Here is a 144,179-nt window from a genome sequence, read left to right as displayed (position 1 = left end):
GAATGCTAGCAGAGTAATTTACAAAATGTTAACTATGCAATAGCAGAACATCCTGTTACAAAGTAAGATAATTATTTTACATACCAGAACCTCAAAAGTAAATAGATGAATGCACAGAATCTTAAATGTTGTTAGCAGATTAATGGGCAGATGAAGGATATTGGAGGCAATGTAATCCCTCAAAATGTTCAGTAAAAAAAAAGGGGGGAAAAAATGTGTTCCAGCTTACTAAGAACACACCTTTATTTGCTTTTATTTTCCTCATTAAATCAAAAATTCTCTGCTGCACTGGGGAACCACACTAGGATCCGTTTACACCTTCATTAGCAACACGAATGATGGGGCAGAGCACACACTCAGCAAGTCTGCAGGTGACACAAAGCTGAGAGGAGTGCCTGACATGCCAGAGGCTTGTGCTGCCATCCAGAGGGACCACAGGAGGCTGAGGGCCAGCCCCATGCAGAGGGGTACAAAGTGCATCCCGTGCAGTTAAGAAGGATAAGCTCAAAGTCCTGCACCCACGGAGGAACAAACCCTTGCACCAATATGGGTTGGGGAGCACCCAGCTGGAGAGGACCTCGGGCTTCTGGGTGCAACAAACAACATGAGCAAGAGTGTGCCCCTCAAGGCAGAGGAGTATCTTTGGCTGCTTTAAGGCCAGCAGGCTGAGGTGGGTGATCCTTCCCCTCCACTTGGCACTATTGAAGCCAATCCTGGAGTGTTGTGTCCCGTTCTGGACTCCCCAGTGCAAGAGACACATGGATGTACTGGAGCAAGTCCAGCAAAGGATCACAAAAATTATTAATGTGCTGGAGCACCTCTCCTGTGGTGAAAGGCTGAGAAAACTGGGACTGTTCAGCCCAGGAAAGACACAAGGGAATCTTGTCAGTGTGACAAATATCTGAAGGGAGGGTGCAAAGATAGACCCAGGCTCTTATCAGTGGTGCCCAGTGGCAGGATTGGAGGTGATAGGCACAAAACTAAGCACATGAGGTTCTCTCTGAACATCAGGAAACACTTTTATCCTGTGAAGGTGACTGAGCACTGGCACAGATTGCCCAGAGAGGCTGTGGAGTCTCCTTCCCTAGGGGTGTACAAGAGCCTGGTCCTGAGCAGCTCCTGAGCTATGGGTTATGGATGGCCCTGTTTGAGCAGGTAACACAAGGTGACCTCCAGAGATCACTTCCAGCTTCAACCATTCTGTGATGCAGTTATACAGACCCCATGCCTTCTCCCTATAGGAAAGCAGCTCTACTCTAGTCATGTGTTGAAGGAATATCCCATACTGTGTCTTCCATCTGCATCTTCCCCGATTCTGCAGTTACAAAAGAAATGTGATGGGTGTTTCTACCACAGCAACTTTTCAGCTGACTTCTTTCAATTATCAAGGTAGGTGATTACTAAATACCTTGTGCTCTCCTCCCCAATCTGTCCCAGCTGGTAGACTCAGTAACCTGCTTCTTTCACTGGAAATGTTCTTGGACACCTTTGCAAAGTAAATAAATGAGCATCAGGTCTGTAGGATGTTGTTTAGAGGCAAAAGTTTTTTCTGCAATATGTGTATCTCTACACTGCTATACACTTGTCAGTACTGATGAAAAAGAACTCTGCAGATCCAAGATACATCACCACTTGTCTGTCTAAAAAATAGGATGTTTACTCTGCCAGGAACCGCATGGCTGACCAGGAATTAATTTGGAATCATTTCCTGGACTAGGCTGAGGAAAAAGACAAGCAGGACTAATGTAAAGAAGCATAATTAATCACAGTTAATTGACTATTTACTTATTTATTTATTTCAATGTGGTTTATAACTCTCAGTTAAAGATAATCTGTAAATTAGCATTTTGGTTTTTGCATCCTTCTGTTTTGTTCAGGCAGAGTCTGCCTATTTATTCCCTCATGGTGGTGTTTCCATAATGTAAGCCTCTAATTTCAGCCTGCTAAACACAAGTGAAGATCTCTTGTTTAGCTCTCCTGTGATAAAGAAAACAGAAATGAAATTAAAACACTCACCAATGTTCCCTTATGAAAACATGCTCTGTTCAGTTGTTGAGGATGATGAAAAGCAGCAGGTCTTGGCATAGAAGTAACTGTGTAGGAGGTCAGTCCATGCCTCTAAAATCTATTTGTGACATCAAAGCCATGCCAAGGAAGCAGAGAGTGTGTGAAGGGGAAACAGGAGCTCTATTTCACTGTGCTAATCTAATAAGGATGCATCTTCCAGGGACATAATTCAGACCTTCTCACTATGAGCACCAAGGAACTCGGGGGCCATCTGTCAGCAGTGGTTAACAGCTCTCCAGGGCTGTCTCTCACACAGCAGTGTGTGTGGCCAACTGAACTTAATCTTCTTGCTAAAGTAACCTCATCAAAATCTTTTAATTGCTCTCTAGAAAACCACAGCTGGCCTGTCACTGAGAATGGCCAATCTCATCGAACCCCTAACTTAAACAGAAGAAACAGAGAACTTAATTTTCAACAACAGCAGTCACACAAGTTTAAAACTATCTAACTATAAGTGGAAATTAATTAGGGTTAACTATAAGTGGGAATTAATAGGTATCTAACTATAAGTGAAATTGACTACCAAAGCACTCAACCTCACATTGCTTTTTTATCACCTTACTGTTCTCTTCCCATAAGAAAGACACACTAAGACAAAGTTCCTACCCAGCCTGTCCACAAAGACATGCCATAATATGGGGAATCAGCTCAGCAATGAGCTTAAAGAGAGCCAGTAATAACTAAGTCTAACATTTACTGTTGGGTGCTGAAGCAAAGGGATCTCAGCCCTGTCTTCAGTAATTGTGAGAAGCTAAAAAAACAGTATTTTCATGGTAGGATGGTTGAATTTCAAGCACAGCATACTTTAGAGTGCTTTTCAAGGCGCTTGACAATGAAATAATGAGGAGTTTTACCACGGATTGACTTGCACACAGTGTGCACACTCAGACATACACCTGGTTCTCCGTAGGTGAATGAACACACTACCCACATCTTAGCTTTAAGGGAATAAATTTATCCTGCGTGGAACTGATACCAGACACCAAAGATGAATGATAACCATCATATTACAGCTAAACTCAAGAATCCTGCATCAAGCTTAAATAACTGGGGTTGGCACTGAGGAGCTGCACAGATGGGAGGAGCCCTCCCCCACCATCTGCAAGATTTGCTACACCTGTAGCAGCAGCTGCTTTGATGAACACCAAACCCCACCTATCCTCCCCTTCAGAACAAAAAAAAAAAGTCCCAGCAATGGCAAAACTTCCAGGTTTATATGTCTGTGGTTCCTATTCCCTTCCTGTGAGTCTTATCCCATGCAGAAGCATAAATACCTGCCTTACTTCCTGTAACTAAAGATCTTTGAAAATGGCAATGTTGGCTGAGTGGAGAATTAGTCTGGGGAGAAGGGTGAAATACAAGATAAACCTTTTACTGAATATAGTTTGGCAGATAACAAAAACACACATTCATCCAAATTGCAATTCTTAAACCTAGAGAATACTGCTATTTCAACCATACAGATTGATTTGATTTTAAAACATCAAAAAAATTTCTTATAAATTTTGGCCTAACACTGCCAAAAACATCAATATTATATAAAATATGCATTATGAAATGCATACAGGCATGCATACACAGGAGTATATTAAAATTGAAAGCTGAGATATTTTCTCATATAGAAATTCAAAACAAAAATAAGAAAGCATAACCAAAATATTCTTATTTGAATCACCTTGCATTTTTCAGGTGGCCGATTATTAAATTGATACTTGTATAGCCTCAATGTAAAAACCAAATTTCTCAAATGGAAACTCATTCATCATCAAGTTTGGGCCAAGACCACTATTATGTATAATGCTTGATTAAACCCTGTGACAGCAGCAACCCCAGGGGTTTTTTTTAAAAAAAAACAAAAAACAAAAAACATACAAATAAACAAAAAACACCAACAAAATCAAGATAGTAACTTTCAGCAAACATTGCTTTGAGGAAAGTAAGTCAAAACAGTCAAAAGGCCTAAGCAGATACTTCTCTACAGCTGATCCAGGATAATCACCCCGACTCTGCTCCTTCATGCCTTAAAGCAATGCAAACACAAGGGCTTTTGAACTCCTTTGATATAAACTCAGATGTTTTTCATTGTATATTCACATACTAAGGACAAAACACTTCTGTGCAATTTGGGAATTCTGTGCTAGGAAATGACTGGTGCCAAGTTAAAACGACATAGAAACCAATAAAAGTTATGGGGAGAGAGCTCATGACAGCACCACATCGACAATAAAATGAGTACCAGTTATACTCACTCCCACCCCAGGGCACAGCTGTTCATCACTCGAGATCACTAAAGCTGTGACAGCATCAGACAGACTGACAGCTGCCTGTTGCATAATGGAAAGCAGAGAGCCAGCATGTGCTTTGCTAGCTTCCAGCTAGGAGGAGTAAACAAACCAAAGTGGCGTACAGTCATTTGTGTATAGGCTATGATTGACTGAAGGGCTGTGAAACTTCTGCAGAGAAGGCCCCAGACAAGGCATATGCCTTCATGGCACTTAGTTTAATTTTAAACTGGACATACAGATTAAGTTTACTAAAACATTCACAAAGCTAAACTGGAGAACCAGGTTTGATTGAGTTATTGAACTCCATATTTGAACAGTGTTTAGGCTCATCAGAGCTGCATAGATTTTCAGATAACACAGATTCAAATTTACCTTTGATGTTTTACATTGATTTTTTTTTCCTTGTTTGTTTTGTCTGAGTTTTACAAGGAGCTTTAAGAAAAAACAAACGAGGAGATTTTTATAAATCCGTATCAATAGCTGCATTACTCCTCTGAGAAGTAGCTTTGGAACAACTAAGAGTCACCTATCCTCCCATGAACATGGGACTCAGCCATGCTCTCCTTTCCAGAACAATACTATTCAGAGTCTGGCCTACACTGAGGCTAATTTTTGGGGAAAAAATTAACATGTATCAAAGTATTACGGTAAATCATATTTGAAGTGGGGCTTAATAGGTCTCATTTCCTCTCATGGTTGGTATCCCAAGTGAAATGGATTTGCAATCCTGCTCTACTAGGTGCCCTTCTCTCACTTTATCACCCACAACTACTAAGAGGCCTCAGCAGATCAGTCATACAAGGATTATGATAGTGAATATTCTTTACCTTCCACAAGCTTCAACATATTCTGTTCCCTGCAGGACAGTGTGCATATCTGCTGGAGGAAGGAGTGAGATTCCTTTGTATTTGGTGGCTTTATTTTAAGACCCTAATGAGACTTGTTTTTGTATTTAATACTCCGACATGGCCTTGTCGCCATTATGGGATTACCACAGATAAAAATGTGATTTTTTTTAAACCAACAAGTCTTTGCACACGAGAGTGACATTTCCCACCACATGTGAGTGGAAGACAATGCGTCCCTTACTAAGTCTGTCATCCACTGGGGCCACTTGTGTGACAATCTCAGAATCTCACAGTTGAAACAAAGACTCAGCATCATTACTCTGGTGGTTAAAAAGGTTGCCAAAGTAGTACTAGGTACAGCTGGTGGATTAATAAACATTCCCCATCAGAAACCTGGCCCATGCTCTGTCCTGGCTTGACATGTCCAGTGCTGCTGCTGGAGACCAAGCTGCTACATGCTCATCATGTCTTTGTGATTTGGATTTCAAATTATAGCAAACTAGAAAAAAGGGTAGGCAATGGAAACAGACTGCAACACTGTAGATTTCCAGTGCTAGAAAAAAAAGACTTCACCATGAGAGCTGTCATAGATTGGGAAAAGGTGCCCAAGGATGTTATGAAATCTTTCGCCTTGGAAAAGTTCAAAATTTGACAAAACAAGACAGTGAGCAACCTGAGCAACACAGGCCCTGCTTTGAGCAAGGATTTGGATGGAATTGTCTGCATATATTTTTATTGATTGTTACAATATTGATTATTTTTATTTCAACATACCAAGTGCAATCTGCACTAACAACAACTAGCTTGACATTTTTCAAATACAATTTTTTCATTTTTGTAACATTTCCCTTCATTAGTTACATGTATGATTACAGAATAGAAGATATTTTAGTGGAGTCATACCCCAAATCACTTGGGTGATACCATACATGAATTCTTGCAAAATTGCTATTTCATGAGGCAAAAGCAAAATAATGTATTTCTACATAAGTTCTTTGGTTTCTAATTTTTGGGGTTGTCTTGTGTGGGGTCAGGAGTTGGACTTTATGATCCCTGTGGGTCCCTTCCATCTCAGAATATTCTATAATTTTATGTTTTACCTGTGGGTTCATGAAGATGCCTGGTACATATGGTATTATTCATTCTGTCCTATACAACAAAAGGATTCTGACCATCATCTGCATTAACCAGAAAATACAGCTGTTCTATTTTAAGAAAAAAATCTTTAAAAGTCACTGTATTAAGTAACATAGTGTATGGAATTGTAATTCTTTCCCTATATACTGTTTTCATTTGTATATTATTGAGTTTCTTGGTAATTACAATCCCTTACACATCCATTTACACCAGTGGTGGCACAGGTAATTTATAAAAATCAAATCTAAAGTGCTATAGTAGTCAAGAGACAGAATGAATCATGTTTCACACAGTTGGAGAATTTGCTATGATTAATTAAAGATTTGCAGCCAGACTTTTCTTGCTTTCGTAACTTAAAGTGCAAAATACAAATTAAATATGAAGGTTCGAAGACAGTGATTTTCTGAGAAAGGTCTTCTGCCAAGAATTCAGGAAAAGAGGTGCAAAATATTTTACAATCTCTCAGAGAAGGCTACAGAACATAATATTCTGAAGAGTAACACTGAAATGTTCTCATATTTAAAAAAAAATGAAAGAGGGAGAAACAAGCTTTTTGTTTAGGTTAAGAATAGTTAGGGTAAAGCTCATGTATTCACTAAGTTGTTTTTCCCTGCCCTTGCTATCAGTCCAATTAGGAAAATCTGCAGAACACTGTCCCCCTATTAGTTTGAGTCAAGAGGAATTTCATCACTGATTTTATCAATAGTAGAGACAGAGGAATGGTGGACAAGATTTTGATAATACTAACTCTCTGAAAAGAATTCAGGGAAGCCTTTGGAAGAGATATGAACACACTGTGAACATGGGGTTTTATTCTGATTTCACCAGTACCAGTTTAAATACTTCAGTAGATATAAACTGAACAAAAATGGGCATTATAGAGGAATATCTTCAGATTTCTGCATAAAGTAAATTTCTCGGTGATAGATTTCTTCTACTAAAGATTAGCAGGTTCTGAGAGAAATTCCTTCTGCAGTGTTGGAGGCTGCCAGTACAGCACTCATCAGATCTGACAACAGGGATGCCAAGAGAGAGCAGAATATGTACTCTAGGTGTGTAGCAGACCTGACAATATGAGATCTGTAGGAGCACCAATAAACTCATCATTTCATTTCAGAAACAGTGTTGTTTTGCATCGCTCAAATAAACCCATTTAACATTATGACACCTTGCATACATTGTAATCAGCATTTCGTTAAACACCAAGAAAAGAAGGTTGGCTTGCATTTTCAAGTGTATACCTTGATCTTGGCAACCGATGGGCAAAACCAAATAATTCATGCTACTGAAGTTTCCTCAGGAAAGTACTTATTGAGGTTCATATTCCATTAATCACCTTGTATTTCAGACATGGGTTTATTTTCCTCCTAGAATCAAGCAGGATTTCTGCAGAAAATAATGAAGGCAAATTTTAAAACCTACATCACTGTCAGTGACTTACTAAGCATATGAATGTATAGGTTGATAAATGAAGGAGGAAAAAAGAACAGGAAAGATGCAAAGAACACTGAATATGACATGGTGCTAATGAGCAGTGAATATTGCTAGAGAATGCCAGTCATCCAGCCATCTGCTGAAGACAGACAAAAGAACAAACAAGGTTAAAGGGAACAGAAGACTTTGAAAATTAATAGTTCATTCAATTCTCATCTGAAGTTTTTACTGAAAGAAATATTTAGTTAAGATACTCTGGAGACCCTAGATACCAAGCTTCATTTTAGCTCTCAAGGAGCAACATTTCAGGTAAAGTAGGATATAAGAAGTTTATGTTGTTATTTTCCAGTCATTTTTGTAAAAGAATAAACAAAGAAGTGAAGAGAGATTATGATGCCAAAAAAAAACCCTACTAAACAAACAAAAAATATTATTGCTTAAATAATTTCTTTAAAAGAATCCAAAATGACTGGGTCTCAAGGATAAAAGGAAAATAACATTATTTGAATAAATTTATTTCTACAGTATAGGAGAATTATAGAAGTTACCTCATACTTTCACATTTACTTTTTTGTTTCTTTTGAGATTACAGCTTTTATCTTTTCTTATAGGTATCTCAAAAGACAAAATAATTTGAGTTTTACTGGGGTTTGGATTTTTATAACAAAACTGTCTGGAAATATTTCATTACTGTTTTGGCTTATTTTACACTGTAAATTTCCATCTGTTCAAAACCAATCTTCTGGAAAAGTACCTGGCACATTAGTCCAGCTGTAACATCTTGAACACTGAGAACTAATATTTCCAGAAATTCAGGGGAGAATGAGATTGTTTTCAGAGTCTGTGCATTAAATATTCATAAAGAAAAGCAACAGTGAACATTAGTAGAGTTAGAAAGAAGGTGAGTATCCTTTCAGATTAAAAACTCCAGTTTGTTTTCTTGCAATTTTCTTGAAATTTTGGACAAGTGTTTTAAAAAATCCTTCTCTCATTCCTCATACTGTGAAAAAAGATTTCCAAAAAAAAATATCCTTTGAAATTCACAACATTCAGATCTTCAACTAAATTTAAAAAATGGTTATTGGTTTATTCTTTTGTGAAGGGTCTCTGGTTGAAGGAACAGCAAAATAAACCCACGGCCATATTTTTCAATTAACTTCACTACTCAATTAGGAGGCCTCACTCTAAGAGATTTGCTAGGCATGAGTGCCTGACAAATTATGCTGATGCAATGAGCAGAAATCAGAAGTATCATATCAAAACTACAGCCTTTAGACCATGAAACACCCTTGATAAGAATTTAAGGGCTTCTAACTCTTATTTAACTGTAGAAAACTAAACCCTCACTAAGTTTCAAGCACGAATATGAAAGTAATATGACTTTATTAATATCAAGCACTTTTTTTTGACACATAGTATGACAGAAAGTCCCTAGCTCTAGAAGTCCACGCTCATAAAAATACATTTGATGCTTTCAGCACTCAAATTCTTGGTGCATGTGCTACTGCAGTAGCACTGAGCAGGGCCAAACCCTTGTCTCCAGGTAAGTGTCTCTGTCTTCCAATGATCCCCTCTCTTTATGCCTCTCATATCCTGTTTATCACCTTGCCTCAGCTACTTTTACTGGAAAAACAAGGAGACAGCTAGCTGGTGGATTCAGAAAAGCACATCCTCTAGTTAGACAAAATAATTGTTCCCTACAAAGCACTTTTTTCCTCTTGAAAAGCACACTGTAGCAATCACAATGACCTCACCTTCTGCAAACATTATTTCAGAAACCACAACCAGAGAATAGCCTGAAATACAGAACAGGGTCTGTGGACTTCTGACACAGCACAAAATTCCAAAACTCACTATCTCAAATGGACATAAGATTCTTACAATTACTGCTTCTGGCTGCCCCTAGTTTGTGGTGCTCAGTGTGCCCCATCACTTGTCCTTGCTTTTATATTACTCTTGATGTATATTTTACCTGAAACATATTGGTGTCTCCTTGTTATATCCCTAGCTGTCTTCTCTCAGACAAGACTTGGCACACTGTAAAGGAATGAGACTGCTCTCTTTCATCATTCCGTCTAAGGAGTAAAAGAAATTATATTGAAATTTATTTCTGTCTCTCCAAGTTAGAATATCTTTCTCACTCTTTAGCTATATCAGGCAAAAGGCAAAAACTAATACTGTCAATTCAGACTAGCAACAGTCACAAACAGGCTGATCACCACAACACAGGGAAGTTTTAGCAAATACACACATTCCCAAACTGAAGCGAATCGTACCTCAGCTTGTGCCTTAGGTGGCCCCTCATGAACTGGGGGTTTTTTGCAACCTCTGTTTTCTATAAGCTGAAGTTTACAAACTGTTCATTTGCAGAGAACTTGCTGGAAGGAGCCTGCACTGGTGAAACATGAAATGCAAGTGGCACATGCAAAGTCCCACCTAGCCCAAGAGGAGGAAGGAAAAGGAAGTATGTTGAGAAACAGATGCAGAGAAAGGAAGATATCAGGGAGAAAACACTATGTGGGGGACATGGTAGAAGGAAATAAAAGTAAAAACATGTTCCTCCTGCAGGAGCATTGTCTCACCATGATGAATAAAGGAACAAGAGCAGCTCTGCTGACTGAATTGCAATTCAACATAAATGTTGAAGCCTATTTCTTAGAAAAAGACACATATGCACCATAGAATTTTTCCCTGTGACTCAAGAGGAATAAAGGACTGCTGTGGCCACATTCACAGCTACACTTCCAAACTTGTACTGGCAGTGCTACGTTACCTTGTCCAGAGATGATTAGTCTGTTTTCTGTCTGAGCTGGATCAGCTAAATCTCCAAAGTATGCTTCTTCCAAAACCCCATAGACTAATCTCTGCTAGGAAAATAAAGCAGCCAAAATGTCTCAGAATAAACATCATTTTTTCTCTGATCTCTTCATGCATAGCATCCAAGTTATAGAAAACTTCTGTTATGTTGCCAGTTCAACTTCTCAAAGGGCACACATTCCAGCCCCGTCCCCCTCATCATGTGACACCAGCTTTTCTATCTTGCACGCATGAGAGCCTTTTAATTACCCATATTTTGATGAACTTTTTTAGTCTCAAGAAAAGGCACATCTTTGGTCAATGTTTTCAACTTTTTTTGTTGAATGCCAAATACCTACTCTGGTAATGTATCAAAGTGGTGTAACTTGTAAGTGAAATGTTAACATATTTACTATTTTTCTTTAACAAGCATTGAGCAATACACTTTCCTCTAACCTTGTTACAGAAAATGATTGAATTATGTTATCTGAAATTTGCACACAGCAAACACACACACACACAGAGTCCAAGGCAGACTTTCAGCCTGAAATATTTCGTTGCTGATTCAAGTTTGGCAAAGGAATAAGGAACCAAAAATGGAATCCCATCACGGAAAGCATCAGACTTGCTTAACTGTAGGCATCACTACTGTCTGTGTAGTATATTTGTAAAAATTTTTTAAATTAACACCATGACTGGATCTCTCAAGTGTTTGCTTGCTTATCTACTCAAAAAATCATTGTCAAAATCTGTAGGCACAACGAGCTCTGCTTTACACGTTTTGATCCTGGATCTGCTGTTTGCCTATATATAACCTTCACTGACAATATTTGCTTTAAGTATTGCCATGGGACTCACACCCTAGTGCAGCAATTCCTTTTGAATCTGAGCTCAAACAACTCTTTCTACATGCAGAACAGGACTTGTGTAAAAAAATAATTTGGTCGTGGTGTGTTTCAGCTGGCTCAGCTGCAACATGTTAGTAGAAAAAGGGAATGTTAAATTGGCTAAATTACTAAAGTCAGGTTCCATAATTTAAGCTTCCAAATAGTTGGAATAATATGAAGTCTTTTAGAGCAGTGCCCCTACCACCTCCTATTCCAGTGTCTGATTGAGCTGGCAGGGGGTATGGAGCAGGTGTTTGCTCCTCACTCCAGGAGGCACCACGTTCCAGCAAGTCCCTGCCGTTCTCAGAGCTGTGGAACAAACCTTCACAACCCCAGGCAGAGACCCAGCATTAGCCCAGGCAGCATGAGATATTCACAGCATACACCCTTTTACCCCCTCAGTTATGGAAATGGTGTTATGAATTCCAGACAACTCAACACTCACAATTATTTGACAGCAAGAATTTTGAAAATAGTTTTCTCTAGGAGAAGAAACAGTGTGTTTGTTTTTTTTTTCCCCAATCCAGTAGCCTAATTTATATGCAGAACACAGGCAACAAGCCTACATTATGCAAAATAATAGCACATATTAAATTTGAAATTTGGGGGCTCTCTAGGTCTTGTGTACACACATTTCCTCCTTTATATTTAAGTTAACTCTAAACAGGAATGATTTATTTTCTTTATTAGTAACATTACTAGTGTTGTTGAAACCCTTTTTTTTTTCCTGCAAGGTGAAATATTTCTAATACACAATTTAGTGGAATTTGTCTTTATTGAGCTTTCTTCAGGAACCCTCATCCCTTAAGGGAGCAGAGCTCAAAAGCAGTTCAGGAGATAAGATTGCCTGACAAAGGGTCTTTGCATAGTTCTTTCAGGAAAGTAGTACCCAACAGCAAACACCAGGTGCTGTTTCTAACACACAACAGATATGGAACACCATGATTTTCACCTACATTATGAATCATGCACCATTTTTGTGGTTTAACCTGTAGTGAAGCTTTTGTGCAGCCACCAGAGAATCTAGCCCAGCATACTGTCAAGAATCCGTTTTTACATCCTCTTTTCCACATATAAATTTACCATAAAAAAAAGGACAATACAGTCTGCTACAGGTATAGGTCTGCCATGGTTGCATGTTCACACAGCCTTTAGTACCTAGAACAGAAAAAAACATCCCGGAGAAAGTTGTGTTTTGCAATAGTACAAGGATTTCATGCTGCTGTCTATAGAGACAGTTGTTTTTATAATACAGACCCTGTTGAATAATATGGTAAAAGAAGAAGGGAAAAGCTCCTTATTAGAACAAGAAAAGGAGATTATTTTGGCTAGGTAATTACTTTTGGTAATTCGGAGGCTGCTATTCAGATACTCTAGTAGTGATGGAGTTAAATACCCATACACTAAGAATAACAGATATTAATATACCTGAGCCTATTTACAACGTTATCACACCTCTGCTTTTGCAATTTTGCTGATGTCTTGTCTAAGATACTCAAGCTCTGTATTGGCACTGATCTACATAATTTTTTTCTATTTTCCATTTTTCAGTAATGGGTACATTCTGTATCTGGAAGACTTCCATTATAATAATGGTTAATTATTAATATGTAGCTTAAGCGATGACGTGAAATAAAGCTAATATTTTCCTGCCTTCAGAAGATAAAAATACTTTTGTTGGAATTCAACAGCTAGGAAATTGTTCTGTAAAAATACAGCTCTGCAGAAATTTTCATTTTATGCGTATAAGTTACTGAGAAAGAAATCCTGGCCTTGTTGACACACAAACTGAAATTCTCACTGAATTCAAGAGGAGCAGGATTTGGTCACACAATTTTACAAAGTAGTGATTTACTCACCCACTTGTGCATTCAACAATCAGATTTTGCATCTCAATAAACAAAGAAAATAGGGAAATCTAACTGATGCAGACCTAGTTTTGAAGCAAACAAAACAAATAATATCAGCAAGCAAAGGGGAAGTAGAAAACCAGGAGAAAGAGACAGAGAGAACAGGAAAGGCAGCTGTTCTGTATAATTCTGGGCTAATTCCTGGCTTGTAAGCAGTGCTACATCAAATCCCTCAGTACCTTACCTTCAGGTACTGTGTGCCCTAATTTGCTGCCCCAGACACCTGCTCAGACTTGTTACACTCAGGCACCCTACAAGCACCAGGGGCCTCACAGCCAGAGTATTCCACCAGGCTGTGAAAACCTTGGCTTCTCTATCTTTACCTGCAGTGCACATTTCCCACCCTACTGACATAAGGTACATCTTCCTCCTACGGCAGGTCTTCTCGTTTCTTTCTGTGAGTTGATTAGATATTCTTTCTGTGAGTTGATTAGATATTAAATATTAGATTTTTTTTTTTTTAGGAAAAAAAGCCAAACCTACCGTATTTTGGAGCATAACACATTCATAGAGGCATCACCAGTCTGCACACTTAGGTAATTAGTTTATGTTAATTGAAACAACTTCCATACATAAATTGAAAAGTCAACTGCTTGGAAGTTCCCTTGTGGTTAGAGAAGTTGCCAGGGACAGTAGAAGACTGGGATTCACAGAATCTACACATGCACTAGAGAGGTGTCAGGCCACATTCTTTCCATGAGGATTTATATCAGCTTAAAACAGGCATAACTAATGATCCCAGATATTTTTTTGGCCTTAGCTTCTGCTTACCTGATCCCTTGCAGCTGAGCTCCAGGCATGAGAGAACAAGAATGGCAGAAACAGACTTTATGGGATAACTACCAATTTAATATATAAACACTTGTAATATTCTAGAATTATCTGTTTCTTATCTAGCTAGAATTAAAATAAATAGAAATAATCTCTCTCCCTTACCTAACATTTTTTAAAACAACTTTCAAAAGAGATTTTATGCCTGTTAAACCATATCTTTGAGTACCTAGATTCCTGGCATACTAAACAAAATATGTTAATTTCTAAAAATCAATTTTATTCTAGATCTTAAAGTATAATCCTATTTTACTCATTTTCCCCAGTATAAGATTAGATTTTTTTCTCTTCTATTAAGCACTGTTAATATTTGTATGCACTGCCATACCCATGCAAATGAGCATATCAACTTTTAGCAGCACAGTTAATAAGACCACCTTCAAAGGCATCACCTGCAATGTCTAAACCCATCCCAAAGGGCCCTACAACTTTCACTGTTATGTTCCAGGTTGTGGATTACATACTGCACTGCCTTCTTATGACCTGGTGACTTGCTCATTCATTCTTCTGGTCCTTAGAGAACAACTTTTCCCCAGCAATCCTAGGGAATAGGAACAAAGAGCACCTTTTTAAACAGCATGTCAGTACATATCCACCTGTACCTCTAAATTCTTCTTGAATCATTTCTTTCTAAACATTTGGCAATAAATTCTTTCATTTTGTCTTCCTTCCTCTACTAGCTATGACATCTATTTGAGCATTTATTCCACTCCTTTCTTAACCACACACATCTCCACTCTCAGAGGTAAGCCCCACTTTACAGTGGTGTTATTTAATGGATTTCACTGTGAAACAACATGTGTTCAGTTCCAGAGAGCCTGGAGATTACAGGTGAAATATTAGCAAAGTGCTTGCCAGAATTCAAAATAGATGCAGCAAACTAGCAGAATTTCCAGACAAAAGGCAGTTTATGTTGCTTTCCAAAGGGACTGTAGGATCAAGCTTTCAACAGGTGGGTCTTTAGCCCATTATTTAAATGAAGTTATTTGTAATTTTTGCACTTTTGTGCCATCAAAACTTGCTATTACTTTGCAGCTTTACTCTCTCTTTTTGTTTCTGAGAGAGAATCTTCATGAAAACTCCTGTCAAGTGTATTCTACCCCACCAAACCCAGGTTCAGTAGTATCTCTCTGTTCACTTGTGGTCTGGTAGAGAGACCAATAATGAGCACTTACACAGCCAAAACCTGAAAAGTGCATGCTTGAGGTCCTGCCAGACACAGAAACTAGAGATTGTTTTCTTATCTGACTTTTCCTGTAAACAGCTAAAAGCTTTTATAGAATACACTGGGTCATTTTCTAGGAACTAAGGTATGTGGTTCCCAAGGCTGTTGAGGGGATTCTTCCTGCTCTCCTACCAAAAACCATGAAATGAAACATAATTAGTAACAATAATAACCATTAACTTCATTGTGGCTCTATGAGCCATTACTGAAAAAAAAAAAAATCTTAGGTAAATGAATATTATCTAGAAAATTCCAGAATTGCCGAGGCAGGCAGGGTAAACTTGTCTCTATCTAGAAGGCAAAAAGGCAGTGGAGGGAAGGGGGAATTATGTGGTTTGGGGAAGAGAGCTACATGCTGTTCCTCTTCCTATGCCCCTTCCTAAGCATCACCTCTGGGCTGTCACAGTCCTGGGCAGGATAGTAAGCCCGATGAAAAAATCAGGTTAAGTACACATGTGTGCTCCTATATCACCCCTAGATTAGAATACCCGAGCATCTCAGATTTTCTAAGTTATTTGCACCTGTTCTGAAAGGAGGTGTTATTCCTCCATTTTTGCAAAGAACTGAGAGAAAGGGATGGTAAAGATTACCTGAAAGTCTCCCCAAAGGTCTGCTGCAGACCAGGATCCACACCCCAGGGTCCTAGCCAACAGCAACTGTAAAAGAGTTCCTCAATCAGGTGTGTCCTTTCCTTTTATCAAGTAAGAGATATTTCTAACAAAAGACAATAAAATCAAGGTAAAATTAATCATGTATCATGTCAATGAAGAGAATGAGGTCTCAGTCTCTCCATCCTTTAATTTTTACAGTTTTCTAAAAGCAGAAAGCATGAAATTTGAGAGGATGAGGGAAGGGACAAGGAAGGGAGTCTTCAACCTCTCCAAAACCTACACTGGTATGCTTGTTCTGTAAATAACTAATATCTATGAATCCTTTGAAAACTCATATCTCACTTCAGTCCACCTACAGTATGACAATCTAAGTTTTTCAAGTTCAAGGGATAGATAGCAGTATTCATCATAGTTCCCCATAGCAGACCTTATATGCTTCAAGTTACATTAGATGCTTAACATTAAGCATCTAATTAACAAGATGCTTAACATCAAGTCTAAGAAATGTGCCATTTGCAGAAATTTGCTCTTTACAGTTTTTTTAGCAGCACTCCATTACCCTTGCACTTCCATTTTAGAGAAGCCATACCCTCCAGTTTGAAGTAAAGCCGGAAAGAATATTCTTTTTGTTCTTAATTTGGCCTCCTTTTCATACAGTATGGTCCAACCACAGGGTCACAGTTTTGTAACAAACCTGCATTTCCCTTTAGTGAGCAGTGCACTTCAGCTCCACAGCCATTCAAGGTGCACAGGAAGAACACTTTTTAAGACCCTTGCATTCTTTGTCAGAGAAACTGGAAGAGAGCACACTCACTTAAGCACCATTAACATGCACTTAAAGACCGCTAACACTTTCCTCTGAATGCTGATGCAAGAAAACAATAAAGATTTAATTGTCTTAATCAATCACAGGATGACCATCAGCCAGCAGTATGATATTGGCAAAGAAAAAGGTGGATATTTACACTGTGTGGCGGATAGTACTGATAATACCTCTTCTCAAATTCTGTAGAGTTTAGCATCAACTGCAACTGAAACAGCAATAAAATGAGAGAAGGGCTACTATATACTTAAGGAATGAGTTATAGCAAAATAAAGGTTAAGAGAAAATATAATTTTGTTCCATAAATATATTATAGGGGTAAACATAAAGAGTTAAACTAACTCCTAAGTACAAAGAAAAATATCTATACCAGTAGAGATACATACATAAGATAAATACATCTGACCATGAATAAATTAAGGCTGGAAATTAGACAAAATATTTTAAATCACCAGTATTAGTGGTTGGTTCTGTAGTATCTTTCTAAAAGGCATAGTGCAATTTATCAGTTTAAAGAAATGAGATTATTAAATTATCAAAAGTATGATATGATTTGTCTCCCTGTGATAGAAAGGAACAGACTTGATGAAGTTATTTTCCTACAACAGCCTTATCATTAAAGTAGCCGGATCCTGTCTGGAGGACTGGATTCAGTCCACTGCTGTCAAGGAAGTCCTTTAGGTTGTGAAGCCATGCATTTTAACAAAGCTTTTTTACAAGTGCTCACAAATTACATTCATAAATTTCTTCTTCATTTTAGGAGACCCAGTCTAGAACTTCTGTGTTCTAGTTTGAGACTATGAGGTGCAATTACAGCTGCAACTGAAGTCACAAGGAGCTGGGCATTGAACACAAAATACCTTCCAAAGCTAAGCTCTCAGAAAATACACGCACTAATTATCTCAAGGAGGGTATCTAAAATAAGTGTTTGTATCTAGCTTCATACCTGGGCATCCAAGCTCCACATTACTACAGTGGAGATGAACCTGAACACCTCAAAAAATGCTCCATAACACAAGAAGAATTTTTGTGCAGAACACATGAGAGATGATGGTTAGAAAAAGCCTAGGGGGAAAAATGAATAATGTGGATATGAGAACAGACTTTGCACAGCATGTACTGAATCAGGCTTGGGTCTGAACATCGACTAGCAAAGTGAAAAAAATAACTGTTGAATTGCTGTTCTTTCAGTGTGCACAACTCCCCTGCGCTCTGAACAAGGCAGAATCCAGGGGGAAACCCAGTGTGTGATCATGTAATTAAAGACTATATAGTGATGATGATTAAATACTAACATGAATGAGCTGGCTGCTGTTACTGTGTAGGGGTGGATGCAAATTATTTTTCTTTTCAAAATCTGCCTTGACTAACTGGGGAGAAGAATGGGAAACACCACTTCTCTCTCCTCTGTGTTCCACAAGGCTTTGATTTCCCTTTGTAACTCTTATGCTCCCTTCTCTTTTACTGTCCTTGAATATCTTATCTTTCTGTTTTTGAAAAAAAAAAAAACAGAAAAAAGAAAAACTTTTTTCTCTTTTTTTGAGAAAAAAAGGCCTTCAAGAAATGTAGCTCAGACTTTATCTTTTAATTGTGTGTGCTCAGACTTAACAGGGTAAGGAAGAAAAAGATTAGTATACTATGACTAAGGGGTTAGTAACCTGTGAGGAAAGGGTTAATATACTGTGAACACTGTTGCACTTACCAAAGTTCCTGTGAAGGTGTAGTGCTATCATTTCCTCTCTTTAACCTTTATTAAAAAAAAAATAGAAATAAATCCATATGAAAGCCATTTTCATGGCATGAGATTCAAAGGCTTTTAGTTGACAACTGAGTTGCCTGCAGGCTTGAAAAACTGTGTATGGGGTTTTATTTTATTTAAAAAATTTAATTATTTAAGAAATGGTGTATATGTCTGAGAATATGATGGGTTTGGACTGAGGAAGTAAAAATCTCTCTGAAAATTTTATCTCATTTAACACAATCAATTGCAGGAGCAAAGAAAGATGCAGCATGGAGTCCTTTTGTCAACAAGAACACAGACAGTGACACACATAAAAACACACAGACATGCACACACAGGGTTAGAACTAGACCAGTTAATCTTTCCACACCTACTGCAGTGCACTCATCTATTTTAAATGTCTCATTAGGACATCAGTTCAAATTTGAGTGAAGAAATAATTGTCCTTCTTTCAGAGATGCTGAACACAGGATTCTTATTGAACTCAGTACTGGCTCTTGATGCTTTATCACACCAACTCACTAATTTCATGCATATAGGATTCACTTGGAGAAACACATACATTATTTTGTATTCATTTAGTTAATTTGGAAGGTGATGATGTACTGTTTTGTTTTGCCATATAGATCTGCTTTAAAAAAAAAAAATCAATTCCACCCCAAATTCAGTTTATCAATCTGTTTTTCAATAGAGTTGTCCAAACAGGTTTCTCAGTGACAGCTGAACATATTTCCAATGTTTATTTATATTTTATGGTGTGAATTAGCCTTTGACAACATAAAGGTTTTTTCAAGAAAAATTCTCCTTTCATATAAATTTTTCGGGTTTTAATTAATAATCAATTTCAAGCACATACTTCAGCCTGAGCCAGGGAAAAATAAATGCAGAAAGAATACAGAAAAAAAAGCCTACAGCAAACTTGAACCATAAAGTGCTGATAACCCTCTTCTTAACTGTACCAAAATGACATAGGGCACAAAGGTTTACTCCACAGAATGATTGCAAGAAGTAAAAGCATTTACACTTTGGCAAGAAGATGCAGGGGACATGGATCTGGACAGGAATACTTGATCAGAGGTCACAAAATTAGTGTGTCTTTGCCAGGCAATCAGAGGAATCTGTGCTTTGGATGTTGGTACTGCACCATGACTGAGAGTGCAAACTGATTATTAGCATTAATTTTTCACTCTTTGCATCAAAAACAAAGTCTAGTGATAAAATCCAAAAGTCCAAACCAATCTAATGATACTTCCATTGTACCCACAGAAGAGACAAGGTGAGCATGAGGGAACAGGGAAGTGCAAGGCAAAGGGATAGGCTCCAAACCTCAGCACCCTTCACAGGGATTGCTCCTGGCTGGTCTATTTTATTTTCTCCTCAGTACACAAGAAAAAGACAGCTAATGTAAACAGCAAGCAGAAAGACAGTGACCAGAATAGCAATTCATCAGACACAAGCCAAGTTGTGAGGTAGCAATTAAGTTCATCCCACTAGTTTATATCTCATAACAGGAAAATTAAACTCTTTTTCTTTTCTTTCCCTCCTTTGCCTTTGTCTACTCATTTGTCTTGTACCTTGTTCCTTGAGATGTTTTTCTTTTGCAATCACAAATGTGCTTCCATTACTTCCCATTCCAGAGCACCTGGGGAAGATAAAGATATCTGTGCTACAAATTGACAAATCTGTCTGTTCAGTGAGCACTGCTACTGCCCGGTGAGCTGGGGTAATAAATCATTTTAGCAGATGAATTTGTCATCCAATACAGTAACAGTATAAGAACAGCAGAGGCAACAAGCCTCCAGGCAAAGGAATAGTAGCAAACTCTAAATTAAAATCTAAAAGGGAAAACTGCAACCATAAGGAGGATATTAGGAAAGAAAAAATAAAACTTCAAGAGTATGTAATCAGTATAATCTGTAATCCATATAATCCTTAAACGTGGTATGTCTGCAATTCAACTGACCCACATATTTTGTCTCATTTATACTTGAAATGAGCTGAAGTGAAAGCCATGTTGGGAGTGTAATTCACTTTCTTTCCCTCTCTACCATTTGATGGGCAGGTGTCAATACCTGTTTCTACCTCCATGAGTTTAGTCAGTGTAAAATACTTCTCAGAGTCGGTCAATTTTGTGTTGGCCCTTGTAAAGTGATTGGCTGATGCTCTGAACCACAACAAAACTCTGGTTAGTGTGTCCAGTGGTGGCTTGGCTTCACTTCAGCCTCATGACAAGTAGGTCAGACCTTGCAATGCCATGACCCAGCTGGGCCCCCATACTGTGCTGTGCCCCATATGATGGACATATGAACATATGCTTTTAGAGATGACATTCCTCATAGGTGGTTTCAGAGGAGCTCTGTGGCTAACACTTCCCACCTCAGTCCTTTGCTGCAGAGCAGCAGCCAGTTACTCCAAATGAAAGAGGGCACCAAACATATAAAATTATGTACAGTGAAAGTTTCTGTAAACCCAAGCCCACAGAGTAAAGAATTGCAGTGGGTTTTCAGTAGTTACTTAACTACTATAGTTACTTTCTAAAGTTACTTACAAACAAGGAAAAGAGCAAGTCTTATATATTAAACCATACTGTGTAAAATTAAGAAGGCAGTAAAGCAGTGGTGAAAGCTGTAAATGGTTAAATCCCATCAGAAAATATGGAATTGTCCTGTTTCTCTTAAAGGACCAATACGTGATTGGTATTGACAATAAAACTCCCAACTGTCCAAGCCTAAGACAAGAAACAGAGCTAAATTATTTTTGTGTATTAGATGTGTTAGTCATCACTGGAAAAGCCATAGTCAGAGCACAGAATATACAAGAAAAGTCCCATAGAAAGAAGAAAAAGTAAACAGCTTTTGTCAGCATAGACAATGTGACATCAAGTCTACAACACAACTTGTGGAAGATCAGACAGCTATAGATGCTGGACCAGACAGTGCCAGTGACCTTTTGGCCCTGGTACAGTGGAAGCAATGGCAGAGATAAACTCGAGGCAGGAACAGAAGTGAAGAGATCATGTCTGGTCACTCTGACCCTCTGACCAGTGAAGATGCAACAAGGACTTCGCTGGAGAAAGAGATAACAAAGGATATTACTAGTGTAAGAAGAATAATCAGAAGACTGTGTTTCTAAAGGGGACTGGGACAAAGGGGTCAGAGAAGATTTTGTATGAATGTAGTGACCTATAAATACTGGTAAACTGGTGTAATAAAAGGCTTTGCTTTACTGGCATGAGCGGAGTCCGTGTCTGTCAATGCCCGCACAACCGTCTGGTGATTGTCTTCAGACTTCAATTCCCATGACAAGCCTCAGCTGTGAAACTGCTCCAGAGGTGTTGCAACAAAGAGACACCACAAATGTCCATCAATATGCAAATATCCATGCAAATTCACTTGTCATCGAGACTGCCTATATTAGTGTGACAAAACAAAAATGTACATGGCAAGCACATGTGAAGGGAGCTGCTGACATCGTGGAAGTCTCCCAAGCAACAGAAATCTCTGCCTCTTGAGGATGGGGATACACCATGTAAGATGCACAGTGTGATTTTACAGCAGAGATTTTTCCTCAATGAATGCATGGTCAGCTGTGACACCTTGGGCTCACACAGGATGATGCATGAGGGGCTGTTACTCTAGACTGGCTGACAGGCCTGATAATTAACCACCCAGATTAATTTACAATACCCTCTTTAGGCAGCCTTGAAGGAGAAACAGTGCCAGCTGCTCTAATTAACAGAATTCATTTTAATAAGTTTATTGAATTGGTCTTTGATATTTTCAGAAGTAGACTACAAACAATTTAACCAATACAGGATTATTACATAGATTATCCCTTTAAAATTAAGGTGAATGTTGATTTTACTGAACAGAGAAATATATTTATATATGTGACTATGACAGAATCAGACATTTTGGGTTTTTTTCTGACGTATCTTGTGCTTCTAGGGAGGGTTGGGAAACTAAAAAAATAAACCACCGAAAAAGCCCACAGACATAAACCCCCAAAGTATTTCTGTCTAGAAACAAAAGTTACCCTTGGACACAGGACCACACACAACCTCTGTTCAATCCATGCATACTAGGAGACAACCATACTGTCAAAGCACAACAGAATTAGGTTATGCTAATCTCATCTAGAATAAGAGGACATGTTTGAGGTCTTTACACCCTGCTGCACACCCAGTTATTTACCACAGCTCAGGACTAAGCAAGATACATCCTTGGATCCTGAAACTCTGACTGCAGATTTCCAGTGAGCACAGAGCAAGTTCAAGAGTCAAAGCATGTCATGGGTGCCCCATGTGTCGCTGCACGAGTGCTTCCACCTGCGGTGAATGTGTGTAAAATACACCTCCCTGCAGGTCTGCTGGCTGCTGTCAGCTAGCCCAGAGTAGTTCATTACATCTCAGAATCCCAGTCACGGGTCTCAGCCCAAAGCACTGGTCTAGACTGCTGCTTCTGCTGTGAAAGAATTTCGTATGTGCGTATCCAAGCAAGTTTTAATCTATTCACCGGGTATCACCACCAGTAAATGTAACAAATTAGGTAATATAGTAAGTTCTGCAGCTAGATCCAGACCAGCCTTTCAGCTGTACAGTTTAGTTTTTGCTTAACCTCACTGTTTCTGACCCCACCTTATATGCTGCAGTCATCAAAGTGAGAGCAGTACAGGTAAATCCTCAGCTTCTGCGATAGAGCAATAACTGAGCTTTGTCCTGTTTTATTTAAATGCTTTGAGACCCACAAAATCTGGAAAGTATCCTATGCTATTGCTCAAAATTACTTCTCTGACAATGAAATTCTGGCTCTCCTATCATCAAAGCACTAAAATACACTATACTTCAGCAACACAGATGAGAAACACAGCTGTAAAAGAAATATACAAACAGTATTTGAACTGCTTGGAGGAAAAAACCCAAAGTCACTGGCCTCACTCCATCACTAAAATGCACTGAAATATTTTCTGCACAGCCTCTACCATATTATAGCACTAAAGGATATAACTAACAAAAAGCCTAAGGAAAATCACCAAAACTGCTTTTAGGCTATATAAATGAGCAATAGAATAATTTCCTAAAATGATTACGCACTAATGATAGCTTTGAGGTGATAAAACACGAAGTCAATGCCAGATCACACTCTGGAATAACATGATAATTTCTTCTCTACCTAGGTAACTGGAACAATCACACCATTTATGATAATGACAATATAAACAACCTTATGTCTCCAGACTAAATACTCCCTGTAGTTAGAAATGGCGGGGGGGAAGGGGTTTATTCCACTTGCAGAAATGCTGAAAATATATGCAAGGTGCATCTGTGCTCTTGATCCTACCTATCTAAAAAGCAACACACAACAGTTTATGCAGTATTGACAGATACTAGACCACATCACTGCATAATCATGTGATGATCGGATTTGTGCCCCACTTTGGAATTCATGAGGGTAGACAGCTGTGGGCCTCCCTATCTTCCAGGAATTGCATATGCATAAAAGATAATCACAGCTTTCATTTATATTTTTACAAAGTTTCTATCCAATTTTCTGTCAGAGATAACCTTGAAAATGTAAAGGAAATAAAAATGATAGACAGATTGCTAGGCTTGAAAGGATTGAGAGCTATATTCAGTTTCAACAGAAGGCTGGAAGTGAGAAACCCTAAAACACACCCGCATCCAAAGAACTCGATTAAACTTGATTTATACCAAAAACCCATGCACAAAAGAATCCCAGCTCTCCCTTCAGATTATCTAAGAAAGCAAAGCAGGGAGACTTTTATCTGTCTAAAACGAAGAAACTGTGCATACAACTAGTCGGAAAACGAGTTATCTGTGTCTCATAGCGATGAGGAGGGGACATAGCAATCTTATTTTAGCCAGAAAATACTAGACAAGAGTCTGTCTTGCAGGCCTCTCCTAGTCTCAATTACTATACTGTTTCTCATGGTTTATCTCCCTTCTCCTTGAAGAGTTGCCCTATTTTCTTGACATCACCCGGCTTGAAAAATATTTCCCTTTTGTCTTCATATTTATGTGTCAGGGAGAAAACTGGGGAGAGTGACAGAGAGCTATCTTCAAGTACATAAAGTGGTGTTATAAAAAGAACAGGAATCAATTATTCCCCTTAATTAATGAGGACAGAAGAGGAAGTAATGAACTTAAGCAGCATCAAGGGAAATTTAGGTCAAATACAGTTACTGCATGAAGTTTCACAGAGTAAGAAGATTTAGGCAAATGAACCGACCATCAAGGGAAGTTAAAGAGTGAGTGAGAAGTTCTCATCAGTGGTACAGAGCCAAGGTTAGAGTTTTCCCTGGAGGACAACTGAGGAAAAATGAAGCTATTCCTATTCCCCCAATGGGAGAAGGGGCAAGACATTAAACTCTAAGCTCTTCTTTGAACATTCATACTTCTCCTTCACTCTGTTGTTCTTGTCTCCTCCTTATCAACATCACTCCCTATATTTTCATGTTGTGTGAAGTGTTCTTCATTGGACAGCCCATATTCTTTCTATGGTCCACAGGACTGTTATATCTATTATACATATGATATGCTTATATGTATTTTATATTTTTATTCTTCTTTTTTTTTTTATTAAACACATTTCTTTTCCAAACCTCATAGGTTTCTGTCATCAGAACTTCTAATAACAAAGACATCCAAGAATTTGTGTGGTGGAGATTCCTCTTTCTTTCCATGCCTATAGATGGAATCTAGACAGTATCCAGCATTTCTGAGGTGTTTGAAGTTAACTGAGAAATATGTCAGTTTTGAGTTCCAAATGACTTATCACAGCTCTAAAGTCTGCACACACAATCAATGAGGTACTGATTACTCCTAAGGAGCTTACTGTTCAGACAGGTCAGTGAAGACAAAGAGTGACGGTGAAACTTAAAGAAATTAAAGCAAGGCAATGACAATAAGACATGTTACCATCTCAATTAAGTGTCTGCATCATTAGAACACAGAAAACTAGTGGAGAGCGCAAAGATTCTTGTACCCAGATTGCTTCCATTCTGAAAACTGCAGATCTAAATGCCAAAGATAAAATACACTCATCACTTTGGGTTAATCCACTGCATAGTTACACAGCTATGATTGCAGCTACTTCTCTGCTATAGCTTTAATTTAGCTAAAGAAAAAGGCTGCACAAAGGGTGCAATCCACTAAGCATGAGACATGCCTGTACTAACATATTCCACAATGAAAATATCATTGACTCATTTCACCACTACTGTTGACATTGTCGTCTTGGTTAGATATCCAGCACCCCACCCACAATGACATTCTGCACTCAATTACAGCCTAGATAAATATACAGAGATATAACCATATCTTACCTTGACTAACACAATAGTCCAAGGCCAGCCTAATGGTTGAAAGATCATAGAATTCTGTCACAATGGCCAATCTCACTATGCTTTTCCAAAGTTGAAACTGAAATTCTGAATTTGTTCAGCTACAGGGCTCCTGTGACTGTACATATTTATTTTTTTAGAACAGACTTCTATGAAGCAGAACTGCATGCAACCAAGAGTCTAAGCGTCTGTTCCAAGAATGAGAAAATAATAAAGACCTCAAAGCAATCATTGTTATCTTTCTTCTGCTTGTCCAAGTTTAGTCCTTCAATCAAAACCCCTGAAAATTCCAAATTCAATAGAAGGGCTTCATCAGACAGAAGCTTAACTCCCATCTTATGAGTTTAGAAAGAAAATATATTAATCAAGTATATAAGTCAAGCCCTGATTGAAGTCCCCATTGATAGAAAGACTTTTCCAGTGTTCATATTATCATTAGGAAAATCTAGCTTAAGAAAATAAAACTTAGAAAACCATTCAGAAGCTCTGCCTTGTGCAGTCAGGGAAGGGATTAGAAAGGATGTGCACCAAGTGACATCATGTTATCCATTCATGTTATCATTGTGGAAAAGGGCAAAGAGCTTTGAAAAAAGGAGGAAAGAATGGGAAATTTAAACTAAATCTAAGGTAGAGACAGTGATAGACAAAAGAGAAAAGACAGGTGGAGCATTAACAGACATGAAAGAAGATTCTCCACAGAAGAAAAAGAAGGTGCACAGAGAATTTAAAACTGAAGTCAGAAGACTGAACAGAGAAGTATCAACAGGTGAAACAGCTGGAGAAAATTCATGCTGACAGCAACAGATCTCTCTGGCGCAAAGGAGAAGCAATACCTTGTGAAAATCCAATTTAGGCATCAGAAAGTGGCAAAAAGCAATTCCAAAATGCAGGTGAAGGCAAGAGCATCTGGACTGGTCCAGTCACTTTAGTATGGGCTGTACTGCAGAGAACAAAATCTGAGTCTATTCCTATTCCAGTTATTGCTTTCCTAAAAGAAAAAGGGGAAATCTGCAAAGGAAAAAAAGGTCACTGAAGTTGTGAAAACAGAAGCAATTATTATATCCAGGCAAACTGTAAGCAGTGGTAAAAAGCTGCTACCAGGTTAGAAACATTTTAATTGAATCAGAGCAAATTCATGTTAAAACACACAAAGAAAGAATATTACAGAAGAAAATATTCCAGGGTCAAACACTGTTCTGGAAAATTAAGATATCTGGGAACTTTAGTGTCTTCCGAGTTGTGTGACATCTTTATCTTGTGTGGCTTATAGTTATATTAATTTTAAAAGACTTTACAGCATGTTTGTCTCTGTCAGCCCAGCTAATGGTCGAGGAGATGATTATGAGGAAAAAAAACTATAGATGTAACTCCCACTTGTGTATAGTAGCTTTTTTGAAGAAAAATTAAAAAGATTACTTTTACACAAATATTCCCAACACTTTTGATCTGTACCAGAACTTCTATTTCAAGATTCTGTTCAATGTAACAGAGCAGACGTGCGCAGTTTGCTTTGAGACCCCCAGGCTGGGTGCCAGACGTGGTACAGATCGGGAAGTATGGGGTTAATCAGCTCTGCAAAAAAGGCAGAGGATTTGTTCCCAGTCAGGCCATTGAGCTGACACAGCAACATGTCTATTACTCGACCCAGCTCATTCAAAGCTAGCTAAGCTGGGGTGTCTCTGCATGGTTTAAAGGCAATCAAAGTATTACTTTGCCAAAGGAAAAATATTCTACAAAGTTTTCAAAGGAGGCAGCAAGAATATTTCTACATTTGGACTTACAGCTTAGTTCCTTCCCTTGTTATGCAGCAAAAATGGTATTTGGGAATCCAAATTTGAAGGCTTATTTTTAAAACTCTTATTGCAGGAGAATGATAACTAGCTCCTTTAAACCCACTGAGCTATATATATAGCCAAAAATACTTCTATATATTAGATATAATAATACCTATTATAGATATTTTAAATGTATCTTTCTTTGTAGCTTTACTTCATCTAAACTTAAAATAATAAGTTCATCCTGCTGTTTTAAGGCCCTCATGTCTAAAAATTCCTCTCAGCATTCCATGCTGTTGTTTTTTTAATAGACCTACAATACATCCTGTCTTCCTTTCACTTGCTTTCTGTCAAATGTTGGTGTAAATAACAGCAACAAAACCAAACAGTTACAATCATTCTCACTACTTGAATTAAAAGTATTTATTGCAAAGCATATGGTTCATCTTCCTCAGAAACAAAACTGCACAGGCTTTTCAAACCATAAATTAACATCAGTATCATTCTAGCACAAGGAGCAGAAGTTTTCATACATGTAATCTTGCCACTTAAAGCAGTTTCTAACTTACTGAAAGAGGAAATCTAAATTCCACAGCAGTTTCAAAACCTGGTGATGATCAAAGTTCAAACATTTTGGTTTTTCTGTTTTATTTGGATATTGTTCTTTTGGTGGAGGGGTTTTTTCCTCTGATTCAGCAAGCTTAGATCATAACTGTCTAGTGTTGATTTTGACTCCTGTTTGGCTATGACAATTTATATGTATGGGAAATAAAATTCTTAGTAAAAAAATATTCATCCTTCTAAGTTGGAAAACAAATTGTCTATCTTGCCTTCAATGAGCTTGTTACAAAATATAAATCTGTGCAGAAATGCAAAAGGAAGGAGAATATCAAAAGACATCTGGGTTATGAACACCAATCAGACATACTTTCACCTCAGGTTTCAAATTGCAGCTTCAAAATTCACAGTTTGTTCTAAGAACATCGTTAAATATTTAAAACACACTTTGTTCTACCATCGGATCAGAAAAGAGCAACAAAGCATTTTATCAGGCAACAGAGCCCCCATTAATATTATTTCCTCTGACTTTAAAAACATATTTTGTAGTACTCAATGGATGAAGAAACAGTGATAAAAAGTGCTGTCACTCTGCCAAAAGCACATACAGAACAAGACAAGTGAGAGCAATTAAATTTCTGATCAGGATAATAATTTAACTGCAGATCTAGAGACTATAATCATCTGGAACATTTGAGCAGCATAAAATATTACAAGGACTATGTTCCATAAATTATCATACACAACTTGTCACCTGAAGGTACTTCACCTGAAGGGGTGTAGCATTTTCCTACCACTCTGCCAGAGACGCTATTTCTTCTAACAACAAAGGCCTCAAGAAATAGAAGGTCACAGAGCATATAAAGAACTATTTGTGTATCAACTCAGAGCAATACAGACAGAATTCCCAAATGCAGGGTCATCATTCCGCTAGCTTCCTTTGGCAGGGTAGTGCCTTTATTGCCAAGACACTTGATTTATCATGAAAGGAAAAAAATAACCTGATGCTTTGAGTAATCTCTTGTCCCATTCATGTACAAGTGGACTGGATGTCGGTCTCTTCTCAATACACTGAACTGATATTTCAGCGTGATAGAGATAAGGTAAGGTGGGTGTCCCACATTCAGTCTCTGGACAATGTCATGCCCCTAACAATTCAAAGACTCAGCACAGTATTCAAAAACAACAACAAAAGGCCAGTCCTTGAGAATTGAAGGCACTTTTTTATTGACATTTCAGTACATCACAAGCCTTGCTGCTTGCTTAGGAAAAAGTGGTAAGTGATGATTTCTTCAGCTGATTGAGAAAAAATATGGCTACTTGTTAATGCATCAGGTGCAGCTGCTTTATCACAGCCATTCTGAGGCAAATAATTTGGGGTGACATTCATCTCAGTTCATTTTAGCATGTCAGGAGTGTAATCTAATCTATTCATTTATCTCCACTTGAAAGTCAGTGAAGAAAGCCAGATGCCTCCAGCAGACAGGCCCTCCGTGCATCCTAAAGCCATTGGATGGATTGTCCTCCACTGGCAAAGGAGAGACACATCATCTGTTTAGCCTCAACATCTTTTAAATTGCTAGAGATAGGCAAGATGAATCCAAATGTCTGAAGAACATTTGTCAAGTTATTTATACCCCATGCTCTCACAGAAATCTTACTTACTAAAGCTCTATTTTCTGATCTTAGAGAAACAAAGGGAACTTAGGGACTCAAATTCATTTTTAAAGCTCGCACATGCTGACTTTGTGCATTGACCTGCCAGATGAGGCCAGTTGCAAGAGTGTGTAACAAGGATAAGATTGCAGGGCTCTGCAGTGATCTTCACATCTGAAAGCACTTTGGTTGCATATGGTGACACAAAGCGGTAAACTACCCTCAGGCTTGCCACTGCCCACTCCAGGGAAGTGAAATGCAGAAGCTTCAGAAGCGAGGTGTGGGGAATTTCCAAGCAGCCTGTTAGTGCAGTTCAGCAGTGGTGAGAGGTGCTTTGCTGCTCAGAATCATCAGGCCATGCAGTTGGTTGCATATAAGTTTCAAAGGACAGCTTTCTCATGTAAAACAGTGCTGCTGCAACATGGGGAGGACAGCTCACAAATTGAACTTGAGAGCTGTGGGGTTTTGGCAGAAGTTCTTACCAGGCATACCACTGAGAAAAACTAGTTATTCTTTATTTTGATCTATTGTAAGGAACAATTTTTCCAAGTAAATAGCATTTTTTAAGCTTGGTAATTTCCACTTCTAAAAAGCACTTCCACCAACTTTGTGTGGACAAAACTTCCATCATATTTTGCCAAAACCTTGATGTTTTTCTGCTGTATTACACAGCATGTGGATCCCAATCCAAACTCAGTGAAAGGCAGCAGCTCACTGCATTTTTCATCATAATACCATGTGACAAATGCACCTTCTGAGTAACAAGGCCTATTTCAAATTTTTTAAAATTACTGTCACTACAATTTACATTTAACAATGTCTTTCTTGGCTAGTACTGGGAAAATACTGCAAGGAGAATTCACAAACCTTAATTTGACTAAAAGCATACATTTGCTTTGACAGCATTTGCAAGGGTCATTGTTTGACTTGCTCAGATATTCAGTTTGTATTTTCCTCTTTATTTTTTTTTTTTTTTTTTTTTTGTGAAGTCACTTGTGTAATTTGTTATATTTTGGCAAGCAGATAGGAATTATTAAACAATTCTTCACATAGCATGAAGCCTCTAATTCTCCTCCCTGAAGAAAAAGGGTTTATAGAATCATAGAGTGATTTGAATTGAAAGGAATCTTAAATACCATCTTGTTTCAACCCCCCTGCAGGGACAGGGCACCTTCCATTAGACCAGGCTGCTCAGAGCCCCATCTCACCTGGCCTTGAACACTTCCAGGAATGGGGCATCCATGACTTCTCTAGACAATGTGTTTCTGTTCCTCATCACCCAAAGTAAAAATATTCTTCCTAATACTCAATTAAACCTCCTCTCTTTCAATATAAAGCCCTTGACCTTTCACTGCATGCCCTTAGAAAAAGTCCCTCTCCATCTTTCTTGTAGTACAGGTACTGAAAGGCTGCTATAAGTTTTCCCCAGAGCCTTCTCTTCTGCAGGCTGAACAGCCCCAAATCACCCTCTTCACAGGAGAGCTGGTCCAGCCCTCAGATCATCTTCATGGCTCTCTTCTGGACTCACTCTAATGTGTCCTCACCTTTCTTATGTTTGGGGCTCCAGAACTGGACTCATCACTCCATGTGGGTTTTCACAAGTGCAGGGCAGAGGGTGAGAATCCCCTCCCTTGACCTGTGGTCACTCTTCTTTTGATGCAGCCCACAATGTGTTTGGCTTTCTAGGCTTCAAGAGCACATTGCAGCATCATGCTGAACTTCTCATTTACCAACACCCCCAAGGCCTTCTCCTTGGGGCTGCTCTCAATCCATTCCTCACCCAATTTAAGCTTGGGATTGCCCTGCCTTGGGTGAAGCACCTTGCACTTGGCCTTGTTGAAGTTCCTGAGGTTTGCATAGGCCTAAACTGTGCCAGATACCAGGCCCTGAGGAACACCATTCACCAATGGTCTCTACTTGGACATCGGGCCATTGACCACAACTCCTTAACAGTGGCCATCCAGCCAATTCCTTACCCAGTAAATGGTCCAGCTACCACATCTCTCCAGTTTTGAGACAAGGATGTCATGTGGAACAGCGTCAAACGCTTTGCAGAAGTGAAGGAACATGGTGTCAGCTGTTCTTCCCTTTCTGACCAATGCTGAAACCTTGTCATAGAAGGCCACCAAATTTCTCAGGTACAATTTACCCTTAGCAGAGCCCCAACCAGCTCTCACCAAACAAGTCTTTAATTTCCATGTGCCTTAGCACAGTTTCTAAGAGGATTGGCTCTGTGATCTTGCTAGGAAACAAGCAAGGTGAGACTGACCAGCCTGTGAGTTTCCCAGGCTTTCCTTTCTTCTCTTTTTAAAAATGGGGGTTCCATTTCTCCATTTCCAGTCAATAAGAGCTTCAGTGGACTGCCATAACTTTTCAATATGATGGATAGCAGCTTCATCCATCAGTTCCTTTAGAACTTGGGATGCTCAGACATCAAATCAGCAAATAAAAACAATCCTGCATGACAAAAAAATTAAGATCATCAAGTAGTTACACAAGCTTGTAAAAGAAAATAGAATAATAACCCCTTCATAAAGAACAGCTTAGCCATTTGTCTGAAAGAGCTTTAAAATAAAGTTCCAATCTGCTTTAGTTAAGCACAAATTATTGAACTCAGTATGAGAGAAATTAGATGAATTCCTACTATATCTGCATCATAAAAAAGATTAGAGTAGATGATCTAATAGTCCCTTCCTGCCTAAAATCCTATCAATAAAAGGAAAAGATGTTGCACTATTCACATTTTCAGTAAATATAGTAAATAACCAATGGAAAAATAGGTTATTTTCCCCTCAATCAAAAGAACAGTAAAAAAGAATATTCAGGTTTCTTGAGTCCCACTGTAAAAACCCTTCTTGTAAAACCATGATTTTCCAAAGAAAGAGAGGGAAAAAATGATCCAAAAAGGCACTCACACAAAGCATTTCCTGAGCAATTTTGAATAATGAATGAATTAGTGAGGAATAAAACAAAAAATTATTTGTGGATAATTCATGAACAGAAGATGACATTGACCAAATAAATTATTTGGTGTAAATAGTTCATTCAGCTCTGGCTTCAACACACGTTACCTATTAAATCAGAGCCCAACACCACAGCAATTATTTAGAAAGTACAATTTGCCCACTTGAAAACAAGTCCAGATTGCTTAGTTTTTTTGTTGTTTAGTTTTTTTTGATATGTCATCTTTCCCTCCTCTCAGAGTTAGGCCACTCTTGCCAACCTAAAATACCATTCAACATTTTTCAGCTCTTTTAGCATATTTTCAAATTTGTAAAAAGTAATATTTTTCCAGCTACAACTGACCTAGGTAAAAAAAAAAAATATTTTTCTTTGCTAGGACTTGTTATGGATGCAGGTCTTAGAGGATACAGGTCTTGATATTATAGGTAAATCCATTTCCAGTTTCTTGTTTAACCTTTTGGGTTTTTTTCCTAAAATGTCTAGATGTACATTTAGGTTAATATCAGATCAGTCTTTTCCACAGTTCAAGCAATTATTTGTATCAATATTGGGTTTCATTTCATTTAATTCAATAAATTCTGAATAATAATTTCTGCTGGATTAATTTCAGTCTCTAACTTACAGACCAATCAATTCTGTCTTGTGCTCTTTATCTCGAATCTTATTTCGTATATTCTGTAGCTCAGGCTAGTTCTCCACAAACTGAATTATCTGTTTTGTGGTCTATTTCTGTCAATAAATATGAGCCATTTCTCTTGTTATCCTTTCATATTGTTGAACAGGATGGCAACAGAAGCAATCCAGATTTGTGGGTATGAGCACAAAACCCTTTAGAGCTTCAGGCATGAGCCACCTTTGCTCTGTCAGCAAAGAAAAGCACAGCCCCTGTCCTGTGTACATTCATCCCAAAAAAGTAAGGTCAAAGAGCCAGTGAGACTCTGCAAATTATCTGAAAACTGTGTCAGGCTCTAAGACATATTTTTCCTTAATTTAAGTATTAAAGACTTCCATGAAGAAAGCCTCCTACTTTTGTATGGACCCCACCTGATCTTCATAATGTTCCCCAGAACTGGTTAAGATCTTCTATAGATACTTTTACTTCTTGTATTCTGTCAGCTGGGATCCACCATCCTACTGGATATTTCCTAATTCACTTTCTCACCTTCCTATAAATGTTTGGTTTCTGTCTTTCCTTATTCTCATTAAATTTGAATGTTGTTTCAAAGGTGTCTATCATCCTGTGATGCAATTTCTTGCAGTCCTGGATGAAGACTTTCTAGGAGAGTTACATTGCTGCACCGTCTGGGTAGAACCAGTTTGCTGGAAAAGCAAGGACTACTAATCAAAACAGGTAAATGTACAGACCAAATAATTTTGCCCTGAGTTCCATCCAGTGCAAACAAGGCTTTGCCTTGATAAAAGCTGTAGCATCACAGGCAGTATGATTTGGTGTGGGTTGTTCTGCATAAAAAATGTATTTCCTATATAGTTTCTGATATTTCAAAAACATTTTATTCACTGCAATTGTATTTGAAAGTAAATCTTCAAAAGATTTCTTCCTCCAAGTTTATTTTTGTAAGAGCTCATGTACACACATATATATATATACACAAGAAATACATAACAAATCTTGGAAACTGCTTCTTTCTTTTTACTTTACTTGCTTGCTAACAGGAAAATCCAGATTCCACATAGGGAATTGAAAATAATTTTTCCTTACAATACAATTTGATGGAGTTGAAGGAAGTCTTTAAGTAACAAAAACACCCAGGTTCACATCATGCTAGTAAGTAGATAAACAGATGAGAAGCTATCTGAGGAGGTGAGATTGCTCTATTGCATTACTGACTGCACCCATCTAAACAGTGTGACAGGTATCAGCAAGGCAAGTTCAAGATTCTAACCAGGCTCGGTTTTTCAGTAAAGATTTAAGGGCTAAAATTTATAGCAGGTTGTACACATTACTGCCACATCCTTTAGCACATGCACAACCCAGAAATCAATGCAACAACTGCTCTGTCTATAAGTCTGTGGTGAGTTCTAGAGGTGGTGACACAACTAAACTCTGAGAGAGGATGAAAAGGGTGTAAGACATGGGGGAGGAGCTGGGCAGTGCACAAAAAAATTCTTCCCAAGTATGAGGGGGTAGCAGGACCAAAGGAAAAAAAAAATTAAAAAATTAAAAATTATAAGAAGAAATATGCTCCAGGCTGCACATTCTCAGAACAGAGAGCTGGAGGTTATTTCACCATACAGAAGTAAACCCAAAGATCAGTGACACTCAATAATTATTTCAGGTGACAATAAAGATGCCTGTGCTCAATGCAGCACAGAAAGCAAAAACAGCAGAGGAATGAAGTGGACAGAAAAGGTGGCCAAACAGATAAGCCAAGCAGAAGCACAGCAAACAGGCTTGAGATGACATGGTTAGGAGACAGCAAGAGGAGACAGCCTTAATCAGTTTGGACATAGATAAAGAGAGGGACAAGTGCTTTGAGAACACAGGATGAAAGGTCAGATCAGTGGATCTCAAAGTACATTACCAACTCATTAATTAAGCAGCTCCATACCCCTGGCATCTGGGTACATAACTTGATAGCCATCACAAAAATCACTAAAGGTTGACAGAGTGGTTCAGTGACTTTCCACAAGGTCACTGAGCTGGGAACAAAATTCAAGCAGTACAAATCCTCCAGCAGCTACTCCCACCACCAGCCTGTCCTTTGTGCTTTTGGGACAAGGGAATTCATTTTATGATTCCAACTGTACTCATGATAATTCTAGCAATAAAAAACATCCAAAAACTTTTTTTGAGTGTTGAGCTCCAATAAATGTAACACAAAAGGACAGTTTTACACAGTTAGCAAAGACTGTGCTGTACCAAACTAGAGGCAGAGATAACCAGTCAATGGCATCATTTACAAGAGAGACAAATGGTAATGTAATTAAGACAGATTCTGCAATACTCACAGAAACATTCCTCTCAGAAGAACAGAATTTAAAGGAAAAATTGAAGAAGAAAAATGAATAAAAATTCCTCATTTGGTCCAACCTGAGAAAAATAATTAACAGAAATTATGTCTTCTCATGTGACAAGTTTTTCCCACTTTCCAAAATTATAGTATGAAAAAAGTCCTTTTTTCTATATCAATGATAATGTAATTCATTATGTTGCAACTTAATCAATCAGATCTTGTAGATCAACAGATTCTTGTAAAGTCCTGATCAAAGTCCTGATGAAAAATTCAAATCCAATTATAGTTCAGAAATTAAGCCCACTTTTTTGAATGCAGTTTATTCCAAGGACTAACTTGGACTCAGAAGTTTAGGTTACGTTCTTGAATAAATACAAATTGACAGACACACAATAAAATAGATTATATGTGATTTATAAACATGGAATTAATTGATCTGTAATCATTTTTGTTTGGTGTTTGTTGATTTTTTTTTAAATTGTTTTGGTTTGTTTTTTTCAGAAAACTAAGTGTTTAAATTTTTCATTATCTTTTTTTCCTAGGCAGCACTTAAAGTCCTGCAAGTAACTCAGGAGAGCAAGGAGAACATTTGTTTTCTCTGGATGGGAGAACTGCTCCTGTCCCCAAGAAGAAGGCTGAATTAAGGTTGACTTCTTTGGATTTTTTTGTTGGAGATCTTTAAAAGCATAAGAGTTTAGGCCTCACCTAAATTTGCAGGATTTCCTCTCACTTACCATTCTTACCATTGAAGTAATGTGTTTTCCTGTGTTTTGGGGAGGGTTTTGTTGCTTTTGTTGGCTCTGTTTTTGTTTTACTATTTTTATTTTTTAGGGTTTTGTTGTTTGTTTGTTTAATTTTATGGGGTTTTTTGTTTGTTTTTTTAATCTATACACCATTTCTATATTTTGGGGTTTTTTTCTTTTATTTGAAATTTGCCCTACCTTCACCCACGCAAATAGAGTCTCAGTAAGTTCCAGAGACCAGCTGGGAAAATAATGATTTTTTAAGCTATTTTGGTTTTTTAATTGTAATTTTAAATTTATGAGCTTTAAATTTTCATTGTACATCTCCTTTTAGACAAGTCTTTTTGGGGAAGGATAGTTTTCAATTTGTTTTCTAGTAGAACCCCACAAAATAATTTATCTTCTTTACATATTTTGTAGCACTGAAGGTTCACCTTCTCTTGAGTCAGAAAAAACCCATAAAAACCCGCACCTGCATAGACAAAAAAATATTCAAATAATTCATGGGCTTTGAATAACTTTTGGGGAGAGGCTTCAAAAAAATCACCCATTTCTTATCTTTCACAGGGTTAAAAAGACTAATGCAGTCTTAAGGTGTGTGTGAAACTGAAAGGCAATATTGCTCTTGCTTGAAGGACTTTTAAGATGTTATTATTTGATCACCATAGCCAGTTCTGTTCTTCAGTTACTACTTCCAGGATAGATGAAGATATTCCAGAAGTTCAGCCACCACTGAAGACCACACACCTATTCCTAGATCCCTTCTCTTTTACAGGAGCAAAGACACAAAAATACACAATAGATCTGCAAACTTAAATGTAGTTCTTTGTTTACTATTAGTTAGTTAGTTAGTAATTGCTTTGTTTAGGGCCAAGTAAATTGAAAACATCCAAGTAATCTTAAGGGCCCACCTAATCACACAAGCAAGGAATTGTTTCTCTAGCATTACCTAACATCATTCTCATGTAAAATACAAAATAATTTAGGAAAGAACATTAGGTAAATACAGTAGTTGCCTACTCATACCAGTATTTCTCTGGCTGGAGGCCAGATAGATAAACAAATAGGCTGCAAAATGTGAAAAGGACAAAATACCTCTTGTTCTATTTAGGAAATTATTTCTGTTTCTTTCTCAGTAAAGCAACATACAATTTAATTTATCAAAACATGTAAAGAATAAATACAGCTAACACATTTTTTCATGTATCCTTATTTGGTAATCTTTAACATATTGTTTCCTACCCTACTTTTTCAAAAGTCATTCTTTTTGAAGTCTTTTCCTCCCTTTCAGAGAGGGGTTAAATGTTTCCTTCAATCTAGACATTACGAGGCTCCATAAGTCTCAAAAATACTTAAACATGTGTCAAAATTTAAATACATATTTAAAAGACTTTAGAGACTTTAGAGAATCAGGTTTTATATAAAAGACTGTAATCTACACCAGAAAATGTTCATTGCATTGAGGATACCTTTATTTTTTCCTCTCTAAAAGTCTTTATTTCAAAATGTATAAGTAATACACTCTATGTAGTGTGCAATTCAAATGGGGTTTTGTCCTGATGTACCCAACCTGCTTCTATTTTTTCTCAAAATCACTATTCCAGAATTCTGCTCTTCTTCAAATACTTCAAACACATTAATCAAGCTGTCAGATTCACTTCAATACTTTAACCAGGACAATTCTGATCTTAATTCTGGCCTGCAATACTTTTAAGGTATCCAATACAATACACAGAGCACTTGTAATCATTCTTTCATGGTTTTTCACCCTCCATTGTGTTACAAAAAATAGCCCATTAATCATGTCAATCAATTTTGTGTGTATGATCCTCAAAGCTTTCTTTTCCAAACCCTTTGCAAACTCCTTCAGTATTTATTAGCATGCAAACACACTTGTATAAATAGAATTGATTTAAAATCTCTATGCAAAAGATCCCAACGTTTCAACCTCTGATTTTGTCCCAAAATGGAGACATCGAAACTTGTTTCCTCAAATCCAAGAGTCTGAAAATCATGTCAAAGCAAACTGAATTTTCCACATGAGTCTAGGAACCACATGCCCTTCTATTCCCATGGGCCTGACCCTTGGTCCATTCCACCCATCCCAGAAAGTACACACGGATGCAGCAGTGCCTGGGGAGGGAGCAGCAGCAAAGAGGGGCATGCTCCTTTCTGCTCCTCATCTAAAAGAGAGAATAACAAGGACCATAACCACTACTCCAAGTGGTGGAACTCCCAGGTAGAAAAATTAATTTTGTTGGTTTGTTTGGTTTTTGAGGGTTTTTTTGTTGTCAGGAGTGGGCTGGTTGTTAAAAGAATGAAGCAGATTCTATTCAGATTAAATACAGCAAAGAGTACAGTATTTTATTTCAGCTTTACCAGAAATTATTTTTTAAAGCTCAGTGAAATAAATGTGAGATAAAATTGCTTTTCATGTGGAGGATTGCAGAATATTTTTGTCAGCAAAAGAACACACAAAACTCTGGGCAGAATTTTGACCCCACTAGGTATCTCTTGATAATCACAAAACTTTCCTGGCACTTACAGAATAACTGAGAAAGCATGCTGAAATCTTATTTGTATTCACAACACATCCTGTCAGTTCTGAGGATCCTGCCTGAACAAACTTGGGACAAGGAGGAAACAGAACACATTTTCACCTTGCTTGGAGATCTGCTTGGGAGCTGGGACCAGGTAGACTTTTCCAGGTGACTACTGGCATGCAATGACTAGTCTGGGATGCTCAGCTGTGAAGAGAATGTAGAAAGTCATTACTGAGTGACTTCCTAGTGACATCAGTCTCCTTTCAGGTATTTCCATGCAGTGTCTGAAACACAGGGCATCCAATCCACCGCAGCCACACGCACAAACATTCCCAAAACTGCTTTCTAAGGTTTGTTTGGCTGCATGTTTGACTGCAAAAAGCAGTAGTAGAAGTTTGCAGTGGCATGCAAAAGATTTCAGACTTGAATATAAAATCACAAGAGGGCAAAAAGGACAGAGGAATAACCCAAGGCAAGAGGCACAGGAGCTCAGGGACACCAGCATTGTCAGGCTCAAATGCCCCTACACCAAACCAACTCCCTATGCTGATTCTGAACTTAAGGAAAACTGACAGCCCAGGAGCTAAACCACAGAAAAGAAGTCCATGATGCAAGATTTTTCATTTTAAATTCGACCCACCTTTATCTTTTATATATCAGTTTACAATATATCTGTTTTTTTTAATCTGGACACATTACATTTATATTTGTCCTAAACTTTCTTTTCCATTCTCATCCTTTATTTCCAATTACATGCCAAATAAACTGTATGTCACATAAGAACATGGAAAGTGGCAGCTGAAAGACTGGGTTTTTTTCTCCTAAGAGATGTAAGGCACAAAAATGAGCATATGAGCCTCCCTGTGTGTTTCCTAGAGAAGAAATTGTTCTTCTTTACTAATATGGACAGATCAGATAAGGCTACATCTCCAAAGGGGCAGCAAGAGGTCCTCAGAGGCCAATTGAAAAGCTCATGCTTTAAGACACTTAATACACTGCTCAAGGCCACCCGAGGACTTTGTGGGGATAGGTGTATATTTGTGTCTTTCCAGAGGCATGGTGTAAGCATCCCATTCCAGTAGTTCTGCAATGCTCAGTTTGGCTGTGCAAGGTAACTGCAGGACATTTCCAAAAACAACCACACAGGTGCTGGCATGAGTGTGCAGCTGGTGGTCAGCTTGGAAAGACAGAAGTCCAGGTGAGGACCAGCTGATCTGCAGCCAAAGTACATGACAGGGCCAGCACAGGCATCTGTGGGAGGGGTACAAACCACAGGCTCAGTTTGGCTCCTGCACGTAAAGCAGAAAGACCTGTGCTATTCTCACACCAGTGAGATTTGCATCAACACAAACAGTGCTGGCATTGCATCTAAGGGCTGTCACCACTCTGTTTAATTATACTTTCTTTAAGCAAGCTACAGTCTTAAGAGTAGCACAGGTAGCCTCACTGTGAGGAGTACTCTAGAAATGCCAATAGCGCTAAAGAAAAGTGTGTCATAAATTTTGCAAATTTGCTTAACACAGGCACACACACACAGAGTGTTATACAGTACATCTCCTTATGGTTACACATAATCTATTATGAACTTTTGGTTTTATCCAATTTTTATTCCTTTTATCCAATTTTCCTTGCAGAAGCATAAAACAAATTTGTTATACCATGAAAAAAGCACAATTGATTTTGGCAAGATGGTATTCACAGCAGGACACACAGGCTAAGACAGAGAGTCCATAAGATTTCTGTGCTCCCTTTAGTTATCAGAGCTACAACTATTAGCAATAGTTTATCTAGTCTATACCACATAAAGCCTAAAAACCAAGAAAACATGAGAATAATCCAAATATAAATTAGTGGATACATAACCTGGATGTTTTCATTGCAGTACTAATATCTATGTATTAATAGTTTACCAATGTGACAAATCACTGACAAAGCCAATGTGCCTACCCACAGAAAGCTACATTTTGTCTTGACACATCAGTGAAGGAAATTCAGTCAATTGAGTAACATGAGTTATTCAAACTGTCATATTAGTTAACAAGCAAGTGCAGGATAAATTCTGTGGAATAGAAAAGGTTTCTACAATCACATTCCATTTGCAGAAATTCAAGTTCAGAAGATTTTCAGTTTGAAATTTAATTAATTATTCATTAATAATTCATGCAGTTAGTGGGGCTTTAAAAAAGAAATCCAACCCAAAACAGACAACAGATAATTTATGAGCAAATGTTAGAATTGTTAAACCAAACATGATATTTACTCATTTTTTGAACTGTGATACCACTCAAAAGCCCCAAGCTAGTAGCACACCACACTTTACTAGGAACTATGCAAATAAAACAAAAAAAGGTGCTCCCTTGACATAAGTAAAGGGAAATATCTCAGTGGATAAGAGGGAGTAACCAAATTTCACAGAATATATAAATTTATATATTCAAAGTGTTTCTTAAACTCTCAGATCAGCCCAGTGAAGTCTTGGTCTGAACACAACAAAAAAAAATGAGTAAGTTTAATAAAAGCAGAATCTCACTCTTTTTTGTTTGTAAAGCTACTTTGAAATATAGGTCTGTAATGTCTACAGAGCCACAGAGATCAGAAGATTAAGGCTGCTGAGTTTTCTAAATCACAGAATACCCCAGAGTTAAGCCATGGGAAAATATTGAAATATATCTGCAGAGAGTCTAACAAAAGTCTTCTTGGAACAAAAAACTACAACAATTGCCTCTTCAATAGACTTCCAACCATGCTGGTGGACAAGGGCAAAACCTTCATCCACTGACATTTTAAGGAACTTTAACAAAGACTGAATGATGGATAAAAAGCATGGCATAGTTCAGGTGTATCCTACCTTACACACTTTAGCATACTGTGGCCAAATGCACCTGCACAAACCCAGTCAGCAAATCCGGTGAAAGCCCCCTAGAAGACAGACTGCAGTTTATTGTTCAAAACATTTATCAACTGCCCACTGTTATAGCAAGAATAACCAGTAACAAAAAAACCATAAAACATGGGGTTTGTTTGTTTACACTCATCATGTCAGCTCACTCCTTTGTACTGCCAAGGCTGAACAGAATTTGATATTTTAGGTTCCTAGCTCTTGCAAATAGAGCCATCTTTTAATCCCTCATCTATTTAATCCATATTGTGACTTGGTGACTGTGTCAAAACTCCAGCATAAAGAAAGATTTTCAAGACATCTGGATAACCAAGAATGAAAAAGAAAAAAAAGTCACAAAGGAGTTTCTGAACAGTATTTAATTTAAGGCAGACAAACTACCTAATTTACTGGGGTTTAGGACATATCTGCATCCAGAATATGCTGTACCCAAACAAGCTTCCAGAGGCCAAGACTTGTTCTAGATACAAAGGCAGAAACAGACACTTCAGCAGCACAAAACATCAATGTTTATTTCAACAAATTTGGTTTTTATTTCATAGCTCTAGTGACACATTATTGAAAAAGTCTCAGCAATCCTAGCAGATACACACCTGGGTCTTCATTCAGTTCTATATTTTTTAAATTCTTCTCCATAGAGTTTGAGCAATAGAAATCTAAACTTAGGAAATTTAGCTCACATATTTAAAAAACCCATGCATTTTGTGTTTCTAATACCCAGCAGTAAATATTATCTCAAATTTCTACAAATACCTTGCCTAGTTATAGATTTTGCAGAGACAACTGTTATAAAGCATTCCCAGAATCATTTAGGTTGGAAAAGACATCCAAGATCATTGAGTCCAACCTTTCACTGACCACCACCTTGTCAACTAAACCACGGCATTAAGTGCCACATCCAGTCATTTCCTGAACCCAGGGATCATGACTCCACCTGGGCAGTCCATTCCCATGTTTAACAACACTTTCCATGAAATAATTCTTCCTGATGTCCAACCTGAATCTCCCCTGAGGTTCCTCCCCTACCCAGCTTGAGACTGTGGCCTTTCATCCTGTCACCAGTTGCTTGGGAATAGAGGCCAACCCTCACCTGGAGGAGAGAGGAGAAAGGAGAGAGGAGAGGGAAGAAGAAAGGGATATTTACTAGATTAAGAAAGTAGCTTAATGAAAAACAAGAAATTCAAGAACATAAGATGTACAATGTTGTACAAGTCTTCACAGTGAATTCCTTAGTGGAACAAAAAATAAGGAGAATATGCATGCTCCTGAACATGGATATTCTCAGTGAGTTAGTGTTTTCATTTAGAGGATTTAAAACTCATATCAACCCTAGAAAATTACAAGATTCTTTCAAAAGTCTGTACAATTGCCAGAATGTGAGTTCTGTGGAATTGTAAATATGAAATAACAGCCTTTGCTTTGCAGGGATCCAAATTCATGCTTTCAATCCCTTTCTTCTTTGTAAGTCATCAGTTCTCTGGTGCCTGGAGTTGTTCAGTACTTCTAAAAATTAGATCATTTAGATCTGTCCCTAGATACGAATTTATAAGTCCAGAAATAACTCTATAGACATGGGCTTTCTGGCCAGTGGCGTAATAAGCGTTTGTTCTTTGATTTCTCCTTTGTACTTAACATAACACATTGCAAAAAAATGAGCCCATTTCAAATCCATGGGTGTAAAATATTCATTGCAAAGGCCAAAGTTCAATACGTGTTGGCTAGCCTGTGTTTTCTTGTACAGATTTAAAGGTCAGTCTGATATCTAAAGGATTGGCATCATAACCTGGATCCCCAGGTGAAAGGAACTGTTGGATGATTTCTCCTTTCACATAATTAAAACACATAGACTGTAGTGCTAAGTCTCAGACCCAGAAACTTTATGAAGACCAGAAGCAGAGCATCAGAACCATTGTGATAACTGCAAGAGAGCAGACCCAGGACCCTCCTTATTTCCTATGTTGGCAAAAGCAACCACACTGGTCTTTTCAGCTACAATTATCACTGGTCTCTAACAGGGTTCCCTTATACCACCAACCTAAATGAAGGAAAAGATGATGCTCAAAATCATCAAGGCTGTGCCAGTAGCTCCAAACTCTACTTGCTCCTTTCTCCATCAGTCAGCTTTGCTTGACATCACTGTTGTCATTTTCTTCCAGTTCCCCTCAGCCCTCCAGGTTACAAGAGCAGTCAGCAGCTTTGCCTGCCTTGATAATTTATGGGTATGACTCCCTCTTACTGACAGCAGCCAATTGTACCATTAAAGGGCAATATGTTGCCATGGTAAAGAAAGAGTATCCAAATGTCTTATACACAATAAAGACATTAATATGCAGCTATTGCCACTTGCACCTCCTGATCCTGACAGAGAAAAGCAAGACTGCTAAAAGTAATTATGCTTTATTCCAAAAGAGTGGCAGATGTTTTGAGAGACAGCAGTGTCAGAACAGTAGCTGGAACTCCAGCAGCAGTTGGGAAAGAGATAAATTGATATGCACAATCTTAAGAGAGATTGCAGTATCTGAAAGAAAAATAATTTATTCTTTTATATATAACATATATAAAAATACACTCTACATGATTTAGTCCCATATAGATAAAAATAAAGCAATAATAAATAGCAATAAAAGACACTGTTAGGGTTTTGTTCTTGTTGATTGTTATGCATTTTAGCATGCAGATTTTTCAATAAACACATTTCAGTGGTGGTATATGGCAAGGCAGGGGGACATACATGAAAAAAACACTCAACTCTCAAACGCTGTTCAAATCCCAGTATCAAGCAGAGACTATTTTTTAGTTCCTCTGTGCCATTTTCACACTGCACTAAGAAAGAACACATTCAAACAAAACACCAAAAAAAAAAAAAAAAAAAACAGTTTCACCAACTACTTAGTTCCATTTCTGGTAAAAAAAAATACATACAGAACTAAAAAATGCATTGAGGAAAAAATTAAATTCAGGCATTATTAGCAACCATGTTTACTTAAATTTGCAGCAATTCTTTTTACATGCTGACATTCAAAGGCAATATTTTGCCCTTGATCTGCCTCAGCAAAAAGGCTCTTTCAAAGATAATTGCATATACTTTACATACTTCTTTAAATACCACTAATCTCGCCTTTATTTATCTTCCACGAGTGAATGTTATTAGACCCCTGTTTTTTTTCCAAAACTTTTATTTTAACATTCTCCAGGGGAGTGAACCGTTTTCCTGAGACCTCCCAGTTTGTCTAGAAACTGGCTTAATCAGGGATAGCAGTGGCTCAGAGAGAACTCTCAAGACTGAGTATTTGGGACTACCTTAAACTTTTTAAGATCACATTTTAAAGCAGAAAGAACTAATTTGTATCAAAGAACTGGCAATTTTTATTTCATAGTGTTGTTGTCACCTTCTCACAAATTAGAATAAAAGAGCAATTCTAAAGAGCTACTCCAAAAATAAGTATTTTTTCTATTCATATCCATAACAATTAGAGCCTTTTCAACTATTTGTTTAATTAAAGAAAAAAAAGTGATAGATAAGAAAGGGACAACATATATAAACATTCAATTGGTATTTAACATGGTAAAATTTTTAAATTTAATAGTATCAGGTGAGTAACTACTAAGTGTTAGTTATCTAATACATAAAATTTGATATATAACCTTTATAATATAGCACAAAGATACATAATGGAAAACATAGCTGTCACACCAAGTCTCAGCAAAACAATGTCATGCTCCAAAATCCCCTCAAAGTTTTTGCTTTTACGGAGATTTTTGTGTTCTCAACCTTCCCCACTGCTCTCCAAGGGAAATATAGAAAGGTCATACTTGGTGGTCAGAGTTAAAAATACTATCCTAACATTTAAAAACATCCTCATAAAAAAGACCTGGAATACTTGAAAATGTATTGATATCGAGGATGGGAAGAGTTTTTTAAGGTTCCAGAGAAATGAATAAACCCTTGATTTTAGTTGTGACTGTATATCTGAAGGACCCTTTAAACCCATAATAAAATACTCTATTTACAGGCTAATCTTTATCCTACTTTACACAAGAGAATATAATCTGATAAACTGTATTCTGTTGGTGACAGTGTTAGGGGTTAAATAATCTTTCCATTTCCATTTTTGTCTAAAAGCGAAAACAAACTTATCCTGTTCTTCCTTTGTCTTTTCACCAGTCAGATGTGTAATCAGTTTTTCTAAATGCATTTATGCCAAAAAATAAATGTGTTACTGAAAACCTGTTGCTGCTGCTGTTGGTGGAACAAAAAATATTTTAAATTTAGTTTTAGACTGACTTCCAATTATTCCAGCTCCAAGCCACTGCTTTTATTTTCAAAAAATATGTCAGGGGAGGAGAAGGTATAGCCATTGTAATTACACAATAAAAAATGTGACTGACAACTCTGAAAAGTGACTCTTTCTATATTCATCTTTCACATTTTTTTTTAAAATATGTAATCTGTGTACACCTATATCCTTTAATGTGCAAAACATGCTTTAAGTGGTATGATTTTTTCAGATTTGTAATGTTCTTCTAATATCAATTAAAACAGCTTTTTGCCATTAAAATTTATACCATACATATCTGGTATTTGTGATACACAGTACACCATTCTGCATTTTAGACCTCGGCCCCAGCAGTTAAATAAAATACTTACATGAATGCAATCTTATTGAAGCTTTTTTTGCTGAGCTTTTTTGTTTAGGTGGCAGGAGAGCTGGTCCTAAAAATTAACAGAAGGAAAAGGAATGAGTCAACTTAAAGACTGCAATAAAGTAACTGAAATTTGGCCTTCAAAAAACATGTACAGTAACTTTTATTTTATGATTATTTATTTTTATTTTATTTATTTCAGTCTCCATATTCACCTTCTGCTTTGTGTGAGGCAACACATCCTCTCTCTCCCACTGCTATCAGTGCTTTTAATTTTAACCACAATTGGTGAATCCACAGAGATAAAGCACTGGATTTCACTTCAAGAAATATATATGTCTTATCTTGCTGTCCTTTTTTTCTTGAAAGAGCAACCTACTGCCTTTTCTGCTGGCATGTGCATCCTGGCACTTATCCGAAACCTCGAGGAGTCCTTTGGCTGTCCCCACCCGGGCCAGGATCCTGGAACAGGCTGCCCAGGGAAGTGGTGGAATCATCATCCCTGCAAGTATTTAAAACATGTGGTGCTTACAGACATGATTTAGTGGTGGCAGCACTAAGCTAATGGTTTGACACGATGATCCTAGAGACCTCTCCCAACCCAAACAATTCTATGATCTTTCACACACAGTCCTTAAGTAACAAACAAGCATATATTGAGCAATACTGCTTCAAAGTATTCCCTAATAGGTTTTCATGGAAAACCTAGTCATGATAGTTGAGAAAATTTCCAAAATGTCTTTTTCAGAACAATTTAAAAAATTTTTAAAAACATCTGTCCTCCCTCTTTTTTTTTCATCAAAAGGCCCACCTCCTGAAATCAGAAGTACTGGGATTTTTAAATGCCACCCAATACTCTCCAAGAAATGAGTTTTGAACACCTTGTGCCACCGTTCCCATCTCTGATGGACTTCATTCTCTGTCACTGACTGTACATGGATCATCATTTGTAGTATGAGAGATGAGCTGCCTGTCATGGGTTGTTAAACCCATTTAGAAACCCCAATATAGAGGGAGATGTTGAAGAATCAGTACAAATGTGCTCTGGATCTGTTATTTCACTGGCCTGCAATCTGCATAATCATTCAAGCAAGCATAAAAAGTCAGGTCTTTTAATTCTCTGCCATGTTTTTCCTGGTTTTATCACAAGAAAACATCTGCTTTATTTACATGGCTGAATTGGCTGTAGTCTCAAATTTTTATGCAAGTTTTGTATTTTAATGAAAATTACCTTTTTCATTTCCCTCTCAAGACTATAGCTTTCCTCTGAGATTGCCAATAACAAATGTCTCCTGCAGTGACAAGAAAATGAACTGGAGTGTTTGGGAACTACACTTGCAGGTATTACAACATTTCAAAATTAGATATGTTTGAAATCAGAACAGATGCACAAGTTTAGAGATTACCCAAAACAAAAATACTTCTAAATATCCACTATAATCTATTATTTCCATTTTTATATTTTGCTTCATTACATTAAACTTCAATGAATATTTCTGTATAAAAATTTAACACACAAAATAATGAATTTATGAACAGACAGCATTTTTATCATTTACTGATCACCAGCATAGCTGTCTCCTAATAGTACCAAATAAAACAGAAATACTCAGGGTTAATACGCAGTCATAAACAGCAGAACATATCCAGTTAGAGCTCCTATAATATGAAAATTCAAATAAATTTAGTTTTATTTTGTTAAAAAAAAAGAACATTTCAATTTTGCTGCAAATTTTTCCCTCTCCAGAAAATGGTTTCATTGCAGGTTAATAAAAATGAGTTTTTGCTTTGACCTCATTGCATTTTTTTTTTTCTCCTTTTCATCTGTTCAATCTGAATACATAAATGCCAGGTCATCCTGAATTACTACTAAACATAACATCATTTGTACTAAAAAGGCAAATGATCAAGTAAGAGCAATTATCTTCATCATTCCTCAGTAGCACCTGGGATGGAGTGATGCATGCCCTGAAAATCTGGATTAATTCAATCATTTTTTCTTTCAAACTGAAAAAAGTATTTCACCAGGACAAGTTAGCCTAATTTTAGGTAGAGTGAAAACAGAAATATAACTATTTCTTCTGTTTCATGGTCAGAAATTGTTTTCCCAATTTGATCTTTTAATGCCTACAGAAAGAGAAATGTGACCTCATGTTTATATTTCTCCACTTAATAAATGCTGTTTGATATTTTCAAAGGCATGCTGGGGATTGGAATATGCATTAATTCTGATTTTAAATATAGCCTAGAGCTCTTCAACAGCCTTAAAAATCCTAGCTATTTCCTATAAGAAAACACAAAGTCATGTCTGCTACTACATGTGCATACTTAAAAAAAGCTGTATGATTTAATTTTTGCCTTGGAAAATGAAACACGCTTATTAAAAACAAATTTCCATATATTAAATTCTTTTGTATAGCTTAAAATTTAAAACAGTCACAATCTTTTGATTTTGGTGAACTTCATTCTGACATCACTTTTATTTTTTTTTTATTTTTTTTCCCCTGGATCCTTCCATGTAGCCACCATTTATTTGAAGGTAATAGTGCACAGGTATTTAATTCCCTTATGCAGCAGGCTATCCAATTTAGATTTGATCACCCTGCAGTCTGCCAGACATACAAGTAGATGTCAGTAGTGGTAGAGATTGTTAACCAGCACTTGTAAAATGCTAAATATTAGGCCTTACAAAAATTACCTGTAAGACTACAGAAGCTCAGCCATTAGGTTGTTTTTAAAGTCTGCAAGATGATGCTACCTTCGGTAGCAGAAAGAAACACTTTTATTACCAGTTCAGAGAGATGCAGCCTGAGAAGCCACTTATAACTAAGGAACAAATTATGAAGGAATCATCTACCTCACCAACTTAGAATGTAACATGCACTTTGTAATCCATGTCCATATGCTTGCCTTGCAGTGAATCTGTCATTACACATTGCATAACACAGGCAAATTTCTGCGTGAAAGAGGGCTCCTTCAGTCTTACTCCACCAGGCAGAAAAAAAACCACACAGAGTTAATAAAGTTTTATGTCATGATTTTCCTCCTAGATTTTCACATCAGCTCATTGGAGGCTCTGAACTTAAGCTACAGTGAGAAATTTCATGAAGTCAAGGGTTTATGTTCATTCACTCCCTTGGTGGAGTCTCCAGCACACTCCCAGAAATGCAGGAGACCTCTGAATCTGCAAGGCTGATTCAGATCCAGAATTCCTAGAGCAGCAATTGTGCCAGTCTAAGTTTTGATGATGACTGTTTGTCTAATTAGAACTTTTCATGAATGAAAAATCCAAATCAAACTAATTTCACTGATTTCCAAAAGGAATCATCTCAGAATAGCTGTGCAAAGCAGCACAAAGAATAAAGATAGGGAAATGAAGCGTATTAACCAGACTCAGGCAGAAGACAACAGCTTGCAATTAGAAGGATTAAAGACAGCAAAAAAATCACAGGAAATGCTGAAATGCACAGTTAACCTTCTACTTTACTGGAGAAAACCAGAACCTAAATTGTGAATCAAACTTTTGAATGTCTAGTAATACTTCAGTGGTAATTTTACACACATAAATGAGACTAGTTTTAACAAAGAAGATCTCCACAAAGCAAAGGCATCTTTTTCTCCTAGAAAAAAAAATTGCATGTTTGTTTCTTTGGGGTATTTTAGTCTCCCAGCAAAACCTAAGACCTTCATAGACTTTACTAAATCAAAGTAAATCTGGCTCTACTCAGCTTGCACAACATGAAGGAATCACTGGCTAAAAGGGAAGGACAAGATGTTGCTCTTGAGCTGGCATACAACTGAAAGTTTTCCTACTTTAAGATTGAAAATTGAACATTTATTTTTGCTCTGAGTTGGAAAAAACCTGAAAATAATAGAACAGATCATATGCAGAGGTAAAAGACTTGAACACTTTAAGGATGGTTTGGGGGACATCTTCCAGAAATGACAGAGTTTTACTTAAACTTGTCTTAGAGCAGAGAAAGGGATTACAACAAGATGAACAAAAGCTTAAATGCAAATTTTTTGTGCATATGATATTAAGTATACTGATAGCTAATATTAAAAGTTCAAGTCAAGAGAAAATAAGTCAGTTGTCAAAAGTTAATGTTTAAACTTTTTTCTTTTCAAAGTTTGTCAGACTAATTCATTTCTGCTAACATTTCAACTTCAATAAGAGCACAGTTTTGATGAAAAACTGTCAAAAAGAAATCAGACAGCTCTTATAAAGATTATTACACATCACAGTTCACACCTGTAACATTTTCCCTGCCAGCCAAAGTGCAAATTCCCTCACCAAGGCACATTCAATAGCACTGTGGTAATTTATAGAAAGAAAGTAATTATAATCAGAGGAAAAGAGCATATGGCTGATCTCAACAAAGGGATTAACATCTCCCACCTCAAAAATATCATTACCAAGAGATTCCAGATGAAGAAAAATCAGTAATTAAGGATGTGCTTCCTAAGTATTTTCATACAAAGGCAAATGAATAACAGCCATACATTGCTTTAGTTAAGACTTGCCACAATAAAGTCACTACAAGCACATTATGAATCAGAAAGTTGGAGAGAGAGAGCAAAATTAGAAGAGTTATCAAAGTTAAATATTTGAGAGGGTGAGTTCAGAGGAAAATCACATAGCCAAGCAAACCAAACCAGATTTTGCGTGGATCCTAGGCACAATGGAGGGGAAGCAGCCTTTAGAGCTTCTTGGGTTGTTTTCACTCAGGCAGGGAGCAGCTACCAGCAGGAATTTTGTCCAGTTGGTTGGAACGGACATTGCTAGAGGATACTCATATCAAGTGTGTGGTCACACTTCACCTGCACTGGATGTACCCACACAGGGATTTAGTGAGGTCTGCACAGTGCTATGGATACACCCACTCCAGCTTCCTGCACAATACCCTCCCTGACAACTTGACTCTGATTGCTTATCAAACAACCAAAGAGTTGTTTCCTAGAGTGTTGCTTAGACCATTCTACCACACTGCCCTGTAATTCCAGCATTCTTCAAAACCTGAGAATTCCCATCCTCCTGCACTGCCCATAGCCCAGTCCACCTGAAAACAGATTATTCAGTGACAAGGTTTTAAATAGCATCCCAAATGTTACTAAACCTTAATTTCACTGTTCACCAAATATGGCTGTTACTTGCTCGTAATAAACCACAGTAGAAATTACTCAGAAAAATTTGGATCCCATTTTAAGTCAGCACATATCCTTTCTTTTTTTTTTTTTCTCTTAGGTCCTAATCTTCAGTGTACTCCAGAAACTTCCTTAAGGAGTAAGAGCACATATATCTCTCAGAGAAGTATTTGCGATATTTAGGACTTTGCACAGGCTAGACTATCCTTATGTTTCTCACGTAAGAATAATATATCCCCTTCCTTGGCTGGAGGGCTCTGACATACAGTTCTGCTCTCTGATTCTTCTTAATGTTAGAAATCTGTGCATTTCTGCAATATAAATAATGCAAAGCTGATTGAAACAACCTATTATCTTTCCCTCTCCTGAGGAAGAAGATTTAAGTTTACTCTTACTTACAGCTGGACTGTAGGCAACAAGGGGTTAATGCATTTGGTTTCAGGGATTATGATGAGACAAAGAAGCAAGAAAGGTCTCAGCAGAAAGAGACAAAGAAGTGTTTTAAATATACTCTGAGAAAAAACTCATAACTCTGTAAAAAATAGATATAGGACTCCACATGTTAAAAAAAAAAAAAAGAGGGAATGAGAAAAATAAATTGTTGAGTTGGAGCACTTGCATAATTCAGAATAGGTATGTGTGGAAAGCAGAAATTCAACTAATGCCAGTGCAGGTAGGATTTCCTTTGAAGTCTGTAATTCAGAGGGACATTTTATTTTCATTCTGGGTTTTTTTTTCCACATGTCACATTTGGACATTTTAATATGTTACAAAATAATGAAGCATACAGAGACAGGCAATTTTTGTGCAGGTATGCATATTATGAATGACTCATATCAAGAAGCATTTCCAAAGTGATAGAGTTTACAATGATAAACTTACAGTGAAGGTCACATTAAATTGAAATATGATAGCAAGACTACACCATAGTTAAAGCTACATTTACTGAACTTGCAGAAAACTGTGGTTCTGTAGTAGCTGTAGGAAGTCTGTCATAATGAAGACCCTGAACGGGAAATACCAGGCAACACCTTTCTCTAAAGATTAAACTGCAGCCTCATCACGAGAGAGGATATGATCAGTACAAACCCAGACTTTTTCAGAGACTTATCAACCTCCCTCCCTCTTAAAGATTCAAGTTTGACCTGGAAAGATAATGGAGTATTGACATTAAAGTTGGGATAGTGTCATACTGACAAACCTGGGAGGGATGGGAGGACACGACACAGGCAACAGCCAGAGACCCCCTGACAGGCACAGACCAGGTAATTTTGCACACAACAAGGAGCAAGAGATGAAATTTCACTTCTCCTTGGCCCCACCACTGCAGAAATCTATTATCAAGGAACAGAAATGATCTATTCAATCTTGTATTTAAACTACAGAAAAAAAAATAAAATTGCTGTTTGGATTTCTCCAGCTTATACCCATATCATACCTCACCCTACAAGTTATAACTTTACAGGTGAGCCATGAACGAGTGGATGGTAATGAGAAACAAGAAAAACACAAGAAACAAGAGACACAAGAAACACAAAAACTCCATGATTTCAACTTACAGCAAGCCTTAAATTATATATATATATATATATGTATGTATGTATAGTATATATTTTATATATACTATATATAAAAATTAAAATTGTATTATTCACTTACAATCAGAATTTCATTTATGCATTAAATAAACAACGGATTACAAAAAGTTTATTTAGAATGAGAGTGCAAGTCTGTAATGTCTGTGAGTGTTCCTGGTAACAGATGAGTGAAGTCACATCAGCACATCTGTATTCTCCACAAGCCTTTCACATCCTAGAATTGTTTCTACCAATGCAATGCAACACTTTCTAGCAATAGTCAGAGGTATTTAGACATTGGATATATAGAGGTGCCCAACATTTCATTTTCTTGTGCTTGCAGGATGGGGGGTTGTTTGTTTTGTGTTGGGCTGGGTGTTTGTTTTGGGGTTTTTGTTTTATTTTTTTTGTTTTGGTTTGGTTTTGTGGGGGGGAGGAGTTTGCCTTTTTTATTTTGTTTTGTTGTTGTGTTTGATGTTGGCTTTTTGTTGTTGTTGTTGTCTGGTTTGGTTTTTTGTTGTTTTTTGTTTTTTCCCTAAAGGGAATGAAGTAAGGTAAGCTTAATGAAGTAAGGTGCACACCTCACCATTGTAATTTCTAGTCCTCAACAACTTTTAAAAAAATCCAACCAAAATTCTCTTTGACCTTAAAATGTACACCAGCCACCCAGATAAGTTGCCATGTTGGTCAGGATCAGCTACTGAAGTGTTCACAGGAAGAAAGAATGGAGTTTAAAACAACAACACGGAATTTCAAATATTGCTAGAGAATGCCCTGCCCTCCTCTTCTAGTTCTAATGTCAAGTAATTATCAGCTTCCAAGTGCTGCTGACCATCATCATTTCCACTTCTGAAAGCAACTGACAGCATGTAGTAAAAATTGTTTTGACTGAGAAGTAATACGCTAATAATTGATTACCCTACACTCTGCTAGCCTTGTCTAAGCAGATAAGATCTTGCAGAATCAAAGTGATATCACAAGGCACTAGAAAATCTACACCAGCTCCAGATAAGTGCATTGCTGTGCCCATATGCACCCCTATAAGTTTTTTTTAAGAATCTCTCAAAAAGTAACCAATAAGCAAGTGAAAGGTACTAACTGAGACAGTTCATGGTTAGAAATCCATGAAACTGCTAGTTAACCTATAAATTCTTTATCACTGAGTATAACAATACATCACTCAAGCCCAGAATAGTTCCTGTATCACACTTAAAGGTTCTAAAGTTGACCCAGTTTCTACTGTGCCAACATGCTGTAATCACTGCAGGCTTATTTATGCTAGTTTCAGTTGTTGACATAAGCCTCTTGCAAAAACACCAATGCCTTACAAAAGTGGGATTTGCCTTAATATTTTCCAGAACCCAATAAATATTTGGAGTGAAGTCCTAATGGTCTTTTTTTGTTCCCATCAAAGAAAGGTGCTTTTCACTAAAAACCCACATACCACTCCCACAGAAATCCCTGGTAAAATATTAGAACCACTTATGCCAGAGCAAAACAAGACTATTTATGCACAGTCTGCATTGGGAGAGAGGAGCTGAATTGCTGTGGATGAAATAGTGATAGATCACCTGATTGATGGCAGGGACCCAAGTGCCAACACCTTCCCCTAAAATAGAAGGCTTGTGGAATTTCTTTTCCTGAATGAGGGAAAAGTTATGAGGATAAATAAGCACAAACTGGTTTTTTCCCTTCTCCCTGCAGTGATTTACACAATTCTTGCAATTTTACCTGCTCTGTAGGGAATTCTTTCCAGGGAAATTCCTATTTCTCTTGATTTGCTTGTTTCCCCACTCTTATCTGGCCAACTAACTTATGACAGCTTAGAACTTTCCTTTGCATGTCAATGTGTGTTGACAATTTACACAACTTGACTCATTTGGGAAACTGTAATTTGCCTTAGTACATGCACCCTTAAATTGTGGTTTGGAAAACATTAGCCTTTCAAACATAAACAAGCTGCAGAATTAAATCACATTGCGCAAGTATACACTATTTGAATATTAAATTATCTCTGAATAGAAAACAGACTTATCTGCAATAAGCAAAGACTCAAATATGATGTGCTAATAATACATTTCATGGGAGAAAATATGAGTGAAAATAAACACCCCATGGATTTACAGACAGTGATGAGTTGAGCTCATCTGAATTAAGAATGAGGTGTAATACAATTAAAATTAATAGGAAGTTGGTACAAGACTATTTTTCTTTTAATAATACTTGGAACTTCATTGCGTTTTCGAATTCCCAGAGCCTTTTCAGCTTGAAAAGTCACTCAAATAATGGCTTTCTTCTGAATAAACCAGTGTGGTTTGATACTATAAATACACCTGCTTAGACACCTGGACTGATTCTGCCAAGTCTTCTGCACATGTTTACATTATATTGACACAAATACTTTGACTCCACAGACCTTAAAAATTAAGCACCTGCCTACATATAGACATCTTTGCAAAACTCCTCTGCAGAGCTATGAATATTCATTTTTACGTCCTTTGAGAGAAGGAAAAGACACAAATGGGCTTCAGCATATGTGCTTAATTTTACATAAATAATCCAGTTAACTTCCCTGTTAATATTCATGTGCAAAAAGTTAAGTACACAGATATTTGACAGATGGGGACCTCTGTGATTGACTTTCATCTGGATCCATTTGTATTTAACTTTTAAATGTTGGCATATTTGCACCATTGCTCTGTGGAGAGTCATCTTAGAAATGTGTGATGCATATTGGTTCACAACAGTGAAGTTCATGTTTTAGAGATAATTAATGTCTCTCCAGATTAAATAATTTATTTTACAAAAAAAAACAACATGGTTTAGGTGGAAATCTGGCTGAATTTTAAAGCCAAGCTTTTTTTTAATTGCACCAAGGTGAATTTTAAAGCCGAACTTTTATTTCCATAAAGACATTTAATCCTGTGTAGTGCTAATGCAAATCAACCTCAAGTTCTACCACATAACATAATGTATATGACATTTTGAAATTACACAAAATAAAATCAAGAAGTCTTCCTCTCTTGCCTCCTCCAAAAAAAGCAGTAGTTATGTGAGATTATTGTGAGGACACCTACACAGGACAGCAATACAATTAAACCTCAAGACAATACATGACCATTACCAGCACACTGATATAAGATTGCTCCAAAATGCTTTCCTTTTTCCTATGTTCTGCTGTAGCATGGTAATTTTTTTTACAAGAAAAAGGAGTCAAACTTCTTTTGCAGCATAAGAAAGCAAATTACACTAGAGCTACAGCTAAAGAACAATAAAAATGAGACTCAAAACCTCATTCCATCTCATACTAGCAATTTAGTTTGTTCAACACCCTGTCAAACCCATTCGACATAAAATTCCAGGCTACTATAAGGTGTTTTGTCGTCTAATTTATTTGCATTTATTTTTATAGCACTTACTGTTTTGATCCCTCTTTATTGTACCTGGGAGGCAGGCTCCAACACATCATTGTTAAAGGAAAAATAAAAGCATTGAGAAATATTTTAATGAACCACATTTCATGTTGCAAGAAAACATTGTGACAATCCAAATTCCATGCCCATACAAAATCAACATATTATGCTCCTCTTCCAAGCTCCCAAGAATCTGAGCCTAGCTACACAACACAGATGTGACATTTTCTCTCTCCCCACACTTTTCTTAGAGGTTAAAAACATCACTACAGGAAATCAAACCCCAAAGCCTCTAGATTTTTCTTCTGGGACTAAAGGTAAAAATGTTCTCAAATAGCAGAAATAGTTTAATAGCAAGTAAGACATCCACAGGGGAGAACAGTTTCAAGAGGTTGTTTTGCCAGGGTAGAGAGACAGAGTGTGGAGCACCGATGTCCCAGGTGAAAGCTCCTGCCTTCACAACAGTGTTCTGATGTTACCACAGTCTGTAGCTGGGTGACAGCACATGGAGGTGAAAACACCTCAGCAGTGCTGCTGCATCATGCCTTCTCCTCACCTACAGTTTCCTAGTCTGAGGCAGGCATACAGAGACAAGAAACCTGACAGGCATATGGCTATATGGCAAAGAAAACTGTCCTTGGTATGTACAACTCTTTTCTGTTCCAATGTCGAGCTGCCTTCCCTCCCCAGCCCCAAGGCAGTCCCAGAGCTCTCTTCAGCAGTGCAAGAAAAAACAATGACTCCAGACTTCTGTGACTATTAAGCATTTTGCTTCCCTCACTTGCGTCTCTCAGTGTATCAAAAATAATAATACATGGACATCATTAGCTCAAGTTCACGCTGCTGCCAGAGTGGCAACACATACTCTCTCCTAAGAAAATACTGGAAATCCCAGAGCATCTCTAACAAGTTGGGAATGCTTGGAGAGAACAAGCAGCTTAGGCTGCCTGCAAAACCTCCCTGCCCTTGAAGTAAGGAACTAGTTTTGGGATCTTCATGGGAACCTTATTACTTACATGGTCACAAATAAGTACCCTACACATAAAACAAAATTGCACAGGCAAGAATGCATATTCTTGGTCAAATTTGTCAAATTGGTCAAATTTTAGCATTATCTTATTACAGAATACTTCCTGTTTATGTGTGCATGTAATTCCACATGCAGTAATTTTGCCCATGAGACACATGCTTAAAGAAAGAGAAAGCAGTCATAATAAACCTGTTTCAAAAAATACAATCTTCTGAGAGAGGAATCATGATATTTCAAATGGGAAACCAAATTATTACATGTTCAACCTAACCATCACGAGACTTTTGTGGGGTTTTTTGTTTTGTTTTTTTTATGTTTGTTTGGGGTTTTTTAACAAATATGTATCACTAGAAATGTTTGATGAGTAATTTGCCATGAATCATTGAAATTTTTATGGGAAAAAGAAGGTGAATACACAAGTGGTGATGTATAAACAAGATAAACTATTAATTCCATGAAGTTACACAAAACCAGAAAATTGAAAATTTTTGATATTTCTGGCCTCTACTGCACCCCAAGACAAGAAACTGCAAATTTGATACTTTCGGGCAGGCAGGGTGGGAAATGGAAGCATTTTGATGATTTAAAAGTGGAATAGCACATCCATTTTGAAAGTCACCTAATTTTTAAAGGTTTAAATACCTTCAAAATGTAATTATTTGAGTTTTGTACCAAGCATTTTCTGGAATCACAGCACTTGAGACTGAATATTGCATTACCAAAAATATCTCTGAGCCTTGCACATTGAGTCACTGTGAGCCCTTCTCCCACACTCAAACACAAGGCTTAATTTTGGTCACTAGACTAAAGAAATCTATTACTTGCTCCACTCTAAGAGTTTTATTTCCCTGTAACATCAGGCTGCATTGCAATTTCTGCTCTAAGTGTGTCTGGATGTGTTCCTGCTGAATTACATACTGTGCCCATGGCTCCCTGTCTTTCATATGTCTTATATCTCATATCTTGCTAGTTTTTTGGCATTAGTTCTCAAATGTGTTCACTAAGTCTACGATTCATTCTGCATTGCTAGCAGTAGTGCAAGAAAAGGATGTTGTTTCACAATAATTTCATGTTCTCCCTGTTCCTTCTCTGAGTAATTAGGTCTTGATAGCTCCTTCAGATGAGAAACTACAAGAAAGCTGCTTGGGAAAAGCAAACACTCTTCTTTCAACAGGGGCTATGGTCTTGAGGACAATCTGTGAACACTAAATGAAGACAAGTCTGCCCACATAATGGTTCCACATGTATTAAAGAAAGCAAACAGTGAGAATCCTGCAGGCAAAAATTATGCTGTATACACCAGTAAACTGCAAAGGGCTTCTGTTGGGTGTGCCAAAAACTCTTTAAGGACAGCCAGTTGCAGAAATGAGGTCTTTGTCACCTCAGGACAGGTAAGGACAAAAGGAAAATTTTTGTATGTATAAAACTCAGGAATCCACAGCAACCCCAGCTTAGTGATTCAGAAAAATACTCAACATTCCCCAGAAAAGTGCACATCACACTGACCAAAGAGATAGAAAGAAGAAACTTCAGGTCTTTTCTGACTCGCACTGCCAAACTGCTGCTCTTCAAGATTCTCAAATCTCATTATTTTCTTTCTCATGATAACTACTCCAGTTCTGTTAAAACATGTTGAGCAAGGAGAGAAGAGGCAAGCTTTTTCAGAAGCAATTCTAACTGTCTGCATCACAAGAACTTATTCAGTATTTACTCTTTCCCACTGAGTAAAGCTTCTGAGGGTTGAGAAAATACATTTTTCAAAAAAGTCATTTGTCACTAAACTTAAACAAGACACTGCAGATAGCTTGATATTTGTTTACATTTTAGCAATGTCTTTTTTTTTTGTAATTGGAATTTGAAATTGTGAATGTAAAGAACACAAAGCAAATCTTTTTCTTATTAAAATTTTCATGCTTCCCTGGACATAACTGTGAGCAAGACACTAAGTTTTCAAGAATATTTTACTACAAAAGTAACCATTTCATCCATAACTTGTAATGTGGGATAGCTAGGCAGGGAACTGAGGCCGTAAGCTTTTGAAAAGTGTGAGGTCACTGAGAAACTAGATTTTCAATTTAAGTTTTAGAAAGAGTGGAGAAATAGAAAGTGTCACATTATTTTGACTAAGTTCTCTCCTGAGCTAATTCTTTCAGAGACAATAGGTTCATTTAAAATTAGAACTGATTTCTGAAGTGTTTCACATCTTCAGCACTGACTAAAGGCAACAGAAATCTCAGCAATGCCATAAAAAACTTGGTCACCATAAAATAACGATAATCATTAAATATGTAGTTGAAAAGACACTTCACACAGAAGACAAAATTGTCACCTCACTTCTCCACTGTTCCAATAATTAACTCTGGGGAAAATTACAAACTTGAGGGCATAAGAAAAAGACTAAAAAAATAAATTCTATGTACTTCTTACTCTCTTTGACCATTGTGTTATTCTAACTATAATATAATGAACACTGATATGAATGTTGGATTTATTTTCCTTCATTGCCCTCTGGAAATGTAAACTGCTAGGGCTGAATTATAATATTAATTTTCAGCTTCAATATTATCTCCAAGTGTTACAAATACATAACCTCTCCAAACACAAAGTTTTCTTTTATTTCTTTTTGTTAACAAGTGGCTGATACAATACTTTCATCTTCACAGCTTACATGTGTAAATGTTTTTGAATGTTCACAGAAAGCAGGGGTTCCAGCTACAGAGAGCTATCTGAAAGAAATCTGAGACCACAATCAGCTTGGTATGAATGCCCTGTGCATGTGTGTATGTATATATGAATATATATATATATATATATGGATATGGATGTATACACATACAACCCCTGCACCCCCAGAGGTGTTATGATCATCACATGTGTAATCTATTGTCAGCATCACACTTCTGCACTGATCCACGAACTCAGGCTGTCTGGACCAGACAATCTCAGATTTGGAGGTTTCTATTCTAGTTCTCTAAAGATCACTTATTCTCATATTTAATTCTCCAAAGATTGCTTATAACAAGGCCTCCTCTGAGAGCCTTCAATAAAAAGCTGAAACCCACACAGTTTATTGCAAGTATTTGACAATGTCTCCCGGGAGTTGGGGATGTTTCCACCCCTCCCAAGTTATCACAAACAGCAGCACTTCACTAATGGAAAACAATGACGGTTTGCTCATCAGGGATCACTACACCCATCTGTGCAGAGAGCAGATACAGAAATGCTGTCTAAATAAGCCAGCATGGCCACAGAAGCTAACCACCATTAGAAAGGGAGACAGAGATCGTAAACAGTGCTGTGCATCATTTCACCATTCCTGCCCACATTAGTTACTCACAGAGATCAGGCCCTTAAATATGCTCAGTTCCCCTGGAGTGAAGGAGTAGGATGCAATGTACAGTCCTCACCTGTATATCTTCCTCCAAACTGTGTATTTGTGTGCCCAGTGGGATGATATTTTTTGATTTGGTTGTCAGGAAACAGAACTTCATATTATGCTCCTGTCTTTTTCTTTCTTAGCTAGCAGTCTACAGAGAATAAGGGTTATTCTGTCTTCTTTTTTTAATTATTTTTTGAATCTAGGTATTTTTTCATAAAGCCAGAGTTCTCCATTATTCATAGGAAGCATACTGTTGTGAAGGCTTGCATTGTGTTTTAGAACCATCAGTTTGAGGCAGGCATTTAGATTCATTTCTGACTCATCTACCTGGAGATACCTAAAACCCACCTGGATGTGATCCTGTACAACCTGCTCTAAGTGAATCTGCTTTACCAGGAGTTCTAGGACAGGTGATCTTGTGCTTCATCCCCACCCCAATAATTCTGTGCTTATAAACATCTTCAGACACTCTAAAGACAAGGAAGGTGCTTGTACTGAATGTGTGACAGTCAATAGGTTGTGTCAATTAAAGTACTACTACTTCTTCATTTTTAGCATTCATCTCTGGCTGACAAAAACGTACTCTGCACTGAACCAGGAGGACAAAATATATACTTGAAATGAAAACTGACAATAAAAACAAAACAACACATCCTTGCCAATGGAATATCCAATCATATATTGTTCTTTACCTGTTAATGAAATTATCACCACTTGTTACCTTCCCTGCATGGAGCACAGCTGGCTTGAGGGGCACTTCAGAACATCCAGTCCTAATGGATGCTTCAAATAGACAGCCTTGAGATACCCCCATTTCCACTCCACTTCTTAAAAAACTCCTGGATGTAAAATTCAGTAATATTTCAAAAGTTATGACTGCTTTTGAGAAAAGTTTAGTTCCTCAAGTCCTTAACAGTTCTCCCTTGTAAAATACCTATTATTAGCACTGATTTCAATAGGTGATTTGCCAAGTCTCTTAATTTTAATGACCGTGCCGTGTATTCTATGAAACATTTTGAATTTCTGCAGGGCAGTGATCATAATGAACAGCTTATTCCACTTTTCTGTAAATACCAAAGAAGGAAGTATTTATCTTAATACTGTAGTCTCTGGATTATTAAGTATGGTTTCTTATTTAGTCAAGAGACGTAGATAATATTTAGATAATTCTTAATTTATACATAAACCTGTAAATTTTTATATCAACATCTATTCACATGTTCTCATTTTTCCTGTACAGTGGCTTCCTGTACAGCCAGTAATACCTGAAAAAAAAAAAACTTCATAGTATTTAAAAATAGTTTGTGATATTTCTGTTAGTTTTTATGTGACCTGGTAGTTCTCAAATGCATTCACAGGTACATGAACCTGCACACATGAAAACCTAATATTTTCTAAGGGCACCATCTGTAGAGAAACACTGCTCACAAGCCCAGGCTTCCATATACCATAAACATCCAGTTTCATAATTTTCTTTCTTGCCCAAGGGCTCCCCTTGAGAATGATCAAAGCAGCAAAGATTGCAAAATTTAATGTGTCTAGCTGGACCTTAAAGAACGGGAAAAACAGCAAACTTTCAAAGAAACTTAAGTCCAGTCTGTCAGCAAACAGACAAATCTCCCATTTTAAGAGAGGAAACCTGTATTCAGAAGCTTACATTCAACGTAACTGTCCTTGGAACAGAGGGGATTTTAGATGAAAGTGCTCAGATGGAGTGTTAATCCTAGATCCACAATGCACTGGAAAAAAAAAATCTTGCAGCGTAGTCAGAATAATTACTTGGACTGTATTGGACTATATTTAATTGTGATAGTTCCCTTCAGACATCAAAACCAAAATCATAAATAGATGGAATAAATAGAACTTAGAATGCAGACCATCAAAAGTGCTAGGTTAAGGAAGGAGGAAAAAAAAAAAAGGAAAATAAAAGAAGTAAATTTGGAACAACTTGCTTTGGCTTAGTATTACCCCTCAAAAACCTTTCTTCATGCCAGTAACAAGGTAGAAAATGCTCACAGAATGGTGAAAATCTTCAGACATCACTCTCAGCAAGTCCTTAAACCAGGATAGCAAGGAAACAAAGTAAATTCAGAGAAGAAAAAGTAATTGTCAAGGAACAAATTTTCATCACATCAAAATTAGACAGTCTGAACAATCTCAGAGTTAGTTACAGGGCTGCTGTTTTTATCAGACCTTTAGAAGCTATTCTACCAAATAATTTTTATGCTTCTCAGTTTTTTCCTATCAATCAAAGATAAGGAAAAATGATCAAGTAATATTCCAAAAATGTTGGAAAATTCAAGTCTGCCTCAAAACTGTCCCTTTACTTTGCCAATTTCCCAGTGCATGTGCTCTTATTTTCAGTTTCAAATGCCTTCTTTGCCAGTCCAGCTGGTATGCAGAGTTGAAGTGAGGCAAGTGAGACTTGAAAGAGCACAATAAACTTTGGAAACAAAGGAGAGATGGAGCCTCTTCCAATCTGCACCTCTAGATATTGTTTCCTATGCTACACATGAAGAACTACAGCCATAAAAGACATTTTCAGAAGTGTATATATAAAAGATTTTTAATTCCATGTGTATAACATAACAGACCATGAAAGCCATTATGTTTTTCTAGTTGCATGAGGAAAGCAGCCCTTGAATGCTGAGTTAGCAAAGAAACAGAAGGATCCACCACCCTGGGATAATAAATCCATTTTTCTTATTCACCTCCTCCTCACATTATCTTATCTTGATCTGAGTCACTGTGTCCCCCAAGACAGCATCTCTCTTGGATATGATTTCTCATCTTTTCATACACCTACCAGAATTTCCCATACCTTTTCAATCTCTACACAAAATCTGACTTACTTTCTTTACTTGCCTTTTCTTTTAACTTCTCAAAGTAGTACAGCCTGCCACGTGAGCATACTGCTTTTTACATCTTGGGAGTTAGGCCAGGCCACACTTGCACTGGAGAGGAATTAGGCTCTGAACCTAGAGCAAGTCCTACACTTTTTAAAAGCATTAAAGAGCTGATACAACATTTTTTAAGGTACAGTCAGCACAGAGACTGAAGTCGGGACACTGGTGCTTACACATGTATCTAGATTGAATCAGTCATGATGTGAGACAGGTATGACTTTGAACAGTAGAACTGCACTGTCCCAACACTGTCTTGAGGACTTATAATGAAATCTGACAAGAAATAGGTAGTACCAAAGGTCAGAGAATTACTTTCTCAGATCCAGCAAACACAGTTCTTTCTTCACTTTTTCTACTTTCATATTCAGTGCAAACAGAAGAGCATCTTTATGTTACTCCCAACTTACACCAGGGAAAACATCACAATCAGGTGCAATGGGAAGAGAAATTGCCTCTCTTAAAAGGTGATTTGCTGCTCTTACAATGCACTTTTAGGAAACAGCTGCTCTGTCTATGACTCTTCAATCACAACTTGAAGGTACAAGGATATGTTTCCTGTGGAGCTTAGAAATAAGAGTTACCTTTAGCTGATACTTGTCAGCAAGTTATTCCCAATCCATCCCTTGCAGAATACCTCTAAAGGCAAATAATGGGCAAACTACGTAAAAGGACTTTAGTATCCATAAAAAAAAATTAAAAATAAAAATAAATAAATAAAAAATAATAATAAAAAAAAAAGCCAATTTTAATGATACCAGTATAACAGATACACAATAAAATTCTGGGGTTTGACCCAGGTCCGTCTGCTTTCTATCTTCAGAATACTGATACAGTAATAATCCCTCACTTTACTCTTCAGTACTGCTACTCACCAAGATTTGGTTCTGCTTGTCTATAAATACAATGCTCCCTGACATGGGAGCCTTTGAGGGAAATTAGGGAACCACAAAACCACAGAGTATTGCTTACATCAGCATCTTTCCTTTAAGCTTTATAAATCTGTAAGACCCCCACTCTAATCATCAACGCTTGGGCTATCAATCAGTTATTGATAAGATTTCCCTACTGTGAGGGCAGGAGAAGCCAAAACTCACAGGAAGTTCATGCTGAGTCCTGGCAGGCCTGCAAAGACCCCGTGATAAAATCCTGCACAGCAAAGTTAAAATCTGGGAAAAAATTAACTCAGGAAAAAAAACAATCAAGCTAGAGACAGACATAAGATCTGTACAGGACACCCTTCCCAAAGTCCATAACAAGAAAAAGAGAAAACAATTATTAAGAAAAAAAAAGACTAAAAAAACACATTACACCCCTGCACCACCAGAACATACTGGTATAAAAGATAAACTGTTTGAAACACCAATAAGAGAGTGGTTTAAGGTCTTCTGTAAACAAGCAGAATAATTTATGCATTTAAAAAATGGAAGAACAGGGTAAGAAAAGAGGAATAAAAGAGATATAAAACCTGTACCACAAGAAAGAATGAAATCTGTAAAAAGTTCATATATAAAACTTTGACTGAACTTATGCACCTTTGGGTTTCACACATCAGTAGTTATTTCTATGCTCATATAACTCACAAATTAAACTTTTATTAAGTGCATTCAGAACTTTCTATTTTTGCACATTCCAGACACTTCAGACTTTCCATAACTGTCATCTAGAGAAGTCTCACTCCCGAAGTACAGTGGGAGAAAAATGTGCACTGTCTGGAGATATATAATACATGATGGCTGATCCTTTTCACCACATTTATCTTGGAATTCTGGTGACATGAGCAAACCACTTGAGTCTTACTTTACTGGGGTTTTATGACCAATGCATAACCCCTTGGTTAAACTTGCTAATGACAATAATTAGCAACCAAAAATATTGCCGTTCCTTTGCCCTTGAATATAGAATGGTAACCTGTCACGTTGTGACTGCATACACAGTATCCTTCATACCACATGCAGCCAGCCAAACATATTTCTCCTGAAAAATCCTCTCTCTAAAACATCCCAAGTATTTTTATGTCAGTATTACTAACCAAATCCATTATAAAAAGGATTTTCATAACACTGCCCATAGCTATTTGATATGGACTATAACTGATTTCAGAAAGACAGAGAACAAAGCATCTATATAATTTTTCATAGGAGATGCAAAGTATCAGACTATATGATTGGTTTTTTGAGGCGATCTGAAATATCTAGTTGCATAAACGTACCTATTTTATGTGCAGGCCCAGAGTTTTTCACTCCTGCTTTTGCACTTTTAGTTATAAAACTCTTCTGATTGAATATCAAATAGCCAAAGTTTCAAGCTAAGAAATTGTTTTATGTATTCATTCCCTTGAACTATGCAATCCATCGCAGTTTATTCAGATTTCTGACCACTGACAAGAGGATAATGTGTCATACTTCAAAGCCCATTTTATCAAAGCATTGAAATGTAGTTTTCAAAGACTGTCACCAGTGTAATATGTTTGTCAAGCAACATATTTTTGAAAGTATTTTAATCAACTCTCAATATATTTCTACATTAGACATTTAGAAATCAAATGTTGTTTTCAGTGTATTTAAGATACATTGAAAGTGTCTGTTGTGAAGATTTAGCTTAAGTTTCTACATTATTTTGAACCCGAATTTTCTAAAGAGACATATTTTCCCTCTTTTGTAACATCAAAATCTTTGTAGATTTCACAAAGACATGGGATCAAATTCTTTCAAACTTCAGAAGCACATACCTACGCTGGATGCAAAGAAACAAAATGGATTATTTGGTGACAGCAGTACACTGACAACCCTGTGCAGAATAAATGTCTGAATAAAACAAAAATTATTCCCTAGTAATTTATTTAGCAGCTGGCAAGAGGGAACAGAACAGATTTTCTATGATGAATACTATTGAGCCATATATAAAACTGGTCATATAGTGAAAATATACATTCATAGGTAATTTCATCATCAATTGAGTAAAACAACTTGGACTGAATTTCTGGTCATAAATTTTCTGTTCAGCAGTTATGCTATTCCTTTTAATCTCTGAGCTACGTGATTTCTACCAAGAAACAAGCAAACCAAAGCAAAATCATTTCCAAAATCTACAGCTAGCATAGTTGGAAATGATAGCATGTATTTGTAAAATCTACCTCCTTTTATATATAAAAATAATAAAACTTTTGATAAAAATAGGCAAACAAAATCCCATGAGAACACAGTGCCACACAATTCCTTTCAGTGCCTGGGGTAACAAACATTGTTCTTTTAAACCCAGCCTCTGCAGGGTTAGCATATGCCCTGGCCTTTGAACAAAATGTTCCTAAATTCACAATGTTCACAGCCACAGCACAAAGAATTGTAAAGACTCTTGCTGAAAAGGCTTTTAAGCTCACAAAACAAGGTCCTGCATGGCTTCTGGCACAGGAAGATATAAAAGTCATTCATGAGTGACTGTCACACCTTGTGAGAAAATACAAAGCAGCACCGACTTCAAACCAGTAAATGAAACAGAGACCAAACACTCAAAATGTTTTTTTTGCTAGTCAATAGAGACACGCTGTGACCCAAAGCTCACAGATAGCTTTCAACTGGCTGCTGGATCTACTACCAGTGCTACAGTAAATCAGAAATAAGTAGAAGAAAGAATGAAAGCTGGTCCCAGTGACAGTGAAACTACGGGCTGCTCAGTTCCTTCAGAGGAAGAACTGGAGGCTTGCAGAGGTGGGCTCCTTCCTGCAGAAGAGAGAAAGAGCAGCAAATATAAGCACTGGGTGTTTGAACAGGCACTGAATTCTGAAGAACAGGGGGCAGCCTTGTTACATACTTTAGTGAAGTCCACATCACCACACAGGCAGAGCACAAGAAGCTGGTGGGACTGATTCTCTTCAATTTGAGTTTGGCATCAGCTCAAAGTCTCACTCTTTATATTCATTGAGTTCACAAAAAGTAAGGTGGAAGGAGATGTATTACATCTGATATTCACCATTAAAAGGTTATTTGGCCTCCTTCTATAAGCTAAGAGACACTTTGAAATGCATATCTAGCCTTCCTAAGATAAATGATACTTGACTTACTCCTTGCTTTATCCTGATTAGTAGAGCCCAGTGTTTAACTTCTGGATAAGATTAGACCAAGCAGGCACACTGATGGCAAAGTGTCTTTTTGACCTTCTTTTGTGTTTCGGTTTCGTTTGTTTTTTTTGGATTTTTTGGTTTGGGTTTTTTTTCGTGGGTTTCTTGTTTGTTTGCTTGGGGGCTTTGTTTTGTGTTTTGCTTTCTTTGTTTTGTTTTTTTGTTGTTGTTGTGTTATATTACTGAATGCAGAAACCAGCAGACCAGGTAATCTGATTTTTGACAGAAAATTCTATATGAATGGATACAGACAAACAAATAGATATACAGTCACATCCTCAAAGGATAGTTCCAATTCAGGTCAGCTTAGGAAATTCCTGTCTATGTAGATGTTGATTAGAGATGAATTTTTTTTGCAATATTCTTATATTGTCAACAACACTTGTTTAGATGCAGTTACAGCAATCTTACTGCACTTCTGATGACATAACTGCTTTGGTTTAGCAACTCAATGTAAATTACTTTAATAGTAGTGATTCTGGCAGGTATAAAGTGCTTCTGCTAGAGAGTGCAAGTATTTTAACCTTATCATGTAAAAAACTGTATCAGAGAAGCAGGAGGAAAAAACTGTGTATAGCAGTAGGTAAAAGATAATCTGGGTTATTTCATGGGTTACTTCCTTCTATTTTTCTTTTGTGACTTAAGATAATATTTCTGAGAAGTTTCTCTTACTTCCGTTTCTTTCATACTGGAAGAAAATCACAAGTCTCTTGTATGAAACTTGGAGAGACTATTTAGAAGTTTCTCCAAATAAAGGCTGAAACAGCCAAACCAACAGCTATAGTTATGAAAGACCTGGGTTCTTCATAATTCAGGTTCCTCAGTATTAGCTTTCAAATGCACAGGCATGAAAGAGCTAATTGGAGCAGCAGCAGAAGTCACCAGCCTGTTGTTCTGCAGGTGTCACTGCTGGAGCAGCACCAGCTAGAGGAGACCAGAAACAGCCCTTCACACCACTTCACATGCCAGCACAGACAGCATTGCCCTGGAAAACAGAAAGAGGTTCTGAAGCGTCCTCATAGCAACAAACTTTGACAACGCTAGGGGCCTTTTCTTGGGCGTTTGAAGAAATTACTTGTACCAACAAAACAGCTTCATGGGGAAAAAAAATAAAAGTGGCTCCCCAACCAGAAGGAGCAGCTGCAGACCCAGAGTCCTTGGTCCTTGCAAACCTCAGCACACGAGGGCTGGCAGGAGCAAGGAAGGACAGCGTACCTGCCTTGCACCTGGGCTAGGGCTGTCCACACCTTCTGTGGCTACAGGAGCTCTGCCTCAAAACCCAAGGAACAACCAGGGTAAGAAAAACAACAGCTGCCTTTTCTAAACACAGTACAGCATTATAGAATCTACTCTAGAGATGCAAGAGACAGTTCTCAATCAGAAAACCCCGACTTTGTCAGTTCCCTGTAGGCCAAGGGTAAAACCCTTGCTCTTCTCCCCTCTCTTCAGAGACAGGTTTGCACTGGAGACATTTCACAGGGTTCCTATGCATCAGGGACTGAATCAAACCAAAGCTTAGGTTACAAGACCAGCATATTTCTCTGTTTACCAAGTATCTTTCCCAGCTTCGTCTCCATGTAAAGCAGGCACTCTCCAGAACAGTTAGCAATGGACTCTAATGTGCACAGTACATTAGAACATTATACAAAGCCTACATATCCTTTTTCAGTAACAAAAGTAGTCTAGCTTGCTTCAAGAGCAAGAAGCACATCTCTGAGACGAGAAAAACCACACATGACTACAAATAGAGCAAATACCTTTCTGTGGCTTTCTCTTTTCATTCTTGCACACAAGTTGATGAAAGCTAAAGGGCAGCATTCAGTCATACACACCTCAGCACTCCAACCCACATTCCCCTTCAGAAAACTTTAAAATTCAATTGCTCTTCAACAATGCAGCAAAGCCTTACAAAATACTCTTTTTCTGCAGGTTTGCACCAAAGAATTGGAAAAGCAATCAAGCTAGACATCTGCTAGAAGAGCAGCAATTAAGAGCCTAGCAGATATTAATGATACAGGTAATCTAGCCCCTCTCTCAAGTGAGCCCTGCAAGGCAGAGAGAACAAATACACTGCTGAAATCAATTCTTTATTCAACAGATGTTTTTAAATCACAAACTGACTGATGACTATATGCACTATGTTCTTTTCAAAATGGAGACTTTTTTTACCTCTCCTTCTGTTTCCTTTTTGCCAAGTGGATACAAAAAGCCCAACTCTATCCACTCCTTATTGTGAGACATCTGTGTACTCGCAAAAAGCTGAAAACATTTGTTGAACAGCTAAAGAAGAAACCCAGAGCAAGCAAACTCAAGATGACACTCCGTAACATTTCCAAATTCAGTTCTGTTTTATGTTTTTCTAATCGCTCAGGTACTGAGGCTTTAATGCAGAGATAGATTTCAGGCAGAAATTTGCTCACCACTTTAAAAAGATTTATAAATATTTTATCATCAAGATGTTTATAAAGGGACAACCTGCTGAAGTCAGAGTAGAGAATATTTAATAGTCCCTCTACTAATGGTTAGGAAAAAGGCAAGAACCAGCTCCTACAGCTTCACTCACCCTCTCTCACTATTCTCACATCCTAGTTTAGAGTTGATGTGCCTCCTTTCTTTTGCTCACCACTTCTCAAATTATTTTTGATTTGATGGACAAACACAGTCAACAGAGTATCTCTATTTGCAACAAAGACCTTGTGGTCCTGCTAGAAAGAAGATCATGGATTACTATCCATACAGGCTCTATTTTGCTATTTTCCTGGTTGTGACTCACAGCTATTTTCCATATACCATGATGAGCTTGTGAAATCCTATACATAGATAATGTATCATTCATTTTAAACTGTACAGTAAATATCCAGGAACACCCTTCCCTTTGGCTTTTCACAATCACTGTTTCCTTCCGTTGTTGGAAATGTTTGTGTATTAAAATTCAAATTAGATAAGTCAAAATGGCTTCACTAATTATTTGTTTGGTTTTTAAATGTAAACCTTTTTCTTCTGTGACATGTCTTCCAGGAATGTGTAACCTTGCATTGCACCTCATGGATTCCTTTTGGACTTGCCATTCACAAGAGAGGTAGGTGTACCTTCTCTGTGGGACAACAAACTGTGTGCCTTTCCTCAGCACATTAATCAGGGGTCTACAGTCAAATTTCAGCAGATTCAGGTTTAGAAAAACAGCTCCTCCTCCTGTAAGTAAGGGTGGATGCAGCTCATTATTAGGCTCATTGTAGCCTCACTAAAGTATACATCACACAAAACACAGCTTCTGCCTGCTTTGAACAGCCAAACCAGTGGAGCAAAACTCCTGCCAGGCTCAACCAGTCAAGGTGTATGGAATGGGGGCACCCATAGAGCTGTTCCTTTGTGTCCCCTTTGCCATCTTTTCCTCTATAAAATATTTGCAGATTTGTTATAGTTTTGTCAGCTGAACATAGGTAAAGAAACCTCCTGGAAAATTCTAGATGAAATTATATTGAACAAAACTAATTTTAAAGAGAGGGGAAAAAAATATTTTGGGCAGCAAGCTTCTCTGTATCCATTTACTAAAATATTCTTTATATCTCTAAAAAGAAGCATTTATGTTTCTCTAATGAGTCACAAAACCAAATTTTAAAAGTAGCAGATTATTATGACTGGAAAGGAGAGGAGATGAAAAGGAACTTTACTAATGTTTTTTCCATTATTTTAGATATCTTCAAAGGCAAAAAGCTGAAACTAGGAAGAGAAAGGTACTTGGAATCTCTGTAAATAAGAATACTTTCAAGTCTTCTGGTATGCAAGTATTTCAAGTGTCACACAATATTTCCTCACAGATGTTTTTATTAGAGTTTACCTTTACAAAGGTAAAACAAATAGCAGTTCTTCATCTCAGACCAGAACAGCCAGCTTAAAGATTGAAGTGTTTGCTCTACTGTCATAAAGAAGCTCTTGGTTCCATTTTTAGTATCCAGTATTTTCTCCACTGTTTAAGTTACACTGCACATAGCGGCACTAATTAATTCCATGGCAAATAATAGAGTTATTCTGAGTTGTTTTGCTGTTAGTGGAAACAGAACAATGGGAATATATTGAGAGCGAAACTGCAGTTTGGGTCTGTCCCTAAGTACCTGGGACTTGCACAAAGAAGGGAGATATTGGGGAAAAGTAATCAATGGAAAAACACTTTTAGAAGAACAAAAACTGTCTCTGTCATTAAAACAAACTTACAACTTCCTACTGTACTTCATCCTACCACCTAGACAAGGTATTTGGTAATACCAGGGATCTTTTATCAGATATGTTATCTGATATCTTTATATGTTGACACAGCTGAGAACTAGGCATTCTCTTTTTCCTAAGGAAGAAAGGGTTACAGAGGAGAAAAGAAAGGGCAGGGGGAGCCAATTTCAAGTAAGGTAAGGTACAGCAGCTGGTCAGATCATGCTGAGCACCCTGGGAAGGGACAATTTTGGGCTGAGGCATGTCTTAGGGCAGCTCCCTGTCAGCATGTGTGGTGCTGAAGCTTTAGAGTTTCTCCTTCTCTCTAGAACAGTTACTGTCTGATGAACAATCTGGGAAAAGGGATTTGCTGTCCTGATGCCCACAACTGCCTGTTAAAAACAGAGGTGGGTTCCACCTGACCAGAACTTTTACCAGCCTAATTTTAAACTTGGTTTATAATTATCTCTAAGCATGTTTCACTAATTTGGGATAATTTTAGCCCCTGCCACCCTGAGAACTGCTCAGATGGAGCAATGAGCGCAGGCATCACTCAGCCAGGTCAGCTCCTGCCGGGCAAGGGACCTTGTTAAAATCTGGTCACCACTGTAATGGCCTGGACATCGCTTCAGTAGTGCTGGACTCTGCCTGCAGAGAAAGCAGAGCAGGTTTTGCCTCTCAGTGTGGAGGGATACCCCATGCAATTAATAATGGGAACTAAAGCACTGGATGGAATTTATATTAAAACACCAATGCCTGTCTCCCACAGAGAATCCAATACCATTGCTTGAAATATCAGTGGAAGAGTACCCAGGGGCCACAGTGGCTTCAGAAGAATCATATACTGGTTTGGGTTAGAGGGGACCTCAAAGACCATCTTGTTCCAACCCCCCTGCCATGGGCAGGGGCACCTTTCAGTACATCAAGTTGCTCAGAGCCCCATCCAACCTGGTCTTGAACACTTCCAGGCATGAGGCATCCACAGGTTCTCTAGGAAACCTGTTGCAGTGCCTCACTGCCTTCACAGTCAAGAATTTCTGCTTAGTATCTAAGCTAAACTACCCTCCTTCAATTTAAAGCCTTTCCTCTTTGTCCAATCACCCCATACCCTTGGAAAAAAAAATCCCTCCCCAGCACTCTTGCAAATCCCCTTTAGGTACTAATGCAAGGAACACAAAACAAGCAGATATAAACTTGTAGTACACAAATATTTCTTAATTTTACTTCAAAACCAAAAACACAAAGGAAAGGAAGAAAGATATCTGGGGCTGAAGAGAAGGAGCACTGATTCTTCAGATATCTAATATCTGAGGTTTACTTAACTGGTTTCTGACAAGATATGCCCTGCCCCAATCTTACAAAAAGTGGTTGGGAAATATTTTTAAACCGCATGCAACCAGTAAATAAGAAGTAAATGACCACAAATGTCTTGATTTGTTGTCACTGAAAAAAAGTAATGAGGAAAAACTCTAGGGAAATCTATCACTTTATGTCACTGGTAAAACAAATCCTTCCTATGCAATGCTGAGACCCCCCTCAACCCAAAACACTGAAGAGAGCTGACAGCAAACAACTGTATTTACAGAGGTGATCTCTAAGGTATTCCAGGTATAAGACATTGCAAAGTCTGCAACATAAAAGAGGAATGGACTTCTCTTGAGGAAAAGCAGTTTTCTTCTACTCCTCTTTTTGCCTCACATTTACACTCTTCCATTAAACAAAGCCCAAGGACTCTCAGGAGACTGGCTGAACAGTATCAAATGCAAAAAAGATTTAATCTCCAGATTTGTGGGACTTCAAAGTTACAAACACTCTGTAAAACATAGGTCTGCATAGCATCCTTAATTTGTATGCATACATTTATCACAGTCGAGTTTGTAAAAACCTCAAAGCAGATTTAAGGCATGGAAGAAGAATTTGCCTAAAGCACTCATGGTTCTATGGTCTGTTTCAAATCAAAATTGCTTTCCTTTGATTTATCAAAACCAAAAATAGACTGATGTCATCGTATTTCTAGTTTTTTGTTCCCCTGGCACTCCTCTGCCAAAAATTCCAGTACGCTACTCTTATCCAGGGTTGCATTTATTCTTGCAGACATCTAAGGGTTCTCCTAGAACATTTAAGGGCTGTATGTTTGCATCTCTCAGTAGAGAGCAGCTGAAGAATTTGTAGAGAAAAAGCACAGTTTAAACATAGGAAAAGAAACATGCTAAGCAATAAGACTTGAAGCATGACATTAAAACTCAACAGGTTTCTGTATGAATCAGGGCTGTATGTTGGAACACAAGCAAGGCGTTCTCTCTGCTCCTACCTGTGTTCTTTTGGCATAGAGTTTTTTACATTTAAAGTAGTATCAGCAGAGGAATAATTTTGCATTTCATAAATTGGATCAATTTTTGTTGACACAACAGACATCATAGAAGGGTGACAATGATAGAGCTAGAAATCACAGGCAAGAAAAACACTCAAAGCCTTTCCCATATGCACAGGAGGCAAATTATCTATTTTTTACAACAAACGCATTTTAGACTAACTCAAGCTCATACTGAGAAGCATCTAGTTATTACCTGCTTGTTTATGTAAGTGCCTCTTTACTGTGCAAATCAAGTGTATTGCAAAAACTTTCATTGCAGCAGAAAATATCTAAACATGCGAATATTTTCAAGCCCCCAAAGGGCCAATAACACTGTCCAAGGAATCAGTCTTGCAGAACCCAGACTTCATGCCAGAACTACCTGAGCAAATAGTTCTCCAGCAATCTTATCTTTTAACAACATGATAACTTTTTCAGGCATCTGGTTTCTTTCCTAGGTGTGAGTAGTCACCAAACCCTTTAAAGGAATGGGGAACAGAAAGAAGCTGGGCAGCCACCTAACAGGGACTTGCTTCCAGCTGTGGAGGGGTATACAGGCAGTGGCATAAGGATGGACAGTCTTGAATTCGGCTGTTTATCTAAGAACAAAGAGAGTTGAGTTCAGTCCCTGGCTCAGCCACAAAGTTTTCAGTGCTTTCATATAAGATTCCTGCATGAGTCAGCCATCTGGGAGGAAATAAATAAAGAAAATCCAGAAAAAATGCTATGTTAAATGCTGTACGTATTGAAGATTATAAGATCCACACCTATTTTGTACATAAGGCATATATATTTTTTCCATGAGTTTGTTAATATTTCCTCTCATGCCAAAGGAAAAATCATTCAAATCTCCTATTACCTTATGTGCATCATAATTGCAATAAAAAGAGTAAGAAGAGATGCAAGAAATTCTTCTTTCTCCTCTCTGGGGATGACATCTATCAATTTCCTTTGCTTTTCTACAAAGTGTCAGTAAAACAGTGTTTGCTCTTGTGGAAAAAATTGGATAGCGGAGAGAAAAGAGAGGAGTCAGTCTGAAATATGTGGGGGTTTATTTACCCATTTGGTTTTGATTTAGATTTACCAACATTATCATCTGACCTAAAAAAAATTTACAGAAAAAACTCACATCGCCAAACACCAAACTACAAATATAACTAACAGTGTAGTTCATATATTCTGATATATATAATTTTCCTGTTTTTTTTATATATAATGTAACAGAAAATTATAACAGGAAGAAAACATAAAGCTTTGAGACTAAAGTGCAATGCAGAGAGAGAAACAGGGTTGTTAAGGACATGCACAGGGCTGAGTAACTTCAGAAAAAAACATTTAACGTCTCCATTACTTAGTTTCTCTGACAGACACAGAACAGAATGCACTTACAACCCTAATTGTTCCCCTGGATAACATGAAAAGTTAACAGCATAATGGCTGGTGTACCACTTCTGGCTACTTCACCCTATGCCATTCATAAAGGGTTTTTTCTGCCATCTGCGTATATCCATATTAATCAACATCAGTTCTTTTGTTTTCCAGTGTGAAGTATGATGAGATTAATTTTTTTTGCCACAAAATCTGTGTTCTGGCCAGTTCTTTGTATGTGGGAACTCAAACTACTGAACAGCTCTCTGCAATCATAGAGCAGTGCCACGTGCAATGACCTCATGACATCCAGCCATTTAATCAGAGATGCAATTCAAGTGAGGTGCTGGCAAAACACATGGACTTTTTTACAGGACCACTCAATGCTACTCCAGCTATCATTTTCCATCTCATCTTCCTTCCCCAGTTTCCAGAACTTGGGAGAGTATATAGAGGATCTGGTGTGGTGTTGGAGAGAAATGGGGGTGGGATGAAGCTGAACAAAGATGACAGGAAACCTCCATTTTTCTCCCCTCCCATAAGTGCTTAGCAGCTATTTACAAAATAAAAGAGGCTGAATTCCTTGATACCAAAATCATGTTAGCATAGGTATGCCAAGCTAGAGGATTAAAGGAAGGCTCACAAGACACCCACCAGTATCACAAGGGATTGAGTGTCTTCAGAAAGCCACGATGAGGTCCAAGAGCCCTGACACATTTATGTCCCTCAGGACTGCTGTGCTTGCACACAAGTGGTGATCCCCCAAGCTCAGTATTGGGCTCAGTCCTGTTCAGTGTTTTTATTGATGATCCACCCCAAAATCTGCTCTCTGGGCTGAGTAAGATGTCCAACAGAGACCACAGAGCACCTGGGGAGAACACCTACCAAGACCTCAAGCACCATTTTAGCCTGTCATTTTAGAGCCTTACATGGGCAAAAGAAAATGACAATATATTCTTTCAGCTGGTTTTAGGCCACCTTTCCCAAAAATCTTATTACTGCTTCCATAGAAGGTGTGCCACAGCAGTCTCCTTCTCCAGTCCTTTCAAAACAAATTGAAATTTCAATACCTGATCACCACAGATCTTGAGGGGTGGGGAGAGTAGAAGAGAATCCACTAAGCTGCTCATCCTGTTCCCTTTAATGTCAACAGCAGCACTGGGAATTCATCAATAACAAGTCAAGCCAAGGAGAGATCAATAAATTCATATGACATCTCTGTAGGTAACTGGGCTTCTCACATCCCTGCTCCCCACTGCCCCCCAAAAATAAATAGATGTAGTGAAATCACACACAGGCCCGAGACCCTTTTTTTCCCCCTAAAGCTCAACAGATGTTGGCTTATGGATGGTTTGCCTGCACATACTACTATTAGCTGTATATTTTGTCAGTACAAGTGGGGAGGGAGAGAGAAAAAACATTATCTATTCTAAGGAAATAAGGAGGTTTACTCTCAGTCACATCTCATCATGTTCTTCCATTTTTTCTCCTCTTACTGTTTACGAGAATTTCAGCAAAAGTCCTGACTAGAAGATGAAATTGTATAATTTCCATTTCAGTGAATGCAAAGCTTTTATTTTTGCAAATCCTCATGTTTTTCCATTAGGCCTCTGTAGGGAAAAAGAAGAGTTGTGATATCATGCATATATACAATATGATGTGCATGAAGTACATCTAAAAGTAAAATTAAAATCTCCAAGACAGATGTAATAAGAGTTTTGCAGTAAAAGTTATCAACATTAACATACTAGCTCTAATTTATTCTACTTCATGCATTTAAATTTATTAACTTCAGGCCTTATGTTGGCTATGGAGTGTGGCTCTGCATTCCTGAGTCAGCTGACAATGCACAGTTAAGTTCCAATAAATTGGAAAGGTGAAGTAGGGTAAGCCTAACTAATGGAAGTAAATGATGCCAGGGCAAATCCAATACACCACAGTAAAGCAGCAGCAGCACAGAAATATTCCACCATATGTTTCAAGGGCTGGCTGAAGCTTCATGCAGAAAGCTTTGATGTTTCCACTGTAATTGAGAATGTCAATACTTCCAGGGTAGAAAACTTGCTTCCATCGATTAAATAGTAAATTTTCAGACTCCACATAGGAAAAAGGTCTGCTTCCTCAAATTCACTCCTCTTTAGCTCACCTTATGTTGTTTTAGAGGATGTACCACTGTACTTCTGTGTTTTTGTAATAGCGTGGCTTTAGACTGAAGGCCAAAATGGGTGTATGCCAATTTTCTAATTCAGGAGTCATCTGCACTCTCTTTCCAACAGTGCAAGTGGAAATTTGTGTAAGAATCAGATGGACCCCAAACATTTTGGCAAACTTAAAAATGCACAACTATTAAAAATATAAACAAATTAATGCCTTATCCATGGTGAAACAGCAGCACACTACATAACAAAAGCTTGTGAGAAGATCCACAGAAAAATTAGAGGCACTGAAAAGGAACCAAACTTCTTTGGATAACTGGCTCCATCTCCTTGCTCAGTCCAAAGCTGCCTGTTCACAGTTTTTGGGGATAATATGCCCTTTTCTAGAGGAGCAAAAAGAGGGAAAACTCATAATGCTTGACTATCACAAAATAATAAGGTTTAATGCTTCTCTCATCTGGTACCATGTCTTCCCATTGAAATCGAGCAGCACAGAAGAATTTGGGCAGTAAATCCATATTAAGGCACTGAAACAAAGAGTAGTCTCATTTCCCAGAAGTTGCTAAGTGCATAGAACCTCCTAGTCCAGAATGCAGGAACTTCTTTTTTTCTCCTCCTGCCTTATCCCTATGTTTTTCGGGGGGTTTTTAAGTTCAGAAGAGAGTGTGCTTTCAAAGCATCTCTGATCTCCACTTTGGTCTGCATCATCAAGCAGCCCCACAGCAAGATCACTTCCAAATGAAATTTGGGTGGCAGATGCACACCGGCATCACACCTAACACCTAACATCTTTGAATTCTGAATTCTGTGCACAGGGCAAAGCTGAAGGCAGTCTAAGGCAAACATCCCAGAAAATATGTACACTATGCATAACCTGTCCTCAGTGCTGTTTTGGTGACTTTGTTGCAAACCACCTGCAGCAAACCTTCATGCAGACCACAGTCCTACTTCCCTTCTGCGCCCCACTAAGTGATGGATGGGATGTGTCCTAATTTTGCAGCTCCATGACAGATGGGAAAAGTCTGAATTAAAGTGAACTCTATGAAGATCTGTGTCTAATGCTTGTGATATTAAAGACAAAAAACCCACTCCCTGCATATGTTAACATAGTTCTACTTTGCATGGTTAAAAATAGAGTTTGTCTGACTTCAGGGATCTGAACTTGGTCGTACTGTGCACTCACATTAATTTCTATTTTTTGTCAAATTAAAAAGTTTTCTATCTGTGCTACTATATTTCTGTCAGAAAGGATCAAGGGACAGCTACACTCTGAGGACTAAAAGTAAAACTGTCTTGAGGCAGAAATTCAGTTGATGTTACCAAGACAGTCCATCTTTATTCAGAAGCCCTTGAGGCACTACATATAATGCCAAGAGAAGAAGAGTTTCCTCTCTGTAGACCTTACCACATAAACAGATTTGGGAAATGGTGAGAATTGAGCCAGGAGGAGAAAAAAACATTGATGGAAAAAAAACCACCCAAAACCTCATCATCCTTCAGGAGGAGGACCCAGAATATCTCAGTGCTGCTGGTCAATATGCCTCATGAACTGTAGCATATAAAAGCAATCTGTATGCCCCTCCTCTCCATACCCAAATTCTCCTTCCTCTCCTCCCCCTATCCCACTCACTTGCAATAATTATGGTAGATTATCATACTGGCAAACGTTGAAACAAGTAAAGCAGTGACCTCCTGGTAAAGCTATAAACCCATCTTTTCATTTGCAGAGCTTGGGGCAGAGAAATCAGATCCACTTTATAGAAGCTGCTGTAGTGAACACAATTCATATGTCCTCGGGCAGCACCAAGCAGTTCTGTACCTGTCTTGGTTAGGTTGCAGATCCATAGCACCCTCCAAGATAAATTTTACACAAAATCAAACCAATATTTTAATAGACACCTCATCAGGGTTTTGTTTGGGTTTTTTGTCCCCACACGATAAAAAATGGATTAGGAGGGAAAGTTAATAGCCTGGATAATCATGTTTGTTGAAATCTTCTGCAAGATTTCATTCACAAGAAAAAATACATCTTTTTTCCTCTGCCAAGAAAAACATTTTGGCAAAGTGAAAAAAAATTATAAATACCAATCTAGAAAAGCTTCTCACACATTTCCATGGCTTAGCTTCAGCCAGCAACCAAGCACCATGTAGCCTTTTATTCACTCTCCTCCAGTTGGGATGGGCAAAATTTGGAAGAGTAAAGGTAAGAAAAGTTGTGGGTTAAGAAAATTTAATAGGGTAAAGCAAAAGCTGGGCACTCAAGTAAAGCAAAACAAGGAATTAATTCACTGCTTCCTGTGGATAGGCAGGAGTTCAGCTATTCCCAGGAAAGCAGGGCTCCATCAGCTGTAATCATGATGGGAACACAAATGCTATCACTCTGAACATCACCTTGTTCCCCAGCTTTATATACTTAGAGTGACTCCATATGGTGTGGGGTACTCCTGTGGTCACTTGGGGTCAGCTGTCCTGGCTGTGTCCCCTGCCAGCTCCTTGTGCACCCCTAGCCCACTCAGGGGTGGCGTGAGAGGCAGAAAAGCCTTTGGCTCTGTGTAAGCACTGCTCAGTAGTAGCTAAAACAGCCCTGTGTTATCAACACTGTTTTCAGCACGAACCCCAGGCACAGCCCCATATCAGTTACAGTAAGGAAAATTAATTCTACCCCAGTCAAATACTACCCCAGCACACACAGGAACAATTTGAGTGGTACAAAGTGTATGACCCAATTTGACTACACAAGGACTTGCAGAATCTGGCTTTTGCTTTTTAAATAAAGATTGACAGGGCATCAGAGGCAAGGAATAGATAGAATGAAATACCAAATCACAATTTACACATTTACCCAACTGTTAAAACACTCTTATGTTAAAATATTGCCATTTTCCTATCATTATTTAATCTTGGAATATTTGATAGGCAGCCTCTAAAAACTCATGTTCTTACAGTATTTCATCTTGCTGGTTTTATTAAAATAGGATTATAATTCCAGATCTCATGGTTGCAACTAGAGCAGGACTCTATATAATCACAACCGCCCTAAATACTGCTGATATTTTGGGTTATATTTTTAGTATTTCACATTATTTTACTATTGAATATTGTAATTGAACAATATTTTTTTTCATATATTGAAGCAATTTAGAGAGGAAACTAGATGTAGATTGTTAAGAAAATTAATGGCTATTGGAGATTTTTGTGTTTATATACATGCAGATATGTATGTATATTTTACCCTGTGTTGAATTTTGACATTGATTTTTACAGAAATTTTATTCTTTCTAATTTTTGCAACAGACTCCTTCATATAATGCTGACATAATTCCAGATGCTAAAACAGTTTAAACTCTGAAAAATAAAAAAGTACTAGCTGTATATTAGAGAGGTCATATAATACATATCAGGGAAGTATACCAAAATTTGTATCAGGTTTATATCCAAGTTTGTGTCATGTTTAATTAAAAATTTCTATTCCTTTTCTAGATACTAATGTCATACATTAAGAGCAAATAAGGGCCTGAACACCCCTACTTGACATAAGGTATAACAGTATTTCTTATGAGCCCATCCACAGAGAAATTTCACACAATGGCTTTGTAGAAGGGAGTGCACTTCCTTCAAATCTGCATGCACTGGTGAGCAGCCTATCAGTAGGCAGACGAATCAGAGGCTGCTTCTGACTGTTTTACCCTGTTAATGATGTATTTAAAACCAGATCTGAACCATTAATGCATTTCACGTTGAGCAAAGAAATACTCTGTAGAGAAGGACTTCCAAGAAACTTCTATTTTAAGCTCCAACCTTAAACAACAAAGTAGACAGGAGAGTTGCTGGCTGGAGATCTTGACTTCTCTGCACTACCTTTTTACGCTTTAGCTCTGCAGAAATTAAAGGACTGATACAAGAGCTACTGGATAAACTGTACTTTTTTTTACATGCAGGTGTCAGCCTTGATGACAATAAGGATCCCTTCTGGTTTGAAATCTTTGGAGCCAATAACAAGGGAAGACATGGCTTCACAGAAAGCACCACTAAACCAATCATTTTTTCTTTCACTATTGTACCAAACAATCACCAAACAAAATTGCCTCAGCATAAAACCTCATTTGAACTGCTCTTTCAGCAATGTAATACGTAATACCCGAAAGAAGTCTCCTAAAAACAGCAAGCAGAATTTATCAGCTAAATTATAAACAAATTTGGATGCAGCAAGATGCAATCCACCAATTTGCTCAAAATGTGATTTTACTTTATTTGTCCAATGTTCAAGAATGTTCTGTCGATATTTTTTCATTTCATGCCTCTCACTGCAAATAGGGAGACCAAGAAAGGAAGGGAGACTTGAGAGCCTGGAGAATAATACACAGCCATACTTACTTACCCACAGCTACTGCCACCATTTGCCCAGGAATTCCTGCAGAGAAGTTTTAGGATCTATAGGCATGGAGAATGACTGAAAATGAGGAGGGGCAGGAGCAGGGCTCTATGAAGGACAAGTGCTGGCAGCTCTCAGATTAGCTAGTCTTAGATTAGATGCACATCTCTGTGCAGCTTCCCCAGACACCCAGATTGCAAGACAGAGGGCAGGCAATAAACCCAAATGAACCACAAAAATGGCATGGGAAGGAGAGACCTCCCTTCTCCCACAGGCTCATCAACTACAAGCTCCTAAGTGGTAGAAAAAATCCATCACAAGACCAGCAGCCTGGAGGTGCTGGGCCAGTAACTGGCTTCCCTTGTATTAATTAGCAATGCACAAAATCCTGCACAGACAATTAGGACTCGTGCATCCTGCTCCTGGGGTCAGGGAGCTCAACAGGCTACTCAGTTCTCACATTCCCCTACATATTTCACTACAAGTACTTAAATGCAGAAGTACAAACAACTGAAATCAGTTTAGTTTTAAAATAAAATCATCTTCCTCTTCTATAATGTCTCTGTGATTTGCTACATCGCTGAAACCATAGGGAAATAATTTCTTAGAGCCCAAAGTGCAAAACAGGTTTTGGAGACCTTGAATTCTGTTTAGAACTAGAATCATCAGCAAAAGTCTACAAGAAAGGCTTAGAAATGATGCAAGGAAGACTTTCTATAGTGTATATTTTAATGTGGGAATAACTGTCATGACAAAAAAAAAACCCCAAAACAGCCCATTCTCATAAAAACTACCAGGGAGTTTAGGAAACTAAAGCATTGAAAGAAACCCTAGATGACTTGCTAGGGACACTCTGCTGTGTCTAACTCCCTCTGAAATTAGTTTTCCAAGCCAGAGAAGAATGCAGCCTAGGAACTTCAGATAACCCTGTTTACATACTCTGCAATAAAATTTGCCTATTGCAACTTAAAACAGAGGGTGTATTAACACAAGAGTAGTCAAATCTGGCTTTTGATATGCTCTTCCACTCTTTCTGATTTTATTTTTAAAACTCTTTCTCATCCTGTTCCTTACAGCTAATATTACACTTACTCTCCTGTTTATTGCTTTGTCCTTTTTATTTTATGGACAATTTGTTTTAAACCCTTATTACAAGTGGCTTTGTTTTAAGTTGTTTCCAAAAATCATATCTGAATTATTGTCAGATCTGTAAAGAAACAGATTGATTTTTTTTTTTTTTTACAGTTTTCAGAGTATCAGCATGGAGAATTGATCAGAGCTAGATTTTCCACCACTTAAATTTTACAATATCTGATACTTTTTCATTATAAACATTTTGGCAATATTTTAAAATTCCTAATGAATATGAAGGAATACAGTAGGTGGGTTTTGGATAACAACTACAAAAGTATGCCTTGATACACTAAAATGTTGCACTTCAATAAGTTGCTTTGTATTCATTTTCACGCACTCAATATAAAAAACTCACATATCTTCATTTCAGTTACTTACACTTCCTCCAGAATAGAGAAAAATAAAGCAATATATAAAAGCCATTTACTTTTTTTACAAAAGCAATTTCTGAAATTGGAACTGCTATAATAGGTAATTGTTAACAAAAAGTAACTTAGAAAATGTGAAAGCAGGGACACAGACCATTTATGCCTACTAGAAAGACACACGTGGCTTCAACAAAATCTGAGGGCAAGCATTAAAATTAGCAATTCATCCCACTGCATAAACAAAACAAAACTCCAAATATAGAAATCCTACTTAATAAATGAGATTTTAACATAACTTTGAATAATAAGCATGAGAATATTTGATACTATAAATCCCTTAGTTAACCAGGCCCCATGTGAAACTCTATTTTTAAAACCTGTAATCCTCATGTCTAGGATTAGGCAACAGAAAACCAGAAACAAGTACATGAGACCAAAAGGGGTGAAATAGCTCACAGATGGACAAAGACAGCCTGCAGCCAAGGACCTGGAAAACATGGGCAGAAGTCTCTCTTCACCTACAGACTTTGCATAACTCTGGCCAGTCATTTCACATACAGCCGTGCAGTGTAGCTGAGACGATCTGTCAAGGGTGAGGTTTCCCAACATGTTTTCTGCTGAAATAGGGGACATTCTGACCTTCTTCAGCAACAAGAACCTGTGGCACATTTTTGTTCCATTTCTCTCTCCAGCACAGAAGGTTACCTGAGCACTGTAAGGCAGGCAAGGAAAAATCCCTGCTGAAAACAAAAAGCTTTGTTGCAGAACTAATTGTCCCCCTGGTTTAGGGGCCTTAGGTAAACGTGTCATCAGGCAGTGCTGGAACAAGGGAAATGGAGACAACACACAGCTAAGGCACAGGAACTACTGAACCCTCCTTTTCACAGTCAGAGCAGCACTACCACAAACACACCCTCCAGGGCTGGCATCCATCTCCTCCTTCCAAGATTTTCATCCTCTCCAAGGTCCTCTTCTCCAGCCACTGTCACCTCACATCTTTCCTCTCAGCTGCTCACATGGCAGCAAAAGCTATGACATCAGTCAAGAAGAGTCAGATTATTTTGGAGAATTAAATAGAAAGTGTTTGCTTCCTCCATTCACTTTGCCCAGAATGCATTAGGGAATTCCTCACAGACAGCCTGGCTGTGGGTTGGCAACAGTAGCTGATAATGGTGACTTGGGAGGGGAGACCAAGGCCATGTGTACCACATGCTTTCACTTTTTCAAGCCAATTTATCTCCAATCTTGGAATAAAATAAAAAATAAAAGGAATAAAACCATAAATAAGAGACCCATAAAAAGAAGATAATAGTACCTCCAATTTTTTGAGAGATGATATGAGGATAAATACATTAAGGATTATGAGATAGTCAAAAGCTACAGTAATAGGGAAGATAGAGGTAGCTAAGATAGATAAACTGCAATAAAAAATGCAGAGACTTTAAAAATAAATGTCTAGTTATGTAGAGAGCACAGTACTTTTGTAGTTACTATTTATGTGCCATCTGTGAACAAGGAAAGTACTTAAATCTGTTTTGTTCACGTGTCAGCTGGGCAAATAATGTGAAATCTTGTAAGCCATCATCCAAATCTAAATTTTTCTTAATTGCCTCCCTATTTTGTTGGCCCATTTTACACATATACTATAATACAGGTACATATTTCTTTGTCTGAACAGTCAAATGTATGGAAAGAATATGTGTTTCCCAAGAATTTGATAACTCCTTTGTGAGTTTGGGAGTGGAAAAAAATACCACCTGACATAGGACATCAATCCCAGGGAGTGAATAGCAAGAAGGGTGTAGGAAATAACTAACATAATAGTTATTAGATAGCTGCAAGCACCCAGACAGACAGTCAGCCAAAACATGTTCTGTCTAAACTATTCTCATGATAATTTTTTAGCAACAAAGGCTTCTGTTCATGTGAGTTTCTACACAGATAATTCATTATCAGAATAAAAGGACCATATTCATAGAGTTGCTTGCTTCAAATAGATTTTCTCCAGCTCTAGTTCAGAAAACAATAGCACCAACAATACTGTGAGACTATAAAGACACAGTGAAGTGCTATAAACCAAGCTTTGATTTGCTTGTGTTGCTGCTGTGCCGTTCATATGGCTTAAGTAGCTCAGTGACAGGGTGTCTTGTGGGAAATAGGAAACAGTTAAGGTGAAGGGAGATACAAATCCTGCTCACTTAAATGACTTGGGTATTTTTACAGGGGTTGTTCAATTGGAAAGCATCCCTACTCAGTGGAAAGGAATTCTCAGAGGGTTGCTCTCTATGTAGTAAAACAGAGGTGGGATGACAAAAATGAGAAATGATCACTTCATAGGTACAGGTGAAAACCAATATAATTTATTGTTTTGGTAATGGGTTCAGTATGTTTAGATTCCTGGAAACTTTTCTTTCTGTTTGACATTTCTGTTTTCACAGATTAACACACAATTGCAAAAATCCCCAGAGCTCCATTTCTGCTCTCTGGCTATCTCAGCCACCATTTTAGCAACAGACACTACCATCTCACTGGGAAAGAAAAATATATTTATAGAAATAAAAAGGGTCTCTGCCTTATGAAATTCTTTGTGAGATGCCCTACAACAAATGCCATTCTCTCCTTAAATGACAAGACCAATATCTTTCAAGAAAATTGGTTTTATGATTTGGGTTTGTTGGTTGTGGTTTATTTCTTGAATTATGAACAAGGTTATTCAATACAAACACTGATTGCTCAGGTGGATGAGCTAAACATAAAGTGGTTTTAAACATTCACATGGTCTTTCTTCCCCTCTCCCCCCCAGAGCTTCATTAGATTGGCCAGGGTTAAGTGCTTCCTTATAATTCCCATTTTGTCAGCACTACAGTATCACTGCAGTATCTGCCACACAGAGACAAAAAAAATGAGTAGGATGGAGCTGTCAAATAAAAAAGATCTTAAAGACTGTAAATCACCATGGTATGGAGAATATGGTGAGAGTAATCATTAAAAACATATCAATCAGTGGGAGCAGTTTTGTTAAGAGGAAAGAAAACAAAAGAAAACAAAATTTGATTATGCTGAAGGTCTTGAGCACTATTCAGACAAATACCTCTAAAAATGGATCTGAAGCAGTGTGTGAGGTGGCCCAGAGGTCTAGCCCAGCATGAATTTCTTTAGACACTGCTCATAATTGAGCTTTTCCTTTTCACTGTAAAAGAAAGATGTCGATTTCCCAATTCTATTCAGAATCCTGGCTCTCATCACAAAATAAAGGCTTGTTTTATATTATGCACTTGCTGAACTAGACCATCTTCTTCAGGCACTTATGCGCCTGCTAGACAGATGGTACATCCCTCAGCTGTTTGAATATGAAAACTCAAAGAGATCCTAAAAACACCAGGGAAATAAAGAAACAGTCAAGAGGAAGCGAGAGGGCAAAAAAGATCAAAAGGGATGAGCAGCAGACAGTTTCAAGGTATTTTGTTAATCAACAAATCCATACATTCTGGAGGGCAAGCCCTGCACCACTCAGCTCTCGTTTTGTAACTGAGGATGCCTCTTACTCTTGGATTACACATCTAAGAGAATGCTCAGGAAGCACTTTTTTTTCCGTACAACTTTACGGCACCAGGAGAAACAGAAACATAATGTTGAAGAACTTCATAAGTCCCAGGCAAAATCAGAGCTATAGTCATTGGCTAATAAACCAATATATCCTTGTGACTCTTGACTTCATGGAAGGTTTTCTGCTGCAAACATGACTATAATCTGTGTAGGTCACCACAAATATGGGTAGAGATAGCTTTCAACAGCAAAAGCTTTTCCAGTATTTTTGGAAGACATCCTTTCCAAGGTTTTTAGTCTTACTGTAAAAACTCTTTTTTTCTTTTTTATCATGATCCTAGTACAGGTTTATGTCTAATATTACTTGCAGCTCTTCTGAAATCTGGGTGTCAATTCTCTTCAGTGGGAGGGATTTTCAGCTCATCTCAGCAGGCATGTAGAAACCTTAACTTAAAAAAATATAGAGCCTATGTTTAAGGCAGAAAATGACAGTTTTAATATTTTTTAAGGACTATACTTACACCCACTGAAAAACCTAAAGTTCAGGAACAAAGCTGGTAACCTGAAATGCAGTTGATAGAGAGGAAGATGTTTGAGATTTGTTTGGATTTGGTCCAGTTTTTACAGCAGGCAATTAGCATTTCACTGGATAACTGGAACCTCCCAGGCCAGGGCTGCTCCTCAGGACAATGGTGTCCCAAAAAGAGGCTATTTATGGTGAAGAGGCTTCAGGGAACCCCACATTCCCTGATTCAAAAGCAAAACCCTCTCTCTCTTTAGAACTAGAGACCAGCAGCTTGCAGCAGATTCCTGTTGAGTCTGCCCACAGCTGCATAGGCATTCCTTCACATGCTGCCTTCATTGATGCAAAAATTCATTAGACCCCAGAGATTTTAAAAACCATGTCAGTGCTGGATTTTTTTTTAATTTTTTCTAATTGTTAAGACTGATAGAGAAGCACACATCATCCAAATGGGTGTTACCAGAGCTGTATATATTACTACCTGCTATAGTTAGCATAATATAAATAAATATCTACTACTCCTTGTTTTTCTATTTGTCCAGATTTGTTTGATGAATTATCACATGAATAATAAAAAGATCTCTGAAATTCTGCTTCTCATCTACCTAGTATAATCAATCCTTGCATAAAAATAGCCAGCACCTAAAAGTGATAGCAATACTTGCAGCCTGTGAAGCTGAACAGTAGATTCCATCCTCCTGATGGAATTATATTAAATATTAGAGGCAAAATTCTTGTTTTTCCTTCCACATTTTACTGTAAATGTATATACAAACACGATGGAAAAAGATTAGGGAAGTGGTATAAAGTACAAGGATTTTGAGCAGGGAGAAACTTTTGCATGTTGAAAAATCTCTACAAAGATCTTCAAACTAGCAAGAAAGGAAAATACAAGGCACAAGGTTTGGTTAATGCGGTTTTGGAAGTGTCTGATCAAAGATATGGGAGCAAAAATGAATGTGCACTGAGAAATCATAAGGCAGCAGACCATATTAGTCTATTCAGTTACACGACAGTGATAATTGATGTAAAATAAGCAAATACATTAATGACAGTCACAGGGGAACAGAAACTGAATTTATAAATAGATTTAGTCTGTTAAATAAACAAAGGGAAACAATCAGCAATGATTACAAACAGCTTATTTAAGCAGTCTTTAATAAGCTCAATGGCTTGGAGAAGACAAGCCTTTTTAAAAGTGATAAAAATCAGCCTCTCCATTGGGGGATTAGTTAAGAACCATCTATAAAACCCTGAGGGCCAATTTGGTCCCACAGTCGTAAAACGGAATTTATCAATTACATTAATTTTGCCCTCTAAGTATTAGTTAACATTCACCTTCCAGTAAAAGCAACAGCCATCGACCCTAATAAAGAATTTTTCTTTTGCTCCTCCAGTAGTTCTTCTGGTCAGGGTAATATTCCACTTCTGCTGTAATTTCTGAAGTTGTGAGCTTCAGCTTCTAGGCAAAGACTTTCCATGACACACAACCTGCTAGAGGTGAAATATTATCAACAGAGGCTCTGAATGAAGGAATTATGTGAAGGAATTATGCTCTCACTTGCTGTTTATACTCAAAATGTTCCCTCTGTTCTCGCATGCATCTACCTGTCAGGCTGTCTCTGCCACCTAGGGCAAGGTTAGATCAGATGGGGCTATTGCAGATAAACATCAGTACAAACAGGCTCAGCTCACCAGCAAGGAAGAGTGCCTCAAACAAACCACCAAGTTTCATGTAGCAGAGCATTTGGCATCCCATCACTAAGCCTGACCTGCCTCCACATCTCAGTCCATCTACAGCCTGCTTCCTGTTGATTGCCCCTGATGCATTCAGTCTTCACACAAGAATAACTTGTGGAAATTCAGTTCAGCTCAATTCTGGATAATGCAGTAGGGAGAAGACACAGAAAGAAAAAAAAAAAATCCCAAATTCAAACAAATAAGAAAAAAACCTCCTACAGAATAAGTTAGAAGTCTTGTGTAGTTATTGCTTTAACCCCTACCCTAAAATCAGCTGACAGAGGTGGCAGCAGATTTTTGTTCATTTAGTCTGCCTCCCAGTATGACCAGGCTTCAACCTCTGAATAACCTAATCAACTCTCTCCAAGCATTAATTCTAGCTCTGGAAAAGCCAGCCAACAGCAAACATGCATTTCTTACAGATCCTATAGGGATTTATTCAAAAAACTTCACAATGTGGGCTAACCAGTTGGGGAGAAGAGCAAAGGAGAAAGTGGAAATGTCCCATGACTGCTGCTTGGGCTCCAGAGCTGAAGAACATAGCAGAACATCAGGCTTACTTCAAAATGCTTTGCCTTCCAACATTCCATGAAATTCCTGTCACAACATGTCATACCCAATTATTTAAAAAAAAAAAAAAACCTTCTATTTCTGCACAGTTTTAGCACACTAATCCATTGCTTTCCTACAAGTGATATTCTACTATAGAACATACTGAACGGGACCCTTCTGCCAAGAAACCAGATTTTCTTAGAGTTAAGATGGGATAAAATTTTATGTGTGCTGTACTTGACCAACAGAGAAGAAACATTTCTGAGCAAACCAACATTCCATGGCAACTTTTATGAATGACCAACCAGACAAGCTGACTGTGATAATGCCAGAAAGCAGTCACAAGTGCCAGCACCTGGCAAGAAGAGACAAAAAAGCACCGAGCACAGAATAGCTGAAGGGGGAAAGTTTTGCCCAAACCAGGAATATAATTTTAATTGTTTTGATGCCCCCTGTACATTCAAACATGTCGCTCTTGCTCTGCCTGAATGCTCAAATACTCAGTTTGAATTAGAGGAGCACAGCCCCTGAAAACAAGCAAGAAAACTTCCACAGCCTGCCTCATTAACTCCATATTTCTTCTTTGTCTTCGCAAACCCTCTTAGAGAGCTGAGCCTCAGGGGTCACTATCCCCCCAAATCCCCTCACTGCAGCACCCCCCACTGCAGGGCGTGCTTACTCCTTCCACTCTGCCTCCCACTTCAAAGTCTGCAGGGAGTCAGACAGCAGAAGGACTGAAACCACAACTGAAAACAAAAGTTCAGGGAGAAACACGACAGAGAGAAAACAAGAAGGAAAACCAAAAAGAAAAAGAGGAGAGCACTGACAGAGCTCAGAAAAGACTTTGACTAAAAGCAATAGTAGCTGGATTTGGAAACCCCAGATAAAACCCAGCCAAAAGGGTCACTCTACCTGATTCAAGTACTGCAAAACTGACATTTATTTCCTGCTACTGAGGAACAAGTTTAATGAGCACCTCAGAAGAAGTGCTTCATATCATCCCTGTGTTTTTTGCTCCTTATTACCTCCATCCCTCTGAGTACCAGACATTCATCCTCCACACAATGATGGGCTTGGTACATCCTCTCCCACTCTCCCCCTGCTCTCCAGTCCAGTGGTTCACAATCACCCTCCCACTACCCTACATGCCACAGCCTCCACCCCTTAGCAGAGGTTGCAGGTGTGTACTGAAAGATTTTGGGACCCTTCCTCAGTGTGGGTTCACCTCCCTTTCCTGACTCTTACCAGGATACACAGTGCTTCACCTCTAACTGCCTGCTATTCAGACAATCTGAAAGGATCCGTCACCCAGTTTAAAGGCAGGGTGCTGAGCCAGTCAGAGCAAGACAGGAAAAAAGGATTGGTGCAAAATATTTCCATGGGACAAGCCTAGAAGGTTCAGATGTTGGAGGAGGACTTGAAGGGCAAGAAGGGGTAATTGGGGATATCACTGCTGAGTAAAGGTACAGCTCTGAGAAGAATTAATCTGTGATACAAATACAATGAACACAATTTAATCTAATTCTCCAGATCAATCTAACATGAGCAGACAACTACTGTAGTTACACTAATTCCTGTCACAGTGTCTAGTATTGTAACTAGAAAGAATAGAGGAAAAATTAAACAAGTGAGCAAATGACAGAAGAAATAAGGATAACACAGGAAGTTCTGTTCCACGTTTAACCTCTGCAGTACTTTCTTGAAGGTTTTTGGTGTTTTTCAGTTGGATGAATAAACATGAATATCTCAATGCATTTACTAAAATTGCTGCAATGTTTCCATACTATTGTTGTGTAACTATTTTTCTTTTACTAATGCAGCAGACTTAGAAAAAGACTCCAGAGAGAAGGAAAAATCTTTCTATGAGACATGCCAGCATGTAAAATCCATTTATTTCAAGTGGTGTTTCTATGGGTTTATTCCATTATAGGCACAAGACAAACCTGTATCACAAAGCAAGGCAGAAGGGGAAGGAGAATGTTTATCTGTCTACTCTTTGCAACAATATTAAACATTGCTGTATCTCTGTCTCCTGCTAAAGAGGCACCTATGACTATTCATCTCATTGGAAAATGTGACATTTCAAAAATACTTGTTTTCTATTATGATTCTAATTTTATATATGCAATATTACTCTGTGAGTACAGTTATTATTGTGCTAACCACAACACTGTTGCAACACCATATTAAATTTATCTCTTTATGTATGTTCCAGAGCTTCTGCAATGTCTTACCAACACCTGAGGGTTACAGGAGATATGTTACCCATTAATCATCTGCATAGTATTACATATACAACTTAGAAGGATGTAGTAAATAGAGACCAGAAAGAGTACAGAGGTTAAAGTCAACATAGAAGTTCACTTGCCATTCCTATCAAAGTGCCTCTGACAGCGACTCCTGTCCAGAGACATGAGACAGATGAGACACTTTTGTGAAAAAAAAGGTTTGTTTAAAGTTCAAGAGAAAAATGAAGACTCATAATCATGAAGTAATCTTGTAATGATCCAACGGCACACAGTCCTGGACAATTTTTATGTGAGAATTTGTACATGGATTGGGCACGATATTTGAGATTAGGTTTATAGCCAAATACAAGAATGGCATCACAAGACTCTAGTGAGGTGGCAATACCTCTGTGGTACTGTATTTTAGAAGGGGGAAAAGACAAAAAAAATATCAAACCCCAAAACCAACAAAAGCAGAGTGACTTCAGCAGTAGAGTGAGAATATGTAGAATATGTGTGAGCCCTGCAGACAAGATCAGTGAAGAAGGAAAAGGAGGAAGTGCTCCAGGTGCTGGAGCCCTGTAGCCCATGGTGCAGACAATGGTGAGGCAGGATATGCCCCTGCAGCCCATAGGACACCCCATGCTGAAGCAGGAGGATGTCCAAAAGAACCTGTCACTCTGTAGGAATCCCATGCTGGGGCAGGCTCCTGCCAGGACCTGTAGAGCCATGGACAGAGGAGCCCATGCTGGAGCAGGCTCCTGCCAGGACCTGTAGAGCCATGGACAGAAGAACCCATGCTGGAGCAGGCTCCTGCCAGGACCTGTGACCCCACAGGGGTCCCTCATTGGTGCACTGCACCCCATGGAAGGGGCCCACACTGGACCAGCTCACTGAGAACTGCAGCCCATAAGAAGGACTCACATTGGAGAAATTTGTGGAAGACTGTCTCCCATGGGATGGACCCCACACCAGAGAGAAGGGGAAGACTGTGAGGAAGGACCAGCAGAGAAAACATTAAAGTTAAGCCCAAGAGTAAGAAAGTAAAAAGTAAGAAAGAAGGGCTGGGGGGCGGAGATATTTTAAGCTTTAGTTTTTATTTCTCATTATTCTACTCTGATTTGATTAGTAATAAATTAAACTAATTTACTCAAGTCATCTGTTTTGCCTGTGACAGTAATGGGTTAATTATCTCTCCCTGTTCCTCATCTCAAACCCACCCATTTGAGCCTTTCATTCTATTTTCTCTCTTCCTTGTCCAATGTAGGAGGGGAGTGATAGAGCGGCTTTTGTAGGCCCCTGGCATCCAGCTAGGGTCAACTCACCAAGACTCACCAGCAGAACACTTAACAGCTGTTTTGTACTTATGCTTCATACCTTTGTTAAACATTTAGTAATCTTTCTTAATCATCTAGGAAAACTTTAATATACAAGGTGCCCACACAAACAATGGACTCACTACAAGTCCCATTCCTGACAGGAATTGTGAAATTGATTTTCAGTCATCTATCAGTAACATCTACCAGCAATCCACTAAAGAGTGAAGAGATTCTCACATTGCAATTAGAGGTCTTGCTGAGAGGTTGGAGATGTACCCTGTTAAATAAGGGTACTAACTTAAATAGATAAGAATTGTCAATAGTTGCTGACAAATTTAAAATTAACAGACTAATTTACCATTATTAGCCATGTTGCTTTAATAAAACCACAAATATACTATTGCTTACAGTCAGAGATAACCAGGACTGTATTAAAACCAGCATTTGGATTAGACATAGAAGAGTGCACAAGTTCCACAGCTGCAAATTCCTCAGAACAATGGGTTTCTGAACATCATTCAGGTGACACTGGTGGAAAACATCAAGTTCCCATCTTTACCTCCAGTCACTTGCAGTAAGCAGGCTGACCTCTTTCCCTCTTATTTTTAATTATTATTATTTTTTTATATCTAAATTTGTCTGAAATTTGTATAGAGATGAAGAAAATAATTTAAATAACACACCTGCCAATCTTCCACATTTATAATACCCATGCCTCTTGAAGGAAAACGGATTGAACTCCTTCACAGTCATTACCCAGAAAGTGGGATCTAGCATCAGGCAGAAGGAAAATTGTGCCTTATCTATTTACATAATGTATCATTTTGTAATATATGGCATACTCTTATTGCAACATTATATCAATTATTTACCAAAAAAAGCTTTAATAAATTTAACTATGTTGCTCCCACTTACCAACCGCTTTAGAATAATTTAAAGCTCATTTCCTGATGCACTGAAATTATTCTAAATCGTGCATGCTGGCAAACACAAAAACCTTTTTACTCCCCATTTGCAAAATGACATCTACTCTATTTCCATCTTTGTTTTCAGACTCAAGATTACTTTAGCACTTTATTTCTTAATCTGTCAAATAGCTTCATCAAAAACCAGAGTAACACTTACTCCTCAAACCCCCATAGATTCAAAGTTACGAAAGCTACACATAACATTTTACCAAAGTTGCATATTAGACAAAAGAAATCATATAACCTTTCTTCCTTTCATTTGTAGAAAAATCCCCTCTGCTAAAAAGCCTGCAAACATTGGTAACAACATGAAGGGAGAAAGCCTGATGGATTTGTTATTACAGAATGCCTGCTGCATGGCTACAGTGAAAGGCAGCTTTCCATTATTAGCTGAATTTTCTTCCAATTCCTGCTCTCTATTAGTGTATGATCACTCCTGTTCTGGTCTCAGGCACACGAATACAGAGACAATAAAAGCCATCAGTGCTGGTGCAGCCTCTAGCATTTGAAGTTTTAGCAGTCTGAAAAACTAAAAGCCAAAAAATATGGAAAAAAGGGTATTTACTTCCCTTACAATCATTCTACACATCAGAATCAAATACAAGCAAGAGACCTTGGAGAATACTTAAAAATAAGCATGTTAATACAGACCCACTGGCACTTATTTCATCACAGATTTCTGCCACAACTCCACACTGTGCTTTTAGCCTTCCAATTCTCTGATCTGGGAAAGGCTTATTCACCTGCTTTCTTAGAATCCAAAGGAATATACTGCATACTCAGAATTAAATATGAATGAATAGGATCAGAAGCCAAGGGTGTGTTTTTAAAAATCATAAGCAAGGTCAATAAAACATATTACTAAAATGTTTTATAAATAAATAAAAATGTTTAAATAAAATTACTAAAAATTACTAAAATTACTATCCTAGACATGTGGCTATTTCTAGAGAGTCCAACATTTGTAATTTTCATTTTTTGAAGTGATCAATTTTTTATAATTTCCTAGTTATTTATTTGGACAGTATTTGCACAGGTTTTTCTCTTTATTATTGTTTTGCAAAACTGATGGGGCAAAGAGCAAACCAGCTCTGGCAGCACTGATGGAGTGAAATCAAAAGCAGTTGCAAGTCTCAGGTCAGAGTGCTGGGAACAAGAGTGGAGACTGAAGCTAAGTTCAGGATGTAAGGAAGAGGTAAAAAACAGACTTAACAAGTAAGAAGGGTGGTGGGAATGTCAGCATAGAGAACTGTGTGTGGAGGTGAAGGATGGGTGAGGAACCCAGATAGAGAGACTTTTGACAGGTAGCAGAACTCAGAACTGTATGCAAGCAAAGAAATTGGGACAAAGCAACATTCTCAGGGTTCCAGAACCTGAATGAAAAGGTTGGGTGGAGTTGACAGAGAAGGGTTAAGATGAGCAGTCTAAAAGGAAAAGGGTAACAGACAGCCTAGGTGTATAAGCTCAAAACACTGCAAAAAAGGACAAAGTGCTCAGCTGCAGCATGCAGCTGGCTAAAGGGCCTCAGGAGTAGGAAGCAGCAAAAGAGGAAGGTGGCAAGAAACAGCCTGTAACAGGGAATCAATGAGTGACAGCGACAGGCAGCAGAAGGAGTCAAGTTGAAAAAAGTGGATGTTTCCTTAAAAAGATTGATTTGATCCATGACCATAAAAAACCATATTGCCTGTAATTGCATGGTTACCATAAGGCATCACTGCTCAGCAGAAGCGTTCTTGTATGATGCGAGAGCATTTACACACTTAAATACATTCACACTTCTTTAACTTCTGTTCTAGATGTCCCAGTACTTATAAAATTCTAGCTTAAGACAATTATACCACATCTCTAACACAAATTTCTACCATTACCACTTCTGTTGGTGATGCTTTCAATCAGATGAACTCAGGGCTCATTTACAAACTGGGTCAGCACCATTATCTCCATTTTACAGATGAAAAATGAAGGTGCTGTAGATCAGTCTGCATTATTAATGTCAACTCTCAACCTTTAATTCATTTTACTGTCATTTTCCTTGAAATATTCATTTTTACTTCTGCACTAAGGGTATTTTTGTCATGTATTTCTAATGCATGTCAAAAGTACCTGGAGCATAGCAGGGGCCATTTTCGGCATTCTCAAGACTCTAAATAACATAATAAAGTTGCACAGTGCCAAACTCCCACACTACCAAAAAAGAAATCCACTCTCCCCTGATCTTACCTCTCTGGCTGAACATGCTCCACTTAACTGTAGCATCTCCAGGGAAAGCTCCTTTGTGCTCCCAAAATTCAGCTTGTTCTCACATCCCCATTTTTCCTCCTAGTCCATAGCTTAAAAAATGCAAGAATATCATGCTACGTACTCCCTTCAATTTCTAAGGCAGGCACCCGCCATATCCTGCATCTGAAACCTTCATTCTACAACACCTAAAGATAGCATACTGGTTATGGTTTTTATAGGTGTTATATTCTGGAAGACTTATTCTGGAAGTTATATTCTGTTATATTCTGGAAGACTTTCAGAAAAGAAGCTGGGATATCTCACAGCTGCTTCCTTAGGCAAATTCACACAGACTTTTCAGTATTTTGAGAGAGGCAAATGATCAGGACTGCCCTTAAACCCAAGGATGACTTATAGCAATGTACCATGCTCCCTTCTCCTTCCCATTTTATTTTTTTCTGAAATGCTAACCCTTAATAAGAGGTTTGTGTCTTCTGAAGTAAGAGGTTGGGCCCAATGACCTGAATGCGCAGCAACATAAAAACTGAATTTTCACTTGTGAAGAACTTGAGGCCTGGCTCTCTCTCAAAGAACACCTGCACTCTTCTACTTCTACAGGTAACTTCTTTTGCTGCTGCTAGACAGAATACAAGACCTAGCCCCAACCTTAAGATGAAGACCACCGAGCTCCCCCCAACATCTTGCAGATGCAGAACAACTGCTAACAGGAAGGAGTTAGTGCCAGACAGAATGGCTTTCTAACAAACTACAATCTGATGGTAACAGTGAAAAGCTTTCTAAAACTCTGAGATTTCTTCACAGCTTTCCTTCTTAAAAATAATCTGATACTTTTTTTAAAAATTCAATTGAAGCTGCTGCTAGGAAAACCATGAGGCTTTTCTCTATGCACATCTGTATTGTTACCTGCCAGTCCTTACAAAAAATGATGCTCACTGCCTCTTTCTTTGCACATTGGGATACGTTGATTCTTCTGATACAAGGACACCAACTTACCTTAGGATAAAAATTCTCTTCTTGTACACAAATTCACATCATAAAAATAAAGTGATGAGGTCACTGTGTCCTCAGTGTAACATCTGGAGATGCTAATCTTGTATTGCAGACCAGGATGGACTGTTTCTGAAGAGCCATCCCACAGAGAAGTAATGAAGAACACTGATTTAACAAAACAAAAGAAAAAAATAATCAAGAAGAATATTTAAAATACTTATCCAAAAATTAAAACATAAATTGACAAGGCATGAAAGAGATCTGATCTTTTTTCACAGCTGTCTTTGCTTAGCTGCACATTTAGCACCATTTCACAGAATTTTATAACAGAAAAACTCATCTTCTTTCAGGTTTCAAGGCCTAGATATATTAGAACCACTGACAGAAAATGAAGCTGATACAATGTCTGGTTTTTGGGGTTTTTTTTGCAGCTGGTGTCATTGTCAGATTCATTTGGTTGAGATTTTCAATGATACAGAAACTAGACTTCAACCTGAAGTTCAGCCCGAGGCTCACTTACCCATGCAGTGAATGTTTAATCTAATGGAAATAAGAAAATCATTCATCATCAAGAAAATGGTGCTTCTTTAGGGAGTGTGGGTGTATGACTGTTGAGGAGGAAAGCAGAGGTCATTTAATTATATTTTCTTCTTCCCTCTTCTCTAGCATTTACTGTCTCTTGTCTAAGTGCACTCTAGGTCTTGACAACTAAATGAACAGATGCTATCCTTTTAGCAGGCTTGTTTTTAAGAATGTTCATTCCAGGAGAAGAATTTTCTAAAAACATATGGTAAGCTAAATATATTGAAGATTTTTCTCAGCTGGCTTTATCTGTACAGGAATATACCTTTCAGGTGAGATGCTCAGAATATCCACCATTAAGTTATTAGGGTTAAAATCCCCAGGTGAAAGGTACAACATACCCCAGAAAGGGTGAAAGGGAAAAGAATTCTCTCTCCTTGTTAGTCTTAGAAATCTAATCATGATTGTAATTGATTTTTATAGTGATGTGACACTGCACTTGCTGCATATCATTGTAATATCAGCCATGTTGATTTAAATCCTACAAAACCTAACACAAAAAGACAGGCTGCAGAGCAGGCCACTGCATGAGACAACAGCATTTGACAGATGATCAGGAGCCCAGCTGACCACAGCAAGTCACCTGTGACACCAAAAGGCATGCCAAAATTCAAAGGCTTTATTTACAGCAGTGCCTTTGAGCAAAAAAGTCTAGTCTGCCAAAATAACAATACATGTCCTACCTCAGCTACTACCTGCTCTTGACAGTGGTGCTGAAGGATGCCAGAGCCCTTCTCCTTCTCTAAGGAGCATCCTTTGCAGATCATTTAATCATGAGAGAATTCAAACTCTTATCCTTAACAGCTGAATAAATATTTCATTATTTTTGTAGCAGCAAGCTAAACATAAAAGCAAAGTATGTTAGCCATGCATAAGTAGGTAGGATCAAATATTCAGTATTGTGTTTGGTTCTCAATCTTAACAAAAGGATTTTTAGCAGACGACTAAGCACACTAAGTGGCACAGTCAGTCGGATAAAATTAAACAAGTAGACTTGCGTCAGCAACATTAGGCCCTTAGCTATGTGTGAAGAACAATATTAGAAGCGACAGGGGAACAAGTTCCACATAGCAAGCAAAACCTGAAGACTTATTGCTGCATCAGCAAGGGATAAGAGTAGATACCCAAACACACGTATCCTACCTTTGTTTGTTTCATCCTTTAGCAAGAAGTCAACTCTGACACTGCAAACCTGAGCAATGAGTAGACAGCAAGCCACACATCACCACTCAGAGCATGGGCACAGAGTGAAAAATAATCTGTTTGCAGGAGCCTGTTTGTACATACAGAAACATTATGTAAATTTGAACACAATTGATCACAGACACAGGAAAAGCTTAAAAAAATAAAGCAAACTCATAATGGAGAGTGTCCAGTACAAATAGCTCAAATTTCACTCTGCCTTGGACCTTTTTCTAGAGCTTCTACAACTCCAGCAGACTAGCCACCACACATTTACTTTTCCTTAAGGAATGGTAAATGTCTTATTAAGACCCCAGAAAATATATACAAAAGTTAAGTGTTACAAGAGCAAGGTAGAAGATAGCAAGATTGTCATGCTCCTCTCATGACCTGACCTGAACTTTCCCAGCAGCTCGTGACTTCACTTACCATTTTAGGCTGGTGGGTTTATTTGCTGACCAGGTACTGCTGCTGCACAGGATTGCAAAAGGTAGCACCCCACCCTTAATGAAAGTTTACTAACCAGCCAAGTGTCCAGCAGAACCTACATCTCCTGCCTCATCAGATACCACCACACACATCAGACACATTAGGCCATTTGAAAGACCTGCTCCTTCCTTCAGATCTTTTGCATTTTCCCTGATGCCTAAGGTTGGTATAGGCTGCATTAAACCAAGCTGAAACCATGTCTGCAAAGCAAAAGTGATTTTGTGAAGTCATGATAAGCCTGTCCTACATGAGGTCAGACTAAATCTAAAAATTATAAGAGGCCTTTTTTTAGGATTTCTGCAAAACTGTCTCCTTTTTAAATTCCTGCAGTCTTGGTGCCTTCAATGGTGGCACTATATATAGCATGCATACTAACCAGCACCCCATTTTGCCTTCCTTTTCCAAGTATAACAATAAATTTCATGTTCTTAGAGAAAAAGAGGTATGTTAGGAGACAAAAAAGGGGAACAAAGCAGCTTGGTGAGTTACCAGCTAGAAACTCACTCCATTCTGACAAGTTCAACATTTCTTTGTCATGGTTATGTTCTTTCTGTATCCATCTAAGAGTTTCCAAAATTTTTGGAGAGAGGAGGGTAATGAATCATATATCAGTTTTTCTTTTGCTATTAACACATATGAGGAAAGGGGGAGAAAGTGAGAAGGAAAGACTAATTAGAAAGATGAGAATTTTAATTTTTTTCCTCTTCAAATTTTCATGTCTATATATCCCAGCATATCCTGAGTTGGAAGGGACCCACAATGATCTTTGAAGTCCAACTCCTGGCCCTGCACAGAACACCCCAGGAACCACACCATATCCCTGAGAGCATTGTCCAAAAGCTTCCTGAACTCTGTCGGGCTAGGTGCTGTGACCACTTCCCTGGGAGCCTGTTCTAGTGACCATCCACCCTCTGGGTGAAGAACCTTTTCCTGATATCCAACCTAAACCACCCCTGACAACTTCAAGCCATTCCCTCATGTCCTGTCACTGGTCACATGATTCAATTTATTTATTACATCAGAGAGAGAGGAAGTGGCTACTGTTTTATATATTTTTTAATTTTTAAGTGAAAAAAATACTGCTACCTAGCAAAACTGATGATCCCAAGGATTTTCTATAGGTTACATTAGGTAGAACAAGGATAGAACAAGGGTATAAGCTAAATTCACTTAACCAAGGATCAATACCTTCTCTCCTGCACAATACTCTCTTGATACTTACAGAGATCACATTTTTCTTTCCTGAGATATTTCCAATTTTGCAGCCCCCCAAAGACCCATATGTTTTTTGCAACTGACCAAGATTTCCAATTTTGAAGAAGTTTAAGTGTGGAAGTGTTCACTTTACAGATATTTTTTGCCAGAACATTATAAATTATTCTGATATTTTCATCAACCGAGTTTGATCATTTCATGTTCAACTCCAAAGACAAGCAGCCAAAAAGCAGTCAGCTTCTTTGTGATCAATTTAAAAACAATTGAAGCACAACTAAAATGATCAATGTAAAAATATGCTGTAACACAATTACTGAAGAATGCAATTATAGATCTCTAAACCTTTTAAAGGAAGTTCAATCTAAGTTAGACAATTCCGTAGGTGTAAGCGTATCTCCGTATTAATCTTACTTACAGCCTAGTAGACCTCATTAACAGGAATCAAGCTGCCACAGGATTCAGCTGAAGAGAAAGAGAAGCTTCAGACACAAATTTAGATGAGCTTACATGCATGGTGGAAGAAAAGCTTCTGTACTCAGGCAAGAGGTTTCCTGCATACAGGGATTTGCATTTCACTTTGTTTTATCTTTCCTCTCTGCTCAATGCTCTAGCCTGTCCAGGTCTCCCCAAGTGGCAACTCAAGCCTCTGGCATATTAGCCACTCTTTTCAGGTTTGTATCATGTGCAAATGTGGAGAAGTCCAAGTCCTCTCTCCCATCATCCAAATCACTAATGAAGAAAGTAAACAGCTTTGGACCTAGCATCAACACTTGGGGTGCCTCACTAGCATCTGGCTTCTATCTACATTTTGTGCCTTTGACCACAGCCACCTGAGCCCAGCAGTTCAGCCGGTTTTCAATCCACCTCCAGTCGTATATGCTGTAACATCATTTCAAGGCCAGGCTGGATAAGGTCTTGAGCAACCTGGTTTAGTGGGAGATGTCCCTGCCCATGGCAGAGGGGGTTGGGACTAGATGATCTTTAAGGGCCCTTCCAACTCTTGACATTTTATGAATCTATGATCATCTGTTTCCACGAGGATGCTGCCGAATACCTTTCTAAAGACAGATTAAATAACATCTACTTCTCCTCCACTGGGCCTCTCTTCACAAAAGGATGTTACTTCCCTGTCATAAAGCCATGGCAATTACTTCTGTTTACCCTTTTGTCATTCATAGACCTAAAAACAGCATCGAGGAATAGTTATTCCCTTGCTCCCCGAGGATGGAGGTAAAGCTGATCAGTCCACAGTTCCCTGGATCTTCATCCTTGCCCTGGGTGTGATATTTGCTATCTTCCAGCCCTCAGTCACCTCCTGATCACTGCGACTTTTTAAATGCTGTCACATCACTCAGCCCTCTCAGCCTGCATGGGGGCATCCTGTTCCAGGGATATGTATGTGACCAGTTTAAATGTTCCATAACCTGATTCTCCACTAACACTAACCACCATTTTCGACTGTCTTCCTAACTACAGAATTTTCTTCTAGTCTCAAGAACCTGGGATTCCTGAAAAGTTAATCTTATCATTAAATACCAAGCTGAAGAAGATATCAAGTACCTTCAGCCCTGTAAGTGTCCTTTGTTACCAGAGCCTCTGCCCCATTCAGTGGCAGGTCTGTTTTCCCTCAGCTTCTTTTTGCTGCTGACATACTGCTAGAAGATTTTCAGTCACTCCTTACAACCGCTCACCAGATTCACCTCCAGCTGGGCTTTGGTTTCCCAATCCCATCCTTGGCAGATTGGAGAGTTACTCTACCTACTGTCTTGGCAACCTAACCCTGCTCCTGCCCCTTGCACCCTTCTTCCTGTGCTCAAGTTTTGTCAGGAGCTCCTTGCTCACCCAAGCAGGCCTCCTGCCACCTCCTGCTTGATTACATGCTCTTGGAGATGGACAGCTCTTGAGCTTGTTGAGTCCATTTTCTCCATCTGGCTGGAGTTAAAGGAGATGCAAAGGATTCAGAAATACCATCCTGAGAATGAGATGAACTGGGAGCAGGCCAAAAGCAGAGAAGCACAGGAGAGCACAAAGTCTATAAGGACCCTGCTCTATGGTCCCTCTATGGCTGGCACAGACTGCAAAGCACAGTGCAATTTCAGGATACTCTGATATTGCTCTAATATTGTACCTAAGAGCTGTCAGTTGTCCCAGCATACAAAGGTGGATTGCAGCTATCCTTCTTTCTTGTTACTTTACAATCTGGTTCAAAGAGAACAACTGAGAACTGGGGTCTCGGGAGCCAAAAGTCACACTCCCGTTTTTGACCCAAGGCAAGGGGAGGCTCTCCTCATACTTTTAAGCTATTCAACAACTCTCTTCCTAAATTACTGAGTGTGACTTTACTTCCTGATCCTTGAGAGAAACCCTTGCCATTTCTCACTTTGGTTTCTCTGACCTGCCATGCCTTAGTCTCTCACTGCAGCCTATTCCATTAAAGTTAGAAAGGTCCCACTTTGCTTCACTGTCACGCCAGGCTTAATTTCCACGCTTCTAAACTAATTTTTAAAAAAATTACTCAAAGATGTTATCAAAAGGCAAAACATCAAAGCTCAACGTTAATGAAGTTGTAACAACTTAATGCTGTGTCCTGTGTTAAGCAAAGCCATGGCCTGTTTAGCACTAGAAAGGTTATGACCAGCAAAAGTTTAAACAGGAGCTTGCTTTGTTTGCCTGTGAAAAAGCATTTATTGAACTCACCAAGTCTCATGCTCCAGGACACCTCCTGCTCACTTATCAGCTCTCTGCAGCTGTTCTCCGGGTCTCACTTGTTGCCGTGGAGAGGAGAGGAACTGGACACAGCAAAAAGGCTGCCCCCAAGAGCTGTCCTGCTGTGCCACAGGCCTCTTCTGATGGAGCACAGGACCCCAGCACACTGCACACCACACACCTGGAGGCACAGCCTGCTCTGGGCTCATCACACCCACTGAAAACACTACAAGCCTCCCCTGTCAACTGATTCAAAACATGGATTGTCCCATATCAGTATCCAGATAATCCAAGAAGTCTGATGTCCGCGGCTCTTGGCCCAAGAAGTTGGCTGATTTTCAAACCTCTACGTCCATTAGAACACAGTTCAATCACTGAAAACAAATTAACATTTGCAAATCAGTTTATTAACTGTAAACATGCTCAAAACACCCACCCATCTTTCAAGTACAGGAGAAGCAAAGGCTTGGCAGCTTCCTGCCTCAGAAACCTCAAGAGTCTCTCACAAACTGTTTGAAAGAACTACTTCAGCTCCTGTCAGTGCAAAAATCATGCTTGCTCTGTCTACATGCACAGCCTGAAACCGTAAATCCCTGCCCTGCTACTGCAGCCAGGGATACTCCTCAGTACTTATGTCTTGAATAAAACTGCTGCAGGTACCCACCACCTTAGGATGTATTTATTCACAGCTCTTTTCACTACTGGTAAAACACTTCTCTGGAGTGAGTCATCAAAGGGTTATTTTTCAGGTTCTTTAGAGCAACCTATCATCTACAGCTGCCAGTTATTAGTACCTTCCAGGCTGGTTTTATTTCTTCTGTAATGAGGTAAATGTCTATGCATACATGCACATATACATAAATTAAGCAAATATACATTCATACATACATATACATGTATGTATTTTTTAACAGGGAAGCAAAGGCCTTGTTTGTTAGGCTGCTAAATAAAGCAAGAAGAATTTTTTTCCCAAAGGAAATGTTTGAAAGAAAATCAGAAAGTGGCTTTGAATCGATACAACTTCCTCAGTCAATCCTGCAATAAATCCAAACCAAGGAAGATAACTGCAGCAAAGTGAGTGAAAATTAAGTCTCTTAAGAGCTGAAAAGCTACACAACACTTAAGCATTGCAAGAAAAAGACTGACCAAATGTTTCAATTATGAATAACAATAATTTTTAAAAATCACTAGGCTGCTGAGCAAGCCTATCAGTTTCCAGCCCCTGGTTTCCCACTCTAGGCTTTGTTCTGGGTCTGCACCCCAACCATCTCAGCGTTTATTACTGAGGCAAGTAGCTGTGTAAACTGCAGATCTCAGGATTCAACAGACTTAGGGCATGGAGGGCAGGTGTCACTGTCACAAGAGTCCTGTCACACAAGACTGAGGCAGAGACAGACAGTCATAAAGAGACCAAACGCTCTTGACCAGACTTCACTGGGTATCAGTGGCATCAAGGACTCATTTCTCCCACACCTCTTGACAATTCGATCACACGAGACATAACTTGTATTGAAGAAGGTTGTGCAAAGTTACACCATCAACTCTCTCTCCCTGCACCCCAGAGAACTTTTCCTCAGGGGGAAAGTAATCATTCTCTACAGCCACCTGAAAGGAGGTTGTAGTGAGGTTGCTGTTTGTCTCTCCTTCCAGGTGACAGGAGATGTGAGAAAATGGCCGCAGGCTGTACCTCAAGGGGAGATTTAGATCAGATACATGGAAAATTTTCTTCTCTGAAAGGGTGGACAGATGTTGGAATCAGCTGTCAATGGAAGTGATAGAATTATCATCCCTAGAAGTGTTCAAAAGGCTTGTGGATGTTGCACTTGAAGATTTGGCTTAGTGGTGAACACCACTGTGTCAGGTTAGCAGTTAGTGTAACCCTGGGGGTCTTCTCCAACCTCAAATTCTTTAGGCACTCAGTTTGAGGGCAAAAATTGCATGCAGTATTGTTAGGATACTGGTTTGTAGAGAGAATGAAGTTCAGCATCCAATTCACAGGGAGAGCTGACGTGTAGTGCAAGCCTGTCAGCAAGATTTTTTTTTTTTCTTTTCTCAAAGGAGACAGATTAACCAAATGGAAGGGGGAGAAAAAGCAGTGGGAGGAATATATACCATCACAAATTACTTTCCTTTTATTTAATTTGGGTTTCCTTTCTGTTTCTTAAAGGGGTACTTCTGGCTAAACAGATGTATCAGATCTTGCCTAAGGTTCTCTTAAAGATTGTCAAGGAGCACAATTATGGCATGTACAGGAAGGATACTTCAATAAGAGCAAAGGGAAAGAACAACAACAAAAAAAAAAAAAAGACATCACAATTTCCTTCTGACATTAAAGGAAATGCTTTGGTGTGCCTTACAGCACCAAAAGATAGGTACATCCCCTACAGACAGCTGCAAACCCTAGCAGTTTTTATTCTCTCTACTTCTGTCTCAGACCAGAAACGTTCTAAGCTACTATAGAATTCAAGTCTTCAATTGGTCACTGATTTATCTTTTCTTCAAGTTGAGTCTTATTTTTAGTTGACTCATAATGCGTTCTTTTTCTTCTAAAAAAGTGCAGTTAAAAAAAAAAACAACTCAGTTTTCAGAACATGCTCTCCTCTCCAAAAAAGTCTGGTTTAAAACTCTACAGAACTGGCTACATAAGAACTATGTCTCCCTAAAACCAGTATGCCTGAAAGAAGGTAAAAAAGAGAGCCAAAGTACCTCTTAAAAAAACCACATCAATAAACATTTTACTGCCAGCCCAAGGAAAACTCCATCCATGAAAGCTACAAATGAATTTCACATACAGCCACAACTCAGCAGTTGTTCCCAGGTTTTGCTAAATGACATTCTCTATCCTGCTGCAACCACCACATAGGATACATCACCAAGAGATCAATATGGTCTTTCTTCCCAGCATATCTATACTAACACAGGTCTTGAAAATAGTGGATGTACTAAGTGAACTCTATAATGATGGATAACACTGTAACCCTCACCACACACCTCAGGCCTCACACATCACTTTTACCACCCAACACCAACACTTACTCCACAGGATCAGCAAATATACACCACATGCAACGTGAGATCAAATAGGATAGCCCTTCTACCTCCAGAAGGCAAACATTTCTACAGGTGTAGTTCCACTTCAGAATCAAAAATCAGGCCAGAGAGATGGAAGAAAGTAAATTCCACAGCTTTGAAGTTTGTGAAGGATCTACTGGCCCATTTTAAAATACGCTACAGGAAAATAAAAAACTAAAGGACAAAATAAAGAAAGTTCAGAGAGCCTTCCCCAGGGTGGTGGAGAACCTGGCTGATATACCCAAAAGCCTGTCCATTCCTTAGGAATGTCTCAAACCACGCCTTTAAATGATGTCATGTCTCCATAGCAGCCACTCTCTTTCTGGCCCCGGAGAAGTAAATCTTCAAGGAAAGAGGCAAGCATATTTGTATTAAACCAGGTAAGTTCTCTCAATGACAAGTGCGTTGCCTGAGATACAGCATGTAAGCAGACATCCCTACACCTTCATTGTCAAAATGCTGTTTGGAAAGAAAAGAGCAAATTACTTGGAAAGAGGCCTGAAAGAGCAACCTGACTGCCTAAAAGGCAGAGCACTGCAGGAAAAGAAGAGAATAATGCTTTGTGGGATGATAACATCCCCTACACTTCCCATGCAAGAGTATACTTATTTCACAGACAGTAAATTCCCCACCAATGACAAAAATCTGGAATATTCAAAAGAGAAAATACAAGAAACCATGTAATTTTAGGAGCAGACAAACAAGTGCCTGAACCACATCATCTGCTGAAGAGGAAATCAAACCCCACAACCAAGCACCCTGATGCAGTAACCCTGGCAGAGGATGTACATTGTAAGCTCTGTACAGCCTCCCAAGCCAGTGAAATGTTTGACAGGAGAATACAAGTTGGCAGCATTGCTTAATCTGCATTTTCAAGGGCAGAGCTGAAATTGCAGTTGCACACAGTGCAAACACAGATCATTGAAGGGAATTCTTCTATACCTTCTCCTGAAGGAGGACAGCCAATCATCTTCCCTTTCCAAGTGCAGGTCTCTACATCTACCCATGCTCCCTGGGAGACATGAAAGTGGTTAAATAAACAGCTCTGCTCCTCTTATTGTCTTAACACAATATCAATAAGGGCAATCTGGAGAAGGATTATATTCTTTGGAGTCCTTTTTGCATCAAACCAGGTTAATAAAGAAGTAGAACCTAAACCTGTCTCTGTTCCATGGGAGCATATTTCCACAATTATCAGTACTGGTCAGTCCTAAAGAAGACAGTCATCACTTTTGGAAAAGCGTGACCTGTTTCTTAATGTCCTATTTCTATACCTAATGTCTGGCTGCTCAGTTCAGCTGTTATGAAGTAGCAGCAACTATTGCACAGGCAAAACCAAAGTATCTTGATTCCCTGCAGTTCTGGAAAACATTTCCATCAATACATGAAAAAAATTACTCCAGGAGAGATGTTTCACAAAAACAGAACAGTAGGGAAACCCTGCCAAAAGGTAATGTTCAGAGGCCCCAGCTACCCACCATTAATAGCCTGATTTTCAGAGCTGTTGAGCCCTTTCTTTCCTCCCAAGAAAATTTTGAGCACTAATTTCTTCTGAGGGGGAAAAAGCAGATAAAGTCCAAAATGAGTGAAAATTCCAGTTAGTCCTTCAAGCACCAGCCCTGGTGCCTGGGGAAGGGTAGCTGCATATCCTGCTGTGGCAGCTTGAAAGAGTGACCCCACCCAAGCATTTAGAGCAGAGGTAACACCTGCTTTACTCTCTGCAACAGTCTTGAAGTATTTGCAATTAACAGGATGAGATTTTTCCTCCCCTTTGGAAAAGGGTCAGATGTAATCCATTAAGACTGATGTTATTGTTCACACAGAACAGATTGAAGTGAAGGCAGAGTTAGGAAAGAGGTAACTAAGGGCAGGTACACTAAAGACATATACAGCTGTGGATACCAAGTATAAAATCAATATTATTTTCAGCCCCCAAATAAAGAACTATGGAGCAGGTAGGGGCACATCATGAAGAGAAACTCAGAAGTAGGAGTTGCAAAGGTGTTTTTTGAAATAACATGAAGTTACGTTCCTTGCCACAGAACATTATGGATATATTTCCATGGGCCAGAAAAAGCCTGGACACAATAAATACAAATACAAATGCTAGTAATACAAATCACCTCTTCTTGGTTCAGGATGCCTCCATGTCCCCAGTTCCTCTGCCTGGGAAGAGAATTCTAGGAAAATATACTTAATCCCAGGCGTGTTCCCATACCTTCTGTTAGACCTTACTGACCCTCATCAGAGAGAGGACCCTAACTTAAATGGGCTTGCATGTGACAAGACCATTCTCAGGAGAACACAGGCCATTCTAGGACATGGGTCTGAGCTCTCTACAGGATGCAGATACGGTACAGTGAGGCAGGCACAGAGTCAAAGCCCCTGTCTCTGTCTGACGGAGCATCCAGTACCGGTGAAGATTTGTTACAAAAAGAACAAGAAGCATTATCAAAGAGATTAATATTCAGCTAGTAACAAGGGGAGCTGAATTACCAATTGTAAAACAACATCTCATCTATTTTTAATATTAGCACTCCTCTTAGCAGTATGAAACAGGGAAGAAGAAAGGAAATAGAAAGGAAAAATAGGGAGGAATATCTTCTCTGTTAACCTCTTCATATCTCCAAACTAGATAGTAAATGGCAAAAGAAGCATAAACCAATTACAGGAGTGTCACAGAGATGTTTTAAAGGTTAGGTCAAAAAAAAATCCTGATGTCAAAAAAAAATCCTGACGTCAAAAAAAATGTGGAATAATAAAAAAAATCCAATATTGTTCGGATAATTCCTCAGAACTCAAAAAAACCCAAACTCCTATAGAATATCTTTAACAATTTTTGCTTGCATGTAAAAGCATTGAATCTATTCATTCATTTTTGAAACATACCACCAATTATATATTGGCCAAGTATCTAATCATTGAAAGAGTGACAAGTCCAAAATTATAAAGAACATTGCTACTGTTGTTATAATGATCTATTCTTGCTGCTTCTCACATTTTTCTCTTTCTTCACATAGTGATGATACAGATGAAACAGGCCACTATTGTAAATCATGCAGCTACAAAATGCATTCCCTCTCCCACCCCGGTCATTTAAGCTTTTCTATTCAAGGTCTAATGCAAACAGAAAAAAAAAATAATAAAATTTGTAAGATCCTATTGTTAACTCTTAGTACAATGAGCTTGTTAACAAAGAAAGTACAGTCTTCAAATGTGAATATTCAAAGCTAGGCACTTAAATCCATAAATGCCATTCAAACACAAGGGTCAGTATCCGAAGTGAAGTCTCTCTTCTTTACTCAAGTGTCCTTTGAAAACAGCTTCTGCTCTTATTCAGAGGAAATGTCTGAAGTGTTGACCTCAATATCTGCTGTCTCCTCATCAACACATCTTACCTCTTTTCCTTGTCTGTTGTGTTTTGTTTTTTTCCCAATGAATTAGTATTTTATTATTAAATAATGATGCAGACCTTGATCACTTTCTAAAAATTGTCTGTCAAGTGCATTCAACTGGCAGGCAACAAGAGCAACTTGGTGACTCAGAGCATAAATCAGTTTTTCTGGATAATGTGAAGCCAGAGAAAATGTGTTTTTAATACTTTCATGATCTAATTGCTGTTGCCTGCAGTAGAAGAATGGACTTAATTGTCCACATCTTTTCCACGTATACTCCTGTGCTCTGAGCTTAGCTTGTAGATGACCAGATTCACTGTGGAACCATAGAAATTCAGAAAGCTTATCCTAACCCTGCTTCCTTTGTAAACTTTATTAATGGGTTTTCATAGGGTAGCTACATTTTGGATATTTGTCTTGTTTTTGCAAGCACAAGAAGCTCATACAAAGCCCAAATGGTGAATATTGTGTTATTCCCTGAATTTTCAGAATAACCCAGCAAAGGATAAAATAAGGCTCAAGTTGTCAAAGTTTTAACTTGCTACTCTTCAGCTTATGTAATCATCACACTTTAAGGAAAAGAAGCTGTCACAAACAGATGTACCTGATGCTGCTACTACTATGGCAGCATAGTTAAAACCAACTGATTTTTCAAGTTCATGTAAATATACATACATACATATGTATTTAAACACACATAGGACAGTCAAACACTTAAAAAAAAAAAAAAGCTTTTCATTAAACCATAATATCACCACATAAGGAGGGTAAAAGTATTATATAAAATAAAAATTATGTCTAGCACAGATCTATTGCTTAAGCCACTAAAAAAGAAATCAATTAGCAATTAACTGTACAGATTTTGACCACAGCAGTTGCCAATGCTGTTTTTTCTCCTTCAAAGAAAAACACATCCAAAATACCCCACCTTCTGTATCTTCCTTCTGTCTTGTACAGGGTTTTTTGAGAAGAGCATGTGGACTCAAGTCTGCTCAACCCAGTGTCTTCTGCCCACCTGTAGAAACAAAAGAACCTTAGGAGCCTTAGGAACTGAGCTGACAAGTAGGGATGCTTCTGCAGTACCACTCTTCCTTTCTGCTCAGCAGAGACCTTATGGGCTGCCCAGGATTTTTGCATTTAAAAATCCTCAAACAGACTTCCCTTCTTAAACTGATCCAACCACTTCTGTGATTGTGCAAATTGTGGCACCAGCTGGAGCACTCTAAGTGTGTGCTGTTCGAGGATGTGCCTCATATTTGGTTTGGTCTACCACCAGTGGCTTACATTTGTAGCCCTGTTGAGAGACACTGAGCAATCACTCCTCATTCACCATTTCTGTGACTCTTATACCTTCCACAGTCACATCAGAGTTTGTTTTGCATGTAAAACCTAATTTCTACCCTTTAGTTCCACAGCAGCAACAGTGTAAGAGCCTGTGCTTGCCAAGAACACTGCTTAGCATCAGAGGCAAAGGCTGTGCTGGCAACAGCAGGAAGGACACTGCCCATGGATGGCTCCTAGCTGTGAAGTAGGACGCACACAGAAAATTCATGCATGATCTAAGACCAAGGTCTTTAAATTCAGACAGACCTTATGTGTCACCTGCAGTGACCTTTCCTACAGCAAAATGCAGTAAGATTGGCTTTAAATTCTATTTTTTTTAATAAATTACTTTTATTAGGTTTGACCATTTGCTCTTAATCTTTCTACATTGATATTACTGCCTTGTTCTCTTCAGGACTCTACAGTACCTGTCTACAGGGAATGAGAAAAATAAGCAGACTAAAGTATATTTCTGTAGCTTTTCATTTTTGCTGGTAGTGAAATTTTACACATCCCTTGATGAAATGCAAGGTCACTCTAAGTGATATCTACTGTGATTTTCAGAGGAGAATCAACAGTCCCTAGGACACTAGTACTCTTCAGCCCCTCTCACTCCTGATGGACAAAGAACAGAAGAGGAAGTGGCATAAAAACCCCTGTATAATAGGTACTATTCAGAAACAAATCTTTTCATCCTATACTTTTAAAAACAGGACTTAAATACATGGGACATCCATCAACAACTTCACTGGAGATAAATCAGCCTTTCCTCCACTTCTTCTGGAAGAAAATTTACTAAGAGCTAGTTTTCTTTCCTCCTTACACTGACGTACCCTTTGACCACACAGAAAGACAAAAAGGTCTCCACAACAATATCAGCATCACAGCTCATTTTCTAGTTACAGAGAGGGCCTAAATGACAGAGGCAAATAAAACCCTCTGCTACTAAGAAGTTTTAACTGAAAACATCCTGCAGTGTAATTTGATGCAGCATGAAGGGATGGTACATCTTTAGCTGTGGTAACAGTGGTTTTCCCCCCTCTACTCTGCCCCTTTTCCCAGCACTAACATGGTTTCCCCCCTTTACCTCCTCACATCACTGGAATCATTTTGGGTTCTTCTTAAAAGGCCTTGAGGCTGTGAGCAAACAGGATGGGCTTGATCATCATTGATCATTTAAATGAGACAGCTAAGTAGAACCAGCTGGGGCTGGAACCAACCAAAGAGGAAGACCATGCTTAACCAGTGCCACAGCAGCACGATTTTCCTTCTGAAGGCATCCATCACTCCCTTCCCCTTACTTAACAGAAGGCCTGTCATCTGGAATGCTGCTGAATTGTGTCTGGCAGAAAATAAAGAGAAGAAAAAGCTAACATTTTGTGTTTGTGCAAGTGCTTCTGCCAGCATTTGGATCATTGCCAGCCTATTCAGTGCAAGCTTGCAGAGGGTTATGATGCTGTCTGGGCATTTGATGAAAACTGTAGAACCTCAGAACAGAGGCTTTTAGGTGTGAATGGTGTGTGCTGCATTGTAATGCAGAGTTGCACTGACATTTGGAGCAGAAAACTGAAATTTCTCAGAATTTGCTTCCCTTTTCCCTCTCCACCTAAACAGGGATCTTCTGATGTCCCATTAATATTCTACTCTTTGAAAAATTACTTATGTAAGGAAGATGAATGTTACAAATTCACTCCTCTGTAATAGCTACTCTCCTGCTTTGAGGGGAAAAAAAAGTCCAGTCTAGAAGAAAGTCATCTCATTCTTTTTTAAATTTTGTGTTAGAATATATAGGCAGCATTATCATTTGAACTATACCTACAATGCATGAGAAATTTTCTAAAACCCTCACAGATGTAAATGTTTTTTCCCTTCTTCAGATGCTATAAATAGAAAATTATTCTTTCTTCTGCTATTCCTAGCATAAAGCCTTTGAGAGCTAGTGTCAGATGGAAAGAACTGCAAACCAGCCCCAGACAAAACACACAGCAGCTACCAACTGCCTAAGGAGACTGATAATACGAGGCTTTACACTTCACAGTCCTTCAGGTGTGAACCTGCCCTCAGTGTGATACACTTCAATGAAACAGAAGAGTTGCAACACGTTTCAACATGGGGGAAAAGATAGAAAAGAAAACAGTTGATCTGCACAGAAGTAACAGCTACAAAGCCTGCATAGCTGGACAGAGTCAATGTCAGACTTTAAATGTTTAATTCAAAGAATTCAAAGATAACATTTTGGCTACAAATAAGTATTCATCTTTACAACCCAAAGTATATTTTACAGTAAAGGATTAGAGGTATACACAAGAAGAAAGCCTGTGTAAGGTGTGAATTGGTAGGACCAGGCAATAGGAGGGAAAAGTGCTGAAGTAAAAGTTTGTAAGGAGATATGAAATCCCAGGACCCCAGGTTGATTTAGGTTCAGAAGCATTAAAAAAAACCCAAAGGAAAGAAGAAGCACCAGACATGTAGCAGACAATCTTGGACTGAATATTCATATGTTTAGGAGACAGAAGAAAAATTGGCACACTCTACCACAGATATTCCAGACCAAAGTATTAAGGGAAGAAACAAGAGAAATATAAACCACTACTGCTCACTCACTCACATATTCCAACCTCTAATTGGAATTAGAGGCATCTCTAATTCATATGTACTTTTAATTAAAGTCATGGTAAAGGTGCTGTAAAACAAGGAGTTCCTGTACAGCACCACAGTGTAGACCCTCACTTGTTGGGGAATCTGGGAGTAAAATATTTTGTCATTTGAACTTCCAGGAGGTTATTTTCACTTGCACTAGGTGCCCAAAAGAGATGTACCATTATAGAGTCTCCTTGTGATTAAAATTGAATAGCTGGAGATCAAGAGAGCTTTGATGTCATATCTAATTACGTGCAGTAATTACAAAAGAAAACAGCAGCAATTATCTCACAGTATGACAGATACACTGAACACTTTAGTGTGGGGTGCTAAGTTTAATTTTCACCAGTACTGTAGCTCATGGCCACTGGTGCCTGCTTAAGTCACCAAATGAAGTTTGACATCACTGACCTAGATCTCAGTGTCAGGAAAGGATTTACAAATTAAAACTAGAATCTAGCAGACTTGCCTAACAGGCTGGAGAGATCAATGTCAACCAGAGCACGATTTCAGCTGTCAAATGTGCACACCTAGAGCTGTCAGGAAGGGTACCTGTGGCAGTGCCCAACCATAACATGAACTATACACATACTAAAGCAACTGTAAACAGGGAGGACAAGCATCATTTGGGGGTTCAAGATTCCTGTGTTTCAGACTGAAAGAGAACATTAGCACAAGCTACAGAAGATCAAGTGTTTCAAAATCATAAAATCAAGAGAAACAATTATGATAAAATCTCTGTGAGAAAATAGGAAGAGACTAAGCAATTGCAAAATGTGCAGATAATTCAAGTGCAGTTGAAGACCATTCTAAAGTGATTAGACTGGAAGTCAATACTTCTGAGACAAAGTCATTTTAGAGGTGATGAAAAACATTTCTTGCTGCACTGTAGAGCTGTTTCCATCAACACCTAGATGTGGTCAATAAATGTTACAGCATTTAGATATATCATAATTTTGTAAATACCACTAATCTAAAAATGACAGAGATATCCTTTCATTCAAAAATTAGATGATGCAGAGAATTTAACCAACCAGAAATATCTCAATCAAAAAAATAAAGTTCTGAAAACGCTCCCTCATTAAAACATTCCTAGTGTAAATAAAAATTTCCATCTCACATCCAGGAAACTGTCATTGTTTAGCCACACAAGTATCTCAACAGTTTAGAAATTTGGACAGGGTGATGTTGCACTAGGTATTTTTATTTATCTTTTAAGAGAGTTCAAGTCAAAACAGATTGGACAGATCCAAATCTGGGTTTTAAGTGTAATTGTTTTTAAAATAAACATTTTGCTCCAACTCAGGACAGGAAAAACCCCGAATATCCATAGTTAACACAGTGAAATCAGAACAATTCTCTACTGCAAATGAAGATGCCCATCTCCACTGACTGAAATTCATGTATTATTATTTGTTCATGTGTCAAGGTCCTCCTGTGTGGCATTTTGGCTTCAAAGAGAATTTAGAGCATGAAGCTTTGGACAGCATTTTCTCTCCAGAAAACTGAGAAGGAAACTCCATTAGGTAGGTACAAGAGGCTGGGATATCACCTGTAGAAACTTAATGACAAGATAATTTTTTCTGGGAGTCTGAAGAGTTGTGTCTGAACAGAATTTTACACCTTCCCTCTTCTGAGATTTCCTGAGTTTATACATTTCTGATCTTTAATGACTCTTCTGGTACAAGTCAAGTGCAAGAGAGCATTATACAACACTGGAAAAGAGAAGGAAAAGGCCATGAGGCTTCTGGTTGATCTCTCTGTCCATTTAGGACACCATAGCCTCCACCCCAAATCAGTAATCAGGGAGAGCTATTTTCCATCATGCCCCCACTTAGATGAGCTAAGGTACAGCCAGAGTTTTATCTGCAGTGAGTGAAAGAACAGTAAGAATGGTTGAATCTATTCTGGACTCCCACCACATCCTATTGACCTTCCCTTCCTTACTGATCACTATAATGATATTTTCCTCAAATTTTTTACCAGCTGGCAATCAATGACCCAAATCTACAATCAGTTTTGCTTTTGATTGTGAAGGAGAAAACAAAAGGTCAACTGTAGCCAGAACACAGAACTGGCCCAGAGGAGAGGTAAAGTCTCATTCTACAAAGCCCATCCTTTTATTTTGTATAAGCCTCACCAGACCTCTGACAAAACTCAGGTGCCATTTTTTCTCTTGCAGACCCATAACATTTATCAAAGAGTAAAATGGATTCTGTCCAGCATCTAGCATTAACAAGATTGCTAGGTATGACAAGAAATAACTGGAGAATAATTTTCATCTGTGATTTACACAACAGTATAACTTTACTTTTTAGGATCAGGTGACACTAGCATGGTGGGAGGAGGGAAAAAATATGCATCATGTGAGCTAGGAAAATAATCTGAGATCTGAAGAGAACAATCTGTTGGAGTTCTCTAGTTATTTATCTCTGTAGTCTCACTTTTTCATCATTAAAAAAATTAAACTTCAAAACAGTCAGCCTGCCTTCCGCTGCTTGTTCCCGTAATAGCTATCCAAAAAGGGACAAAATAAGATGAGAAGGTAAATACAGGCAGTGGAATCTCTTTCTTGTCCTCGTTGCACACAAAATGCCAGAGTTACTGTATCCCAGATTCATTCCCTAAGAAGAAATTACTTTCCAAAGTACTCTTGAAAGAAGACTCTGGTCCATATATCCACCAAAATATAACAAAAACATATTCTGTGTCTGCTGCCTCAATATCAGTTCCTTAGAGCCTCAGCTGCTTAAAAGAAAACCTACCCTTTACATTTCTGGCAGAGTGTTGCAAACCTATCAGTTAGAGAACAAAGCTGGAGAAGGACTGAAGTATATACACATGAAATGAGAAAATCCAATTTCCTCATTAAAACTAATATTAGGCAGAAAATTCCACTTTTAAAAGTCATATAACCCTAAGGAAATCTCAGTATGCTTTTGGTCTAGCAGAAATAAATTCATACTTTGAACAGATTCTAATGACTAATATTTTTTTTTTTAACTCATCATCAACTCAGTTACTTTCTTTACTGGTTCACCTACCAGTAGAAGGTGAGTAGATGAGCCCAAAAGGCTGTTGTTGTACAGCTAGAATACAGTAATGTAGCCACCTTTCCTTTCAGAGGGATGGATTTTTGATGCACTTCTCTGTTGATCTCAAGAGCATTTCCTATTTAGGATAGGTATTTTCCCTTTCTTTACAGATGGGTAAAGATTGAAAAAAGAATTGAAGGCCTAGACATGAAGTCAAAAGCAGAACTGAGAACCTGTCTTCTGTCTTTTAACTATTTCTCAGGTAGATGCTGGTACTCACTTCCTTGGTTTTGCTGAAGTTAAATATTTTGTTGCAAAGTACACAATTGTATTTGTTTCATTTTATTCCGTTTTTCAATTTTCATATATGAGGGTAAAACCAGAAAAGTCATTCTCAAGTGAAAGGCAGGAAGATTTTCTTCTTAAAAACATTTTTAATAATTTGAGAGCAGAGTTCATCACCAAAAAGCTGTTCTTTTTGAAAATCATAATACCACACATGAAGAAGTTAGAGAAACTTCACTGGGTGTGTGACAATTGCCTGCACCTTTCCTGTGTGCCTCAAATAAATTGCTTCTTAAACCATATTTTCTTCAGCTCTCCCACCCAGGCTTCACATGAAGTCTTCACTAAGCAAACACAAGAAATTCAAAGACAGTTCTAGCCAAAGAGAAAATAGATTTCAAACACAACTGTGAAGATGACATGGACACCTGACATTTTTACTTTGGACTGACCAGATATTTGAATATTCTGTGGCTGAAGAGAAAAGCCACAAAAACTCTAATGTCCTTTTTTTTTATGCCAAATTTTGGACCCTCAGGGGAATCCCCTGCTGCTCCTTGCAGACTGAACAAGTTCTCAGCAATACAGTCCAAGTGACAGAAACTGTAGCCAAAGGGCTTTTCTTGGTAAGCACTGCTTCAAGCATCAGATGCTCATTTCTTAAAACTAACCCACCTTGACAGCTGTCCCACGCCACAACAGCGTGAGCTGCCCCGTCTAGCTCAGTGCCAGAGCAGCTTTCTGTGAAATGTGCCACGAGGGTTTGTCAGGTGTGTGCAGTGACATACCAGAGACGTGCTGTCCTGCTTTGCCCTCTTGCTCTCTGCTTTCAAGATTGCTTCAGAAGAATGTGTACGAGGAAGGAGTATGAGCTCCTGGCTACCACCAGGGACAGCCAATGTCAGGACCCTGGGATTTTATCTTCACCTTGTCTTGCCCACTCTGGTTTAGGTTTAAGCCCAGAAAAAGTCAGAATTTCTGTCCCTGAAAGCATTAGGAAGACAAGTGAGAAGCTGCTTTAGTCTGCATCCCATGTAGCATTTTAACTATTTAATAGAAAATCGGATTATTTCCTTCTAAAATTTGTGATGGATATTAGCCAACTATGATTCAGTTAGCCTTAGATAGAAAGTAGAACAACTGTACTGCATGTTCAGCATCATGAGCCTTCCAAATATTAGGGCCCACCATTTTCTGTCCCACTTGAAGCAGCACAGTTCTTCCACACAAGCCTGAGCATATCAAACTGCAGACTTGCTCCATTGGTCTTCATTGTTCCTCACATTGTTAATGACAAAAATGACATAGAAAAATGCATCCAAAATGCATCCATGTTATTTGTCTTTAAAAATTCTATTCCTCTTCATCTGCAAAAACAAAAAAAAACCCAAAAACATACCTAGACTTCAGCATGCTTTCTTTTAAACTCTGAGAGAATATTGCCAAAGGTTATATTATGTCCAGCTTACTTCCCCTGTGAAATAATGACTAGATACTGATTAAACTGAACACTTGCTCCTCACCACACAGCATTGGTGTACAGCTATAGCTGCTCCTGGTTATCTAGTAAGAGAAGTTGATTTATTCTTTTTAAAACAAGTACAAACTCACACCTGAAGCCAGATGTTTTCACTGTTGGCTTTCACCTGTTTCTATATGGCACAGATTAAAGTGAAAAATTGGTGCTCTCCACATGGCCCTGTTGTACTATGGGCATTGATGGTGAATTCCTACACAGTGAAAAAATGACTGTTTAGCTCTTTAAAATTAATAACTATACAGGCAGGCATTAGTTCAAAACTGTGGCACAAATTGCTACATACTTTGTTTAAAAAGTTACTTAATCCTTCTACAGACTACATCAAGAGCAAAGATTTGATTCTTATTCAAGTCCAGTCCATCACAATTTCTCTGGCTTTAACACATTACTCAGATTTACTTATATTTCATTTTAGCAATTACTTTCTAAGAAATGCCAATTTGAAGATATTTCTCCAGCTTCAGCAGTAAATATAGGTACTCTGTTTTGATGTGAACTGCAAGATAAAAGAGCAGGGTCCTTATTATTTGAGTAGCAAAGAAAGTGGAAGCCAGTGTCTTTGTCATGGTGTCCCCTTTCTTGAATAACCCTTATTTCTGAGACACTGGAGGACCCAAACAGGGGGGTGGTTGTTGGGCTTTTCCTTACAGCTCCTGGCTGCTTTTTGCCAGATCCCAGGCTCACAGAGCTGGGCTGCCTGTGCCCATTCAGTCACATTCTTGGCTGCTGGCTCCTTCCCATGCCTGTTTCTATGGCACTTCCTCATCCCTCTCCCACCTGCATCTCTGCTCATAACAACACTAAATGAGAACCTTTGTTTGGGCTCAGGACAGGATCGCGCTTTTTGATAGAGCTGCTCTTTTATTTTTTTTATTTTCCCCTAACATGTGGAAAGTAAACACTACACTCCTCAGCTTTAAGCAAAGGTTAAGCTTCATCTATAATAGCATTAATACTTACAACTTTGTTGCACACAAATCAATCTAAAGAGCAGCTCTTTCTACCACATCCTGCCTTTGATTCAAAAAATTATCTTTCTGGATTGCATTTGTGCATTGCTGTATTGATATACCGGATCAATCCTTGCCACTCAGATTCTCACTATAATTAAGACCCTCCAAAGAAAGCTGAATGAATAAAGAATCCCAATGGCAAAACACTTAGATATTCTAGCAAAAAACACAATATAAGAAATTATAAAACTAACCTGTGATGTGGCTGGACAAGAAAATGCTTCAGATCACTGAGTGAATGAATACTCATCTACTGAATTGAATGCTCTGTGAACCCACTTTCTTGCCACCTTCAAATATTTGGAGTTAAGAGCCCTCTTGGTAGCATTTCATGCAAAGACAATTGTAGACATCACAGTGAAGAACATGAAACTAAATAGTTGACTTGGTCTCTGTAACTCTAGACAGAGTTACAGATTAGCTAATAATTAGCTAATAGCTAATAATAAGTCTAAGAATAGCTTATACTCAGAAACAGTGACTGAAGAGGTTGGACTGGACTGATCAGAAGGTTCCCCCTCAGTTGTCATCATTTAGCATCGCCATAGGCAACAAGAGGTTCATCCTCCCCATCACTGCCTGCTGTGGACAGAGGAGCTGTGCTTCACCCCACACACTTTTAAGCATGCAGCAACTGAGACCCATTTTGGCCCTGATGTGCAATCCAGTAACAGGTTAAACAAAACACTGAAAAGTAACCCCAGAATATGCCCCAGCATCTGCCACTGCAGAGCATCAGAATGGAAATTCCTGGGCCATCCTCATGAGAGCATTATTCCATTAGATGGGCTTGTTTGTTTAACCTCTTTTTATTCCCCAACTAGCTTTGAGGTTGAACAACAGGCTCTGGAATGACTCCCCTAGGGACAATGGCTGACCCTCACAATCTGACAACCATCTGCTGAAACTAAATTTAGGGAAAATATGTCCTGCCTGGCAAAGAACCACACAGAATTTAAGCAATTCAAACCAAACTGAAAAAGTGGCCAAGGAGCCATTGCATTACCTTGGTTTTATAGCAAGGACTTTGCAATACAGCATCATAGCTGTAATAAAAATCTGATTCCTTATGTGGGAAACGTAAAACAAAGCAATAGTATTTCCAGATTTTTAATTTTTATTTTTTTTTCCCTGAAGCAGAACACCATGTTTTTTCTCCTTTCAGTTAATTTTAAATGGATGTCATTATACATAGTCAAGTCCTGGCCACCATAACTAGACCCAAAGGAATTGAGGAAGATCATTGAGTGGAGTGGCAAGACAGAAGGTCATCAAACCAGAGCTATATTACTCTCCCGTGACATCTGATGGAGCCATGACAGCAGTTTGGATGCCAGATAACATGAATATTCATCTTTATGATTTACAAGTTACATTGTGACTTTGAAGTGACACTTTTAATGTGCCCTTGTGGTACCTTGGTAACATTGTGGGGAATGAGTAATGTCAGAACTCTGACATGAAGTATTACCCACATTATTATTATTATTATTATTATTATTATTATTATTATTATTATTATTATTATTATTATTATTATTATTATTTTGTTTTGTTTTTGTTGTTGTTATCATTATCATTATTACCATTATTATCATTATCTCTTATTTTGAATCAGCCCCTGCAGTTGGAAGAAGATGTAAGCAACAGGCCTGAATAGTAAAGGGACACATTAGCAGATTTGTAAAAGAAGTCAATAGCATGCTGTTACCTCAAAATATTTTCCCAAAGAATCTGTGACCTGCATGTATGCAGCTCTGATAACAAAATCAGTGGTTTCTATAATGAAAACATTTACACCAGAAAGTTTTCCTCCTCTGGAGGAGTCTCATTTCAATATATAGGCAGATAGGAGCAAAATAAGAACTGTCTTGAGTTTCAAGTTTCTCAGAGAGAAAACTTACAGAGGCAGGTTGAGCTGGCAGAGGTCCTTCCTGGCCACTCCTGCAGGTCTAGTGATCCATTAGAATACCTGTTTGGCATGGAATTTTTCCTTGAATGAATAGCACACCCATAAAAATTAAGACTCACATTACAGTGTGTCTGTCAAGTTTGGATACTTTCTATATGGAGTTCAGAACATTCTATGAAAAAACGGGCTGCCAAGGGAGATCTGCTCGTCTTCTTGCTTCAAAGTAAGAAAAACAATAAAACGCCACTCTCATCAGCATCTTCCAGCCCCTGGCATAGAGCTATCGAAGAGTCACACTAATACAATGAGCTGTAGACCTGATATTTCAGTTCCCTGGGCCTATTCACAAGACGGGGAGACATTCTGAATTCCTACAACCTTTCCTTTGGCCTTACGCTAATTAACAGAAGCACTTGAGCAAAGTGCCGCGGGGCAAAACACGGACTACTTTGGTGAGGAGCCACGGAGAGATTGAAGACATCCCTCCGCGCACTTCCTCCACATATTACTCTCCTTTCCCCGTAGCTTTCCGGCTGATTGGCTTCCCCTCCCCACCCGTCCCTGCTCTCTCCCATCAGCGGGTGCCCTGTTCCCGCGGGCGCTTGGGGCCGAGGGACCGGCAGCGGGACGGGCAAAAGCTCTGGCCCGTACGGGGATCGAACCCGCGACCTTGGCGTTATTAGCACCACGCTCTAACCAACTGAGCTAACCGGCCGGCCCGCACGCTTCCCCGCGGGCAGCGTCTCCAGCCCGTATGGGAGCGGAGCTGCCGCCGCCACTGCCCCGGCTCCCGCGGGGCCAGCGCCGCCTGCCTGGGGCTGCCTGTGCTTCCCGAACTCTTCGTGCTCCTCACACACGCACCCTGCGCTGTTCCCGGGGCAGGGACACCCACACGCGCTTTCCCCAGCGGGAACAGGGAGGTGACAGCTCGCGGTGAAGCCCTGCAGGCTCCGTCTTTGGTTTTCCGGGCCTCTGGGCCGAGCCCGGCCGCCTCCAGGCCTGCCCTCACGGCAGCGCTGCCCCGAGCGCGGGGCTTGGGCCAGGCGCACCCGGGGCCCTTCACGCCCGGGATATCCCGCGGCGGAGCGAAACTCGGCACAGCCTCCGGCAGGGTTGATGATAAGAGCAGCCGCACAGGATGTCCCCAACATGAACCCGGGAGCAGGCAGAGCTGGCCAGCACTCCTGAAATTCACCTGGCAGGAGAGCTGAATGAGACAGAGCCTGAAAGCACTTACCTCCCGTGAAGTAGCATAGGGGAAGAGTTACTTACAATCTCTTTTTAAGCCCTATTTTGTCTTCCACAGCCAAAGATTTCAGTTTTACCATGTTCATTTTCCTGGCTTAGACTTATAAAAAATCCAAGTTTTTCAAATGCTTGGTCTTCTTGGCAGAACTCATTATAGAGGAAAAAAATATGGCATATCTGTATCTCAGCCTGGGACGAGACTGACTAGGGATCACTGGGATGACAGCACACTGATTTTTCTAGTCCACACTCATCTTTGTGGTCAGTGCTCCCACTCCTAGCTCTTTTTAACTCATTTACACTGTCAGTTCCCCTTTATTGCTGTTAGCCCATCTGCTTGCCAGCACTTTCCTCAAACACTCATCAATTTCCCCAAACCTCATTTTGCCAAACTTCTTCATAAAGTCCTTCATCCCTAGGAGCAAACTGATCAAATCAATTGCAAACTCCAAACTGTCATTTCTACTTCCCCTCTTCTATTTGATGTCCATGAAGTAGCAACCAGCCAACTGCCAGGAAGCACATATGCTCTGGGATCTTGATAACCAGCTATATTTTCTGGGAAATGTCATCCTGTGTGAGGCTAAACTCACTCAAATATTTAAAAGCAAGGTCATATCTGGAACTTTAGAATAAAGATGACAAGTGAAGGGGCAGAATGAAAACACAATCACAGAATTTCCTGAGTTGGAAGAAACCCACAAAGATCACTGAAGTCCAACTCCTGTTGGACATTCTCCCAAACAATCCACAGCATGTGTCTGTGTAGGGAATCTGGGTACTCTCCAGACTGATAGAGCAATCAGGAACAGCAAACCTTTTTTTTGTGCATCTGTCACAGGGATTCTCAAATGGATTCTCACTTTGGTTTTAGGTAAGAAACTGTTAGCTAATTATTTTTTTGGTTAGTTGCTCCACAGACAGCAAGATAGCAGAGGTGAGGATTAATTGTCTTTCTTGACTTTCTGACCAGAATATCAGCAGAAGTAGCTCAAGGCAGTAGCATATTGCCTAATTCATAGCTGTGCACCATTGTTTTTGAATCAAATCAGGTCCAGTTATGCAATAAAAAAAAAGTAATGCCCTTTGGCTCTTTCCTTCCTCTACCTCCTAGTTAGGCTAAGCAGACTTGTCTTTTTCGACAAAGTTTAATCAGCAAGATGCCAAACGCAAACCTCTGTTATTCCAAACCCTCTTCTACACACAGAAATAACATCCTACCTTTTTAGAAGAGACTCAGTCGGGGCCTGCTGTACAAGCAACAGATTTTCTGTGATTAGACAGTGAGAGATAACATAACAGTCCAGGAGATCAATGCTGCCCCCAAGAAAATAAAATTTTCTAATTGAACAGTAAACTCTGCTTTCTCTCCAGGGTGTGGGATCCATACTCAAGCAAAGAAAGAAACCAGCTTAGAATGAGAAACACTTATCAGGCTATATACTGGGTATCTGTGCTGTTATGGAATTTAGAAGTTGTACAAACAAAGCGTTTGCAAATATTTTCCAGCACTGTTGGTGTTAGAGAATTGTGCTCGCAAGTGCTTTATCAAACAGAACCTGAGCTGTAAGGGTTTTGCTAATGCAGCACCTCAGCTGGACACCTCAACAACTTCAGATTTTTAAAGCACATTTAGAAGACCCGTGATAATGGTCCCCTTGTAACTTTAACCGTTATAGAGAGCATTTTCAAACTCCAAAGGGTCTATATTTAAAAAGGGCACAGACAGCAGGACACTGAAGAACAAAGGTGGTCCAGGTGCTTGAGCTCTGTCTTTAGTTACCAGTTTCCTCCCAACCACAAGTCACCCAGCACCACTGTCCCTGAGCTCTCCTGCTCCCTTCCATCCCTGGCACACGGCTGGCATTGGCAGCCAGCGGTGCCCTGCAGTGAGAGCAGTCCCAGCTCGTACTCCCTGCTGTCTCCCAGGACAGTACAGCCTGTACCCCCTGTACTTTTTGCTGGAATCCCAACAGCTGGGCCCCAGTCTGTCCGCAGAGGAAAAGGAAGCTTTCCTCAGACTCAGTGCAGCTCAAGATTACAAAGATGCTTCAGCCTCTGTACCTATTTCCTTCTCACAGGCAACACATTGCCAAATAATATAAGCTTCACACCCCCACTGCGCTGCAGCCTGTGTTTCACATCACAGGCTGCCACAGGCCCTGCCATCGTGAACCCTGCCTGTGAATGAAAGCAAGGCCATCTTCCAGAAGATATTTAGAGAAAGTAAAACACAGCATACTCATGAGCTTCTCTCTGCCTGTGTCCCTCCCGAAGTGCCTGTGCTGCAGGGCATGTTAGGATCTTATTTCACACAGACCAGTAAGGCATCTTTCAATGTGATCTTTGGTCACTGCTCACTTCCCAACCCACAGTGGATCTGGACCAGCAATTTATCAACAAAATGTAGCTTTAGGCATTCTGCAGCCATGTGCCGTTTGTTCCAATCTGTCATCAATTCAGAGTTGACAACTAGGGGGAGAAAAATAAAATTATTTGATGCCCAAAGCAAAGGGTAGAGGGAACTAATGTTATCAGTCTGAACACAGTGCAAGGATTTATTAATAAACTTGCCATTGAAATTTCACTCATAAACATGCTAATGTAAGTTATTTGCATATGTCTGTGCATCAAAACAGAATAAAGATCCATAATATTATATCTAATAACATTATTACCCTGATCATAAAGTAAACATTTGGTGGTCATAAAGTGTGTGTTGAAGTTTTGAATACTATATTTATAGACTTTTTAATAACAGCTACTGTAAGTTTTTAATAAAACAGTCAAGAGGTCTGTTCTTATCCAGCCATTATCAGTGTTCAGAACTAGAAACCTGCAGTTGAAAAATCACATTTAGAAACACGGCATTATATCCAGTAAAACTGCCACAGTACATTCTTGTTACAGCAACAGCAACAATGTCATGCTTTGAACAGAAAACCCAAACTTAGTTTTGGCTTCTCTGCACTGGCCAGCAATGAGTGAAGAAAATTCCAGTCTCAGGAAGAAAAACCCCTTCGCTTCAGCCACCTAAAATGAACCACCAAATATGAGCATTGGTCTTGCAATGTCTGCACACCATCACTATGCGTATTTAAGGCCAAATTTAGCACAAAGCATGGAATAGTTTGGGTTTGAAGGGAACTTAAATATCATCTAGTTACAACTCCCTCTGCCACAGGCAGGGAACACCTTCCACTACACCAGAGCCCCATCTAACTTGGCCATTAATACTTCCAGGAATGGGCATCCACAGCTTCCCTGTGTAGCCTGTTTCAGTGTGCCTCACCACCCTCATGGTACAGAGTTTCTCCTGTAAATTGACACAGGGGTAAGCTATCCAAAAGGCACCAGAAGTCCCACATTTCTCAGAAGACATGGCATGTAGAAAGCACCCACATCCAGTATATCCCCCTAGCAGACTACACCCTTAAAATAGTGTAGCTGTGTGCATACAGCTGTCCCCTCTGAGCAGGCAGCACACTGGATTGAAACCCTGATAGTATGGTTTCAGTGCCCAGGCTGCTGGTAGAAGACACGACTCTAAAGATCTTGGCTTGATATTTGGCTTGTTTACCTGTGTCACAGTTCCTGAATCTGGTTTATTCCCCTAGAAAATGTTTTGAGATGCTCTGCAATTCTCAGCCTCTAGCCAGGCATCAGTTTACCATTTGACATGCCACATTAAACCTACAACAAGCATTACAGGGGTCACCAGGATGAGTTATTATTAATACCGCCTCATTATTAGTGCTGAAATTATTGGCAGCTTTTCCATTTTTCACTAGTGCCTGTTTGCTTTGTTCCTGCTATTGATGGGCAGAATGGATTAGACTACAAAAGCTTTACATCCAGCTCAAGTGATTCTCTCTTGCAGACAGAAATAAGTTTGATTTTCCCTTTTTTACTCAGAAAAATACTCGAATTTTGAGCCTCATAAAACCATTTGCATTTACAGTGTGAAGATGGAAATTAATTATTGCTCCAGAGCAGTTAGAAACTTCGCTCTAGTATATCTGTTTTATAAAATATATCTGTTTTATAAAAAGGTCCATTTCCTGGTGGCTTTCATTTTAAAAAAAACCCCAACAGCTTATAATGGTAAAAAGACAGTACCGTGTAATTTCACCAAAACCTGCTTGCAGATGAGTATTCTTGACTTTTTAAGCAAAAACTGCAGAACTGCCTCACAATTTATTTTAATATGCTGAAGAAGCTGGTCAATGTAGTTCTTTCAAACTCAAATATTCAGGGAGGTATGTTTTACAAGCTACTTATATTTTAATTAGAAACAGTCAGGAATACTCTGACCAAGTAACAAGGTATTTTTCCCTCCCCCACTCCCCACAAAAAAAGATAAATTCAGACTTACTTTCTATGAAGTTGCTGAAATCACTTCCTTCTCCCTCTTTGGTTTTTACCCCTGCTTCCAGCTACAGAGCTTACGTGGAAAAGTGGTACACCAGAAAATGTATTTTGCATTAAAACAAAATCTGCCTTCTATTCAATGAGGTTTTGCAAATGAAATATTTTTTTCCTAATATTCCAGGCCTCTGTACATTTAGTCTGCATTGTGATACTAAGTGTCTTTATTATAATTCACAGCATTTCCTTGTGAAAAGGCCACATTCTGATCAGACAAGTGTCCATTAGCCTTCATTCAAAACCATTGCCATAGCAATAATTTTTTTATTAGACCTGTAAAACCTGCTGTTTCTAGCCCTCCTATTCCTTCAGTCCATGCAGGCATCCTCTCTTCTGTTCTGTAACACACCCAGTGGTCATTAAATTTCCATTTGAAAAGAATTAAAAAGGACTATAATTTTTATGCGATTAAATTGGACCAATTATTTCTTGAAGCCACAAGCGTATAATTTCCTATAAGCACTGAAGAAAAATCAATATCCCAAGTTCATAAATTATTTATTACTCCATCAGGCTGCCATTTGTTAACATAACAGAAGGACACCATTCTGGACCTGTACAAGAGCTGCAGCTTTCATTCATATAGCTAAAAAGGATGCACACAAAAAAACCCCAGTAAACTTTAAGAACTGTCCAAATACCAGAAGTACTCCCAACTTCCTATGCCCCTGCTCCCTGAAGACAAATATTTCTCAACAAGAAATTCTGGGAAACAAAGTGTCTGTATTAACAAAATGTTGCACATGGTTCATGTCTGAGGACAATTAATTATTTTGGTGGGCTTCTTGCTAATTTTGAAATGAGTTCCTACAATCTACAATTACAGTTAGTGCTTACGGAACCACATTTCTGAATGCTGGAAGCAGTGTAACTTCAAAGTGTTTAAAGAGAAATCCCACAATATTTCTATGGGATTTTTTGTGTCCCTTTTCTTAATGTCATGAAAGATGTAGCAGTAAATACCATTTATCTACAAATTTTTTTGTTGGTTATGTTTTGTTTTAAACCTAGGATCCTCAGTGTATATTTTCTCAGCTTCCGTCACAGTCCACAGCATAGCATTGTCACTGCTCAACGCTCACGTGGCTCTTTTGATGCAACAACAATGAGTTTCTGCAACCACCATATACATTAACATCTATTTCCATTAAAGCAGAGGAAGAAGCAGCTGAAATATTCAGAAAAGTCAGGGGCTCATGCAAGGCAAAACACTCACTCTAACAGTTCACATCCTGATGGGCCATTGAACAGTCACATGTCTTGAAAAAAAGCATCTGAGGCCAGTTGGAGAAGAATCATGCTGACACTCATCCCAGGATCACAGGAGTGTCATTACCCCAACAGCAGTACCTGGCTGTGAAAGCTCAACTGGATCAAGATCTAGCAGGGTCAGCTCCCCTTTCTGTCCCCCTGACATAGATAAATTGAACACATAGTTTATTCTGTATACACTTTTGTGATGTGACCTTGGAACAAGAGTGCCTTTCTGGGTGGATATGAAAGTTGCCATGTTGCGTCCCAAATAAAGGAGGGTTGGATCAGTGTTATTAAATCAAACACTTGTTTGTCCTGTGAAAACCTACTCTGACCAAAGTCAAAAGCAATTTTGCTCATTCATTGATGCACTTATGTGTCTCTGGCTGGATTCAGAGTTGAAAACCAGCATGACCAGAGGGGATAAAATACTTTAAGTTACAGGATTTTATTTGAAATATTGCTTATTGAAGTGCAAAAAATATTTTGCATTAACCTAAATGCATACACCTCACTTCACGTAGAATGACGTGATCCACTGAATTTCATGTTTACTTGTCATCCCTTAAAACTTTCCAGATCCAACAATTCAAAAGGTACACATAATCTCAGAGGATTTTCACTTTTCTTCAAAAACCAGTCAACTTAAAAATATGGACGGGTCCGCCTCCTCCCCATACTGAAAGTTCTTCAGTCAGCTGAAAGGGGAAATGTAGCACATTAATCTAAAATCAAATATTGAAAATATTCTCAGCGTACAGATTTTTTGCTTACCTGACAACCATATCTATAACCACATTTTCTATTAATTCACTTCTGATCAAATTCAAAACAGTTATCTCTGTTTCAGTAAAATTGACAAAGGAATAGAGATCCAAGCATTGTTTATTTCTTCAACTTGAAGAATACTTGAAAACTCTTCAGGAGGCACCTTAGTCCTGATCTTGGTAAAAGCAGGATCAGGGCTGTAAGACACTGGTGAGTCCAAACACAAGATTTCCTAACAGGGCAGAAAAAAGGGAAGGAGAAAGGACTTCAGGGCTTTGTTTTTTCCAAAGGACTTCTACACCAGATTATACTGATCAGATAAATTGAAAACAAAGTGGAACCAGTTACCTAGATTTTTTTTCCCTACAAGCATGATATCACAGTCCAGGATCATGACAAACAGATTAATTTTAGGAGCACACTTCAGCTTCTGGACATAGGAAAGAGTTTCTTAAAAATTCTTCAGTACATAAAACAAAGGGTTTATCTAGTACAGGCTTATAGCAGTGCATTTTTTCCAGGGCTAGCTCTTCATTTTTCCTGGCACTGGGAACAGAGTGGAATTTACCAGCCATGACCAGCTAATTCAGAGGCAGAAGTTTGAGCCGTTTCTGTACTGCCAAGCCATGCCATATCCCATTGTGGAGCAATACAGCACAGAGCGAGGCAGGAGCCTAAACCAGCTGTTACAGACACAATGGGCAGTGCAGCAAGGGAGAAGAGCTTTTCAGGGCACAGCTCTAGTAAATATCAGCATTGTCCAACTAGGAATATGTTTTGAGTTTTGTACACCAAAAAGTATGAGTCAACTTAGCGCAGCCAGAGCGCAGACTGAAAGCTCAAGCAAGGATTTATGTACAAAGCCAGACCCTGTTGGACAGGATCAATTCAAACAGAGGAAAGAAAAAGAGCAAAAGCCTTTTAGGCAACACTTGAAGGAGAATGACCTTCTGGGACCCTGCTGATTATTTACATGATTTCTTGCCAAGAAACAAGTGCTGCACTGCTCTCCAGCCAGCATTAATGATCCCTGCACATTGGCAAATTTACTTCAAGCCCCAGGCTCAGCTGCTGAATATAGTGACAAACTTCTTTGAAAAATCTGGTTTGCAACACATTAAAAAAAAAAAAAAATATGAGTCCTTTTCAAATTTGGAAGTTTGTTTTACTTTCATTTTGAAGATACAGAACTGCAAGCAGCCTGTTTTTTTTAATAATCCTCAACTTTTCCATTGGGCCTGCTGGCTTAGAGCTGGATATAAGATAAAATCTCTTAAGTATACCCTGATCCAGCAAAGCAGGTCAGGACAAGTATAAAGCAATGAATGACACAAAACTTAATTATACCAATCATTCCAAGCAAAGAAGGAGCCTCCAGGGGCTTAATCCAGATTGGAGTTTTTTGATTTTGTTTTTATTTCTGCCTTCCTGATTCTCCCTGAGAAACATTAGATTCTTGCATAGGTAGATTAAGACTCAGTGCATCTTGACATGGATTTTTAGGGGTTTCATAAATAATTGATAAATAAAACAAGTTTTCCCCTGATCCTTACCCAGGTTAGTTTTCAGCCTGTATTTATAAGAGATGTGCTCCATCTCTCTGTTTATCTTTGTGGCTCTCCTCTGGACCCATTCTAACAAGTCCTCTTCTTTCTTGTGCTGGGAACCCCAGAGCTGGATGGCTTGGAAACAACATCAGCTTTCAGCACTCTGAAGGGATGTATGCCATTAGGTTCCATAGACTTGTGACTATCCAGCTTCATCAAATGGTTGCAAACTTGCTCTTCATTTATAGTGGGAGGGACTTCATTCCACTAACACCCACTCAGAGGATTAGAGACTTGAGGAAAGTCTGACTTCCAGTGAAGACTGAGGAAAAGAACTTACTGAATACCACAGCCTTCTACACAGTCAGTCTGGGGCAGAGGGGAGGGAAGAGTGGTGTGGCACACTCTTCTTGGCCTTTTTTTCTGACCTATGTGTTTACAGAATCCCTTCTTGTTATTCTCCTCTTCCCTTGTCAAGTCCTGATCCAGTTTTGCCTTTGCTTTCCTGACTCTATCCCTACAATTCAAATTATATCCCTGTACTCTCCCCAGGTCGCCTGTCCCTGCTTCTGCTGGCTCTGCATTTCCTCCCTTCTGTTCAGTCTGAGAGTCAGATCCTCTTGACTCTCAGAAAATGGCCTTAAAGAGACATCAGTTCTGGTCAGCCCCTTTATCCTTAGGGACAGCTACACAAGAGATCTTATTCACCTATCCCCTAAATAGCTGGAATTTCACCCTTTCAATGTTCAGGGTCTTGATTTTGCTCCTAGAGATCACAAACTCTGTTAGCACAAGGTTGTTACAGCCCAATCTTAACTCCTTTAATGAGCTCATCCCCTTTGGTAAGCACCAGATCCAGCAACTACTCATTTCTGGTTATTCTGTCTGATACCTGGACCAAGAAACTGTCCCGTACACATTGCAGGAGTCCCATGGACTGCTTGCAGCTAGCTGTATTGCTTTCCCAGATGTTAGGATGGTTTAATTTGCCCTCAGCCTTCAGGAGGCCAGTTTTGGTGTAGGCATCTACCCAGGGAGGCTGTGTCCTTTCTCTTTGGGTTTCAGCCTCAGCCAGGAGTTGTGATGTGTAGACATCATTTTTGTTGCCAAAAATAGGCTGCTTTTTGTTGACCCCTCGAGAGGATGGAGTGACCCCTCCTCTGAGCCCTTCCTCACTAGCAAACATGCAAACTGATGCACCACATCCTCTTTGCCATTCTCTGGGTGTCCTGCTCACTCCACTGATGGTAGTAAAGTAAGGTAATGAGCAGGAAGAGAAAATAGATTACAGAATTGAAATTAGAGAGAAAATTATTTTGAAGCAAAAAGATGGGTGTGAACTGGACACCTGCTGCTTTTTCTTCCAGCAGAAATTAATGAAATATAGTATCAGACAGGGATAAGATAAAATTAACCACCCTTTCCTCCAAATAATAGTAACTAGTCTCTTTCTTTATGCTGCAGACATGCTATTTGGGTGGTGTTTTTTGTTTTAAAAGATTTAAGTGATTTGAGGAAGAGAGGTAATTTTAAGACTACACAGTAACTAGCAGGATCCTGCAGGGACAACACTGAAATTTATTCTGAAAATGTTTACCCCCCCTATTGCCTACATTTTAGCAAAATTTTATCCATAAGATGAGTTTTATTACAAAGAAAAACAAAAGCAAACCAAGACTGCTTAGTAACAGTAATTCATGCACTGCAACTCAGTGATTTGCTATTCACATTTATGTTCATGCCAGGCATCCTGGGTAGTGGCTGGAAACCTCAAGTCTTACAAGTTTTAATAGAACTCTATTCAAAATATTTTTTGTTCCTCAGCTGGGAATGGAAAGACAAAGAGTGCAATACTTAAACCCTTGTGCACAGCGTGGATGACCCAAGCAAACTGCATCATATACAGCTAGTGTGTGCTAAGCCTTACCCTATGTGGTAAGGACTTCTAGCTAAATTTATCCAAATAAAAGGCACCGGCAAGTGACCATCAACATATCCCAGCCACAATGAGAAACAAACACTTGAAGACTTTATGCAAACCAATTAAACCTGGCGTTTACCGTAGTGCTTACAAAGATTAGAAACGTGCATGCAATTCAGTCTCACTGAAAAACCTTACAGAACTATTATTAAATCACAAAATAACACCTCTGTAGCAGGCCTCCTGTAGGGTTTGACTTCAACAGGGAAAACTGAGAGACACTGGCAGAAGTGGCACCTTTATCCAATCTAACACGCTAAAATCGATGTGGTCATACAGATTTCGGTATCCTCCGTGCTCATATTTAGTCAAAGCTTGTTCTCACGTCAGCAGACTCACCTCAACAGTTTCTCCCACAGGGAGAGAATTTGGGGATGAAGTAACCACCTCTGATGACACAGGCTTACACAAAAAATTGAGTCAAACTTACTAAAAATGAAAGAGTTAAGAGGTAAGAGGATAAGGCTATGCTGCAGTGAATCAACCGTCAGTTTTCTGTGTGATCTTAAGTAATTCATTGTGCCTCATTCCATCTCCAAGAACATGAGAATGAACAAATACTGGAAGCTACTCAGATATCACAAGGAGTCAGACAGCTGCAAAGCTCAAAACAACATTTGAGATAAGTGTCAAAAGATTTTGAAGCAGTAAGGTCAACTACCTAATTTCCATCTAAACCCACACTGGAAACACCTTGTTCCTAGAAATATGTGGCCAAAACCACTTGAAGTTAAACTTGTGTCTGCTGGAATACATGCCCCTGTTTCTGTGGTTGCCTTTTCTTTTAGAGACTCGAGTTTTGCTTTAAAAACCGTCAGAAAACAAGAACAACCAACACACCCACTTCGTCAAGTTTATAAAAACAAAAATTCTCAAAAATTATAACTCAATGACTGACACCTAAAGGCTGTTACAAGAACATTATTTTTAACAAGTAGGACTGGCAGCTTTTAAAAGCTAGTGTTATCATAGCAACATTCCAGTTTAAAAAGTGGAGCACAAAAAGAGACGTGTCTGACATTCACAGAAATATGCAGGAAGTAAAGGGTACAGAGAAAATAAGAAAGCCAAAAAAAAAAAAAAAATCTAATAGCTGAAATTGAAATCTACTAACAGGAAATGCAGATAAAACCACAAGATCAGTGAAGTGAGAATTGGCAAGTGATTCCTCTCAGGGAATCAAGTGACTGATTGATCACAGGTATTTTAATCTACTCTATTTTAGTTACAATTCAATCAAATGTATGATTCAAAGCGGAAAAGCAAGCATCTCGAAGGAAGCAATCTATATGAGCATAATAGATGAGGATAATTTTTATAAAAAATAAATCAAGGTAGAGGTGCCTGTGGGCTTGATTTAATTGCAGAGGGAGAAGAGTGACCGTTTTCTGGAAGAGAACGTTGATGTGCTTGCAGAAGAACTCGTGTTTTTAAAATTATCATGTGCATCATGAAAAGGGCAGCAGCTGCACAGCAGTAACTTGACATGCAAATTCCTGCCTTTATTCAGTCCACGTATGCACATGCTCGTAAGAGATTTAAGCAGAAAAATATTCCTTTTGCATCATCATATGTAGAAGGGATATAGTTGTTTACTCTGAAAAAAAGCTGCTTAATACCAAGAAAAATGTGCTATTTCACAAGGAAGCATCAAAACATTTTGATTTTCATTGCTGTTGTAACCTAATGAATAGAAGTGCACTGATGGGTGTGAGCTGACCATAAGCTGACCAACGGACAGGTTGAGAGCAAAATTTCTGAAAAGCCATGATATACACAAATGCAGGAAGGAGCAGCTAGTTTAAATATTTTATAGTAAAGAGAGAAGTCCGGCCAAATGATTTTCCTCACAGAAATAAGATTAATTTAGGTTAGATATGGCTCATAACATATCAGCTACCCATTTGTTTATCCACTTTCAGCACTTAAAACAGGCTATGGCAAAAACAGAAGATGCTCACATCTCCCTGGGCAGATTTGTCCTGGTAGTTCATTACAGGCTCTCTTTCTCTCATTGACTGTTTTCCCTGTGCTGTAGCTACAAACCAGCACCTCTTGTTCAGGAAGATATGGAAAGTGGGAATTGTGAACTAAGGCACATCCTTAGTGGTTCTCCCTCAAAAACACCAGGACAAAGACTGAAAAGGCTCTGGTTACAGAACAAAAGCCCAGATTTTGTCTGAAGTAACTGATAATCCTCTCCCTCATTGCATTCTACTAGCCGTGTCCCTGGTAAAAACTCTGTCCCCAGCTTTCTTCATTCTAATTCTGCTCTCTTTTCTTCTACATTTTCCTAAGCCCTCATATTCACAACTCTTATGGTATTTCTTCTTCTGTAAAACTTTTCCATACCATGATAGCCCCCTCCATGCAGCAGTAAATGTGTCAATATTTGAGATTTGAGAGGTCTTGCTAAGAAGTTTAACTAAAAGCTGTGATTTTTTTTTCAACCCCCACCCCGGTGAGCTGAAATAATACTGGGTGTGCAGCTCCTGCAGGCTCCACCAAGAGCCACCTGTTCATATCAAACTTCCTGTTTGATTCCTTATTAGAACTGTGGCAGATAGCAAGCTACTTAAGGAGCCCATTCCTACCAGAGATGGATACCTTGCTTTGTTAACACCAAAATGGTTGTTTTTCCTCAGCTCTTCCTTTTTCTTTCTGGATGAGCACATAGATTGGTTCTCTGCAATCACTTGGCACAGAACAGGGGAGCTCTTTTAGTCAGATGAGATGAAGGGACGCTGTTCGAGTGTTCTCACTACAATATGCACTTGCAGTACTGGGGAAATGAAATACCCAGGTCCCAACACCCATAAAGCATTCTCCTCCTGAAATTCCAGTAGATCCCAGCCACAATATTCTGTGCCCTCAATTACCAAATCATCTCTTAGGAAAACCGATCATCAGAAGGACACGTGACCAGCAATCCCCTCATCTAGGGAACTAAAAAAGCATGAAAACAGAAATTAAAAAATTTTCTTAAATAAAGTTAAATGTGGCTCCAAAAGCTTTCCTCACATTAAGTGCATGAATTACCATAACATAACATCATTCTGAATGACAATAAGCAGAAGGAGAAGTTTTAAAGAGCAAATGACAAGTTTTCACAAAAATGTAAAGCCATATGTCTGCATGAAAGAAAACTCATTAAGTTTTCTCATTAGTGAATATCACAAACACACAGCTGAAGGGAAGATACCTGTTGGGGGAGGCATTTCTGCTTTTAAATCAACAGGTTGATGATACATCTACTAATCTACGGATTCTCCAAGCAGAGTTGGGACTAACTTGCAAGGGTGTGAGGCATGCATGCTTAGGATGAGCTAAGAGGGTGAATGCCATATCAGTGTAAAAGCAAGAGAGCAGCTGATAGCTCCTGTCAGCAGCATTTAATGTGGCAAACACTGGAACAGGGAACACTGAGGCCAAGAGGAGGAAATTGAACACCTTTGCTGCTAGATAGAGATACCCCCCCAAAAATACACTTATCCTCTATTAGCAAAGATCCAAAGATTCTAATTTTGGTGTGCCAGGTCCATCTGGACTCCTAAGCCAAAGCTTAGTCAGCTGAACAGACTTTTTAAGAAAAAAATACACCATGAAGTCACACTGCAACATGCTCAAGGACTGCAAAACCAGTGTTACAATTACTAGCAGTAAACATAAAAGATGTATCTGGCAAACCCAAACCAAAACATTGCCTGGATGGACAAGTAAGAATAATTGAAAACAGGACTTCATGCATACACAGAACTATCTTACTACCTTTCCCCTCAACTTTTATAGCCAACCACTTTTCTGGTCCAGTACATAAACTTGTGCCTGACTACCAGAGACTGCTTGGGAGACTGCAGGATGGAAAAGGTTATTGCCAGCACCACAGCTACCATTTCTTCACTTTTGTGACTCATCCCATCTTTTTCATAGCACCTGCAGTGCTGCACACTAGCATACACAGTAATAGTTATTATGAATTTATTCCTCAAGCAAAAATCAAAGGTTTCAGCAGAGCCCATGACTGCCAGTACAGTATCAGAGAACAACTATAATCAGTTGTTTATCAGGCCTGATTTTCTTCAAAATTTATAATTTTAGAGGATTTTGGATTTTGTCCAATTATGTGAAAAAGTTAAATCAATGCAATTAAAAAAAGGAATGAAGCATCCTTTTACAGAGACTGAAAAGACAAAGGCAGTCACAGATATACAGCCATTTCTTAAATTAAATTTAGCAGCTTTGAAAGATCCTCAATACACAGCCCTGCAGAAGGAAGGCCTTCATCTATAAAAGATGCCTAGCATACATATTAGAAGTGCATTCTGAGCTGTATGAATAAGTCATAAATAATGTAAGTCATTGAATGCCTCCCCACCTCCTGCCAGAATGGAGCAGGAACAGCTCATGATTTTCTGATAAAGTTTGTTATTCAGAAATTATCTATGAAATCATCTCCATGAATTGCTATTTGCTTATACCTTCTGCCTGAATAGATAGTTGCTCTTATTAGCTGTTGAAAATTCCAGCTGTTTTGATTGGCATGCAGCTCACATAGGACATCTCTCCTCTTCTCCCTGAGCATGGGCACTCACTGGGAACTCGCAAAACCACCTGTTTTAATCTGAACCCTGATTTAATTTTTTGTTTTTTGTGAGCCTGCTAGAATATTTTCTTGCAAGCAGCAAGCATTCACAGCACTGGTACAAGCTGTGCAGCCACGTGGACAGGGCTCTAAACACCAAGATCTGGGCAATAGGTCTCAGTCAGGTGATTGCCTCACTCCTCAAGTGCCACCTAAATCAGAGCTGATGTCTTTAAGAGCCACTAGAAGCAGGTGACAGTGTCCTGTAGAGGACCCAGATATTATTAAACTCATGCAATAGCTACAAAACTGGAAGGATTATGGAACTTCTGTGCCATATTTATCCCAGATCTTCTATACAGGTCCTCTGTCCACCTCTGAAACGCTCCTGCCCTCGCATGAATAGCAGACACAGATCTAAGACTAACATCAAAGCTGCACAGAGAGTTGGACAGCCCAGAGGATGCTCCACGTGACTGTTTCCAACACAGCCATGCAACAGATATTAGTATGCTCTTTGCACAAGTGTGTCTTTTTCTCATGGTTTGAATTGTTTTAATTTCCACCATTTTTAGTCAGATACTTACTTTGCTCATTTACACTAAAAGCATTTGTCAAACATATGGTCTTGAATTTCTTCAAGGTTTACCTCCAGATGTGATGTCTTCAGTCTGCTGTCAGTAATCCAGTAATCTCCAAATGAAGGCTTTGAAATTGGCTCTCCTTCAGGATCCTAGTTTAGAAGAGCCCTTGATTTCTGTTTCAGAAACTTGAGAGGCAAGGTAGACATTTGGTGGTTGGCTTTGGGAAATTTTTTTCCCCTTTTTCCTTGTATTTTTCCTCCCCCTTATGACAGACTTTGTTAGACTTTTAGAACACAAAGAGAACTACTGAGCTGAAATGTGGTGTTTAGGACAACTTCTGCTCAAATCAGTCACTCTTGCAACAGGAATCCCACAAGGCTACCCCTAGAATAAGCAGAAAACTGAGGAAACTATTCTATCATAAAAACATCATTTTGTTAAAAGCCAAAACATTTCAAAGGAATGTATTTTATATGGGTAAAGTGGAAATCTGACAGCATTAAAATACTTTGGGTTTACTTTTATGTGAAAAATGTATTGTAAATTTCACTTTTTTTAACAATTTGAGGTATGAACAAAAAAATTAACAGAATATAAAAGTAAAAAAAAAAAAAAATCATTATTTCATTTCAGCTCCAAAAGAAATGCTTTTATGATCTCAGATAAGTTTGGAAGAATGATTTTTTTATATAGTTCCAAACCCAAGTTGGCTGTCCAACAAAAAATAAAGCCAAAAAAAAAAACTGAAAAAGTTAAAATTCCTGAGTGATCTTGGGTTCAACAATCAATCTAGATGACAAGCCTACTAAAACCATCACTACACAGCTGTTTTTTTGCTATCCTCCTGCCCACAAAGATCCAAGAAAAAGGCACTGCAAAATTTAAGACAAACCCAGAAAGAAGCCTGGAGTCCAATATTTAGTTGTAGACAACATAAACTTTGCATCCTGGTTGCAAACAGGCTTCACCACAAAGCCTGAACATCAGGCTCATCCTCATTAAAGTGTCATAGAATTTTTGGGATGAATGTGAAGCAGCTAAGCCATCCAAGACCAAATTCTAAAGGTCAAATGCCTGTTGTAGAAATATTATGCTTGTCAGCAGCCTTGGCTGATGCAAGAGATTGCACTAGCACAGAATTTTGACTAGTACTCATCAGTGTAGTACTCATTCTTCAGAACAAGTCCCTGAAGAACAGTGCTAAGGTACATGAATAGGACAATATGGAGTAAATATTTTTAAAATATGAAGTTGTACTTCTGCCAAAGCAATTCACAGGCACTCAAGCAAAACAGTCACATTACTCTTAGGATGTGAAGGATTTCTCCACACTGCCAGGGAACATGCTGAGGATTATTCTCAATGAGCAACACCTAATGGAAAAAGCAATGGTCAAAAATATCATCTTTGATGCAAATGACATTTGAATCATAGTGAAAAGCAGTATACATAATAATAGCATGTTGCCAGAAGCTTCCAGCTGCAGGTATCCAAATGCAGGTATTTCAAAAGGTAGTTATTTCAAGCAACTCAGCACCTGCTTTCACAAAAAATTCCACAATAGGAGAAGTTAAGTGATTTACTCAACAATATCCAAGATGAGGCAAGAATGGCACAGTGGCAGCCCTGTGAGTAGACTCCTGCTCTCCCAGTTTCCAATTCCCCAGCCCAGCAAGCAGGCCAGCAGTGTCTCTGCAGCCTTCTATTAAGGTCTGCCTGTCTGATAGGTTCTCTACCCACATAAAACACATTAGCCAAGACAAAATGCATACTCCAGCAAACACATCCACACAACAATGAGAGGGTGAAACAGCAGCATCCACACAAAGCAAGACCTCACTGGAGCGAGTGATGCCAATATGCCGTTTTTTCTTAAAGCCTGCCTACATCTTTAAAATATTTGGAAGTGTAAATACTGCCTTTGCATTTTACGACACAATAAAAAGTGGTTTAATACAGCAATAAAAACTCCAATATGCCTTGATAAAGTTATCTTAAACATAGGTCTAAAGCCCATAGCTACTAAGTTGTAGACAGATTTAATTTCAGAAAGGCCTTGACACAATACCGCTTTAAATGAAAGTAAAATATTCTGCATATCCAGACTTACTAAATAAATCTCAAGGTTTTTATGGCACTAATTAATGAGTATGAGCACATTGGGACTGGTGAGTAATTTTCACTAAGGCTATATATTCTAGATGCAGAAGCAGAAAGTGGCAGATGCCTAAGTATTGAAAATGGGGTTTAGGACCCTCTGAAATAAAATAGCTGCAAATAAGGAATTCTTGCAGTTCAGGAGAGAATATTTACTGCAGTGACCTAAGGCACAAGTGAGATCAAAGGATTAGAAGCAGCATGAACTGCATTCTGCCCTTCAAAACATCACACAACCAAAACAATGAATAATTAGAGTTAATCGTGCTTGTTTGCCGCAATCAATGTTTCATCACATGTAACACTCAGCGAGGCACATGAACAGCTTCACGCCCACCATGAGGGATGGGATTTAACCTGTGCTATTTCCCAGCCATTGGGGTGGGAGACCCAATAGCCAGGGATCCATGCCCTTGTCAACCCAAGAGCATAGCACTAATTACGCCCCCGGGCACTAATTACCCCCCTCCCCCCTGGGCAGGGAGGGGGCCCAGCTGCTCCCCACAGGCATCAGGGCCACCCCAAGGCCAGGAGCTGCCAGGACCTGTTCTGTAGTGGCAGCCAGTCATGGCCAGACAGCCCCACCTTGGCCAAGCAGGACAGGCCAGCATCTCTGGCACATCTGTCCCCACAGAGTCCAGCATGGGTGGTGACAATAAAACTTGAAAAAACGTTGAGCTCGGTGTTAAGATGGAAAACGTTTCTCCTCAGGCTGCCCAATCTAGTGCTCAGAAGCTGAATTAGCAATTTTTTATTTTATTCTTAACACACAGTTGAGCCAAACTTTTGCATTTCAATTGAAATGAGAAAGGCTCTGCTCTCACACACAGCACAGTTAACAGGTGTAATGGGACAGTGGTCTCTGGCTCGGTGGCCAATCTGTTTATCAAACACTTTATCTGGCACTAACAGCTCCAGAGCTACCTCCTGTGCATGACCTTCCCACAAAGATCCCTTCACTGCCTTGGAGCAGCTCCTACTGCTGCAGGTCACAGGACAGGGAAAGGCAGCTTTTTCTGAACAATCACAATCAATTCCAGACCTGTTAAACCTACAGGGTAATGAGCCACAGAGGATGTTTAAATATACAGAGTGTGCAGACTAGAACAGCATAGGTTTGTCTTTTGAAAAACAGTTCGATTTGACTTTGAAAGAAAATAAAATATCACAGTGAACAGAAGCTAAAGCAAAGATAAAACAAGTTCTACAGCATACATAATTTGCATAAGAATTTTATTTATCTATGATTTTTTTTTCCTTTTAATGTGGAAAAGTATATTAAAAGGGGCTTATCTCATCTTAATCAGAATTATTTTGGTGTTTCTGCCAGACCATTATTGTACCAATTGTTCCTGCCCTCACCTGGAATCAAATACTTTTCCCTTACCAAGATTAGTCAGCATGCTTCCAGGGAATCAAAGTGGTATTACAGCAAGATAAAAATTAAAATACACAGCGTTCTCAAATCACACGCAAAATAATTGGCAGAAACAAGACCCAGTCTTCTGATTTAGACACTGCAGAGCCCTCTTCTTGTTAATTAAAAAAGGTTAGGTGAATGATTTAGATGAGCAATTTCAGAAGAATTATGAACCTTCCCAAGTCTTTGTTCAAAATAAGAGCTGAAAATTCTGGAGATTTATAAAAAGCTAACTTTAGTCACACATACCCTTGTTGCATGCATACATACACAAGTGCACACCCTGAGCTCTCCATTTTCTCCTACCCTTCCCACATTTAACAAGCAGTAAAAGTGTCAGAATAATCTTGAAGAATAATGCCTGTGTCAATAGAAAATTTTCCACCCCACACTGCCTTCAGACATACCATGTTCTTTTTTCAAGGAATGAATTTGGAAATCAGCTTGATTGTTTAAAAAAAACCAAAAAAATAGCTATAGGAGTGATGAAAATAATAAGGAATAAAACTTTGTTTTGTTAACAAAAAAGCATTTTGATGAATGCCATTTTGTGCTTGACTTTTTAAAATGTCATTCAGCATCCACAAAGACTTAGGAGAAGCTTTTTATAAAAAAAAACCCAAGTGCTTTTTGGCACTCTACAAAAGCACCTCCAACCACATGATTTTTTAACACTTAAATGTGAGAGAACATCTATTTTGAAAACGCTGCTCAGAATTTCATTTATTTGCTTTGCCTCAGCATAATCAGTGGCCCAAAGGAGCACGAGAGGAGCTGAACTCGTCACCATGACTGGTGGGGAAGCTCTATCCAACAACTGCATTTAAGCATCCCTAGGGTGATGCTGAGCACCATGCCAGTGCCGTGGTGATACACGTGCCAGCTGGAGAAGGCTCACAGCTGATACCACAGGTGTGTGCAGGGGAGTGTGGTTCTGCCATCTAGACCCCCATAAATATGCCTGCCTAACATACTTTAAGAACTTATATACCCATGGCACGCTCAGGAGAGTTAAAGCAAATCAGCTGAAGACACAGAGTTAAAGGCAGGAACTTAGAGTATTATTAGATGAAAGTTAATTTTAAGAGGGAATACCAAGAGGATACTTTAAACATGTTTTAAGGCAATATAACCTGATTTCAGAAGTCAATTGATTTACCTTCTCTTTTCAGAATACACATGTGAATAAGAGGAAGACAAAAGAAAAAAGAAAGCAGAAAAGGTAGTAAATGTCAGCCTTCAGAAAGCACCAGAATCATCCAAATAAGTGTAATGACTCACATTTAAATTCCTTTTGAAAACCACACTACAATAAAGGCATTGAAAATCTTCCTTGCAATTAAGGGGTCACTGGGACAGGAGGTTTCATCTCAAGGCAGCACAGCTGCATTCCCAACACCAGAACTGAAAAATTTGCACTTGGGGGGCAATTGCACAACAGAAACCCTTAGGCCATTCAAGAATGCACCTCAGTTGTTATCG

General features: G+C 38.7%; 2 long non-coding RNA genes and 1 other non-coding gene across 3 annotated transcripts; all 3 read right to left on the bottom strand.

Annotated features, from left to right (window-relative positions):
- Positions 1-208: 208 nt before the first annotated feature.
- Positions 209-2,311, bottom strand: LOC148184930 (uncharacterized). Its single transcript, XR_015771957.1, has 3 exons — positions 2,017-2,311; positions 1,409-1,486; positions 209-1,315 (listed from the first exon to the last, which is right to left on the bottom strand). It is a non-coding gene; the product is annotated as an uncharacterized LOC148184930 (long non-coding RNA).
- A 36,624-nt stretch (positions 2,312-38,935) lies between these two features.
- LOC148184929 (uncharacterized) lies at positions 38,936-113,445 on the bottom strand. Its single transcript, XR_015771940.1, has 5 exons — positions 113,391-113,445; positions 111,909-111,995; positions 47,094-47,216; positions 46,719-46,784; positions 38,936-39,375 (listed from the first exon to the last, which is right to left on the bottom strand). It is a non-coding gene; the product is annotated as an uncharacterized LOC148184929 (long non-coding RNA).
- A 9,924-nt stretch (positions 113,446-123,369) lies between these two features.
- On the bottom strand, positions 123,370-123,443 carry TRNAI-AAU (transfer RNA isoleucine (anticodon AAU)). The gene has a single exon. It is a non-coding gene; the product is annotated as a tRNA-Ile (tRNA).
- Between the last annotated feature and the right edge of the window lie 20,736 nt (positions 123,444-144,179).

Source organism: Pseudopodoces humilis, chromosome 2 (assembly GCF_049639895.1).
Source record: "Pseudopodoces humilis isolate 2021_Gansu_Grassland_sample_001 chromosome 2, ASM4963989v1, whole genome shotgun sequence".
Classification (NCBI taxonomy): Eukaryota; Metazoa; Chordata; class Aves; order Passeriformes; family Paridae; genus Pseudopodoces; species Pseudopodoces humilis.
The sequence above is the reverse complement of the archived record's forward strand: the minus strand, read 5'-3'. Positions and strand labels throughout refer to the sequence as shown.